The sequence below is a fragment of the Mytilus galloprovincialis genome, chromosome 7 (assembly GCF_965363235.1).
Source record: "Mytilus galloprovincialis chromosome 7, xbMytGall1.hap1.1, whole genome shotgun sequence".
Taxonomy (NCBI): Eukaryota; Metazoa; Mollusca; class Bivalvia; order Mytilida; family Mytilidae; genus Mytilus; species Mytilus galloprovincialis.
Window position 1 is genome coordinate 76,173,123 of NC_134844.1, and position 144,179 is coordinate 76,317,301.

The 144,179-nt window shown below is 31.9% G+C and overlaps 5 protein-coding genes, 1 long non-coding RNA gene and 2 pseudogenes across 9 annotated transcripts in view; 2 read left to right on the plus strand and 6 right to left on the minus strand.

The window, feature by feature from the left end:
- Window positions 1–3,159: 3,159 nt before the first annotated feature.
- On the minus strand, window positions 3,160–6,901 carry LOC143084271 (toll-like receptor 4; the record flags this gene model as incomplete). Its single annotated transcript, XM_076260680.1, has 1 exon — window positions 3,160–6,901. A coding segment is annotated over one exon (1,488 nt), but the record flags the coding sequence as incomplete, so codon positions are not given.
- Window positions 6,902–22,586: 15,685 nt separating this feature from the next.
- Window positions 22,587–42,103, minus strand: LOC143083681 (uncharacterized). Of its 2 annotated transcripts, none has more exons than XM_076259958.1 (9): window positions 42,073–42,103; window positions 39,323–39,656; window positions 37,997–38,365; window positions 33,320–34,005; window positions 32,615–32,684; window positions 30,690–30,767; window positions 28,760–28,807; window positions 27,193–27,492; window positions 22,587–22,875 (listed from the first exon to the last, which is right to left on the minus strand). In XM_076259958.1, the coding sequence occupies exons 2-9, from the start codon at window positions 39,654–39,656 to the stop codon at window positions 22,853–22,855; spliced, it is 1,908 nt and encodes a 635-aa protein (XP_076116073.1). In that variant the 5' UTR covers window positions 42,073–42,103; the 3' UTR covers window positions 22,587–22,852. The 2 variants fall into 2 exon arrangements, with proteins under 2 accessions (XP_076116073.1, XP_076116074.1); XM_076259959.1 differs by having other exon boundaries at window positions 39,323–39,648; window positions 42,073–42,100.
- LOC143084082 (uncharacterized) lies at window positions 34,065–37,339 on the minus strand (annotated as a pseudogene).
- Window positions 42,104–44,800: 2,697 nt separating the features above from the next.
- On the minus strand, window positions 44,801–53,723 carry LOC143081964 (uncharacterized). Its single transcript, XM_076257585.1, has 6 exons — window positions 53,044–53,723; window positions 51,441–51,513; window positions 50,295–50,402; window positions 49,493–49,540; window positions 48,384–48,683; window positions 44,801–46,716 (listed from the first exon to the last, which is right to left on the minus strand). The coding sequence occupies exons 1-6, from the start codon at window positions 53,716–53,718 to the stop codon at window positions 45,590–45,592; spliced, it is 2,331 nt and encodes a 776-aa protein (XP_076113700.1). The 5' UTR covers window positions 53,719–53,723; the 3' UTR covers window positions 44,801–45,589.
- Window positions 53,724–59,236: 5,513 nt separating this feature from the next.
- Window positions 59,237–60,237, minus strand: LOC143081965 (integrase/recombinase xerD homolog; annotated as a pseudogene).
- Window positions 60,238–67,074: 6,837 nt separating this feature from the next.
- Window positions 67,075–83,110, minus strand: LOC143083682 (uridine 5'-monophosphate synthase-like). The gene is made up of 11 exons (XM_076259960.1): window positions 82,940–83,110; window positions 77,054–77,152; window positions 76,341–76,502; window positions 73,378–73,481; window positions 72,452–72,590; window positions 71,875–72,000; window positions 69,822–69,955; window positions 69,230–69,359; window positions 68,485–68,569; window positions 67,650–67,748; window positions 67,075–67,489 (listed from the first exon to the last, which is right to left on the minus strand). Exons 1-11 carry the CDS (start codon window positions 83,096–83,098, stop codon window positions 67,299–67,301), a joined length of 1,428 nt encoding a protein of 475 aa, XP_076116075.1. The 5' UTR covers window positions 83,099–83,110; the 3' UTR covers window positions 67,075–67,298.
- A 288-nt stretch (window positions 83,111–83,398) lies between these two features.
- Window positions 83,399–100,145, plus strand: LOC143083683 (MOB kinase activator 3B-like). 3 transcript variants are annotated; one of them, XM_076259962.1, is made up of 7 exons: window positions 83,399–83,489; window positions 92,467–92,617; window positions 94,859–94,952; window positions 95,444–95,583; window positions 97,682–97,797; window positions 98,642–98,728; window positions 99,924–100,145. In XM_076259962.1, the coding sequence occupies exons 1-7, from the start codon at window positions 83,439–83,441 to the stop codon at window positions 99,951–99,953; spliced, it is 669 nt and encodes a 222-aa protein (XP_076116077.1). In that variant the 5' UTR covers window positions 83,399–83,438; the 3' UTR covers window positions 99,954–100,145. The 3 variants fall into 3 exon arrangements, with proteins under 3 accessions (XP_076116077.1, XP_076116076.1, XP_076116078.1); XM_076259961.1 differs by having other exon boundaries at window positions 100,003–100,145; XM_076259963.1 differs by lacking the exon at window positions 92,467–92,617 and adding an exon at window positions 92,786–92,936 and having other exon boundaries at window positions 83,411–83,489; window positions 100,003–100,145.
- Window positions 100,146–139,592: 39,447 nt separating this feature from the next.
- The window catches only part of LOC143083696 (uncharacterized), a 15,254-nt gene continuing 10,667 nt past the window's right edge, over window positions 139,593–144,179 (plus strand). The window contains exons 1-2 of the long non-coding RNA XR_012980840.1: window positions 139,593–139,700; window positions 143,206–143,253. This is a non-coding gene — a long non-coding RNA (uncharacterized LOC143083696). The remainder of the gene's footprint in view (window positions 139,701–143,205; window positions 143,254–144,179) is intronic.

Sequence of the window (144,179 nt, forward strand, 5' to 3'; positions counted from 1 at the left end):
CAACAATAGAAATAAAGAATACACGCATTTACAATGTCAAGCATGTGACCTATAAAATCACTGACCGACACATTACAATGTAATCCAGGTGTTAAAAGTACAAACAATAAAATGTCAACTATAGGTAAAGGTATATATTGTGTAAATTGTAGTGCGTCTCTTTTGGGGACTTGTGGTTATTTTATTTAATGCAGAATGTTATAAATCTTTTATACGCAAACTCTGGCTGGGTAATTAATATGAATGTATAACTTACAAAAAATATAGAAAAGATTTTTTTTTTTTATAATAGAGTCAACCGTTTACCCTGGACGATTAATCATTGTAAACACAGGGCCCCTTGTGTATACTTCCCTGGGTTATACAAGGTATATTATATTCAGGTGATATTCAGTAAATGTATTTCAAGTCTTAAAAAAAAGTTAAAATCAGAAAAAAAAAGAAAAAAATAATCCGGGTATCTTTATGAGTACTTTCCGACTCACTTAGGAAAGGTTGACCTTAAATTAATTTGGCTAGTTTCTTTTGGTCCCTTTTTATGTTGCTCTTAACGTCTCCGCGTTTTATGGACATCCATGACTTTAAAATCTTACATGTTTCAGGATTCCCAGTGAAAGTGAATCAAGAAATGGGTTTGGAAAGAAATTAAGATATTTTTAACATTTGTTAAGTTTTATTTCGCCGTTAATGTACATTCTATTCATTTACAATCAATTTTCTAACGATTAAATTGATTGAATATCAATGTTTGAATATCATGATGCAGGTCGAAGTGTTTTAGTTTAAACATATTTATTTATTGCGGATTTAGAAAAAAATTATTGCAAATTATATTAGTCCCTTTCAGATTTGTGGGTGCGAATGCTGCCTGTTCTTTTTCGAAATCTACAAGGGTGTCTTATTCGTGCAATAAATATGGTTCTCTCTTGACACGGGTCAGCCATTTGTCGTTGTTTTTAAGTTGAAGATAATTATATAGCAGAATATGAAAACATTTTTACAACAAGAATTTACATAACACAACTACCCAAAATATATAATCAGTTATTGCATCCATTGAACAATAATTCTCTAAATTAATTCAATGTGTGGTTTACACATCGAAACTTACAAAAATAGATCTAAAATAAATAGCAACGATTTTCCATCCTACATTTTATACGTCATTTTCACAAGGGAAACGCTTTACAAAAGTGTAACTCAGACAAACTTAGCACTCGCAGTTTTGACGTTAATGTTCATTTGGTGCGCAAAGTATATAAATATTTCCAACTCGTACTAAAGTTGCGTGTCTTTGGATTTCAATGAATGTGAAATATGTAATGCTAGTTATGAAAACATAATACTGTCAGTAATATTAACTTATATATTGGCATTGACTGTAAAGGGCCACGCCTCACATACTGTTTACGACTGTTTATGGGTGTATCAATTGGAACTTAAGTTTATGAAAACATGACAAATTTTAGTTGTCCTTTAATTAATCGTTCATTAACTGTCGTTGGTTACTGTATGTGACATTACGTTGAAAATATAATGAAATTTAATACAAGTGAGAGGTTTAGCGCTTTAAAACCAGGTTCAATCCACCATTTTCTTCATTGCCTGTACCAAGTCAGGAATATGATAGTTGTTTTCCATTGTTTAATATGTTTTATCTTTTGGTTTTGCCGTTTGATTAGGGACTTTCCGTTTCGAATTTTCCTAGGAAATCGGTATTTTTGTGATTTTTCTTTTTTGCTTATCGTTAAATATTTTTTTATTAGTCAGACAAATGTTTTTTTCTCATTTGAAATGTTTTACATTTTAACTTTAACTGACTTAACGATATAGCTTTTATTTATTGCTGAGTGCCGTGCAGTTACCTTTTAATACATTGAAAGTCAGGCCAGTCATCCTTTCATCAAGACTTCTCGTTTGAATTGTTTTACATTGTCTTATTGGGGCCTTTTATAGCTGACTATGCGGTATGGGATTTGCTCATTGTTGAAGGCCGTACGATGACCTATAGTTGTTAATGTCTGTGTCATTTTGGTCTTTTGTGGATAGTTGTCTCATTGGCAATCATACCACATCTTCTTTTTTATATTATATACTTAGGGCAACCGCTGTAGATGTTCCTTAGTTTAAATAAGCATATCATTAACAGTGGTAAACGTTGTCGTTATTTGAAAACATAGAACGTCAATATTATAAATGACAGAAAAGAGCTAGAGGACAAAGGTACCACCAAAGGGATATTCAAGTTCACGTGTCGACAATAAACTGACAACGTCACGGCTAATATATCAAGACCAACAGAAAATTAATAGTGCACAAAACACAACATAGAAAAATAGAGACTATAAAGCAACACGAACTCCTTTTAAAAAACTGTTGGTGATCTCAAAAGCCAGGTCAGCCTGAGATATCAGAATTCTGAGTGTTTCCATTATTATAACATTATTCATAAAATTGATTCAAACTTCTTCTGGAGTATTTAAGTTCATTCCCTGTTTTTGATAGGTTTCAGTCATCTTAACTATATCCATACAGTCTTCATTGGTCCTTTCGGGTTTTTTTCTAGCTCATTTGTCAGTTGTGAATATCATTATATCAATGAATACAGTAGTTGTTGACAGCAAGAGCTGGTCATGTTCAATTCCTCTGCTACTGGACGTACGATCATCTCAGATGTCAGTACTTCAGATCTGGCATGAAAATCTGGATATTGTTTGATTGATACTTCGTGTTATAAAATTTAGAAAAAAAATCCTTTCAAGCAAAACGCCGATTCCGTGTCTGGATTTGTATTCTTCTACTGTTGTATTAGGTTTAAGATCTAAAATTTAGTTGACTCTTGCTTGTTGAAGATACAATTATTCTCGCATCTCGTTGTATACACTGGTTACGCTATTGTATAAATTATATCTAACTTTGAGAACATTGGTCAATTTTTAGATACACTTTTCTAACTCAATAACCATATAATCATGCTGTTTTAAGAGATGATGCACATAGTATTTGCCAGTGCATATTAAGCACCCATATATATTTTTTGGCCTATTGAGAGAGACACTTGTTTCTGTTATTGCAACATAAATTAACAACAGTCGTGACAATATTGGTTTTATTTTACAAAAAGAATTTAGAATGAATGATTAAAACGTTGATGTCAGGATGTAATACATATGTACAAATATCCTATTTCAATACAAGGACAACATAATTTTAATGTTCCCCAATAATCAAGGCATGGTTACATGTATCTAGTTAAGATTATTAGTACCATGTTTAGGCGCCAATATCAAATATATTTTGGCGTAATTGCCAATGAAACAAGTATCAAATATATTTTGGCGTAATTGCCAATGAGACAAGTATCCAAGTATCCAAAGGTCAAATGAAGTTAATGTAGTATAAGTGATATACCGACTATTAAATATACAATGTATCATATTATTGATGATATCATTCTGTTATTAACTTAACACCGAAAAATCAACAGCAATCACCAATTATTACATCTGGTTCTAGAAAGTTTAGAACAAAATATGAGTTCTTTCAATTAGAAAAACACCACCTTTTGCTATAATATTTAATGCTACTAGCTAGAAATATTCATCTAAGTAGTGTAGATTAATTTAAACGTTTGCATTGATATCATGCGTCTAGTATCAATTGAAAGATTTAATTGTTATCAAATATCGTTCTCAAATATTATATCGTATCCCTCAATGAAGTTAAAACAAACATTTAAAGTTAACAATGTATTACATTAAAGTTTGTAAACAGATTTTGAACCAAACTAAATAACATGTTTGTGGCCATACATTGCCATCGTGTTTGATGAATAGAAGAGAACTCTTTCTTTGTGAATAAACAATTCCGGACCCCGCTAATATTCGTTAAAATTGTAAGTTAACTTAAAGAGAGTGTCGTAGCAAACTCCTCGCGCGGAATTCAATTAAACGTCTCTACACCGACCAGACGAGGCTGTGCCTCTTCACATAGCACATAGCTATACGGAAGCCTAACTGTTAGCAGGGTTGTACAGACGAACTGGAGCATTGTTGAGAGTCGAAAAGGTATACATGTGTTATGCCCAAATTGTTTTGGTATGGACATCAAAGAAATTTTATAACTCATTAAGTGTGGATTTTGTATTCAAAAACAAGGCAGACAAATCTAACATTCTATATACTTGAACAGTATGAAGAAAGTTTAAATCTAAAACCCCATATCCTTCTATTATATTGTAAGAACAGCTAATCTTTAAATACAAAAACAAGAAGTCCAATGCAAGAAAAAAGTAATGGTATATGGCAAGCCAAGCCGACAACGGATCATCGTTATGATTTACCTGCCATTTGAAGCTGTTCCCAAAAGACAACATCGCCATGCTCATCATTTGGATACTCAATGTAAGATTGACAGTGAACCAGTTCGAGTATTTGAAGTGGAAGATTGCAGGCAGAAATATGCTCGTAAAATATCAGGAAAAGGATGTTCTCACAATTGCGCTCATATATACTCTCCATTCTAGCCATATTATATTCAAACATACACCAGTACGACGCTAAATAATTTGACGACATTATAACAATTGTCTTTCGACTATTGTAAATTGCAGAAGTGATATTAGTGGCGATGTCATTTCCGGGTAGGAAATTCCGCTTGTGCAAGCACAACTGAATTCCTCCAATTTTCTCTAATTTATGAAGAAGAATATTGTGGACAAATGTTTGATCGTCGTCGGCATATGAAACGAAAGCATCATACATATATAGTCTTTCATCGATGTTGTCTGAATCATTATCGGTTTGATGACATTTGACCTTGACCATGTAGTATATATAGCGTAGTTTCCACCTATACCTGTAGCTGATTCCGCCAAGAAGAATGAATATAAACATTAATATTCCTGAAGTTAATCCAAAGATTATACCTGCATAGGACATACATTCCTTTTTTAGGGTTTCGTAAACTTCTTTTGGATTGCGAAGGAATATTATTGTATCATTTGATAGTTTGCATTTATATTTCTTTCTCCGATTAAGACGTGTAGGAGTCTCTATCATCCATTGAATGAAAGACAGGGAATCACAATTGCATACAAGATTATTGCCACCCAAATCAATAGTTAGATTCGTGTTTGTTTTTGCAACCGAGTCCAATGCGTCCATTGCAAACTTACTGAGTTTAGATATTCTATTATTTCGTAGATTCAAAACCATCAACTTTTTCATATGAGAAACTGTAAAGTTGATATCATCGATCATGTTTTCACTAAGGTCTAAATTTTCTAAACCGTATTGTTTTTTAAAAAACAGATTTGGTATATTCGTTATTTTATTATTTGAAAGATTGACTGTGCCGACGTTGTGTAGATTCTGAAATATATCTCCGCCACTATCTGTCGGCATCACGAGTCCTAGAAGATTGTTTTCGGTTGTAAGTTATCTAAATTTATAAAATCTTTACTAAAAAATGATTTTGAAACATTGGAACAATAGTTCGATGATAAATCTAAAAAGGTCAGGGTTTTCACATTGGTTACTGGTCCTGTCCATGTATACAAGACGTTGTTGCTGAAACTAAGACTGTTTAATTCATTTTCAGTAAAACTGATTTTTGATATTTCATATTTCAGTGTACTTGATGACATCAAAAATGTTTTTAGTTTGTTTGGAACTGGAATAATGAAATCCGAATCCTTAGATTTTGTTTTCACGTAAAGAGACACTTCGTCAATCCAGTTGTTTTCGGACTTCATTCTAACAGTATCTTCTGAAGCAATACATTCCTCTATGTAGGATGTAAAAATATTGTGAGAGGAAAACGATTCAGAAACATCAAGGAACGTGATACACATATTCATTAAATCAAACAGATATTCCCAAATAGAAAAAACGTTGTCCCTAAAATTACCACTTTTGAAGGAGTCTGGAAAATATTCTAACGCACCAGATTCTATCCTCTGAATACGGTTTCCTGCGGCTTCGATTCTAACCAGTGATGTTTTATTTAGATACCAAATGTGAGAAGTCTTCAGTATTGTGCTCATTGCAAAAATACCATGAATATAATTTACTTTCAGGATCTTTATTGCCGAATACTGCAAATCTGTGGTTATATTTTCAAGTGCATCAAATCCCAAACATGTATTGAGGGAAACGTCTAGCTCGTAAATATTTTTCATATTTGTAAAGGTTCCAATGTAAATATATTGTATTTGGCATTTTGATATGTTTAAATGAGTTATTTGAGGCAAGAATAAGAATGTCTCCGATGTTAGTATATTCAATTTGCAATTACCAGTAAAACCTGATAGATCTATAATTGATAGGTTTTTACAATACACAAATTTTTCATCAAGAATTGCAGTTTTGTCCGAAATGAAATCCATTGACAACGTTTCAAGGGATTTTAGTTTCGATAAGTCTGGTACGAATGGAGTGTTGGAATTATTTTTCAAATTCAAGCTTTTCAAGTTTTCCAAGAAATAAAAGGATGCAGAATCAAACGATATGTTTTCATAATTCAAATTGTTGTTACTGAGATCTAAATGGACTAAATTGTGTAGTTCTTTAAATGATTGGTTTCTTATTTGTTTTATTCTATTAAAAGACAAATCCAAGGACTTCAGCAAATTGTTTTCCTCGAAAATACCATCTTCTATTATACTGATATAATTCTTTTGGAGATATAAATCTTGAACAAAGTTCGGCATCCTTGGAACACGGAATAGGTTTCTGCCGTCACAATTTGCTACAAGTAACTCTGAACCGGGAACTGTTTTGCAGACACAAAATCTAGCAAATTGACATGCCTTCTGCGCATGGACTCCTGGATTTCCACAACATACTAGTAACACAAAAACAAGAACAAGGTGGTTGATAAGATTTATTTTCGCTGCAAAAAGAAACACATTTATTTACAACAAAAATCTGGTATATTGGGATTGTTCCTTGTTTGGTGTTGTAAATTAACTGTTTACAAAACATTAAATGTTGCCAATAAAATAAGTAGTCTTTACCTCAGGAATAGATAACCGAAGCTATATTTTTTTTAAACTTTGAATTTCGTGTGTCCTCAATTCTCATGATTCTTTTATACTTCGTACTCTATTATTTTTTTTAATTTTTTTTTTAAAGATATTTGATCGTCATTGATAAGCAGTTTTGCTCGTCTGGTATACAAAATATTCCTTGTATCTATAATGACTTTATATGTTATCCTACTATATGATCACTTGTCATTGTTTTATGACTTAATATGTTATCCTACTATATGATCATAGGTCATTGTTTTATGACTTAATATTTTATCCTACTATATGATCATATGTCATTGTTTTATGACTTAATATGTTATCCTACTATATGATCATATGTCATTGTTTTATGACTTAATATGTTATCCTACTATATGATCACTTGTCATTGTTTTATGAATTAATATGTTATCCTACTATATGATCATAGGTCATTGTTTTATGAATTAATATGTTATCCTACTATATGATCATATGTCATTGTTTTATGACTTAATATGTTATCCTACTATATGATCATATGTCATTGGTTTATGACTTAATATGTTATCCTACTATATGATCATATTTCATTGGTTTATGACTTAATATGTTATCCTACTATATGATCATATGTCATTGGTTTATGACTTAATATGTTATCCTACTATATGATCATATGTCATTGGTTTATGACTTAATATGTTATCCTACTATATGATCATATGTCATTGGTTTATGACTTAATATGTTATCCTACTATATGATCATATGTCATTGGTTTATGACTTAATATGTTATCCTACTATATGATCATATGTCATTGGTTTATGACTTAATATGTTATCCTACTATATGATCATATGTCATTGGTTTATGACTTAATATGTTATCCTACTATATGATCATATGTCATTGGTTTATGACTTTTCCTATCTTATTGGTTTGTGCACGTGAGTATTCCACACTTTCTCTTTAACACGAGTGAAATTCTTTTGTTGATTGAAGATCAGACCCGTTAGTAACTGTTGTCTTCATGCCAAGTTAAGAAAATTGCTTTTCACAGTACTAATTCATCTCAGTTTTGTTTGCAGCTGGGTTTTTTTTTTTGCAAGACGGAGACAGGTTGTTTTGGGGTACAATCAAGATCAAGAGTATTCATATAAGTTTCGATTAATTTGAATAGCATTGCGAAACAAATGTTGAAAAAAATCGTAAATGACCGGAAGAAATGTTACAGTATTGACAGAAGATCAACATACAGCATTTCATATTTGTTAATTTTGAAACAAATAATACTCACACATCATGAAGTCAATCGTATCAAATAACTACAACTAGAGTAAAGCGTGTGTCATTTAATCGTGAGTGAATTGGAAAGGACAGAGTTTTCAACAAAAAATGACTTATTAATATGTTTACAAAAAGTTCAAAAATGAATGAAACGGAAAAGACAAAGTTTTTGAAATGGAATGACATGTTGTAATAGGAACGAAATCAAAGGTCTAAAATTTAACATAAAGAAATAAGCTCAAAATTTGCATAAACGGAAGGAAATGATAGCACGGTATGATTAATAAATGAAAATTTGTGTATATAATATTAAATAAATTATGAAATAAAATTATTCAAATACAAAATGATTTGTATAAAACAGAAGCAAAAGGTTGTATGTGAGGTTAGCGGCCGGTTCGTTATTCAATATTCAATATCCAATCTGCTGTTAGTTTGATGTTGATTTTGAATAAATTTAGTTGGAAGCAATACAATTTAGATGTTCGATAACATTAATACTAAGGCACATGTAGCATGATAGTAATATACAGTCCGCCAAATGTTAAGCACCACCTTTTTATATTGCATCGATTTTTTTAATTTAAAAGTTCAGTTTATCCTAAAAAAAGAGAAAATATTCATGTAGCAATTTTGCTAACATAAACCATAAACAAACCATAAACTTAAGTTTATTCACTTATGCAGGTTCTATGCAAATGAATTTTACGTTCCTCGAAATTGTGAAAATCACTCAAATCAGAAACGGAATTTAAGTTTCACTTTGATTTTATTTTTTTACAACAATTAATCGCCCAATATCATTAAAAGTCTCTACAAATAATGTTTTGTTTGTTCGGCAAATTTAATGTCAATAGGATGTGTGAACACCTCATTTCCGGTACAGTTCCATAACACAGCGTCTTATACTCTGTACAAGCCTTCTGAACTTTAGTTGAGCAAATTTATTCCATTCACCAACCATTGGCCCTTTTAAATCGTCAAGATTTTGTAAACTTCAGGTTGATCTATGAGATTGATATTTCTGCCAATGGCATCCCAAACATGTTCGAAAATGTTCATGACTGGAGACATGGAAGGCCAAAAGATAGTGTCAATGGCTACTTACTCTTTGTACTCGGTTACGATCATTGTCCTGTGTGGTCTAGCGTTGTCGTTCATGTACAAGGATCTTGACGCAAGTGTAGGATTATTAAAATGAGGGACTTCTATGTTTCTACGCACCAAATCTCCGTATGTCAGTCTGTTCATGTTACCCTGATCAATATGCATACCCATCTAACAACAGTATGAGAAGAAACCCCTTACTGTAACACCATGCATGCATCAGCAACGACTGCAGACGTTGGACAAATCTTGTGATGGCTATGGGCAGTATTATTTTCCCGCCAAACTCGTATTCTGCCGTATATTGGTCGTAACAGAAACCGAGTCTTATCTGATTATTGAATATTTTGCCAGCTTCTCATGTTCCAGTTTCGTTGGTCATTGGCCCTTTGAAACCTGATTATACGGTGCCTGACTGTTAGGGCAGGTCATTTGACAACGCGACATGCTCTTAGCTAGCTCTCAGAAGTTGACGGACCAATGCTCGAACACTAACACAACCACCTTGTGTATAAGCTGTAGGGCAGGAGTAAATGTGTTAGCTTTAGCACGACCAAAAAGCAATTTGTTATCGCGATAGTTACCTAAACGGGTTCTTCCTAAAATTGGTCTATCATTTTAAGTTCCTGTGTCAACATGACTGTGTACAAATCTAACAAAAACGGTGCGATTAACAATGACATGGCTACCTATGCTCCTAGTGCACCTACCGGCATTTGACATGTTAATAACTTGCCAACTTAAGTCACAGATAACTTACGCCTATAATTGTCATACTTCACAGTGACTTGGTGAATATCAGGTTTTAAAGATATATCTTTGATCGGTAATAATCTATGTTTCAAAAAAGGGAAATATTTGTACTTAACGGTTATAATTTGTGGATAACTAGTACTTGAAGGGGTCAAAAAAAGATATCTGGCATTTTTTTTTAACTATTTTAAACTAGGGCTATCATGCACGCTTTAAAAGTTATCAAAAGATAAGATTTATATTACCTTAACTTCTCCGTGAACAGAAAGAGGACTACTGGATTCGACATGTAGGAACTGCAACACCATATGGTTGCAATGACAACATTGCTGGAATTGTTATTCTATCTTGTCCTTCTTGTAGCTCGGGCAATGTGATGAATATTTCTGTGCTCGACAAAGACGCAGTCATGGTCATCGTCATTATACATTACCAACTCTACATGATGTCACTATTAATGACTTCCTGTCATTTATACAAAAACGACTGTTACAAAGCTTCATTCAAACCAATAAAAAGTTACAGCTAGCATTTCGGATATTGCTAGTCACAGAGTTTTCAGACTAGTTTGGATTGGAAAAGATGAAAAAGAGAAACAATTTCCTTTGCCAAGAAAGGTCTCACTGGCGTCAACTTGGGCAATATCCTTCATCATAAATGAGTTCAATCGAAAATACATCCCTATCTTAAATTTCAGTCTGTACCAACCATTTCGTATACCTATACCAAACCTATTGCAACTTCATTTTCAACAACAAACCCCTTTTGCAGGATCTCAATATTGAAGACTTCAAGTCTAAACCTACTGATTGAACATGTGCTAGTTCCCAATTCCCATATGATCCGACTTGACAGTAACAAAAGAGGAAATCCTGGATAATCACATGTCTGTTCTATTTTTTTGGAATTTCAACCAAAGGTGAAGAACTGGATCATCCATCACTGTATTGGGTACCTAAACTACAGAAGTGTCCTTACAAACAACGGTTTACTCAGTGTTGCTGGGTCTTCCTAGTGCTCCTTGACGCCCCTTTCTTTAATTTTAACATCAATAGTATTAGCAAAGCCGGTTTCAAAGTTATTATGAAATTGTCTATTCTAGAGATGATGTGAATTAGATGTGGATACTTAAAAATTCCAGAGACATTTTTAAAGTACATACCATCATCTTTTTCATCTTGTAATAGAATATCAAAACATTTGACTTTTCTTCACTTTACACAAGTATTCCCCATTCCATACTAAAACACAAATTGAACAAGTGAAACTGCGAGCTGTTGTTCGCTGATGGTACCCCTGACCAAACAGTTCGGTCCTGACAAAAATGTGACGAAAATTTCAACTTGGCTATCAAGTGAAAAAAATTATACAAGTGTTTGATAAACAGGAAGAGCGCATCACACGGTATAGCTGAATTATATAAATCCCGAAATATCAAATTTCAGAAATCCTTGTATTGTAGTTTCTGAGAAAATGGTATTGTTTTGTTTCATCAAAAAGAATGGCCAACGTAGATACAAGTATCTTGTCCTAGGGAGGGATAAATCCTACTTTGTAAAGAATCACTCTGTTTCGAACAAAAAAATCTGAAACTGTCCTTATCAAGATGCTTTATTTCTTGATTGACAACATATTTGATACATTTGGAGGTGTATTGTAGTCCTGTGTTGTCATTTTGATGTTATATTTCACATGGCCATAAAAGTGCGAGGTTTGGCATGCCACAAAACCAGGTTCAACCCGACATTTTTTCCTTTAAAAATGCCCTGTACCAAGTCAGGAATATGGTCATTGTTATATTATAGTTCGTTTCTGTGTGTATTACATTATAACGTTGTGTCGTTTGTTTTCTCTTATTTTTGAGTTTAAATTCACATTGCGATAAGACGTGTCACGGTACTTGTCTATCCCAAATTCATGTATTTGGTTTTGATGTTATATATATATGTTATATTTGTTATTCTCGTGGGATTTTGTCTATGTGTGTTACATTTTAGTGTTATGTCGTTGTTCTCCTCTTATATTTAATGCGTTTCCTTCGGTTTTAGTTTGTTATCCCGATTTTGTTTTTTGTCCATGGATTTATGAGTTTTGAACAGCGGTATACTACTGTTGCCTCTATTTCAACAAATTGTCAGCATATACATGGGAACCAATTGTGTCCTACTGTTATCAACGTTTCCGGCCTTTTTATTTCACGTGTTTTCGTGTTTTGTTGTTTTATTTCTCGTTTTCCGTGTTTGGTTCGATGTGCGTGCTTCGTATTTCCCCTTATTTATTTTCCGTGTTTCGTGTCGGTGCTCTTAATTTCTCGTTCTTGCATTGTTCCGCATTTGATAAAAAAAGTAAATTGGAACTAACTCTAAGTCAGTGAGTTAAAGTACCTTTTGAAATTTGTATAAGATAAAAGAAATTGATGTGTATTGTTCCCATTCTACTTTCTATTGTATATGTATGATATACATGTAATTAAGTCCATCATAATAATATTTTTTCAAATCGGATGCAAGTAGCAGACCTAAAAGGTGACCACAAAGTCTTTATGTCCATTAACAATGTCTACATGATCTCCAAGAACGGCTGAGTTATAACTGCTGGTAATTTTTTCTTAATATTTACGATTTTATTTTTCGTGCTACGTTTCTGCGATTTTTATTTCACGTGTTTCCGTGTTCAGTACCCCCCTTTAGCACCCTCTTATATGTTTTGGAGTTTGGTATGACGTTCATTTACAATAGACTAGTACACATTTTTTTCAAGAGGCAAGCTAAAGCCCAACTCCTGGTGTAGTTTTTTTTCTCTCTGTGTAGAACACCCAGTGGTATCCAGTTTTGCTGTCATTTGGAGTCGGTTTATTGTCTCTTTGGCACACTCTCCATTTCCATTTTTAATTTTATCTGTATACAGGCACTGCTGGGATGCTCAAGCTATTCAAGTTCTTAAAGAGATAACAGTTTGCAGATCCAAACAATAGGTGTTCGTGGAATACTGACCAACAGACAAACTACAGTTAAAATATAAATGATGGCTAGCACTTTTAGTTAGGTGATATTCTTTTGGCTTCGAGTTGAAGTCCTCACTGTGAAGAGTAGCAAAAAAGCAGTTTGTTTTAGGTTACCCAATATTCCATTTTTTCTATTTTATATTAAGGTTTGACAAAACGAATATGTTGAGATAATAAACAATTAAAATGACACATTGATTGCATTCAGCCTGTTCTCCTTAAGTACAGTTTGTTCCTTCTTAGAGTGAAACAAATATTCTTGTGATAGCAATTAGATAGACAAAAATCATGCAGAAATTTGTTTTATTTTATATAACATAAGAATACATGATAATGAGATATCCTTTACAAATATAAATGTCTGGATGGAATAAGAAGTTAATGAAATAAATGTACAAATATCCTATTTACAATAGTAACAACAATGTTGACTGATACAACCCCATTTTTGACATTTTTACATATTCATTTTGCTGTTATGTTTGTGATGACAACAGTTAATTTATACCTTTTACAAATATGAAATATCAAAGAGAAAAGCGGTGGTTGAGCTTTCTGTCACGAGAAGCTGATTCCTTTGCTTGTCGACGAAAACTGCACATGGATCATACGGGCCATTTTCCTCGTTTAGTATTTGCTTGCATTGTTTACCATCAGAAGATATGACGATAACATTGCCTGAAATACAACCAGCGACAAAAATATTCCCCCTGCTGTCGGAACTAATACCACATGGCGTCCTTAAAATGTTATCAGTAAAATTCCATACGGGTGTTCCATCAAATAGACAGCAATATATTTTGTTTTCCTTTGGACTAGTGTAAAAAATCTTCTTGACATATGTCGAGACATACGAAGACTCAGTTAATACCGTGTTTGGAATTGTTGTAATTCTGTAGTCTGTACATGATATAACATGTATCTCTTTGTCTTGTACACAGCAGATCAATGATATACCGTTAGACGTAATGCCAAAGGGATATCCAGGTAACTCAATAAATTGTGTTACTCTTCCCTTGATTAGGTCAACAATACAGATACCTGCTTCGTGTTGTTGTCCTACATCTGCTGGACAGCCAGTGGTTACAGCTACCGTGTTATCATCGATACATACTATATCAAAAGCGCTGTGGGGTGTTACAAGGTGGTATACTTTTTTCGTTTTACCTTGAACATTCAATTTTACTATGCTCACGTTCATATCCCCATAATCTGTTAATAGATACTCCCCTGCTCGTGTTTGTGTACATCCCGTAGACCTCAAACATTTTGTGTCTAACATCTGTTTGAAATCGACTGAAATGGTATTTATTGGTTGCATTCTGATAGGTACTGATATCTGAGCTTGCCTAGACTTTTTTATAGCAATATCTGTGCAAGCAGATAGGTTTTCCTTAATTATAATTGAACCAAATTTAGCCATCGATGTAAGTATCTCCTGTATCTTTTTATCGATTGCCAGCTGTATTTCAACATTATGTAAACTTTTGTTTCTATTCATTGAACTGAGACGCTTTTCGTTATCGGTCACCTTTGACTGAATTTCCCTCATACCAAGAAAAGTTTGGAGATCGGAAGCGTATTTCGTTATGTTCTCGAATTCTGTACTGCAATGTTTAATCTCTTGCTCTTGATTTTGTAGAGAAGAAATAATTGATTCAATGCGAAAGTTATGTTTATGGTATGTTTGTTCCAGTTCCTTCATAATAGATTCTTTCAGTTTGTCAAGATGTTGTATAATCTGCGTTTTGATGTTATCAATTTTAATAGTAATGTTCTTCTTCTGAGTTTTAATCGACCGAACGTTATTCTCTCTATCTTCACGAATTCGCTTGATGTTTCCAAGTACATCTTTTAAACTTTGTTCTAAATCTAGAAAAAGCTCTGAACTTTTGATTTCTCCGATAACGTCTTCAAGAGGAATGACATCAGTGCATTTTCCATGCTCCTTTATGCACTTGTAACAGATTGGACACTCGTGTTTCATACAAGATTGTTGGTACTTTTCATTATGGTATATGCAGAATTGTTGTATATCTGTAACAAAGGTTGGTAAGGATTGATATTGTGCTATAGGTATGGTTCTGTGACTTCGTGTTCCTTTTGATAAACTATGATGTTCACTACATTCAGTACACAACGCTTCCTCACATTCCGGACACCAGTGCATGGACTGTGATGTGACATGCCGGAGATCACATATAGCGCAAACTGACGTATTTGTGGCCATTGAAGATAATCGAAACTGTAAAAACAACAGAAATAAACATCACTTTTTCATTTTTTCATGGTGGTAAAAAATAAATGAATTCGAAAATATTGCAAATTCTACTTAAACAGAAAGGAACAATTTCCTCTGAATTATTTATTTAACGTTTTTCACGACAAATATTCAAAGTGCTTAACAAGTTGTTTTTCAAGAACTTCCTCAAAAAGGATTGTTCAAACAATTCCTTACAATTTTAATGGTCAAAATGTCAAAGCTGTAGAATCTCGGTCTTTTGAAGAAAAAAATGGAATGCATTGCTTGTTCATTTAAAAGGTATTTGTGTGAATTCAAAAATAAAATTTAAGTTTAAGGTAAAATAAAACAAACACATAATGAGTAAACTCAGGTCAATGTCAGATGCAGATACAAGATATCGTTAGATTGTTTTTTGTACAATTGTTTTAAACTGTGATTCATAGATACTATTTTATGCTTTAAATTTGAATGCTAAATGTTTTATTTGCTTAATAAGACTCAAAGGATCTCATTGGGAATAAGCGTGTGCTGCTTTCATGTGTTATCTTTGGGATTTGCTTTTTAAGGCATTAGGGGTTTCTTAAGTCATAATCATTGCTTTCTTCTAATTATATCTTTGTATAAATTGCCTTTATCTGAATTAATATGATTATTATTATTATTATTATTATTATTATTATTATTATTATTATTATTATTAATATTATTATTTTATTATTATTATTATTATTATTATCATTATTATTATTATTATTATTATTATTATTATTATTATTATTATTATTATTATTATTATTATTATTATTATTATTATTATTATTATTATTATTATTATTATTATTATTATATTTATAACGTTAAAACAATTATTTCTAAGAGTAAAACTATATTAGACATATCTGTTTGATTTTTTCAGAGCCCTAGACATCAGTTCAAATGTTTGGTGAATATTTGTTTTTGGTTTAACCTAATATTTTTTTCCCGAAAGGGACTCGTTGGTCTGTTTCAAATTTAGTCAAACTAGGATTATGGATACCATTTAACACAGCATGTATCAAATTTGATGCTTGTGTTTAGTATTTTCATCATTACATTTGATACAAATCTTTTTGTTCTGAATAAAATGTTGATTTTCGAAATCGAATCAATTATACAAAAAAGTGTTAACAAAATTAAAAAGTTCTCCGGGACATGAATCAACATCAACTGTTTTAATTTAGAAAGATGTGTGTATAGACAATTAGTCAAAATTTGAAACAGATGAATGAGCAAATTGGACAGTTTAATCAATTTTATTACAACTAAATTTACATTTAAGTCACAAAAAAGTGCATACAGGTTAATTTAATAACAATCTGGTCAGAGAGAGGCAATTAATTAAAATATAAAACGACAAACCACAGGTACAAGCAAAACAATACCATTTCAAATAATCATACCCTTTCCAAATTTTAACCCGGTATGGTATAATGCTATTGTGCGTATACGTGTAAATTAATCACGCTTTTTATCAGTTTTATTTATTTATAGTATAAAAGATTGTGTAGTATAGAAATATTAATATGTTTGAACAAAAACTAAAAAACAAAACAAATAATAATCAAAACCAGTCAGGTTTAAACAGTTTCCGTGACTTTCAGTAGCTGGGACACTTTTCTGTTAAGTTCAACAAAGGAATTTAGAGTACTAACATTTATGAATAATAAACAACCGAACTAGATTAAAGATAAAAAATTACCAATTTAAATTTTTAGTCTAGTCACAATTTATCTTAACAATCGTGTAACGTAAGTTTGCATTCAATGCACGCATATATCATTAACCGAGTCTTCTGTGCACGATTGAACCATTTGCCAGGCTTCAATTACGTATAACAATCAAACAAATATTTCAATCGGTCAGTTTTGTTGTGAAGATATGACAGCTAATTAATGGTCGTGTTTTGAAACCGAAATTTACCGATTGTCACAATCAACAAAGAAGCATGAATATTCAGAAAAGCACATGTATAACATTTACTATAAGAAATACTAGTAGTTTATAACGATGATGGAGCGTTATTACGTTTGTTGACTCTCTCGGCCAATTTGGTTTTCCCTTCGCACTTACGTAATTGCGATCACCTGAGTTTTACGAAAAAGGTCACGCCAAGGTAACTTCTACGGAAAACTTGCCGTCGAAATGTTGTCTGGAAGCCAACAATTTAAAAAAAAATATACAAATTAAAGAATTATGTATATGAACATGATGAATATAAGTTTTATAATAAAAACTACCCATTTAGTTATGATAAAACAACATTTTTTCATAGGATTTTACGTAGTCACCTTCTTTACAATGAAGATACCGTTAAATAAAGATGATTTGGTTAGTTTATCGTATATTTATATATTTTATTTTTTTCAATTGAATGGCAATGCAACACAATTCTCCAATAGCAAATCCTTTCAGGAGAATACATGCAAATACTATAAAAATAAAACCAAACAACTATTTGCATTTGGTATTAAATAAAGAGAAGAATTTGAAGTCCAGCCAAATGCTCGTCTACTTTCTGAAAACATACAATGATCAATCGTTTTCTTTCTAAGTTGGTAGCTTGGTAATAGCAGCATATATAAGCATTCTTTTGTTCTTCCCTGGCCGGCATTTGAATTCATGCTACTGAGATATCGTGCAACAAAATCGCCTTGCCCTATGCCCGACGCGCTAGACCACTTGACCATAAAGGCTTTCATAGCATGAGTTCGAATCCCGGCCACAGATGATTGAACAATTTCTATATATTTTTATTTATCTTATAATTTTCTTAAATTGATTGAAAACATGTAAGAAAAGGTAACTATCAAGGGTTTTTACAGTGAACAAGACCTTGAATGTCACGATTCTTTATGGATGAAAAGTGGATGCGTACTGTACATAACTGCATAATTTAGACGGCTGAATACGGTTCCTATTGTTGTAGATTTAATAATTTGCTTATATGCAAATGGTTTCAATTTGGACAGCAAAATAATAATAAAAAATACAATTCATTGTACCTGCTTATCCTAAAAGAAATTTGTAGAATAAATACAGATCTTCGAACCTGCAAATAATTTTAAAAACGGTATATAGACCCCTTAATTATGAATAGCTATAATGACATGCATATACAACATTTGTTTTGTTCACTAAATTTTAACCCGAACAAAAATAATGATTTTAAATTGTTTCCTATTTATTCCATATAAAGATATATAAAGATGAGATATGAGTGCTTTTGAAAGGAAACCATTATATGTCAAAGTACAGTTTTCAACACGGAACCTTTGTTCACACCGAACACGAAGTTACAAATGGCTCCGATAATGACTAATGTAATACCATCCGAACAGTTAAACCAATGATCTTATCTATATGAATACGATAAGGCTCAATTTGTATTTTTTTTATAGGAAATGGTTTGGTGCCATTAAAAAGAATGTAATCCCGCCAAATTATGTAAGTGACTGCCCCAAACCAGGATTCAATAATTCACTTATTGTTGTTTGTTGTGGTAAATCATATTTATTTATTTATTGTTTATTTATTGATTGTTCATAAATCAGACAGCTAGTTTTCCTGTTAGTATTTTACATTTCTCATTTCGGAGATTTTTTTATTCAACAATAATGTTGCATATGCACAGGACTTGTTATTTCTTGTAGGTATGGGTATTGCTAATTGAGGAAGACCGAACAGTGACACATACATACTAAAGTTGTTGACTTTTACGTCATTTGGTCTCAGGTAAACAGGTTTCTCATAGGCAATCATATCACATCTTTTAATCATTATATGTATATTTGTTTATTAAAATAACAATAGTATCATGTTTACTTGCAATGATTACAACAATGAAGATTATTAACTTGTTCTTGAAGTATCAATAAATATCATAAAATGTACAAACCTTCAACGAAACAAGGAAGTTTGTAAGCGATATTGATCAGTCACATTACTGACGTAGTCACAGTTATAATAATAAAAACAACTGTTAGCTTTTTCAAAAAGCTTGTCATGGTTATTAAAGTTTAAAGGATAATATCAATGGTATGCAAAACTATAAGTATGCATCTTTTTATACAAATCCCATTGAGTGTGTAAACTGATGATTTCAGAACAATAAAAAAGTAACCTTTTTCTTAGGTTTGATACAAAACATAAATTTTACAAATTATTTAGGGAACTTTACTCCGACGTACAGTTGCAATTTATTATCCATGATATTTCATGTATTTCAAATGTATCTTATTGTCTTTTTGTGTTAATATGTTCTAGTCAAACTATGAAATATAATTGTTCACAAAATTCATTTATTTGTTTAAAGCTTTTACTTTATTTTCAAATAACTTATTAGATTAAGCAGTCTAGATTTGTGTTCATACATGATGGTCTTTTCGAAGCATTCGCCTCAAAGGTATCCATCGTAATAAGGTCTGTATGAACGAACATATGTAATATTTTATTAAATCTAAATGGCATACTTTTATATCTATATATTTGGGTTCATGTTGTTTTCTTTGGTTTTCTATGTTGTGTCATGTGTACTATTGTTTGTTTGTTTGTCTTTTTCATTTTTAGCCATGGCGTTGTCAGTTTATTTTCGATTTATGAGTTTGACTGTCCCTCTGGTTTCTTTCGTCCCTCTTTTGATTTTGCTCACATTTTTTCCCCTTAACTTCTCTGAAATTGAATTAAAAGATGTTACAGAGAACTAAGAGTCCTGTCGACAAATTTGAAAGGTATAACTTCATTTCTTAAAGAAATTGAGTCAATTTAAACAAGCAGGATAAAATCAATATTTTATATCTGAATGCCTAAAATATAGATAATATGTTATATAAGAATTGGTTCTAACAACTGACTGCGACAAACATTCACCAGTGATTTTTACTTTTAAGATTATATTAAAAGCAGACGTTTCCCGAAATCAAACAGTTATTTCTGCCAAGACACTAAGATCTTTAAACTAATAAAAAAACTATATATATAATTATGTAAGACTGCTTATTGAACATATAGAAAGAATAGAAAGTATAAAACATGAAACGAGCTTAATATATCTGTGTGTACTTTGTCCCAAATCGGATGCCTATATTTCAGCGGTTGTCCTTTGTTCGGGTTTAATAAAATTATGTATAATGCTTCAGGCCTTTTATTATCTATACTGTAAAAACTACGTCTCTTGGTTGTAATCTGTTTTGTTTACTACAAAAACATTATCAATTCCTTTCTACAGCATGTGATCCTAGTGCAATACTCAAAATAACATATAAAAGGAATACACTGACAGGTGTTTTTACATCGGCGTAAAAACATACATTATTCCCATCCTAGAACGGTTTTTATATTTCACAACTTCTTCGCTATGACCATGTCCGTTTTGACGTTTCTGATTTTAACGAACGCAATCTATGTATTACTGGTAAATTATTAAGCCATTGATTTCGTTACCACAAATTACTTAAAACCTTTAATTAATTCTTCCGTAGATAATAAAATTGAGAAAGGAAATGGGGAATGTGTCAAAGCGACAACAGCCCGACCATAGAGCAGTCAACAGCCGAAGGCCACCAATGGGTCTACAATTTAGCGTGAAATTCCCGCACCCGGAGGCGTCCTTCAGCTGGTCCCTTAAAATATGTATACTAGTTCTGTGATAATGAACGTCATACTAAACTCCGAATTATACACAAGAAACTAAAATCAAAAATCATACAAGACTAACAAAGGCCAGAGGCTCCTGACTTGGGACAGGTGCAAAATTGCGGCGGGGTTAAACATGTTTATGAGATATCAACCCTCCCCCTATACCTTTAGCCAATGTTGAAAAGTAAACGCATAACAATACGCACATTAAAATTCAGTTCAAGAGAAGTCCGAGTCCGATGTCAGAAGATGTAACAAAAAAAAATAAACAAAATGACAATAATACATAAATAACAACAGACTACTAGCAGTTAACTGACATGCCAGCTCCAGACCTCAATTAAACTGATTGAAAGATTATGTATTCATCATATGAATGTCAGGCACAATCCCTCCCGTTAGGGGTTAAGTATCATACTATCATAAAATATATGAGAAGAGCATAACCTGTGTCATGCCAACAACTGTTTAAACTTTTTTTTTCTTTTTAAAATGTGTTTAGTTTCGATGCTAAGACCCTATAAGTGAATCCATATTTAAGCCAAAATATGCGATCTTAAATGACCTGACAACAGTATCGTAACTATATCCCTTCTCAATTAGTCTGTTTAAAGGTTTTGTAAGCTTTTGAGGTGAATACTGACATTTTTGTGCTTTGTAAAGAATATTACCATAAAAGATTGGATGTTAAATACCTGAACGTATAAGATGTGTGCATGTTGAGTTACATTTACGAAAAATGTCTTGTTTTGAAGTTTGGTTGTGACGTCTTTACGCTAAATACATTGGATGTTGGATGTTAACTGATTGATAATTTAGTCTTAGATGCATGTATTTTTAATTATTAGTTGTAAGGGGCTTTGAACTTGCTGTCTGTAACTGCGAGTACTCTCAGATAAATACTTAGTGGCTTTTGTTGTTGCTATATACCCGGCCATGTTCACTTGTATTTGTATTATTTGTATTTTTTTCTATCTGAAGAGTTAATCAATTTCCACTGATTTGTATAGTTCGTTCTTGTGTTGTACTGTTACACCACTCTCCCAGGTAATGGGAAAGTTTGGTTTTTAACCCCGCCACATTCTGTATGTATGTGACTGTCCCAAGTCAGGAGCCTGTAATTCTGTGGATGTCGTTTGTTTTATGTGTTACATATTTGTTTTTCGTCCAATTTTCGTAAAAACAATATTAGACCGTTATTTGTCTTTTGTGAATTGTTCTACTTTTATAGCTATGCGGTATGGGTTTAGGTCATTGTTAAAGGCCGTACGGTGGAAAATAGTTGTCAATTGCTGTGTCATTTGGTCTCTTGGGGAGAGTTGTTTCATTGGCAATCATACCACATCTTCTTTTTTATATATACTGATTTTCCAATCAGAAACCATCACAGTCAAGAAAATATGTCGAAATGAAAATAACAATGTAAAATTAATTTAATTAGGTTTGAAAAAAACATCACTGTCTATTACTATTGCTTAATTGCCATACTAATACATGATAAATACACAAAGAAAGAAAAGATTGATAGTAGATAATAACAAAATAATAGTACAACTAACCAATAACATTAGATCTAGCTTTCTATGCATTATATAAATAGTTACAGAGTTTTATTGGGAGTTTAATTGAATAAGGTAATTGTAATATATACTCCAAAATGGTTCCTATATAAATTTGTTAGTTTTATACATATACTCTTTGAATCTTGGTCCAATTCTTGGTTTTAGCATTTCTGATCTACTTCTTATACTGACATGTTCGGTTAGTCATCTCTTGCCTCCAAATCTGAAATGATCATGTTTTAACAGAAAAACGATTAAAGTGGGAATCATTTACCTTCAAACATGTTATAATCAATAAATTATATAAAAAAAGATCAGTTGAACAGACTTTATATCATTACATTAACGTAAATATTACATATTCACCATAGAATCAAGTATTGCCCAACTTTCCTTTATACATGTATCTGCCAATTTAATGAAACATGCATATATATTGTTTTATAGATAAATACAAACCTCGAATAACGTAGCTGAGAAAACTACAAGCATGGGAATATAATATCGAAAATTTAAAAATAAACCGAAGTCCGACAGCATATGAGAAGCGCAGTAACGGTAGACAAAATACAGAATGTGTCATTTCATTCATTTATATGACATGTGTCAGAGTTGGGTAGATGAACGACTAAAATCGATACTAAATAAGATTTACTGTCTCCATCACGAGTTGGTTGACTGATTTCAAAGAATGTAAATTGCATGTCGGATGAAAACATATAGCAGCAGATACGTATCCTTATATCAAAGTTCATGGGATTCGATAAGTTTGTGTGTGTCCTAAAAATGTCTTCGTTATCGATGAATGAGAATTAAAGATATGTGAACTACATTGATTGTACCGGATGCTGATTATGATGACGTCAGTATCAACAACATCTTTTTATCAAGATCGGATCATTGACCATTTACAGACTACAACCGTAATCTCAATCTCAAAGTTAACTTGTAATCAAAAATACACACTAAATGATGAAATAACACAAGGAGTCTATAAGTTGTTTATGGTTATTTTTGCCTTTTTTGTAATTTTAATACATGTTATAAATCCAATAAGAAAATTTATGTCTTATTGGTGAATATGATTTTGACAGCTAACACGTCCTTAAGGTTTATCATAACCTTTTCGCAAATATGCCCGTATTAACACTTCGAATTTCACTCGGAGTACAAACAAACATGTGCTTCTCAAAAAGTTCAGCGTATGACTGGACCGAGATAAATAAAATGTAATTTCATTTCAAGCTTCAGAATACATTTTTTTTTCTTTCCTGCAAAAAAGGTGCCAAAATAAACTTAGTTGGGAAAGAAATTTGAGAAGTTTCCCTATATAATACATATTTTGAGTTAAATTAATTTTAATGTACAGTATAACGAAATTAGACATCTGCCAACAATAGGTGATTTAAAATTTGTAACTGAGTACCGTATCAAATGAAACACATACATGAGATAAAGAATTACAGATTGTTCTCCTCCAGGATAAGACATCAAATGCCGGAAAATTAACTATGTGTATTTCAGTTCCGATCAACTGTTATTAATTCATGTTCGTTTTATTATGCATACATTTCACAGATAAATTCAATATTGAAATATCAATTATTAATACGTGTTTAATTGCTTTGTTACTCTGCAATAAAATTAACGGTACCAATTTTCTTGCACCAGATGCAATTTGCACGATTTGTTTTGCTAAAAAATGTTCCTATACAATGTTTACAAAAATGCATTATCTGCATGTATTTTATAACTTCTGACAATATAGGCACACATCAAGAGTCGTGTATAGTTTTATAATTGCTTTAATTTTCAACATGAATTTTTTTTTTTAAAGCATGGGTGTATAACGCAATCTCTTAAAGTACATCCATTTTATATCAATCAATATCTAAAAATACCGCATTTTCCATACTAATTTAACAACTACATGCACAACTATAAACCTTAAATTAGTGTAGAGCAAAGCAGTCCATAGCTTTTTAGAAAGCAAAAACTTGTATATATAGCCCAGGTGGTCGTGTGGTCTAGCGGGACGGCTGCAGTGCAGGCGATTTGGTGTCACGATATCACAGTAGCATGGGTTCGAATCCCGGCGAGGGAAGAACCAAAAATTTGCGAAAGCAAATTTACAGATCTAACATTGTTGGGTTGATGTTTAGACGAGTTGTATATACATAATGTACACAGCCATGTATCACCATCATTGATGGCGATCCGATGGATACATCTGTTGTAGAGTTGTCACTGACTCAGACGTACTTATGAATATAATTATTTTCTGTGACTGTATATTACATTAATTTGTAGGATCCTTTACTATAGATAATTTAGCTGATCTGTAACAATAACATCTTTATGCCTTATATATCATGTACTGTAGTACGCCGCTAGATTAAAACTGACGTGGAAAGGTAACACATGCCCACCGAAAGCTCTTTTTTGAGAGCCCAGGTGGTCATGTGGTCTAGCGGGACGGCTGCAGTGCAGGCGATTTGGTGTCACGATATCACAGTAGCATGGGTTCGAATCCCGGCGAGGGAAGAACCAAAAATTTGCGAAAGCAAATTTACAGATCTAACATTGTTGGGTTGATGTTTAGACGAGTTGTATATACATAATGTACACAGCCATGTATCACCATCATTGATGGCGATCCGATGGATACATCTGTTGTAGAGTTGTCACTGACTCAGACGTACTTATGAATATAATTATTTTCTATGACTGTATATTACATTAATTTGTAGGATCCTTTACTATAGATAATTTAGCTGATCTGTAACAATAACATCTTCATGCCTTATATATCATGTACTGTAGTACGCCGCTAGATTAAAACTGACGTGGAAAGGTAACACATGCCCACCGAAAGCTCTTTTTTTGAGAGCCCAGGTGGTCATGTGGTCTAGCGGGACGGCTGCAGTGCAGGCGATTTGGTGTCACGATATCACAGTAGCATGGGTTCGAATCCCGGCGAGGGAAGAACCAAAAATTTGCGAAAGGAAATTTACAGATCTAACATTGTTGGGTTGATGTTTAGACGAGTTGTATATACATAATGTACACAGCCATGTATCACCATCATTGATGGCGATCCGATGGATACATCTGTTGTAGAGTTGTCACTGACTCAGACGTACTTATGAATATAATTATTTTCTGTGACTGTATATTACATTAATTTGTAGGATCCTTTACTATAGATAATTTAGCTGATCTGTAACAATAACATCTTTATGCCTTATATATCATGTACTGTAGTACGCCGCTAGATTAAAACTGACGTGGAAAGGTAACACATGCCCACCGAAAGCTCTTTTTTGAGAGCCCAGGTGGTCGTGTGGTCTAGCGGGACGGCTGCAGTGCAGGCGATTTGGTGTCACGATATCACAGTAGCATGGGTTCGAATCCCGGCGAGGGAAGAACCAAAAATTTGCGAAAGCAAATTTACAGATCTAACATTGTTGGGTTGATGTTTAGACGAGTTGTATATATATATATATATATATATAGGTTTGCTATGCCTTAAAACTTTCCATGATGTACCAGTTGACTGTACTCCTATTAGATTTTGTTGTGTAAAAACGGCCATGGTTTGATTCAATGCAATTCCTTTAAATGAGTCTTAAGATATATGATCCTTTCTATAGCCATGTGAATTTACCGGGTTTTTTTTTAACTGCAATAGCATCAAAACAGCAAATATGAGATGGGTCAATTTGTACGTCGCAACTACAATCCCCTTCCCTTTCATGAATGTGACCTACCGAATTAGACTATTTACCGGATTTGTTATCACATAAGCAACACGACGGGTGCCACATGTGGAATAGGATCTGCTTAACCTTCAGGAGCACCTGAGATCACCCCTAGGTTTTTGGTGGGGTTCGTGCTGTTTATTCTTTAGTTTAAACTATGTTGTGTCGTGTGTGCTGTTGTTTGTTTGTCCTTTTCATTTTTAGCCATGGCGATGTCAGTTTGTTTTATCTTTATGAGTTTGACTGTCCCTTTGGTATCTTTCGTCCCTCTTTTTGTACATATACCAAGTGGAAACTCCATGCAAAGCATTATTGATTATTATTTCGTTGCATTTTTATAGAAATGGTCATTCTGTAGCAAAAAAAAAACTAGATTTTTGTAGAATACAGAGACTTTTGTTATACCTTTTAAACATATATTACTTACTTGGTTTTCTATGATGTGCATATTGTTTACAAAAAGTCAACAATAAACAACTTTCAAATTCCCCAAAAAATTGTTCTGAGTCATTTAAGTCAAGCGCACCCTTAAATATGTACTTGAATTAGTTCATATCTATATTTGTTTTAACCAATATCTGAAATTATAAACTTGTTAAAAGAAAATCATTGCTTGCACTGCATGCAATTATCCTCTATCAATCAATCACAGAATTGCCTAATATGAGAGTAAATAGGGAAAAGGCTGTAGATTTTCTAATAAATTTTCATATGTTTAGCATTGAACTATCTCAAGGATGCATACCCCTTAACACTTTAATAATAAATAATGAGCTTACGAAACTTCTCTTTATCCAACTGGAATGCCTCAATTTTCAATACTGCATTGTAGATTGTGTTAATTTCGCCAAAATATTGTACTTCTTTTAAAAACTTTATAACTGCAAGTCGCAAAACTTTGTTGTTTTGAAGAAAACGCCTTTGTACTGTAGTGCCAAGCATGAGGGAACTAAGTCGAACAAATTTAATTCTGAAAGGTGTATCCATGTAATCAGCCGCCTTTTCAAGTTCAGATACTATTTTATCGACTTTCGTCTCATCTGGTGTTTCTATTTTCCATTTAATGTAACAGGTTTCGTCTGATGGTATGAAAAAAATTAATTCAAAATATCCCATAGTAAGGCTGAATTATAAAGAGATCAAAAAACAATGTTAACAATCTTTGTTAATGTTATACCATTTTTAATTGATAGCTTAAATATATTTCACAGTTAGGCGTCATGGTTAAATCCATACTAATTAAATTTATTAACTTCAAAATCCATAAAAATAGTAAGTGGTCTTGACACAAAAGACTGCAACAGACAGTTTTAAGAGGCATAGGCCTAATTCTACATTGTGGTTACAAATGGTTTACGGCCAGCATCTCGAATTGGTTGAATAATACTATGTTTATGTTGTGTCTCAACTCTCTAACAATATGTTTTCACGGTCATAGATATTAGTTTTAACCCGTAAAAGTCGGCTGATAAGTAAATCTGCCGCTAAAACTTTTTATATACCCTTTATTGTATACTAAAATATCGTGGATAATCATTTCGTATCAAAGTTCTCGGTAATAAAGTTGTTTATGTAAACGAAACGCGCGTCTGGCGTAAATCTAAAATGTTTAAACCTGGTATCTATGATGAGTTTATTTATCATTCTAATTATAGATTTTTATTTTTTTTGTCTTATTTTTTTTTTTATCTTATACTGTTTTGTCCATTCCGTTATAGTATTTTTGTGCTCTGACAATTATTTATAGACTTTATAGGGTGCAACACATTTTTTATGTTATTTCGAATAGACATTTTTTATAATTTAATTCTAAATTCCATTTTAATCCGTAGAAAACCATGAAAAAACGTTGATGACTTTACGGTCACATGACTAAATTATGTCTATGGGCTGATAACAAAATAACGTCATCCAATCAGAAGACGCGTTACATCAAATATTGAATTATATTGTGATAAAGATTATAACACAATGATGACGCCGTATCCATTTTGTTTACACATTTACTAATTATGTCTGTTTATTTTGCTTACACATGTTTGTCAATATAAAAGAACTCCATGATACTTTCATACAAATTAGAAGTTTAGCTAGCTTTAAAATCCACCTTTCCAACATGAGGGAATTGGCTGTACAACGTGTAGGAATTTGACAGTTGTTTTCCTTACGTTTTTTTGTTTTATTTTAACTGTTGCCATTTGACAAAAGAATTCGCGTTTCGAAATTTCCTCGGTATGATTGTTACTTTATTGTTTTTCATATGAATTTACGCTATTTTAATACTGGTGGGCTACATCCGAGGACTAAAACGCTAAATAAAAATATAAAAAACAGTTTCGCACTTACTTTTATTTGAAGTGGTTTGTCGTCCTTGGTCGTTGTTTAATAGTTTATCTGTAAAAAACAAACGAAAAATAAATGGATACCAAATGTCCCTTGTTTTTTTTATATTAATTATGAATATTAAACCTACCTTAAATTATTTATTTAGAAAACGTTAAAAAAAATACTGGTATTGTTTATTAGTTGATTATTTTCATCATTTTGTTTAGGGGTCTGATGCATCATTTTATTTTGTATTAATTGTTTTGGTTTTTACTATTAGTAAGTGCTAGTACTATCAAATCGTACTGTCTTGTTAATTTGACCTGTTGTACTTTTGTTATGTTTTAATGTAACTATGAATTTCACTTTTCCGGCACTTTTGTTTTCTTATGGAACACGAAGATTTATTGAGCACTATTTTTTAAATTTTATTGTTGATATTCACACCACATGAACCAAGTTTTAAAATATTTTATTGATGTACAAGAAATGTCTTGGTATTCTTAAACGGAAGATTATACCGACAGAAGAAGAAGTATACTTGACAACAAAATTATGTTCATTAACCTGTGTAAAATATGACGTGTTTTTTTTTCAAAGGAGTATGTTCAGTAAGACCCCTTTTTGGCCCCAAAATTAAGCAGTTTTGCAAAATTGTGAAAATGTAATCGTTTAGCTATTTTTTGGAAAGTAGAATGCTTCTGCTACATAAATATGTGCTGTTTTTGACAATACAATGCACATATATCGTGTACTAGCATCATAAAGTCATGCTAAATTACTGAAATCTTCACAATTATAGCATTTTAGTTCAATTTTAGACGGTTTCCGTCTTAAATGAAAGTGGCCGCATTCGTGTTCATTTATAATATTGAAATGTAAGTTGTATTTGATGATAATACATAACATATATAAAGGTTGAGGATGAACACGGATGCGGCCACTTTCATTTTTGACGAAAACCATCTGAAAAGTGACGTTTTTTGGTATATTTGATAGATTTTTCATATTTAAGCTTCAATCGGAGCGTTTTTAATGACTGAATCAGTTAAAATCTTTTACATAAACTAATCGAATCAATTGAAATAGACACTTAAGTGTTTAAAAAGTGTCCTAAATATCTCGTTAGATGAAACTGAAATTTGGGGCCAAAATCGGCCCTTACCGGACCTACTCCTTTAATTTTTTTCTAAAATTATTTATCATTTCACAGCGGTGTAAAACTTTTACTTAAAATGTTCATCCCTTATTTGTATTAACTTTGTATTTACATTGTATCATATATCAAATTTATTCATTTATTACTAGTGTATGTTCGTTTGTGTTACTGCCTTTTTTACAGAGTTAAGCCATTTTAATTGATATATCAATAAAACTATTCTAAAACTTGATATTTTATAATGTGTCTTTATATTTTGTGATTTTACACTAGTATTTCAGATAAGGAAGAAGATTTGGTACCATTAAAACGTTTAATCCCGCTGCAATTGTTTCCACCTATCCTACGTCATGAATCTGATGTTCCGAAGTTGTCGTTTGTTGATGTGGTGTCTCGTTTTTTATATAGATTAGACCGTTGGTTTTTCCGTTTGAATGGTTTTACACTAGTAATTTTTTTAGAGTCTTGTATAGCTTGCTGTTCGGTTTGAGCCAAGGTTCCGTGTTAACGACCGTACCTTGACATATAATGCTTTACTTGTATAAATTGGTTCTTAGATAGGGAGTTGTCTCATTGACACTCATACCACAACTTTCTATATCGAAGTAATCAACATTCGGAGCTATAATTTCTTAGTGTGACTTGCTTTCAAATACGGTATTATAACATGATTATGAAGCGTTGTCATGATATATAAGAGTAATTAAAAGAAATACTTCTTTATTGTTGCCTTTTTTTGCTTTATGTATTCAGTCAAGTCTGTGGAAATTTACTTTTATTTTTTAAAGTTACCTTTTCTAGTCCTTGTAGCTTCCTTCAAATGAATTCGGACATCATATTCATGTTTGCAAATCTTAAACAATAGTCGTTCTAGAAAACAAACGATTGATGGTTTAGTTTAGCATGTTAAGTTAAGTTTATGAATTATTCTTTTCTAGGCGAAAGTATACGTGCACTTCCATTGAGTTTCTTTTTAGTGATGCTCGAGACAAAAATATTTGAAAATCAAACACCTTAATTGAAACGGGGAAATGGTGAATAAACAATAAGCAATACTTTTGAGATATAGTTTTTCATATGTGACGTCATTTTTCTGCTGTTTCAGAAATTTCATATATTCAAATGTGACGTAATTTTTAATGCCTTTTCACTATCGTATGTGACGTCATTTTCATAATTTACTGCGTTGAGGCTTGGACTGAGTCGGGTGCACGTTTGTCTATTCTGTGTTGGTCTTTCATTATGTATTCGTGTTTGTTTTATGTAATGAATTAATACTTCAGTTTCATTATGTATATCTGTTATATTCATTTGATAAAATTTACTGTTTGCAATAGCATTAATTGTTCTAAATAATAAGGATGTTCTTATCCCAAGCATAAAAACTTCGCCGTATTTGACATAACCTTTTTCAACTTTTGATCTTCAGTGCTGTACAACTTTGTACGTTTTTTTGCTTTCGATCTTTTATATCTGGGCGTCACTGGTGAGTCTTGTGTGGACGAGGCGCGTTTTTGGCGTATTAAATTTTAAACCTGATGCTTTTTGTTATTCATTAATCATGTGTTTCTTTGTCTAATACGTTCTCCTATTTATTTGTATTGTAGTTCTGTAATATTATGTTGTCATTTCAATGTTATATTTAACATTGCCATTAAAGTGCGAGGTTTGGCATGCCACAAAACCAGGTTCAACCCACCATTTTTTCCTTTAAAAATGTCCTGTACCAAGTCAGGAATATGGCCATTGTTATATTATAGTTCGTTTCTGTGTGTGTTACAATTTAACGTTGCGTCCTTTGTTTTCTCTTATTTTTAAGTGTAAATTGACATTGCGAAAAGACGTGTCACGGTACTTGTCTATCCCTAATTCATGTATTTGATTTTGATGTTATAATTGTTATTCTTGTAGGATTTTGTCTGATGCTTGGTCCGTTTCTGTGTGTGTTACATTGTAGTGTTGAGTCGTTGTTATCCTCTTATATTTATGCGTTTCTCTCAGTTTTAGTTTGTTACCCCGATTTTGTTTTTTGTCCATGGATTTATGAGTTTGAACAGCGGTATACTACTGTTGCCTTTATAAAGGACCTACAGTTTAGCTATATGTATAGAAGCAATCAGAGCTGTGCATGAGAGAGATATTAGCTTATTTAAATATATTATTCTAAAGGTTTTTTCTGGTTTCTTGGCTAATAAAACCCTCAATAACTAACAGTGTCCCAATATATCTCCCATTACAAATGCATTTAAATGCATCATACTTCCGATATTAACGTTTATATAGTGTTTATTATCGAAAGGTTACTATGCGTTTACATTATTCAGATCTATGGGTAATTAACTCACCAAAACAATTGATTCCTAGCCATTTTTTCGCATCGAAAGGGAGGTTGATGAACTTTAAACAGGTAATTCAGTTCGTTTCAAAGAATCACGCCTACGGTTGCTTTATGCAAACGGAAAATTAAAATCCGCAAACCTTTTTATAATAATATTACATTCCATGTGTTTACTAATTTTGATTTTTGTAATCGTCAAATATTACATAAAATGTGTCAATTATATTTCGCAAATTACATACTTGACTATCATCGGGGATTTTTTTTTTTTAAATGAAAATGTTGCAATGTATTTTGGGTTGAAGAGATACTCCGAAATATGCATGTCAATATACACACAAAAACACATGGTTTAATATATATGATAATAAACTTATACCAATACGTGTGTAGTCTTCCTTTCTGTTCTCATCATCATCTTCTTTCTGTTCTTCATTTGTATACTTTTGCTGAAGTTTTCAAAGTAAACAATAATTGTTTTGGAAATTTTGTGTTTTGCATTGATCAAACGATCCATTTTATTTTCGGCAAATATTGACAAATTAATATGTTATCTGAGTTTTTAAATCATTTATATACAATCAGGCTACACATTTTACGATAACATTTCAAATGTTCTTCAAAATATGTTTGTACTACATATTTTAACAATTACAGTCACAAACAGTCAAAGTACAAACAAATGCTACCTACAATTGATGTCGGCCTTTTTTTTAGCTCCATCCGTATAGGTCATATTCCTTATATTATAAACATTAAATTCAACAGTAAATTTCAACAAGATGATACATGGACCTCTTTTCCTTCAATAGTACCAATATAAGAAAAATAATTAAAAGAGAGGAAAATGTTTGGGCTACCAAAGCATACCCCTTTGAAGGGGCCAGCTACGAGTTTTACAAAAAAGTAAAGCACATTGGTTTGAAATATTAATAAGGAGAATATTGAATTAATTATTCGTTATTAGAAAGCAGTCACTATCAATTTTAGGCCAAACCATATCTAGATAAGAATAAGTTACATAAGTCCTTAGCCATTGTAGTGTTGGTATAGTCAGATATATATGGTATATGAATATGCTTACCTCTGGAGTAATACATCTAAATTGTTCTGAAATCTCTTCATTTGAAACATTCATATTTTTCAAACGATTTATCTCGTTCTCTTCATAACGCCTGTGTGAATAGTCAATTTCACTTACAATAGTCAAAATCGCCTTTTCTAAATCATTCCACTTGATATTAAAATCCGCCTCCGACATGGTGCCGTTTGTTTCATATTTTTCTAATGCATTTCTTTGTGTTATTATCAAGTCAAAATGTGGTAGTAATTTATTGTACAATTGTGGTGAACACTTTTGTATTATTGTTAGCATCATCTTTATGTCTAGGTTAGCTGTTTTATTAGAACTAGTTGCTTTTATCTGACACAAACAAAATTGAGTGATTACTGTTCCGTTTACTTTTTGATGCCCTGGTCGCGGATTACCATTCATGTCATAAAGTAATTTAACTTGCTGTTCAATTAAAACACTTTTTTCACACGGACTTGTGAGAGACTGCTTGCTACAACGACAACAGCGGACGGAAGGTTTTAAAATGTGAAACATAAAATGTTTATTATCATTCAAGAATGATTTCAAAGTATTATTTTTCAAGACGATAACATCAATAAATAATCTTAGTATAGAAGCGACTTTCACATAGAAGAAAAAACAAAACCTCCGATACAGTAATCCCTCATCTACTATTGTTTTCACAAGACATGAACCTGAAATAAATAAATTATATACACATCAATAAATAAGAAACTTTCACATAGAAGGAAAACTAAAACCTCCGATCTAGTAATCCATCATCTGCCATTGAAAATGAACCTAAAATAAATATATACCATACACAAACATTGGTTAAATAAGAAGGATATAAATTGAGGAAATCCACGAATAAGTATGATGATTGTTTAGTTTCATTCCAAAGTTAAAACACACATAAAGGACTGGGTTCCGCAAAGTTTGAATCTGATGATGAACCATATTGCTTTGAAAACTCCTTAAAGATGAAGTTTACAGATATCACATGAATTCTATAGAAAATGAATGAAAGTATGTTCCATAGCTTAACAAAATTTGAGGCAAAGACAATAGGATTGAGAATTGAAATAAATGAAAATTAATTGGATTACTTAGTTATAATGTTGACAAATCTGAAAACAATTAACTGCGATAATGTTGTGAAAATATGATAAAATATATATATTCAAATGTCAAATTGTTTCAGTTAAAGACGAGTTTCACCAATTGTGTCATTGGTGATGCATTTGTGACGTCACAACTGTAAATAAATTTCTAACATTTGCACATTGTCTGTCTTTGGATAACATTGTGAACGTCGTTTTAATTGGTCGACCTTCTTATGCGTGTTGCCAGTTTCAAATGAAGTGTTTTATGTACAACAGCCAAAGTTCATGACCAATGATGGCATGTGAACTGGTAAGCGATTGAACTCTTGGTCATTGTCTCTCTAGCCCATAACATGGTATCTATTAACGTCAAAGTTAACAGTATTCATATATTTAGTTAAATCTTTAGTATTGTCTTGAGCAGAATAATTCATTTAATGAATGGCTATTATTTATTTTGATTTCATTGAACCATAAAATAATTTTTTGACTTCTCACATTGAATAATCCGAGTAGCGGATTATGTAGTTTAAACATATTTATTTATAGTGGATTGGGAAACAAGTTTTGCAACTTATATTAATTCATTTCCACTTTGCGTGTTCGAATGCTGCCTTGTAGCGGCATTAGCCTACTCTTTTTCGAAATCTACAAGGGTGTCTTTAACGTGCAAGAGATATGGTTCTCTCTTAACACGGGTCAGCCATTTATCGTCCCCTTGCGACGGACTATCATCGTTTCCTCAAGACCATTCTCACAGATGGTGTCAAGGGAGAGCCGAAAATTGAGTTCCTGAAATTTTCATCCCAAACGGGAATCGAACTGGGAACCTTTGTGTTAGTAGTCCGATGCACTAACCACCACGGCGGATTATGTAAAATGTGAAGAGTCAAAAATTAATTTATGGTTCAATAAATTCAAAATAAATTATTGCCATTCATTATAAATTAATTTCTATCAAACATAAGGCTCAAAGAACTTTTTACATTATTTATATTAACAATAACAAAAAACACATGTTGGCGTATGAATACACAAAAGAATGAATGAACTGTCATGGCCAACACGTCATTGGAAAAGTATGAGACAGGTAAACTCTTTCCAAAAACAACAGTTTACTGTGGATTATTGATTTTTAAATGTGCAGTTATGGAAAGCTGAGTTAGAAATAAACCCGGAAGACATGAAGTTATTTGACGATAAGGCGGCATTCATAGTGTTTACGTTTGGAGTGTCACGAGCCGCCAAAACTGAGATCACACTGTCACTAGCAGAATTGTTTTGTAGAGCCAACGGCATTGGCATCCCAGTCTGTGGCGTTGCGCGTCCTGTGGATAGAGCTGAAAGTGTGTCGCTCATTGATTTCTTTTTGAGGGTAGAACAATCCCGACTGTAGCTTCATACAGACGCCTCATTCCGGTGACCGCTCATTTACATAATATGTCGGATTTCGAAGCCAGCGTCACTCATTGCTTGGATCGCTGTTGCCCGGAGACAATTAGCTGTGTACATTATACTACAACAGGCATTTTTCGACACATCTGCCATAAATCTAGTTAATTGGTAAGATTTGACCGATTTGTTAGTGTACCATAGTTGTAAAATGTTCGGAGTTTTGGACGACAACGCATCTTTATTAATGTGATTGAAAAGTGAAGTTGCATCTGGATCAGTTTTCAAAATCAGCAATTTCAATGAAGCAACTGGGCAGCGTTCGCCTTTACAGGAATACATTAGTTTGTCATTTATAGTTTCTCCAGAGTCTAATCCGCCTTGCCAATTTTTCTGTTTCATTTCGTGTGACAAACAGGCATATTCATGATTGTTTTCATCAAAGTGAAATTCAAACGAGTTCATCTGAAGTTGTTGATTAAATTCTATCCCACGGGTCACAAAATGCATAGCAATATTATACCATACACGGAATCTGAGGATAATTGGACCATCAGATGATCATCAGTATAGGTAAAAATTTATGTCTTCCAAGTTATTCATGGTTATAATCTGTTTATGTTTTGTAGGACGAGAGAGACCTTTTTTGAGGTTTTTCTTTAATTTTCCATCAAGAGTTTTATTCGCCTTTCTAAATTCTTTATCGCGAACGATATCAATATCCCTATCTAAATCATGAATGTGGCGGTTGAGTGCTGCCCTTATGTTTTTCATTGAATTTTTGTGATATTCTTTTGACTGGGCAGTTGACATTTCCTTGCCTCTTTTTTCGGAAAATTTTGGGGTTGCCTCGGCGTAAAATTACCTAAAACATTGTTTAATTCCTCTGTTTCAGTAGTTGCGAAATCCAATACTTAATCCAGGGCTTCTGAAAAATAACAAAATAAGAAATTCAATTTGATTTTCAATCATAGGAAAGAGGAAATATTCAATATTGGTAGAAAACAGCAAATAAAGTTTAATTAGTATAAAGATTCAGATAGCTGAGTGGCAGAGCGCTCATGTTTTTTGAGAGGTCCCTTGTTCAAATCCTAGTCTGAATTTACATCGTTTTATTTTGAGTGTATAGGAGAACAGTTGTGTTTGTACATTGTATCTAACTTATTTATTCTAGTATTACAAAATGATATAAAACAAGGTTTCCATAAGTTTGTATTTACCTTGGAAAACTTTGACTCCCAACTTCGTGGTTTTTTTTCGTTGATTCAGTCTGTCGACTGTCTTGTAGGTCTTTCAGTTATTCTGGGGTAACAGTTTTAAATCGTTTCTGTGATGTTTGAAGCCCAGAAACTGTAGGCCTTTTAACTTCAACCGGCTTGGGTGCCAACGGAATCTGCGATGGGGCCTGTGGCTGCAGTTGTTGTGCCAATCCAGGATTTTCGGGAGCAATGCTAAGCTCAACAAGTTCAATATTTTGCAAGTCATCTGTAAACAACCATCCCAATAAATATTCGTCATCGTACAAGTCCATTTCAATCAACTTTTCGCCCCCACGATGTCGAAATCCGGCACCTCTTTCATTTTTGCCTTACTAATATTGAACAGACGACAGGAGTTGGGGCGGGGCGGAATCATACAGTATATGTAGTTCGGGGTTAGATGGGTAGGATAACACATTTAAAACATTTAAAACAACAAATGATTGAACAAAACTTTATTATTTTGCTCTAAATCGTATTGCTACGAATGTATCAAGTAAAAGAATTTTCGAATCAATAAAAAAATAGTTCCGGTAAAAGTGGGCGTGTCGCCATAGAAATTGACAACATTGAAAATAATACTAATACTTTTAACCAATCAGAAGACAGTAAATACACCAAATTTATTTATTCTTGTGTGTTTAAGAAAAGAGTCAATCCACATAATTAATAATGTCAACTATAGATTTTACCAACTTTGCTTACAGTATAAATTGACCATCAAAATAAAAACACAAAAAGATTAAAAAACTAGTACTTGATTTTTCAAAAAAGAAACCCAAATGAATGTATTCCCCGTTGACAATGTTGACTATTGTGTCTTCAAATTGTGTTGATACTGTTAAACCAAGGGCGTTAGTAATATTTGTATCAGTGTAACACCTAGCTCAGTAGCATTTGAAGCTATTGAGGAAAATGGAAACTTTTACCTGAAGCTTGTTTTTGTTCTTGCACGTGGTCTTCTGATCCTGAATCCTTCTCTAAGTTAACAGCTTGTATTTTACCCTGTAGAAGTTCTGGAGCAACGAGCTGTTCTGCTTCGGAACTTGCGACTTTCCTTAGTCGGTCCTCTTGAAGTTCGTGTGTTGACTGATTTCTTTTACATATCACTATTGTATCTTCATGTGGTGGGTTAATAGAACACCTTGACCTCTTAAATCTTTCTTGTGATGCCTGGATAGCTGTCTCTGTCTGTTTCGAGTTATCGTCGACCGTTGTTATTTTGCGTATACTAGCATATGCATTTTCCGATTTCCGTTGCGACATTATCTTCACCATATCTATTCGTATCTGTAAAACTTAAGATATAGCTCGAATCAAAATTGTTATTGTTATACAGCACATTCGTTTTGACGGTCAGCAAAAAAAGATGTCATGATTATTAACGACTTGTATGACAAGTAAAAGAATACATACAACATAATACATCTTCAAAATTTGACTTTAATGTAACTTTGCCTTTTGTAAGAAAATGTCAAGATAAACAATGAACGCAATGTGTAGATTTCCTAGAAGACGAAAAAAGTCTTTTAAAGATTCAAACGTCATGTATTCTATTATTTGTATAGATTTTGAGACAAAACAAATGCAGACTTGTATGATTGTTTTTGGTCAGCAAGCCAACCATATGGATTTAACAATCATCTGATGGATTGTTTTCTTAGAACGATTCAAATACAGCCATTATACACACTGGATAAGGTGGTTTTCTGACGTAAAATTTATACAAGCTAAAACTGTAATTCATGTTATTAAAACATACATAAGCACGAACAAGAACCAAAATACAATCACCAAAAAATGCACATAGCATTTATAATATATAACATATATATGGTGGTGGGAATTAGGCTAAAAACATACAAAGTAATTCTATAAAAGGTAATGTTAAATTATGTGGCTAAATATTATTCTAGTAATGGAACCAAAGGGTCCCAATAGAGGAGGCTTAATTATAAAAAAAAACACATTTTGTCTACAATTAGATTTTCATTGAAATGAAATGGAGGCTTGCAACTGTTATTTGAATTTCACATAGTTTAGTTCTATTAATAAACAATTATGATAAGAGTACTATGTTTTATTATTTTTTTTTAATCTTATTACTTTCTGTTCCTCCTAAATTTCAAAATAAAATATCTTGTCATTAGTTTGATGCGATATTATGCTACAACAATCAACAGTAATGCTTGCAATTGGTGTTAACCCTTGCCCAAGTAGCATTTGGAGCAATTAAGGAAAATTTAAACTTGAACCTGAGGTTTGTTCTTGTTCTTGCATGTGGTCTGGTGATCCTATAAAAGCTTTTATAATATCCTGTCGAAGTTCCGTAACAAGTTGTTCTGCTACGGAACTTGCGACTCTTCCTATTTGGTCCTTCTTCTGATCGTGTGTCGACTGTACTCGCTGATATATCACCGTTTCGTCTTCTTGTGGTGCGTCATTTGTACTCCTTGGCCTCCTAGGTCTGACTTGTGTTGCCTTGGTAGCTGTTTTCGGCTGTGTCCACGTCTTGTCAGCAGTTGTACTTGGATACAAAATTCTTGTTTCCCACCGTGACATTCTATTAATATCTGGTAAACTAAACATCTAAATTGAATTAAAATTGATATAAAACACAATAAAAAAGCAATAGGGGATCAAATAATTACAATGTATATCATGAATTTTTACGATTTATATTAATTTAAGTATGTTTTAATCATATAATTTTCTTCAGTGATACAAAGATACAAGAAAACAGGGATTTTATTAAGGTATTCAGTAAGTGAAATTTAATAATATAGTTTCAGGGACAGAATTAAAAAGCGTTGTTAAATCCATTGTTTAAAGAATAGGATGATGATGGGGATGTCATTGCAACATTGATGGTTTAAATCGTTATATAGTCAAACAGGTACATTTTGTATTATGAGTTATGAAAGCTTGAGATGCTAAAACAGTTATTCAAGAAATCTCTTTTTAGCATGAATTGGTGATGTTTTGCTCATGTCGAATGTTAATGTGATTTGGGCCCTTTGGAATAAGAAATTCGTTTTCTTTTTCTTTTGTACAAAACAAAGAGTATGTTTCATTTTTTTAACTCAAATAATGCAACAAAAGTTTGACTTATATCAAATGAAAGTAGAACACCATTAACTCTTTAGAGATATGTATCCTATATTTAGGATTTTGTATAATTTGTTTAGAATATATCTTAAATTGGGGTATAATTTATAAAAAAAATTATTGAATTATTTTCAGTATAACAAAATAATATAAGTGAGTAAACACAGTTAATACTACGAATATGAACAGAAGAACAATAAACGCACTGGAACGTGTTACATTTTACCCGCTTAAATCCTATCTGTGACATAAATGCAGTGGAGGATTATGTTATTGGTTATAGAACTGTTCAATTCATAATTCAATAAGCCTTGTAGCAACTTTACCTGACCATATAGGAAAATAGGTATTTAGTCGGATCTTAACACGTACTTGTGATTTGGTTAAAACCGGTTTTGTTCAAAATATACGAAGAAATGTCGAAATGTTCAGGACCTAATTAAATCCGTATTTCGGTAGGATGGTGCAAGCATACGATTTTTATTGCGTCTTACACTTTGAGAAGCGAATAATCTTCAACTACTTTATTCAAATATTGTGTAAAAACGTTATTTTTGAGCTATGAAAGTCAAGTGGCTCGAGTATTTTTCTGAGGAAGTTTTAAAAATTGCAAAGAAATATTTTTACATTGGGTTAGCTTTCATTAGTCTTAACTATCTATAGATTAACAACTTTAGGTTATATTTATAATTTAGAATCATCATTCAAGGTGGGGGACGATTTCGCAGATAATTAATTATATTGATGTGCCATTTGTATGCAAGAGTGACATTTCGTTGTATTATGTGCCAATTCGAAAAAGTTATGTGAGTATTCTCTCCCCTTAACAGGTTCATTATTTTATAATTAAGTTTAGGTTTCTGATATAATTTTAAATAATTACAAAATGTATCAATTCAATATATTTCAGTTTTTGTTATTGGTGTATCAAAAACATTGATGTACGAATATAATTTCATAAATTTGAAACGTTTAGAATGATTACATACCAATATAAAGAACCGTTCATCATTTTTGAAAAAGACTATGAATGAAAATCGATTAATTTATCTTCCCTTGGTGACAGATTGATTGGGAAATGAACCAGCGTAATATAATGGTAATCACAGAGAGGGACCAGCAAGCAATTTTTAATTGTAGCTTATTCAACGTTAAAACAATTTTCCACTATAAACGAATGTTACTTAATACAAATATAAGGACTTTGTTAGCTAAATCTACAAATTTTATTAGATATTATGATTTTTTATTGCAATAGATTAATATGCTAAATAAGGTACTTAATCATGTTAACAGAGGATATTGATGTTGACATTTAGCGAATACCTTATACGATGTTTCTACGACTCGCAATCGAAATTTTGTGTTGATAATGTAATTGATGTCCATTGTATTATATGTAATTATTACGTTGTCATTACTCCCAGTTGGACGATACCATCCGGTATCAAACGTTAAAGAAAGTTTTAATGTTCATAGCATATTGCGTTACGCCCTTTGGAAATTATTAATTCGTTAACTCTTTTTTTTTAAGGAAATACCAATGGAAATGCCAATGGAACAAAACGGCTGAATGAGTGAGGATGAAAAAAAGTAATAACTTTACATTCATGTATAATGATATTCATATTGACAGTTAATATATTCTAATTTGTCGAAGAAAATTTATTTCTGAGAAATAAGGAGTATCGAATGATGAGCCATATAAAGGCTCGGTCCCCAGGGGTGGATAGTTGTTTTGGCCTTCTCTAAAACAGAAACTAAATTAGAATGGATAATTGTACTTAAGTTATTGTAGTATCATTATACATAACAATTAGGATTCTGGCAAATTATTAATCTTATCTGTAAAGCGTTATATAACAAAGCAAAACTTAAAATGTAAAAAAATACATACGTGTATAAGTTAAACCTGACACACCCGTGATATCTTATAAATCTAATTTTAGAAAATGTAAAAACTAACTTGATAAAATGTAAAGATCGATATGAGTCTGTAACGCTACAACCAAGGTATGTACTGTATATTCAGAAATGATTGCAAGGTGAATAAATGTGACTGGTTGGATACCGGAATAATAAAAACTCGCATTATGTTAAAGAATTTCAATAATTAATGCATGCAATTATTTCTACATTTAATGACTGAACAAATATATGTGTGTTCTCCTATCGTTATAGTTATAATGCCTATCTATTGCAGTACAGATTTATTACTACGAGGTTATTGTTAGACGTATTATGAACATATATTTAACATAACTGGATAAGGATAAACAAAACTTAAAATGTATCACTCCTGTTCTTGTAATTTTCTCTTGGTAATCTCTGGTGTAATATGACTCAGTGATGTTTACCTCACATTTCTTTGTGTTCCACAGACACATTATAGATATATAATGCAAGTTTGTTGCTTTTGCCTATTTAGCGGTCATAAGGTGGTATTGCAAACATATCTAAAACTTTGGATATATGAAAGCAAGTTGTTCCGGCCCAAAGTCGATGTATTGGGCATTCAAAACTTTGAGCAACCATAAAAAATGTTAACAAGCTATCATGATGCATTGTTACTGCAGGACTAATTATAACATAAAAACATATGCTTAATCTATATTTTCACGATAAATGCATTTGTGTATAGTACTTTTTTTCTATTCTAATGCAATGATAAAAACATTTCCATTCAGAAAAATACATACGTTCGTTTTCATAGCAAGGACACTCCAAGAGACAGCAGTAAGGCATTTCGGGAGCTCCACAGCATGACCCTAGGGTGTTGATTTGGCCTACTCGTGTTTTATTTTTATTTCTGTATGGACAGTTTTCAGTCGTGCGATAATGCTGAAATGTATTTTAATTGAAAATCATACATAATTTTCATTTCTTTTAGTAATTTTCCATCTTCTCTGCCATTTTCTTGTATTCTCATAATCCGCTTATTTGACGCCTTGTAATGACATGACGCTTATCCAGTAGTATTTGATTTGCTTCCCTTGCTGGCGTCTTTGAAAGGATGTTAGTGTCGTCATTATCGGTTATATTGGCATGTCCGGGTATCAATGATTCTATAACTGACCATTAGCTAAAATCGTTTCATATTTTCTCATACATCTCTTGCTATGGAAATGTTGTTGATTGGTGTCCCTAATCCAAAAGAGACTTGATTATCAGTGAAAATTTTGAAAATCTGTTTGGCGTTGTACATGTTTTGATATGCATTTCTCAATGGTTGCGATAATTGCTACTATATCGAGATAGGATCTATTTGTGCCATATACCTATAGGCATAGCGCGGGTCTATATCTGCTGCTTAATTGGCCTGAGATGGATTTGGCTTTTTTCATGTTATATATGATTAATAGCTCTTCATCCTTTTAAAATTTCGAATTGGAGCGTTCCTGATGAAGGTTAATCCAGAAAAGCCTGTCGAAGGCATTATAACGTGTTTGTTTTAGTATATTGCTAAGGCTTTGACCGTTGGTCTGGGACATTTATCATAGATGGCATACTTTTCATACCTCACAAGTTGTTGTTTGATTGGTTCTTTGTCGGCTATAGATTTAATCTGAGCTATATCTTCTATTGCTATTTGTTTAAACCTAAGCTCTATCGGCATTAATCATGCTTTAATTTCTAATGCTTTTCTATCAATTGTTGTAGGCATATCCATACGTAAAATTAATGTATTCTGTCAAGTTTAAGCAGTTTCTGCTGCAGTATATTCGATGTCAATCCTAAAAGCTGTAGTATATTTATATTAACTTTTCTGTCTCATCTGTTTATGTTATATGGGTCTTACTTCTCGGAATATTTCTAAATCCCTATTTTCTTATTCCTATTCCCTTTTCAATGGCATCAATGTACTTGTTAAAATTTATAAGTTAAAACAAAATAACCTTTGCAAAGAGATACTTTTTTAATTATATTCGTGGGAATGCAGCGTTATCAAAATCGTTTAAAGTAGTTGCTGTGTTTCTTTGTGTTCTGAAACAAAACAAATCCTTATATAAAAAAACTATTTACTTATATAAATCTGAATGCTTTGAAGAAGAAAACAGGACTGTTCATTACAAAAACAGGACATATTCATCAAAAAAGGATTTCTTCACAAAATATACTTTTTCATTGTAATAAGTATTTTTGTTTCTGCAATACAATTGTAAGGAAATATGGATTTCATATAGATAAAAGAAGATGTTGTATGAGTGCCAATGAGACAACTTTCCTTCCAAGTCACAATTTGTAAAACTAAACCATTATAGGTCAAAGTATGGTATCAAACACGGAGCCTTGGCTAACAACGAACAGCAAGGTATGAAAGGCCCAACAATTGACTGTTCCATTATAGGAACACATGTCAGTGTATTCAGCTTATAAGTAAATGTGGGGCATAACACCAGTATAACAGGCTACCGACGCAATTGATCAACAGAACACAACCTAGTACACAAAATGTAACTGTTTTGTTTTGCGATGTGTTGATTCGAAATATAAACAGTAAAAGGCAAGAAGCAATATTTTTTTATTTATTATGCATGTTAAAAGTATAACTTTGTTTTTTATTTCTTATGCATTAATGTGATAAATCAACATTAGTACATGAATACTCAGATTATGTACACTTATCTTAATTTCAAACATTCATCTAAGTTCGAATGATTTGACATGCCAATTTGTTAGTTTATAATTGGTTAAGGTTTATTCAAATTTGAGACATCGTAATTATTTTTAAGAAAATTAAAACGTAGAAAATGTAGAAAAATGGGGACGAAACACATTTGAATTTTGATTCGTGAACTATCCGGTAACCGATACACAACTATTGTTTGTCCTTTTGTCTGTCCTCGTTTGAACAGTTCGCTGGCCGTCCTTGTTAGACTTATGATTTGATGTACCCTCTAGGCCTCTTCTCTAATTTCGATGTATTTGAAACTTTCTAAAGAGTCGTTTAAGTTATGTCATTCATATAGTTAGCTGTTTTTGTTATAGGTGATATTTATCATTTCATTTCATTTTATCAATTACAGAAAAATCGCAGGAGGATCTTTGATTTAACAATGAAACAAATATTGAAAATATCTCAAATTTCAAGGCAAATTAAAATACGAGTCTATAAAACATACCAAAATTAATTGTTAAACAATAAAAAAAATGGAAAACAATTACCATATGGCAAATTAAGTACAGTCTTTTTTCTGAAAGAATTGTGTGTTAAACATGGTTTTATAGCTTGTTAAAACTCCCACTTGTATGTTATTTGGGCAATGTTCCGCGTAATTTTAACAAAAAATGGCATCCAAAACAAACAGACACAATTGGTTAATATGAACTGTTTTGTCATCTACAGCAAACCAATAATTACCGTACGATATTATTCAAAAACGAGTTCAGTTATATATTAATCTGTATAAAACTTAATTATATACATATACTAGTTGCTCTGGACATTCTGAATACTCAAGGTTCAACTCGTGAATATTTCGAGAATAACACCGAACAGCAGTATTTGATACTGGCAGCGGTGTATTCGAACTATTTTCTGGAGCTCGAGCTAGGTTTAACTCGTGAATATTTCGAGAATAACACCGAACATCATTATTTGATACCGGCAGCGGTGCACTCGAACTGTTTTCTCGAGCTCGAGCTAGGTTTAACTCGTAGATATTTGGAGAATAACACCGATCAGTATTATTTGATATTGGCACTAGTTTATTCGAACTGCATTCTGATTCTTCTACCAGGTTTAACTCTTGGTTGTTTCGAGAATAACACCGGCCAGCATTATCTGATGTTGGCAGCGGTTCGTTTGAATCTTCTACCAAGGTTAACTCTTGGTTGTTTCGAGAATCACTCCGAGCAGTATTATTTGATGCTGGCAGCGGCTCGTTAGAACTAAATTCTGAATCTTCTACGAGGGTTAACTCTTGGTTGTTTATAGAATAACGCCGAGCAGCATTATTTGATGTTGGCAGCGATTCATTCAAACGGCATTCTGAGTCTTCTACCAGGTTTAACTCTTGGTTGCTTCGAGAATAACGCCGAGCAGCATTATTTGATGTTGGCATCGGTTTGTTCGAACGGCATTCTGTATCTTCTACCAAATTCAAATCGTGGGTATTTCTAGAATAACACTGATCATCCTTATTTGATGTTGGAAGCAGTTCATTTGAACGGCATTTTGAATCTTCTACCAGTTTTAACTCTTGGTTGTTTCGAGAATAACGCCGAGCAGCATTATTTGATGTTGGCATCGGTTCGTTCGAACGGCATTCTGAATTTTCTACCAAGTTTAATTCTTGAAGGTTTCGAGAATAACACCGAGCAGCAATATTTGATGTTGGCAGCGGTTTGTTCGAACGGCATTGCGAATTCTCTACCATGTTTAACTCGTGGTTATTTTGGGAATAACACATGACAGCATTATTTGATGTTGGCCTCGAATCATTCGAACTGTTTTCTGAATCTTCTGAATCATCGTCAAAAGAAGAATCCATTTCAAATTCATCTGAGGGACTAGGCGAATCATCTCCATTATCCAAATCTGAAATGATTGTGTTCAGAACGTTTGATTATAAAAGGAAAAATAATTCGTCTATAAAACATGAAGAAATCAATGAACAAAAAGAAAATGTCTCACAGTCTTCTTATCCTTACCTTAACGATAATAGGTATACTCTTTTCAAAGATAAAAACTAAATGTATCTTTACTGTTCATATGCGTCTGAATGGTTTGCAAGTTGAAAAAAAAAGATGTTGAGGCACACCATGTGACCATTTTGATTAGAAATTAATAATTTATTAATAAAAACCGTTGCTGATGCATTATTGGCTTGCACTCCTATAACAGAATGATGTTTGACATTTAATTTGACCATACGCTGGAGAATGGTTACACATGTGCAAAGCGTGTTTAGTTATAAGATGGAAAAGAATGTTGACTTTAAATATGTCATTTATGATAATTGCCTGATGAAGCAATATACAGACAAAAAAAATTATTTGGCCTTTTTAACTTTTTTGGATTCGAACGTCACTGATGAGTCTTTAGAAGACGAAACGCGTGTCTGGCGTATATACAAAATTTAGTCCTGGTATCTATGATGAGTTTATTTTATATACTCATGAAATAATAACGTGTTGCTTTCATTTTCTAGATATGTGAAGATGAGAAATGAGTGGCAATGCGACAACTCTCCATCAAAGTCACAATTCATAAAAGTAAATCATTATAGGTTAAAGTACGGTCTTCAACGTAGAGCCTTGGCTCACACCAAACCTAGAGCTATAAAGGGCCCCATAAATACTACTGTAAAACTATTCAAACGAGAATAGCCAACGGTTTAATATATATAGATAAAACACATGAAACGAGAAACACTTATGAACCACATCAACAAACGACAACAATTGAACATCAGAATCCTGACTTAGGACAGGTGCAAATAATTGCAGTGCGTTTTAACAGTTTAATGGTACATAACCTTCACCCTTCTCTGAAACAATAGTGTAACATCCCAACATAGAAATACACACTATAAAATATCAATTGGGATTGCGTAACGCCATCAAAAGACAAAGTAGCACACATAAACATACACTGAACGAATAGTTTTAATATATGATACAATGTCAATACAAAATATATAAGATAATACCCCTGTGAAATGTGAAACAATTTCAGAAAAATAACCTGTATTAGAGTCTTATTAAGACGAAACGCGCGTCTGGCGTACTAAATTATAATCCTGGTACCTTTGATAACTATTTACACCACTGGGTCGATGCCACTGCTGGTGGACGTTTCGTCCCCGAGGGTATCACCAGCCCAGTAGTCAACACTTCGGTGTTGACATGAATATCAATAATGTGGTCATTTTAATAAATTTCCTGTTACAAAACTTTGAATTTTTCGAAAAACTAAGGATTTTCTGATCCCAGGCATAGATTACCTTAGCCGTATTTGGCACAACTTTTTGGAATTTTGGATCCTCAATGCTCTTCAACTTTGTACTTGTTTAGCTTTATAAATATTTTGAAATGAGCGTCACTGATGAGTCTTATGAAGACGAAACGCGCGTCTGGCGTACTAAATTATAATCCTGGTACCTTTGATAACTAATTAAATCAAAAATTAAACTTTGAGACAAATCGGTAAAAGTGATTTTGACAACTAACGCTCCATAAACATAAACAAAATAATGATCTTACCAAATTTCTCTTCGTCCATTTGAAATGCAGCAACCTTCAACACTGCTTTGTTTTTCGTGTTGATTTCGCCAAAAAAATGTATTTCCTTGAAAAGCTTTTTTACTGCACGTCGTAAAACCTTGTTGTTTTGCAGAATACGCCTTCTGACTGTAGTTCTAAGTATAATAGAACCAATTTGAACAAATTTAATTCTGAACGGTGTGTCCATGTAATCAGCCGCCTTTTCCAATTCAGATACAACTGTTTCGACTTTTGTCTCATCTGTTGTCTCTATTTGCCATTTTATGTAGCAGATTTCGTCTAATAATATGATAAAATTAAATTCTTAAAAACAATATGCTAAATTATGAAGTGATAAATTTCAAAAATACAATAATATTTTCAATATGTTGTTATTGTATACATTGTTTTGTAGTATTAGCTTAATTATTTGTCACGTGATTCTAGTGCATACCATAACAAAACTTATTCTTTTTCATATCTTGTAGATATATATGCCTATTTAAACTACCGATACATGTATATCCTTTCACACAACTGTATTATGTGTACGGAATAAATGAACTCTCCATTGTGGAAAAATTCGGTCGATTTTCATAAAATACACTTCATAAACAGGTCTGGAGAAAAATTTAAAAATGCATATATAATATAATGAAAATGATGAAAAAGAAATTCTAGTATAGGGAAAATCCATCTCAAAAAGTATTGAATTGATGTTAAGGACGTTGGTTTTCTTGTTCGTATTGATTCACATTTTTCATGTCGGTGGCCTTCATAGCTAACTTGCAGCCATGTGCTCGTACACATAATATATGATAATGTATAAAGAATTATAAAGTAGTTTAATGCCATTTTAAGACTTTTTGAAAAAGATTTCTCCAATTATAAATGTTTTCAAAATACGACAAAAGCATGCATGGTACTTTTCTATTTAGTAATGACAGTCGCCTTATTTGCTTAAAGAAGAACATAAACATACATTTTATGCTGTGGAAAATTCAATGAACACATTGTAGAATTGCAATCGGTGCATTCATAATATGTTGTGTTGAACAGCGGCCGACAAAAATACTTTTAATTATTATATAAATCAGTTTAGCACTTACTGTCATCTGAAGTGGTTGGTCGTTCTTTATCGTAGTCTGGTTGGTTATCTACAATCAACCATACAAAAGAAAACAAGTTAATTGTTTATATCTTTTAACCCATCATAGAAACTACACTAAACTCTACTTTCTTAAATCAAATGTAAAAACTACGAAAAATACAAGATCTTTATTACTTGATTGCATTTTATTAGCAATAACTGTTGGCAATCATTCCACATCTTCTTTTTTATATTGTATTTAATTGTCTGGAAAATGATAGATATTTATTTGGTGAAATTAAAAATTCCGGTATCTCGAGCTTATAGTTGAAACAATAAGTCGGAAGAACACAAGTTAAGAACAAATAAGCTAAAAAAAATATTGAAAGGTATTCGGGCTCGTTTTCGATATATTTGTTCAATGGCGGACAAAAAGCTTACTCTGACTTTTACCTTATCATTTGTTTTGTATTAATATACTATGGGTGTTAATTCGAATAAAAAGAAATCTAGAATCTCCTTATATTTTGGTCAAGGACCTTTTTATAGGCTATTGAAGTCTTATATGAAAAGAAAAAATTAGTGTTACCAGGCAAAAATTTTACCCTGTATCATATATAAAAACCAAAATGTCTGAACATCTGTCAAAAAAAAGTACATCCATAATCGACATTTAGAGCTATGCATTCTTAATGTGACTGAAACTATTGTGACCCATTTTCATAATACACGAGCATAATTAATTGCAAAAAGTTCCATTACGCTTATTTTGTTTGTTTGTTTTGTTTTGTTTTTATTTTGTCAATTATGTGGGTACTTACTTTTAGTACAGCATATTATTCCTTGTAAACGATTTCGTTTCTTTTTCTTTTCAATTAAATGCATTTGAACTTTGTATAAAATATTCCCTAACTTTACTATTTGTTGTTCTGAAAAAGAAAAAGAAAGTCCCTTTTCAACTATGTTAAAGTATTGCTGCACATGTTTGCTTACTGACGCAACAACGTATCAATATGATATAGATAAACTTAATCCGTATGACATACGTTCTGGATTGAATGTCAATTTACTTGCACAAATTGTTGCAATCAACCAAAGATGGTAAATGATTGAATATTTATTCGCATAATAACAATTTTAACAATGCAATAAATGTCATGTCATTCATGTATTGTAAAAATGTATGTATGATAGTTTAGTTTGAACACCATAATAGACAATAAAAGCTGAAAAATAAAAAAAAGGTGTTACTCTACCCCGACACATAACTCGTTGTTTTTGTCTTCTCCTAAATGCGATTTAGACAATCAATAACATTAAAGATACAAATTTTACTTCACAATGTTCGAGTTTTGACAAATAAAATCTGTTTAAATGGTACGGTAGTATTTACTTTCCGGGAACTAGGTGGTTCTTTTCCATACCCTACTTAGGGTGTCAGAAAATCAATTCCAAATCCTATCTATTCAACCAAATTTAGCAATATTTACCGCTTGCTAAAGTTTTTACATTTATTTTAACTTCATAGAAACCAGGTATACACATATATCGCCTTTATTAAACATGCCAATTTTCAACACATCTTTTACGTTTTCTAAGAAAAATATTGTCCATCACAAGATCATTACTTCTAAAAATCAAATGGCAAAATCAAAAACTCATACACAACAAACAAATGGATAACAACTAACATAATCTAGAAATCAAATACCACTAAAATCTTACAAACTGTGTATATACTGTGTATATATTATTTCGACAGATTAAATTGTTTGGAAGTAAGAATATTTACAAGGTATTTCAGTAATTTTTGAAAATGACCTGATTATCTTATATGAATCTTATACTTACAAAATCGAAAATTTAATACATTTTTTGGTTCTGAAGATCTCTATAAAAGATATAGATGGACAATATATAGCAACATGTACACATGGATGACAAAACATATAAAACAATAATTTTACCAATTCGTATGCAGTCTTCCTCTCGTTTTTTATTAGTTTCCTTCATCTCTTCTTTTATGATAGTATGAATTCCCTGTTGTGAAACAAATAATTACATATATATTAAAACCCAGTTTAGTAACAGGGAAATCAAAATTTAATCTGCACTGGAATTAAAAGAAAATTATGAAGTTAAATAAAGAAAAGGAAAATAAAGGAAAAAAAGAAAAAAATAGCAAATTATTAATGACATTCTTTTACAAATGTGCAACACTTTTATCAGAGCTGCGTAAAGAAAAGTATTAAAGAGGCATTATCTACGATTTTGACAACAATAAAGTAGGCATAATTTTGGTTTGTTTCAAAATTAAAGCAGACTATGAAAACAGTATTTGGCTATAAATATGCAATTTGGTTAAATTTTGTAAAACAAAATAGCAAAAACCATATAGCTGACACTAATTCTACCTCTTTTAGTATGTATGCAACATTTGAATTGGTCGTAAGTTGGAATTAAGTTACGAATGTGCTCAACATATTCAATTATAAGGAGTCAGATTAATTAAGTAGGGGTTAAGTGCATTCGGCAATCCTCGGTAGAATCCGCTACTCTCCTTCTATCATGAGGGTACGGAATCGGCCGAGTTGAGACGAATGGGGTTAAGTGGTATTCTTTTCAATGGCACTACATGGATAAAATCAGAGGATTTCGAAGATCTGGCAAAAAAATCTAAAACAAGAGGAGCGAACACACTAAAGATAACATTCAAACGTACATACGGAGTTAGCACTCACATCCAGTGTTTACAGGCTAGTGAACACTGTAGATTATAATATCAAGCACTTCTGTTGCTTTGTAAACAACACTGTGATACAATTCTCGATATATCTATACTTAGTGCAGATTCAGAGATATAATAGCTGTTACAATTTACTTCCCATATGAACTGGTGTATCGTAACGTATGTTCAAACACTAGAAATTGCAATTGAAAAAAAATGTTGACGGAGCTTTTAGCCTTATTTTATGGCACAAGAAAAAGAAATAATGCATTAGTGCTCGATGAACTGTACAAACTTAAAATGAATAAAAATCCCCCGCAAAAGTTACTCAATGTTTTTGGCGCATTTTAAATTCATTTCAAAACATGGCGTCATACGAATTAAAACGCCAAATCTGAAGGGTTTTTCGTTACGATAACCCTCACGATACGGATACTATTGCACCAAATGGAGTTTTGAGGTAGGTGTTGTTTTATTTTATATTCTATTGCATTATTCACACAAATATGAAAAATTACGAATCGTTACTAATGAAATGTCAACACGGATTTGACGGTAGCTTACGATAAAAAAATGTAATTCAAAAATGGCAAATGCTGAGTTTGAGAATTAGAAAATTTTTTCTAACGGTTATGTAAGAAATTATTAATGCAAGCTATGGATAAAATTCGAATATCATGGCCCAGCCCATACATTTGTATGTAAATTTCCAACTAATATATCACCGAGGGTCCAACTTCGTCTCATACATATCTATGAAAATAAGATTACGTTACGAAGGACCACAGTCAATGAAGAGATGGCATAGTCATATGATATTTATGGTGTTTAAACAGTTTTACCTCTGGAATAATACGTTTCAACTGTTCTGAAATTTCTTCATTGGAAATATTCATATTTTTTAAACGATTTATCTCGTTTGCTATATAACGCATATGTGAATCGTCAATGTAACTTGTTATAGCCAAAATTGCTATTTCTAAGTTATTCCACTTGCTATTAAAATCAGACTCACACATCGTGCCGTTTGTTTGACAATGTGCAAGTTCATTTCTTTGTGTTCGTATCAATTCAAAATGTTGTTGTAAGGTATTGTACAAATTTGACGAGCACGCTCTTATGATTGTAATCATCATCGTTATGTCTAGGTTATCTGTTGTATTGGAACTGATTGCTTTTATCTGAGACAAGCAATACTGAGTGATGACTGTTCCATAAACCGTGTGATGTCCTGGTTTTGGAATACCATTTATAGTATAAAGAGATTTCATCTGCTGCTCAGTTAATACACTTCTTCTATGTGGACTAACAAGAAGCTGCTTGTTACACAAACAACAACGGACTGATGGTTTCCAGAGATGATACATAAAATGCCTATTATTATTCAAAAATGATTCCAAAGAATTATTATTCAACACAATAACATCCATAAACAACCTCAAAATACAAGCAACTTTCACATAGCAAAAGAACCACAACCTCCGGTACAGTAATCCTTCATCTGCCATTATTTGCATAAGACATCAACCTGAAATAGATATACTGGTATGACATACATATTAAATGAAACAGAACAGCAGCCTTCATGTAAAGATTTAGATTATAATTGAAATGTGCAAGTAAATAACCATTGTACAACGTTGTATTACTCTCATTTAATATTGAAACTTTCAGTACAACTCATTAGTGATACTTTCTTTTGAAAAAAAATATACATATTAATACTGTTTATCTAATCTAACACACCAAATGAATTATGTTAGTGAAAACATAGATAGTTTATTCTCTACTGATTCTTTGATCCAACTACAATTCAAGGTATTTATTATTTTAATATCGTATACGCAGGGTGTAAATAATAATGATGATTTTAATTGTTTGTATATTTTTTTTCTAAAATTTATTTACAGGAAGTCACTAAAGTAAACCATTTAAAAAAGATAAATCACAGCCTTCAACTCGGAGCATCGACTCACGGTAAAAACAGCAAGTTATAAAGAGACCCAAAATAGGACTACTGTAAAACAATTAAAAAAGGAAAACCAACAGTATAATCTATATATCTGTATATATAAAAAAAGGAAATCTGAAACACTTATGAACCACATCAACAAACGACAACCATTGAACATCAGGTTCCAGACTCAGGACAGGTTCAAACAAATGCATCGGGTTTAAACGTTTTAATTGGAACCAATCTTCACCCTTAACTAAAACAATAGTGTAACATCACAACATAGAATGAAATTATCAATTGAAAAGGCTTAAAAGACATAAATATAAGATAAATAAAATAAGGGGTGAAATATTTTTTAAAACAATATTAGAAAAACGACAAAAAACCTTGGACTACATGCCGCCAAATAAAAGAATGTACACACGTTAAATAAAAATATTTTTGAAGAAAGGTGTACAGTCATTGAGTATGGAAATTGTTTTATAAAAAAAATATTTTTTGTTGTTCATAGGACGAGAACAGAAATGAAAATATGAAAAAAATGAGATATAACGCTAAATAAGTAAATATACAGTAATATAAAATGCATTACAAATTACACCGAATGAGACCTAACCAATTACACATTTAACCGGGTGTCCGGCTACATGAGCAACACGACAGTTTCTAAATGTGGAGCGTGATCTGCTTATACTTCCGAAGCACCTGTGATCAACCACAGAATTGAGAACATCTCCGGTTTTTGGTGTGGTTCGTGTTCCTTAGTTTTTAGATTTCTTGTTGTGTTCCATCTACGGTTGCTTATCTTTTCTGGTCTTTTTTTTTTGCCATGAAGTTGTCATTTTATTTTGACCTTCTAGTTTGGATGTACTTTCGGTATTTTTGTCTGTCTCGTGTTTTGCTTAGTGCCATTTGATTTTTTTTCTCAATCAGAAAATTTAAACTAGACCCTAAATGCCATTCCAACCATTTCAGTATCTTGAATTATTTGTTCTAAACACATTACCATTATGGAAAATAACAAGTAACAATAAAGATGCAACGCATATTTAGATCTTTGAAATGAAATACTACATAACAAGGAGGTAATATCATAAACGGTTTACATAAAAGAAATATTTACCTGATGTATTTGTTTCTCTCATTTTCGTTTTTTGATTTTATTAGTACATAAAATAAGTTCGATATTACAAAAGAATTCGACGCAGTAAAATATTATTTTGCAAATTTACAGAAAAGAAATGAGACACAATGATGGAAAGTGACAGAAATTCAAACAGAAATGCAGAGAAAATAAATAGAAAATAAACTCATCATAAATACCAGGATTAAATTTTGTATTTACGCCAGACGCGCGTTTTGTCTACAAAAGACTCATCAGTGACGCTCGAATCCAAAAAAGTTAAAAAGGCCAAATATAGTACGAAGTTGAAGAGCATTGAGGACCAACATTCCGAGTTTTGGCAAATACTACTAAGACAATATATGCCTAAGGTAGAAAAAAACTTAGTATTTCAAAAATTAAAACGTTTTGTAAACAGTACATTTATAAATATGACCATATCAATGATAAAATGTAATGACAGAAGTGCTGACTATTGGGCTGGTGATACCCTTGGTGGAATTAATTATTAGAAGTAATGAATATAAAAGGTGTTTTTTTTTAATTCAAATATAAATTTAGATGTACTGTGCATCGTTGTCCGGGAATATTGTTGATGAGTTTAGTTAATATTGCATACGATGTATTCACGACTGGCAAATAAAACGGTGTGTTGATAGTCCTATACATGTTTCAACCGTTAACGAAAGTTTTAAATTTTCATGAAACTTCACATATATTATTCGTGAATTCGTTCAAGAAAATATCCATGGAAATATCCCAAGGGCAAAACGTCTGAAGGAATGAAGATGAACAAAAGGTAATAACTATTAATTCCAAAATAATATTGTCCTCTTAAACCTTTAACATTCAATCAAACCGACATAGAAAAATACATTTACACGAGGTCGCTGTTTATTTATAATTACGTGTTTGTGTAAGCATTATTATAATTTGGAAATGTGTTTTAGTATATGTTATAAATCAAATATGAGAATTTGAGTCAAATCGGTGAACATTATTTTGACAGCTAGTGCCCCTTTAAAAATCTATTTTTAGAAAGTGCAAAACCTAGATTGATAAAAGATCGATGGGACTTTTTAAAGTTACACCCGTTATATTCGTCAAATGACCTTGTAGTTATAACGAATTCAATAGTATAGCTTAAATACTACAAGGTTATCATAAAATGTATTCAGAACAGAAATTTAACATACAACATGATTAACTATCAACTAAGGTTTATAATATATGAACTGAGACACATTATTCGATATCTTACCTCCGATACATTTCTATAATAGTTTAATAAGGCTAGACGCGTGTTTCGTCTACATAAGACTCATCATATAAATATCATTTGTTAAAACCAGCTTCATTGAGATCGTGTATATTTCATAAGGGGTTAGTAGGTGAAGTTTATTTAAATGCTTGTAGTGGTATTATGTCCCTTTATGAAAACAACACAGCCTTTAAGAAAAATCTGAAACGTTTCGCGCGGACAACTGATGTAGAAATTGATATTGAATGATTAAAGGTAATGCAGGAGAACATTAAAAGCTAACAAGTTGTTAGTGTTAGCATTTTTTGTACATATAAATGGAAGTAGGTACTTTATATTGAAGACTTGATCACTTTGATAGGCCACTAGTGTATATGTCACATGAGAAAACATGTTATATTTAAACTAGTTTCCTATTGTGTCTATAACATAAAACGTTAAATATGGGGTTGAAATTTACTGACCCTATATATTTTGCATTATGTCACTATCACACCAACTATATACAGTGTATTAAATCATTGTAAATGTCCCTTTATGATATAAATTAATTTTTCTTTCCTTCTATAAACTGATAAATTTTATTTTCAAGTCTCTAGGTATTTTGGACAGTAGCTAAATCATTGACGTTTACCAAATAACTCCCTTTATTGCACCGCGGGAAAATTATCACGTTGTGATTGGTTTAACGGTGGTGAAACCCTATGAGACCGTAGGGGTAGTTAATTTCATATAGGGTTCATGACGCGTTAATGATGACGTCATCTATTTATGTTGATGTGTTTCATGTTTTTTTTTCAACAAAACGCAGCAGGATAAAGTCCAGCGTGCGATAAATTCGTTAAACGGTTAACTACTGTCCTCTACGGACCATAGAGGGTTTATAAAATCCATAAGGGATATGGATTTTACTAACGATATATGGATCCATAGGGGTCAGTAGCGAACCATATAACTTATAGTATTCGCAAAAACCAAAATACATTCTCGATATTCCTCCAAACCATCATGCTTCTGCAATGATGGTATTGCTTTTGCATGTTTTGTAGTATCTTGCTTGTATTAGTGTTTATTGATATGTGAGACTCCTGAGATTACCCCGGTTGTTGATGGGGTTCATGTTACTGAGTCTTAAGTTTCTTATGATTTGTGTTTCGTTTACTGTTTGGCTGTCGGTTTTTTGTCCCTTTTTGCGATTACGTTGCCAATTCTTTTTTAACTTGTGTTAAGAATGTTAATTTCCTTCCTCCTACAAGTATATCCCGTCCACCGTTTTGTTTTTCGATCAGAACATTTAAACTACACTTAAACTGTTTTTTGGTCTATTTTTGTAACAACTTGTTGTAAATATAATATATCATTGTGGAAACTAGCAAGTAACACTTAAAAGTATCAAATCTTTTTATAAAATATGACCCAATGAGTATACCTTCATTTTAATGTATTAGAATGTAACACATGTTTTAGCTCTACAAAATGAAATACAACATTTCAAATTTCAAAAGATAATATCCTAAATACTGATGTCAATGATGACAGTTTTATTCGAATTTGACGAATTATATTCCAGGGAAATAATGGGGATCGATTCTACGAAAGCCCGCTCCGTTATTACACAGGAACGAAGTTATTTTGATACTCTCTAACAAAACTTATTTTATATTGACGCGTTTAGGTATAAGATATTGTGTTATTATACATTACAATTAAGATTCATACAAATTATTTTCAAATTTAAAACTTTATATAAACGATAGAAAAAAGTAAAACTTAAAATCTTTAAAATACATACATGAAGCAGCCAAAACCTACACAAAATTATCATCTAATTTTAGAAAATGAAAAACCAAGATAGATAAAGTGTTAAGATCGATACGGCTTTGTCCTAACTACCCAATAATTTTGGCCACTAAATTAGACTCAACTAAAATATGCATTTTGCCGTGCAGACAGACTGGAGCCAGCATTTAATCAAATTTTTAATTCAGTACAATACAATAATCTCATATATACATATGCATACATTATATATAACACAGTAATGGTATCTATACTAAGTAATTTAACACACAAGTTTGTGAACCAAAAAATATACTTCCGGCAACAATAGTAATAAATATCTATTAACTTCCAAGAACATTCCAAATGATAAATATCATATTATGAATACCCGTCATAAATAGACACTCGCCGCCCAGGAAAAACCAACTTATAAAGTTTGGAAACCTGCGCACGGAGCAATGCAAGAACCGTTTCTGGGTAATGATGCCGTACTCCATCATGATCATATAAAAAAAAAATTATTTATGCAAAAAAAAGGAAGTTTTAACTGTACGATGTCTACGGTTAGAATGACCACCTAGACAATTTTTTCACGAACCCGCGAAAAACAAATTAACATAACAAAACATTAGGTCACCTGACCCATCGAATCATACATCATTGACCCATACAAAATATTATAGAAACTTTAAGACAGTATTTTTCCGCTATACTGCGAAACGCTGAAAAATATATGTCCTAACTACCCAATAATTATGGCAACTAAATTAGACTCAACTAAAATATGCATTTTGCCGTGCAGACAGACTAGAAAAACAAAGAACGGACGTGAGAAATGCAATATGAATACAATGTAAGATACTAGTCAAAATCATAAATCATAATAAAAAATAAAATTCAAACCCTAAACATTCACAAACCAAGTTTTTTCGTAACCTGAAGCCGATGATCAAGTGAATCGGCCACGTAGCCATCTTTAGCAGTGTCGCTTTTCCACCGACCGTGTCGTTTCCAACAATGTTCGTTTACGTCTGAATTGGCGGCTGCAGTAGCACCACCTGCTCTCAAAGAATGCAAACCAATGTTTAAATCAGGACAAATACTTTTTAACCTAGAAACTATACATTCTCTAGCTCTGGTATAGCTTAACCGTTTATTTTTATATATTAATGAAACTTGTTTTGATCTGAAAATTGGTTTAAATAAAAAATTATCTGATTCAGAATTATTCATAGCTAATTAAAAATACTTTTTCAATAATAAATATGGACAGGCAATTGACTCTCCTTTACAAATGACAATTTCGTCACCTTATCTATATTGATCAGTTTTACTCTTAAATATCTTGATTGAAAAATTATCATCTTTGAAAACTATATCCTTACAACGAATACTGCTTACTTCATCATAGCGAAGAAAACCAGCAAAACATAAAATAATCATAGTTAAATCCCGTATAACAAGTTAATCATTACAATCTTTGTACCTAGAACATAAATTTATCAAAACATCTATGGTAATGTGATCTTTTTTCACTTTCGGTCTTTGTGGTTGTCGTTTTGCAGCTTCCATTAAATTCACAACGAAAGAATTTGTTGTCGGATCTTGAATTCCTTGAATGTTATGCGCCCACTTGATCCCGTAAACGGCAGATTGCACTACACTTTTAGACGAGCCTTTATCCAGTAAATGGGTTAAGTATAACGCAACGTGAATTGGAGAAGCGGGAATAGATTTTCCTCCTTCTTTAGATATAAACTGTTCCCAACGTTTAAAAGAATAAAAATATTTACTATTGGTGTTGCTGCTATGTGAATGTAACAAAAATTCTTCCATTTTCCCACCAAGATGAGTGAAATTTTCTGAAATCGCTCCACACTGTGAAATCTCTTTTTGAATAGTACATTTTAACCCGATCCCTAAAAAAACAAATACAATAATAAATATCTAAAATCTCTGCCATTCAGTATGGCTACGTTTTCCTTCCAGAAAACAATTTCATCTAATGCTTTGCTATTCAAAAGCACAGGAGCGTTCCAACTTGCTCTATACAATAAACAATCGTACATACTGTAAACCAACTTATTTTCGCGAGCGATTTATTTTCGCGACTTTCGCGAGTAGACAAATTACGCGAAAATAATTCGTCGCGAATATGTAAAATTTGGATCTTTCTTTATCAAATTACATCAAGGGAATTAGAAAATCGCGAAATTAAATATCCGCGAAGTGGACTAGAAAGGGTAAAACGCGAAATAAAGTATCCGCGAAAATTAGTTGGTTTACAGTACTCCTTGTACGCAACCGTACTACTGGGCCCATTGCCACTTGCATAGAAATAATCTGTCCAATAATGGACGTCAAAAACCTGGCTGTTACTTTTATTTCACCTTTTCCCAACCTGTGAATGATCACATTCAACGTATCTTTCAACTTATTCAATCTAGTTTCTGTCACATAAACAATACCATCTTTCATGTCCCACACCAAACCTAGCCAAGTAACTGATTGACTTGGTTCCCAACTACACTTTTCTTCGGCAATGAAAAAACCAGCCGACCTTAAAGCATAACGTACAGTTAAGCTACAGAAATTCGCCTTACTAATTTCACTTGCCCCGCCTATGCCATCATCAAGATACATTATAATCTGTAATCCTTGATCTCTTAAGTATTTTACAATGCATCTAACGACCTTAGTAAAAATGTATCCTGCTGTACTTATACCAAAAGGTAATACGTTAAAAATGTAGTATTTTGTTCATGAAACCAACTGAAACCTAAGTACGTTTTGTGATCCTCAAGTATTTCAATATGATGATATGCCGATCGAAGATCGTATGTAAATAGATAGTCCCCCTTTTCGAACATATGACTAGCTTCAACAGCATCTTCATATTTGAACCTAAATTTGCGAAAGTGGGGGTTTATATGCCTGCAGTCAAGAACAAGTCTGATTTTTTCTTTATTCCTCGCAACTGTGAGAGGATTGACTACTTTAGGTAACTCGGGTACTTGAGATATACAACCCCGACTTATTAACTTAGTGATCTCGGATTCAACAAACTCTGAATTATCAAATGCTGTCTTATTGTTACTTAAACTACAGCTTTCAGGTTCTGTATAAAACGAAATTCTGTAACCATCTCTAATAATACTAAGAATGTAGTCGTTTGCATTAATACTTTGCCAATAAGTGTACGCGTTGCGTAACCTTTTTACCGGTAAATCGTTAGAGTTCACCTTTGTAACTGTACTTTTAAATGTGTTAACAAGCTTGACCAAAAGTGAATGCGTATCTTTTGCAATTGTGCTTTTGTCAAAACTATCAAAGTTTTCTACAGTTTTATCAAAACTATTTACATTTTTACTTATCTTGTCAATCTTGTTTCTTTGCATAGTTGCACCAAAAGCACCAGTTTGATGGTCGACCCTCCAGTGTCCGGGATAACCACACTCATAACATTTCCCTGGGCGTTGAACTGGAACATTATTTCTAGGTGCGTTGGAATTAAATCTCGACGACTGAGAGGTATTGTAAGGGGTTGATCTATGCTGTTTACTTTGTTTTTCGTTCTTGATTTTACGTGCAGCTTTGTTTTCGGCTCTGATGATTCGTTTTTCATCTTCAGAGTCGTCGGCCAGACTATGAGTTTCGTATTCTGTCACTGTTTTCCAGCCACTCTCAGATTGATCTGCCAATTTAACTAATTTTTGTCTATGACGTAATATATCCAAACCTTCACTGATACTTTGTGCTGCCTTTTGGGTCTGTTTGGTTTTCTCCGGGTCTTCCCTCAGAAAACATCTAGCTTCCTTCATCTTGTTGGCAACTTTGGAATTGACTTTAAATTGTTCTTCATTTCCCTTTCTCTTAAACACGTAATTGTCCGAATTCATTTCTTCAATCTTGGCAAGTTGTGTTTCTGACAATTGTCGTTGATTTTCGTTCGTCGACTTTTGGAAAGCGTCAAAACTGCTTTTGATAATCCTGTCCATGTGATGTACAATATCATTCTGTGCGGTTGAAACAGCTTCTTGCACACGTTGTTTAATTAAAGAATCTAGATGTACCGGCTCCGACATTTTAACTGTACGATGTCTGCGGCTAGAATGACCACCTAGACAATTTTTTCACGAACCCATGAAAAACAAATTAACATAACAAAACATTAGGTCACCTGACCTATCGAATCATACATCATTGACCCATACAAAATATTATAGAAACTTTAAGACAGTATTTTTCCGCTATACTGCGAAACGCTGAAAAATATATTTATAGATACACCTCACCACAGTTGTGCATATTCGTCTAATGACCTTTAAGGAAACACTTTGATACTATACGAGCGTTTTGTAAAATATATTCCGAACAGAAATTTAACATTAAAATAAAACAGGTTATAATGTATCAACAGATACATATAACACAATTTTGTATTATATGTCTCTGTAGATATCAATTATTTTTTGTTATCCTTTGAAAATGTATGAAATCGATTTACAAGTCTTTTGTGATCTTTGTCGTGTTTTATCGGATGGTAACCTAACACCATTCGGTTTTCACATCAACAATATATTACTGGTATTCCACAAAAAGATCATGTGTATCGAATTGCAATGTTATTGGTCATATGCTGGTATGATAATCATATTGAAATGTGAGGATCTTATAAATGTATATAGATATACATATATCTATAAGTTGTCTAATGCCATATATGACGTTGTAAAAAAAATTAGTATAAGGAAAAAATATGTCAAAAATATCGAAATTCAAGGAAAAACTGGCAAAATCAAAAGCTATCATTCAACGGAACAAATGAAAAAACAACAGCCATGTTCTTGACTCAATATATAGGCATATAGTCGTAAACCAATATTGGGTTAAATCTGGTTTTATAGCTAGCTTAACCTCCCATTTATTTGACAGTTGTATATAGTTCCATTAAATTGACAAAAATGGGTGAGAAATCCAAATATACCTAACAGGTAATGTAACAATAAGTGGGGTCCAGTATCCAAAACTGTTAAAGCATAATCCACAAACATACAACATAACTGACTTAAAATTTAAAAAAAACCCAACAAATTAATCTGACAAAGACAAAAAGCTATCATACAGAGTTGTTACAGCATGACTTAGTATTGCTTATGTTATACTACGTCGGATTTCTGTTCCCAATAGATTCAATTATGCAATAACTTCCCTTTTCGTCCCTACTACGATAAATACCACCAAGAAAAATACATCCGCTACGCGTCGCTAGGTAAACTCAATTTGCGACAGTAAAATCTAACCTAACGAAGGCCAAGCTTAAAATACAATATAGTTATCTCCTAAATGTATTTTAGTTGGGAAATCATACCTAAATTGAGTGTTTCGTCAATGTATTTTTACTAACATGCCCCGTCTCTCTCCTATCTTCTTTGTCCTTTACTTGCTATACTCTTATGAACTGCATAACGTCCTGTTACAGTAGTGTTATGCATTATTCTCCAATTGCGGTTTATTTTTGCTTCCCTGTCTTTGCTAAAATCTCAACTTCGTCATTACCGGTTATATAGGCATGTCCTGTTGTACACGAAACTAAAACTTTAAGAGCTTTAAGCTTTTGATGTTTCATGTTTACTGTCGTTTCTGAAATTACGGCAATTAAGTTGTCTGCGACTCAGTTCAGAGTACGAAATCCCAGAGCACTTTGACGTATCGGAGAAAATCGCATGCCTTTATACACGATTTCAGTAATGCAGTACTCAAGGACCATGATAATTGATATTATTTCTGCCGGTAGAATGGCTCATCTGTAGGACTGTGTAGTCGAACCACGGGTTATATGTGCACGGCGTAGATAATTGCTTCTCATGACTCCACACGGTAATGAGTTCCATCATTGATCAATCCGTGAACATTATTGCTGCTTCTGATGTTCAATATCCAATGAGTTGTTCACTGGCTATGTTAAAGTTCTTATTGGTCTGTTCTCCTTGACCTTGAGTTGCCGAATGCAGGGTTATTCTTCATATTAAAGGTGACCGGAATTACCACTGGAATACTGGAATATGTCACCTTTTCAAGCTTGAAAATATTTGAATAGGCCGGTAATCTGACAGAAGTATATGATAAGGTCAATAGAGTTCCTCTTTGTCTGTCATCATTCTTGGTGTTATCAACAACGTTTTGAATTTTCCTCGGAGTTCGATATTTTTTTGATATTTTACTTTTTTCTCAACATAAATTGCGTGTTTGTGTAACTGAAGATTGTAATCAAAGAAATTGTTGAATTACATGGCTTCAATGACAGCTTGGATGTCAAACATACTATCAAATAACGATTTTTTTTTAACCTCAGAATAACTAGTTGTGTAATAAAAGCGTTTGTACCTTACAAAACACTCAAGAGAAATTTGACAGAATCAGTGTTTTATTAGATAATTATCAACAATGCAAGATCTACAAACATTGATCTTATCAGACTATTTAAATACACGTTAATACATTATCTTACTTTTACCTGTATGAATATTTGTGTGGTTCGAGACGTATGAGATATGTTTTTAAGAAACAAATAAAGTACAATATTATGGTGCAAGAAACTGAAGGTGTCACTGCATTTAATTTTAGATAATTGTGCTGATGACATATGTCATTGTACCTTAAGCCACTGTCTTGTGGTTTTTTTTTTGTGTAATATGCAATATAACTATTGTAGATAAATGCTGAATGATTGTATAAAAATGTAAAAAAAAAGATCTACAAACATGCCACATAAAGCATTATTGTGAGTTCGTTAGATATTTTAATGAGTAAGGCTTAATCATAGATAATTTTTGCCATGGACGTGTAAGGAGCAATTCATTATTCAGCTTCATTTAGTGATTTGTAATTATTAGTTTCAATTGATAATTGTATCAAACAGTTTTTAAATTCTATATATTTGAATTCTAAGCGTACATGTTAACATTTCTTTTCTCATTCTTCTCAATTTTTTTTAACATGAAATAACGTAGTCCCTATAAGGGGCTACACTGTTTTCTATCAACGTAAACATTGAAGCAAGTAGTAGATAAACATAATCTTTATTGAGGGGCACTAACTCATATTGAAACATACAACTATTGTCTAGGTGAAAGCGTTTGCTGTTACTAGGTTTTTTTCGTTATTTGTTATTGTTTTCATTAGGAAAAAATAATAAAAACATGTAGAGGGACACAATTGATATAAGGATTCGACTTATTTTGGGGTTTCATAAATTTAGATCTGTTTTTGTCATTCAAATCTGTTTTCATCTACAAATGTCCTAGCAAAAGGCACAACTAATGTGTTAATGTGTTACGATTGCGATTGATTGATTGGTGTCTGCTATACTTATTCTTCCTCCCAATCGTTTAGGGATTAAATAATAAAACTTTAAAAAAAAATAATAATAATAATAAACTAGATGTGTCAAAGTAACACAAATGACCCTGTCTCAAAAAGTTGAAAAACCTGCAATTTCAATAACACATGTGGACACAAACATGATGTTAGTCTTACATATAAAAAATCAGCTCAAAATCTGGATGCGTATAGAAAAAAAGTCTGTAATCTGTGATTTTCAACAATTTTCAAAGTTGTAAGCCCTTAATTTTGGCAAAACTTAGCAGAGCGTAACAAAACTTAAACTTGATCTGTAACTCACATACCAACAATCAGCCCAATATCTAAAAGCATTTAGAAAAAGTCTGTATCACTGTGATTTTCAACAATTTGCAAAGTGGAAAACCCTTAATTTCAGCAAAAATTAGCAGAGCGGAACGAAACTTAAACTTGATCTGTAACTCATCATGGTTAACTCACATACCAAAAATCAGCCAAATATCTGAAGGCGTTTAGAAAAATACTCTGTATAATGGTTTGTTGCAGAATGACTGAATGACGGAATTTCGGACAAGGGTAAAACTATATGGCACCAACAACTTCGTTGTGGGGCCATAATTAAAGTGTGGATTAAATTTAGTTGCTAGAACTAGTAGTGAACAGTTTTGTGTTTCCTTGTTATATAACATAATGTAATCTGTCTGTTTTCTCAGTGCTTTTATTATCTATCAATGGATGAATTTCAATTTTCATGAATCCTCTTTGCGTACAATTTTGTTTGAATAGTTCTCTCTGTGTGTCAACATCATCTCTGTTACAATATGATCTTATGAACCTTGTAATTTCAAATCCTTTGAATTCTTAAGCTGGGCAAGCAGACAATTTCTCAAAGTATTAGTAAATGCCTGTTGCTTTGCGATATAATTTAATAGCTAATATCTGTTGTTTCAGATCGGTTTCCTATAAATAGTGTTACATCCAAATATTGTATTTGGTTATTAGAGATTCCATAAGTTCATTTTTTAATAGTGATAAAATTTCTTAAAAGATTGTTCGCTACCTTTTAGTAATAAGAATCTGTCATCTCTGTAGACATACATACTGATAGTCAAGGGTAACACCTTACGCCCTCTCCCCTGTAGAGGGGACATAACGAGTAAAACATCCTAATTTAAGGACCTTAGATCTTGTTAGGACTTGATTTCAGTCATAAAGTCATTATTTTAGTGCTTCTGTCCATCCATTTCAATTTTAAAGATAATAGGCAAACATTCTAGTGTGTGACTAGTGCATGATGAAATGCAATGACAATAACAGTTAAATGACAATGGATCTCAATAGTGCAGATGAGGTTAAAGGGTAAATAAATGAAAAAGGAAAACCTTAACAATCTGTTTATATTTAATGCCACAACAGTTGACTTCTGGTTACATACTGTAAAATTGTAATGTAATTTTAAAAAAAATGCAAGTTAGAGGCAGGTTTAAATAAACTGATTTAAATAATTAGCATGATTAGACATCCTGAATATATATAGCACCCCAGTTTGATATCTAAATGCACCAACAAAAAAATGCCACAAATCAATGTTTATAACACAATGTAAAAATATTTAGTTTTTCAATGATTCTTCATATGCTTTGTATCCAGCTTCTTTATACTGTATGGCTGCTTGGACTGGATCATCTGTTGCTAGGATACCACTGCCTACTATTATGACGTCTGCTCCTCTTTTCAAAATGGCTTCCTCAGGTGTTCTGTATTGTTGTCCTAATGAATCACCACCTTCTGATAACTTAACTCCTGGAAATAAAATATGAAAAAACAGTTATTTAGTGGTAGATTTTTTCCTTTCAACCCTATGCCTCTGCTTCCCATCCAACATACAGCAATATACTATAAGCTAACAGATAAAAAATTGAAACATCACAATATATCTATGTAAAAATTAAAAAAACCTTACCTGGTGTCATGTGTACAAAGTTGTAATCATCTATTAATCTTGACTGGCAAATAAATCCTATCACAAAATCTTTGTGGTCTTCAGCCATCTTTATTGCACCTATATTTAAATCAAACAGATAATTTAAAATACACTGCATCTAAAAATAAACGATAAAATCCAAATTAATCTACTACATAACAATTATCAGGTTGTCTGCATATCAATTAAGTAAAACAACAGCTGTGAGTCACACTATGAAGCTTTTTGTCAAGTGAGCGCAGCAAAGGAGTTTAAATGGTTCATATTGTGTCAAGCAGAAGATATTTTACCAAATAAATATGCAAACAACCAGATAATTGATAATACATTATCATGTCACTGATATGTATTGGTCAAAGTTATGAAGGCCAGGATAATGTATTTGACGTCGCAAAGCCGTGATATGCAATTTTGTTAAGAGCTGAACAGAGTGATACTGACCATGCTGACAGTGGGAGGACCAAAACATAAGAAAATGCAATCACTATCTTAAGTAAATAAAACATTTCCAAAGTAAGTTTGAAAAGTGGATCCATGTGAGATGCTCAAAACCATACCATATATTATATGAGTACCATAATGACTGAATCAATGTGTTTCGTTCATAAGTGGATGAAAGATTACAACATGAAAATCCTGCTATGAACCACTATTAAAAATGTAACAAATGGTTCAAATCTTTATTTACCGTGTTGTTCACAAACTTGCTACAAAAATGTGTGAAAGAATTGCAAATGCTTCTTTTATCTTTTGTATAATCATTCTTGCCAACTTGCTTCAGACATGAGTGCTTAAGAATTCAGTTAACATTTACCTTTTGTATAATCATTCTTGGCAAGACTTCCTGCTGAACTCATTTCTGCAACTAATAAACAACCTTTATTTGTTCCTGTAACAGCCTGAAATTTACAGAAGATGGTTTAATTTATCACTGCATTTTCATTTAAAAGACAAATATCTCACCTCAAAATTCGAAAAATGTTTAAAGGAGACAATTTAAACAATTTAAACACTAAGGAACTATACTAGGTAAGTGCCCTATTTGGACTAATATATCTCCAAGACCTTTGTTTAAAGGTAAAAGTTTCAGGTTGATGGTAAGACAAGTGAAAATGTAAATTAGAACTATTCATGTCAATATTTTCTTTTAAAGTGCTTAAATTTACAACCAGAATAAGCCTTTTGGTGAAATTTGATAAAATGTCTGAATTTCAACCAAATGTAGGCCTATGAAACATCAAGGCAAGCTAAGTTGGACAAACTAAATTTTCAAGTCTTATGATTATAATTTATGTGCTTATCACAGAGGCACCAAATACCATTCTCAAGTCATTGGTTTGAACTCATGATCTCCTGCAAAGGAGGCAAGAATTGACTTCATCAGACAAAATATCACATGTCATCTAGATGTTAACAAAATGTTTTAACTTTAGACAAGTGTAAATTGGTAAAACATTTGCACTCTAAATTGTAAGTAACTAAGATAGATCTGTTTTCCAGCTAGCATATCTCAAACACATTTTTGTGAATGAGAGAACTCACAGATAAGTTATACTCGCCTCTTTTAAACCTTTTATTACCCCATCCCCAGGCACAGGGTGAGCATTGACAATATCCGCCCAAGAGGATATTTTGTATATGCCTCCTTCATACTGACATTTTACTGTTTTTCCAATGTCGCCAAATTTTCTGCAATTAAAAAATAAAAGAAGAATGTACCTGCAAGAAGGCAAGATGAAAAGATGAATGGTCAATAGTATAACATGTATAACGAAATGCCACCTTTGCCTATAGCAGGGACATATGAAAATGTATATAATTTTCTGAAGGTCAAGTAATAATAAGACACAAAGGCTCTCAAAACTTTGTTCCAATCATTTAATTTCTATCCTTTTAAGCTAATAAAAGAAATCACCCAATAAAATCAATTGCTGGCATCATCCATATTATTCAAATTGAGCAAGTAGAATCCACACAAATTATTCAATGGCCAAACAGCAGATCTTGTATATATCTACTGCTTAGAACATCTTAGTCCATGTTAATTGATATATCATTCGTTCAATGTACGGTCGGTCAACTGACTGTATCATGTTGTCTAAAAAAAATAATGGTTTATTTTCTTTATTTACAATGTATAGATAAACAGACCTGTCTTCAAATATTAAGAAGTTATGTTTAGCTGCTAAATCTCTGAGTGATGCTGTAAACTGTGGTGAAAAGTCTTCTATGATATCTACATGTGTCTTCACTATACAAAGGTGAGGGCCTAATTTGTCAACTATCTGAAAAAGTAGGGATTTTCATATGTCATTAACCCTATTAAGCTTTATATATCTACATGTGTCTTCACTATACAAAGGTGGGGGCCAAACTTGTCAACTGTCTGAAAAAAGTAATATTTTAGCCATGGTGGCAATCTTGGTTGATGACTGGGGTTGCTAGATACATTTTTTAAACTCCATGTAGTTACCCTAAGGATGATTTAGGCAAGTGGTTTTATTTGGCCCAGTAGTTTCAGAAAAGATTTTAATGCATTTTGGGACAGGAGAGCATTAAAATCAACAAATTATAAAGAATCACGATAAAATTTTAACTTGATATTCAGGGTAGTAGAAAAATTACCTTACGACAGCTGACAGTAAAGGAAATTTTTAACTACAAACAAAGTGTAACATTGCAGCTATTTTGTTTATAACTAATGTTTTGTTTTATTTTCAATATATTAGGAACAATTTGGTGTTCGTCCATGCTTACTATATCTAGTTATATCTTAAGAAATGAATGCCTGTGATATATTTTAATTGCTCGTTTGTAAAAGTTGACTATTTGTGGACGCCCCATAGCAAAGTTTCTGTGGGTGTTTCTTTTTCACAGAATACTTAATGTGTTGGTACATACTCTGACTGTTTTGTGTATATTTTAATATATTTATCTTTGTTTAAAAACCTACATAACATCAAATCTTAAAAATACCAACTGTTTAGTATTTTAGAAAACTTGAAGATATCCATGGCTACTTTTGTTAAATGTGTGCAATTTGGTTTTTTTTCCGTTACTGTTCAGATTTTGTTTGCATGCTTTTTTGGGGCAAAAGATTATACTAAAATTCAATATCAATTAATGCAGTTTAGGGAAAAACTGCATACAGATATGTCTTTCAGATATCAGAATGCAAGTCCTTTTCATTGCCATGCTCAATCAGTCGAATTGATAAAAACATCCTAAATTAATGAAATTACAGTATTAAGTCATATAAAATTATAAATTTAAATGTTTATACAATTCTATAATTTATGAACTGAAAAATAAAAAAAAAAGCTTCATTTCAGCCATGCCATTACCAAATTAGAGCATACGAGTAACTGAGAGGATAAACTTGCTGTCAGTCATATATAGTCATTGTTGCTTTTTTGTCATAAAAAATGATAATGGCTTTCTCATATTCATTATAAAACATATATTATTAGTAACATAGTGTGCTAGTGAGCTAATACGGTATATGGGGTGATATGGAATTTACTGACCCCATATATACCGTATTAGGTCACTAGCACACTATGTAACGAATTTATCTTACCGACTTTCTTAACATGTAAAATTTAGACCTATCAAAATGAACATGTCTTAAATTCTGTTAGCATTAAGAAATTACTTCTATTGATCTTAGAAAAACAGATACCAACAATAACAACTTGTTTGGTTTAGATGTGTTTTATGAAATTATTTCAATCTGAATCATCAATTTCTTCGTCTGTTGAAACCTTTACGTTTTTCTCAGTACCGTTTTGTTTTTATAAAGGGACGCAACACCTCTACTAACCGTGTATGAAGTAAGCCCCGCCTCCCTACTACCTTATATGGAAAATAAAGGGACGTAACATCACTACTTTTCGTGTATGAGATAAGCCCCGCCTCCCTATTAACCTTATATCAAATATACATGGTCTCCACGAGGGCACTTTTAACCAATCACATTCCTAGAAATGTATAGGAGGTAAGATAAATATATATATTGTCAAGTCAGTGCCTTTTATAGCTGACTATACTATATGGAATTTGCTTATTGTTGATTGCTGTACAGGCCTGCAATTGCTTACATTCAGTTCGTTTGGTCTCTGATCGATAGTTTCCTCATTGATTATCATACCACAGCTCATAACATATCATCAGACGTACAGATGTCTTACAATGTTAACTATACCTGTAATATTTTCTGTGAGTACTGTAGATCTACAGACAAAGCTAGGTTGGATTTCTTCAGGTGCATGATTTCATAGAGTTGTTGTACCAAAGGATGGGTACATGTAGATGCTCTTTCTTCGTAGCTCTGGGATTTCTAAAATATTCAACCATAAAAAATTACAATATGTGTACTGTTGACTTCACTTAATCACATACTGCTTTATTGCATAATTTCTCCAGCACAAAACCATTTCCCATTCATCAAATGTTAAATTATTTAGTTATCTGCATAGCCTAACATATATGAACAGAAGAGGGGACATCCTCAACTCTGAAACTACGTGCTTGAAAATATGGTTAAATATGAAATTCATGTATGATGACTATAACTACTCATTAATACTTTTTCCAATGGCAGTAAGGGTTCAAACTTCAATACAAAGATATTCTTGTATGTATGGAAATCACACTATTTGGTGTCATAAATTACCTCCCCTTATTATTCCTTTTTACTGTAAGATGATAAACTACATTATTCAAGCATCATAAGTCAGATGAGATTTCATACATTTTGTTTTCACTTAACACTTACAAACCTTCTTCTGACTTGTATCACTACCATTTGGAACATCAAATCTGTTTTGTTGTATGAACTGTTTTGTTCTGTTGACTGTTTCCTGGTCCAATTTACCTGCTGAGCTTAATACATCTAGTACTTGACTTAATGTGCAAACACTGAAAAATATCAACAGTATCATAGTTACCATGGTTACTATAGCTAAGAAAATAAAATTCAAGTATGATTCAAGTTGTATGTTAAGACTTGCATTTTATACTATATATAAAGAAAACAAGAATGTGACCATGGTACACATATAGGCTTCACTGAAATGGGTGGCAAAGCTATAATTTGGCATTAACATTAAGAAGATCATATCAGAAGGAACCTGTGTACTCAGTTTAAAGATGACTGGATGAAAGAACGAATGGATGAACAACGGATGCATACACCAGAAAAATTTCCCGCGTAAACTACATTGTACTTCTGCTAAATATATCCAAAATAAACTTTAATGAGACAGCAACCCTAAAATACAAAATGCCCCATTGGGCAAAGATCATAGATCAAAATAAGTCTGATGAATAATCATGATAACTGATAATTACCTAAATAATATGTCAAGTTCTAAATCTGAGTCTCGAAAATTTCATCGGTAATTATTTAGACTTTTGGTTCAGAAAAAATCCTTATTTACATCTAATTTTCTATCATTTATCTTAATATTTCCAACAGGCTACTGATTACAATCGTGAAAGCCTTCAATTCTTCTTTCAATAAAAGTCATGTGTATATCTTAAGCTTATATAGCACAAATGAAGATTTTCATCTTTTGAATTACAACTTTTGAAATCTGAGGTATTGCAATGAGTCCTCACATTTTACTTTTTTTCAGAGTTAATATACATGAGACCTTGGACCTCCACATATTTGACCTCTGAAATAACAGTTGGTGTAACTCACCTATGTACATTGATACCTTTATTTTTCAGAGTCGTCTTTGCCCCTTGTTCCCTGTCCATCAGAACCACAGCATCTGTAACTTTAATGTTCACATCATCTAATGTCTGAAAAATATCTTGAAAATTTGGTACAATGATTCTACCAAGAATTCCTAACAAGATCAGGTTTTAAAAAATTTCACATGTACTTATTATACGTAATAATCATTTGCATACTTCTATTAACTAGAGGCTCTTAAGACAGTCAGAGATATAACTCTATAGGGTTATTGCAGAAAATAACTTGTGTGTGTTATTACAGATACTTTTCCTTAAATTTTCTAAATCTGTAATAACATATGTTTGTTATTTGTAAAATTATTTAATCTATAGTGGACTCTAGGGAACTCTTGAGACTTTGCGCAAAAACTAAATGCATAGCCTTGATAACTAATTTTTAAATTGAATTAATACATTTTTGATTAACCATGGTAAATCAATGAGACAAGGCTATTAAGGAATTAACTTAGCTGTGATAACAAGGCTTAGTTATTAAAGGAATGTAGCTTATTATATAAGACACTTGGGAATTACTGAGAAACTTGCACAGAACCTCATTACATGCTCTGGTCATTATTTCTTACAATAAATTAACATACATTGTAATTAAGCATGATTTATGTCTGAGCAAATGCTTTGAAGTGATATAGAGAAGCACCCTTTAGTAATTACAGGCATATTTTTTCTGTAATAACATATAGGTGTACTATTCAAAATTGGAATACTATGAACTGTTACATCTTTCAATAGTTAAGTATACATAAAGACAATATTAGTAATATCAATAGAACTTGTATACATTTTAACTAAACTTATGATGTATATTGTCCCTTTGAAACATGTAACATACATATGTTATCACAGTTCTTTGGTTTTTTAAGTCCACAATAACAAATGTATGTTATTTTCCTGTAATAACCCTATAGAGTTATATCCCTGACTGTAAGAGCCTGTGTCGCTCACCTTGGTCTATGTGCATATTAAACAAAGGACACAGATGGGTTAATGACAAAATTGTGTTTTGGTGATGGTGATGTGTTTGTAGATATTACTTTACTGAATGACTGAACATCTTGCTACTTACAAATTTCAAACTTCAAACTTTATTAATCAAACTCAGACACAATAACTGCTCTACAGGAGCTTCACATATGTACAATTATCCCCAGTGTTCTCCCCAGGATTTTTGGATAGCGCTGTGGTAAGCGCGTAATTTTCCACAATTCTCAGTAACTTTATGGATAGAAACAAGTGCCTGTGTGGACAATCGAGAAAGTGAAATTTCTCAAGTCGTATCAGCTTGGGGTTTGTTTTTCTAATCATATCCTCTCAATTGTTTTCAAATGGTAGAATTTCTGACTAAACAATTATAAGTTCGAATAGGTGATAATTCATACTTTAAAGACTTAAATAATTTGTAACAAACCCCTGTGTTTGCAGTTTGATTGTTTTTAAAATCATCGTTTGTTCAAAGTTCGTAAAACAAGTTTGTGAGTGTCGTCGGGAAATGCGATCAATTCATTTCATCTTATTTCATTCATATATGCCTCTATATATTCATTAAATTTAAAAAATAGATGTCAATGCTGAAATCTTTGTTTATTTTGATCTTTCAAAGTCGCCATTTTGTAAAATTTATTCGACTGCCTGGTCCCGCGTAGTTACCTAATACAACGGAAATAATTCATTCAGAAATAGTAAACCAGTATATCACGTGATCTGAAGTGAAAAATAAGTGGGAAATTTGAAAATTACGAAAAAAAATATAGCGACAAGCTTGCGTTGGATATCGCTGCGGTCAGTGCAATAGGACAGCAGGAAATTGTGATAGCGCTGAAAAGCGCAATGCTAAAATGACCAGGGGAGAACACTGTTTCCCTATCTATAATGAACTTGGCCCATTAGTTACAGAGGGAGATATTTTGTTAACAGTTACAAAAATTTACAAAATTTACAAAAATTGTTAAATATTGATTATAAAGGGCAATAACTCCTAAAGGGGTCAACTGACCATTGTGGTCATGTTGACTTATTTTTGGATCTTACTTTGCTGAACATTATTGCTGTTTACAGTTTATCTCTATCTATAATAATATTCAAGATAATAACCAAAAACAGCAAAATTTCCTTAAAAATTACCAATTCAGGGGCAGCAACCCAACAACCGATTGTCAAATTCAAAAATTTTTGAGCAGATAGATCTTGACCTGATAAACAATTTTACCCTGTCAGATTTGCTCTAAATGCTTTGGTTTCAGAGTTATAAGCCAAAATCTATGGACGACGGACGACAGACGCCAAGTGATAAGAAAAGCTCTCTTGGCCCAAAGGGCCAGGTGAGCTAATAAAGGGATAACAACTCAAAGAAACAATAAAAATAGAATTAAAAACAAGAACGTGTCCATAGTACATGGATGCTCCACTCACACTATCATTTTCTATGTTCAGAGAACAATGAAATTGGTGTGAAAATTCTAATTTGGCATTACAAGGAACATGTGTACTATTAAAGTTTCAGGTTGATTGGACCTCAACTTCATCACAAACTACCTTGACCAAAAACGTTAACCTGAAGCAGGACAGAAGGGCGAACAGATGGACACACTGACAAAAAGACACACAGACAGAAAAACATATTGCCCCTAAATGGGGCATACAAATATTTACATCATGTAGGATATTAATTTTTAAGAGAGGGTTGGATGGTGTCATCCAAAGTTCCAGTAAAATCAAGATTAATTCCAAAAATTCCTAAAAAAAATAATAAAGAATGGTATCCCAGATCCTGAAAACGAATCTGACATTAATTCTCTGGCAAGTACAACAAGGTGAAAATTTGAAGTTCCCACAAAAACAAGGCCTAATCCTGACATCCAAAATATATTAATTTCACTGTTCTTAATAAAAGTAAATTTTCTGCCATACCTGAACAGTTTCTAGAACAGATGTTCCACTTGTAACTACATCTTCAACAATGAGACAAACTTCTCCTGGTTTGTAATGACCTTCAATCATCTTTTTTGTCCCATAATCCTTTGCTTCTTTACGTCTGATCAACATGGGATAATTATGATCTACTGACAAAACCTAAGTTGAATATAAATCAAAAATCCGGATAAAAATTATATATGTACGCACAAGACAAATTAAATATGAGTTATTAAAGAGCTTGTGAAGGGTAGAGATTGCTTTTATTTTTAAATGTGAACCTAAAATTAACATTTAAATTCAATATAACTCATTCTGCAATTGAATTGAGTTACATTGTATTTTTCCTTGTCCATATTTGCAGTTCATTGTTATTTTTTTTGTTGGTCATTGCACAATTTATTTAATTTTCATAAAAATTTGGAGCAATTCAATGTACAAATAAGAGCACTAACGCAGCAATTTCCCCACAATTCTTCCAAGGGACATAACTCTTTAAAAAATAAAATATCCACACTGATTTTTGAACATTTCTCAGACATAAGTGATATAAAAATTTGGCTAGAAAAGAACAAGTGAGAGGGCTAACAAGAATAAGATGGGCAGAGGCAGACGCAGGGACACCCTTATTTGCCTTGTGCCCTTTAAGGCCTTGCACATGGGACACTGAAAGACACACACAAGAGACAAAACCTTCAAAATTAACTTACTGTTGCTATTGGTAAAGCTGTGTATGGTACACCACAAATAGATTCAAAATGACAGTTATCTTTCTCTACCAAGTCCCACATCAGCTCTGCAACTATTTTCTGTAAAAAAAAATATTTTTTATTATTTCAACATGTTCTAATATGAAATTTACATAAGTAATTACAAGTAACCTGCACAACTAGAAAGGGTACAGGTATAATTTATAAAATTCAGTTTCAGATTTCAATCATGTCAAGTGGTAGGGTTCTTGAAAAGTAGTGGTCCACATGCATGACATGTAACAATTTTTGTTTTTTGAAAAAGAAATAATACAGCAGATTCACTACATCATGTACAAGGATCAGACAGAGAGTTGTATCAGTTTCAATTATAATACCACATCTTCTTACTTCTTTCCAACACACATTTTTCTTATTACAGCTTAATAACCATTTATTAATTGATAATTTAATCACAGTTTTTATAGCTGCATTGGATGTATAATTTACAATGCTGTCATCAATTTGATTGCAATCACACATGTACAAATGATCAGTAAGGGGTGCTACTTAAACAAGTGATTTCATTATCACCTATTTTAGTGATTTGATAAATTCAGTTATCACCTATTTAAGTGATTTTGGTGTTTCCTTTGATCTTCAAATGCCTATTTCATTGATTTTCCATATTTTCACAAACTTTTCTATAATTTTCCTACATAGATAAGTTATCCCTTTTTCTATGGATATTAACTTCACCAGTGCGCTTGGGCAGTAAGTTAGTGCGCTACAGCATTTTACAGTACCCTTTGGAATTGTTCTGTAATCAAATATTCATTAACTACTCTGACTATCAGACAATTCAAAGGTCAACAATATTAGGTAACCTGATTGGTTTTCTTTAGAGTTAGAATGATATACTTCAAGGTTATGTCCTGATCTACAAATTATTCCAGAAAATCCATATTTTCAATTAATTGTAAAAACTGACAGGTTTATCAAGCAAAAGACAATTTCTAGATGTACATAGTTGCTTTTTCTATGGAATTCATGTCTTTTTACCAATAAAAAATCAGGCTTGTGAGAAAAATATCAAGAAAAAGTTCTAATCACTTATCATGCTTAATGAAGTGATCTTCTCAAATTACTTGTTTCAGTGATTTTAAAAAGTCTGTATATTTATACATTTTTTTTTAATATTTCACAGCCAAAATCACTTGAAAAAATCTATTGTGAAGACTGCAAAGTCTGAAATTTTTTTTTTTGTTGTGTTTAATTTGTTTTTTAAAGCATGGTTATGATAGTTTGTAAGGCCATTGCATTGTCCATGTCTACATGTACATGTACAGTACTCTTCAAAAATATCGATTCGATAACTTTTTTCTCCGATTTCCGTGTTTCTCGGAATCACACCGAGTACCGCGGATTTCACTCCTAAAATCCTCCAAAGATTCTCTCCCAACACCGCGTGGCTGTTAATTGGTTTATTGCCCATCGGATGTACTTCAAATTAACGACGCGTGACAACATAATTGGATTACCCAGATAATTTACCTTTGAACATTTAATCGATCTTGGTTGCACAGGTGTGCTTTAAAATCACGGTATTATAAATTGAACAATTGTTTTCCTTTCTTTGACAGATAAAGATGTGACAATATCATTTAGAATAAGATAATTATTATCCTTTATATTTGTGTCTTATGCCGTTATCTTTAAAATAGAACGTACATACGAAAAAGTATGAAGAAAATTGTTATTTTGTATTTCTATTACAGTCCGGTCAGGTCATACATTGTGTAACTGTGTTCTTTCAGCAAGGACGATTTTGCCACAATTAGTTTCTTTTATAACTTATTCAATAAGCAATATCAGCGCATTAATTGTTCATTATTAAAAAATCAACTGGCTAATAAAATCATGTTGTTTTTTCGGTAACCCGATTCATCGGATCATCAAGTAAACTAAATTTATTGAGCCATGTGAAATATGATGTTTCACCACCTCGGTACATTTATACAGACTTGAATAATTCAAATTACGAACAGAAACTGTTAAATGACAACTCTGTTGACAAAGGAAATAATTTCAAGTGATATTGATAGTGCTCGTCATTTTCGCATTTTACGGAACGGTTTTCAAATTGACGAAAGTATTTATATCAATTTCGTCATTTGAATTTGGAAAGTGAAAAATATTTTCACATTAATTATATAATAAATGTACTATAATTCTACCGGTGTTTGACAAGTTTATGACGCTCAATCATTTTACGTTTACAAAAAGTTGTGATGATATAAAGTAATCCGCTTATCGCTATCCGATAGGTCACTAATCCTTTAATTATTAATAAAATTTATCAAACCTCATAATTGCCCATCATAATATTCTATTCCAGTTAAATCAGTCATCATTTTATTTTCAAAATTTCCCAACCGCCTACAATTGGCATTTCTTTATCGTATTATCATGATTATTGTCATTTGAATACAATTAATCACCCCGGACGATTTCCATCTTAATTTCAATTAATACATCACCAACTGTAAATCTATATTATTGACCATGGACATATAACTATAAATGTACTTTCTTTTTTGAAAGATAAAACATTAAAATTCAAATTGTTAAAAATGTGTTCACGTTTATTCGGATAAGAATTATATTTTCCCGATAAATCAATTGTAAAAGGACCTTCTGGAGCCTCAATACGATTGCACAAAAATGTCGTTCTGCAACTTTAGAAACCTTGAATGGGCTTTCCCACGGTCGGCCAGAAAGGTCACCTGAGTTTACTAGTACGCGATATTTTTTCCCGCCCTTTAAAAAACTCGTGCTGTGGATAACATTGATGTTAACTATTTTTAGCATTTAACATTGTTAAGTAAGTCAAGTTCAAGTTCAACCCAAAACTGTTGATAACTGAGATGTGTATCGTGGAATTGTCTTCGCACGGCAAATAATTGTTTTTAAAATCTTTTGTTGAAAATACACAAATTTACATTCATTGTGCGAAAGTTAATATTAAACAAAGTTGAATTAATGCACTGGAAGTATTCCTGTTGTAACGGAAATGTATTATTATTCTGCTGTACTGCCAACAAATCGTAAAACGAAAATGCCGTAATTGTTAAGCATAACGAATGGTGAATAATATTTTCCTTTTTACTTGAATATACAAAACTTTCAAACACGTAATTTTATTTAACTGCTCAAATTATTTTAGCGAAAGTTTCCGGTTATTTTTACACAAGTATGCTCATTTCGTCAATAAAATATTAATTTACTGGTGAAGACATCGAGGTCAAAATTAAGTAGTTTTCATTTTTTATAAAACTTGAATACAATTGAAAGAATTAACAACAACATTTTGCTTTTAAATCTTTTATTCATTCCAGCAATTAGATAATCGTAAAAAGAAAATGCCGTAGATTTACACAATTATTACGGGGCAATTATTTTGTCTAATGAATGGTGAATAAATTTTCCTTTTTACTTGCATATATAAAACTTTTAGACTTATAATTTTTAAATAAAGACTTTAACTTTGAAGTAGAATATTTTGTTTTTCACATATTCCGCTATATTTTATAATCGGTTTTTTTAAAGCAAGTACATTAAGGTTAAGATATTTTTAGATGGGCTAACAAAAAATACGAAAATATTTTGACTTTAGTTTTTATTACCACAAATGAAATTTAATTAGTATTAAAGACATTTAAAATTATACACCTGTTTGACACTTAAACTGGTACAGTAGACCGGAAATATAATTCTTTATTACTTCAACCTTTACCTGTCAGGTAATCCAATTACCCATTCAGGCTTGTGCCGGTATAGATCAAAGTAGGATAAGGGCAATTAATTCCTCGGTGTAGAGAGTGAGCTCGTTATCACAATAAACATTTACCTGATTTTGGGAGAGATTACTCCCAAATTCCTCCCAACATTTTGGGAGGAATATCGGAGTTTTTCGGAGTGGCTCCGACATTTTCCTCGGTGTAGGGTGTGGGAGAGTTGGTACTCTTGAAGGGTACTGTACATGTATATAGCTTGGAACTGTTTAAAAAATCAGGTTTTTCTTAAACATGTTAAAGCATTTTAAGTATGAGTTGCACATGTTGACCTGAGGTTAATTAGTGTAAACAACACTCATACTGTGAGGAAATAACACATGGATGGCAACTAGTCTACAGTAATTATCATGATTTAATATGACTTCTTGAAATGCTATTTTTTTTTTTTAATTTTTACAATGGTATAATTAGTTGACGATATTCATGATATTGTTGGGAGCATAGTAAGATCACAGTATCAACGTGGTATGATCGTAGTATGGTCATGGTAAGAGCATTTTATAATCACAGTAGAAGTGTGGTACATGTAAGATCGTGATGCAATCGGATAAATTGTGGTATGGTCGTAGTGAGGAAGTGATGAGCGAAGAATGATTGTAATAATCGTAGCAGGATTATTGTAGAAGTGTAACAGCAATGACTGAGGACGTAATAGCAATTTGATTGAAATGAAAATTGACATTTTCTTGCCACACCTACATACCTGCCAACTGTCACTATTTGTGGGGGATTTCCCCCATGGAGGCTTCCAAATTGAAATTTTGAAAGAGCAATATGTCCACAATTTTAAACAAAAAAATTAATTGTACAATGACATGAGGCTTATAAAAGTATGAACAAGCCAAAAAACAACATTAAAATGTATTTGAAGGCCCCCTTGAAGGTTTTTTAGAACTATGACAGCCATCTTGCACACAAAACCCCCATGGGCATTTTGAAAAGTTGGCAGGTATGCACCTACTACAAGCTCACCACGATCTGAATTAATTCAGATTACGGTGAGCATGGTGTTATCGAGGTCTAGAGTGACTGATTTCCTTTTCATTTAGCAATAGCAAAGGGAAATGACATTATGTGACCATATAGGAGGGGGATAGGACCTTTATCGGGACTCCGGGATCGGGTGTTTTTAAGCTCAGGATTTCGGGATTGACCCTTTCGTGATCCTGGAATTCTTTTTTTCGAATTTCGGGACCTCAGGATTTCATGTTTTTAAGCCCGGGATTTCGGGATTTCGTGTTTTTAAGCCCGGGATTTCGAGATCAGGACCCAGAGTTCGCGAAAATGGTCGGTCCTGTCGGTCCTATCGGTCAAAATGAGGCTCGGACCAGTATATTGAAAGCTAGTGTCGGTCCCGATGACCGATGTAAAAACGTCCGTTGCAGTGCCTTTTTTACCGCAACTAATTCCAATATGTGTTTACATCGGTCTTCAGATGTACCTGCTGCTAATTTCCGGTACTGGTTTCCTGTTATAAACAAACTGAAACCTATGGAAACCAAAGTGCCGATCTACACGTGGCCTGCTAAATTTGTTCATGGCAAACAATCGGCGATTGAAATCTTAGATGGAGATAACAAATACCGAGAAAATTATTCAGATGATGAAATGGATAGAGAAAATGACTTTAATTAAGAACAATCAGAAGATCAAAACTGGTCCTTCATTATTAATTTGTCCGTGGCTGTGAAAAATAAAACTAATAATAATAAAGTTACTTTTGGATAAAATATGTTATTATTTTTATTTCGGATCAAATTGACACGATTTTTTTAGGACTGGCTAAAATTTTGTAGGACTGACAAATAATCTTGCTTTGTCGGTCCCATGACCGACGGGTCAAACAAAGTTTTCGCGAACTCTGAGGACCCCTCCTATCCCCCCTCATATAGAGCATTAATAACCAGATTGACTAATTCAAATTGTAGACATAATGAACCTGACATTGTATATAAACAGGTAAATAAGTTATTTATATCTTAACATAAGTCCTTGGGCTTGACATAAATTTATATCATGATAATTTAGTGTGTCGTTGCAAGTTTGTTACCATTAATTTTGGATATGACACTATGACACGAAGATCAAAATATACAGGTGACTGGATTCCACTTTTCAGAGTAAAATTTCCAAACTTTACAGCTTCTTTTTTGTGCAGTTCTAATATTAAATTGCAAAGCTTATCTCCCACGTTTGCAGCACCCGCCATTTTACACTTATTATGGATAACGTCCGAAATTCTTATTTTCCGAACTCACTTTAAATGGAAAGTCTAATAACCGAAAACATTTGATAAAATGTAAAAAACCTACAATGACCTTAACTGTGCTACAAATGAAAATGAGCAATGTAGTTTTTCTTTCTTAATAAGATATTATTTTTATATTTAAATATTTTAGGTTTATCATAGGCACACATTTTACGTTTCAATTAATTCCCAATCTTTCCAATAATAAAGCTTAAACTTTTCAGCGTACTTTCAGATACAAAAAAGTGTACCCTCAGCATCACTTCAGCTTCCGGTTCCGCATGCGTAGCTAAATGAAAACATGGCTGAAAGATATGGATTCGCACAGTTCTTTTCTAGAGACAAAGTAAAGGTAATCTGAACAACCTAGTAACATTAGAACGTATATTCATACTAACACATTATTTGTATAACATATCTGTTTATAGAAAATTAGACCCAACTCCTCTAAACGTAAAAAAATCCACTTCTTTACCTGTCTTACAAACTGGTTCTGTTGTCATTGATAATTTTATTGACAAACATAGAAATTACATCCATAAAGTTAACTGTTGTTAAAATATTTTAAGTTTTAATTCACAATTATGTATTTTTTATTGTGTATACTGCATTGACTTTCAGGATAGCTTACTGTTACAGTTTATTGACACAATTTAAAGTACCCCCTTTAACAAGGAAGTGTGGAATTTCCTGTTCTTGAAATTGTATATTAAACTTGTTAACACCCCTTTAACCCATATTTACAGTTTGAACAATGGCAATGTTTGCACATGTTGCATTGTATATTGGATGTTGGCATACATGGTATTCAGATACTTTTAAGTTAAAAAAAAATGGATTATTAGTTTTACTTTCATTTTCCTAACTATTGTTAATTGAAAGAAATTTTGCTTTATGTATTAAAAAGCTGTTTATACTACTTCATTGCCATGTACAGAGAATATAAATCATTGGTTTGGGGGAGATTAGATTTTAAATAGAAATGATCATGATGATAAACATGATAAAGGAAAATAATTTAATTTTGAACTTTCTTTTTTTGCATGATGTGTTTCAGCTTTTGATTTTACCATCAATTCTTAAAAGACTTTCCATTTTGAATTTCGTTTGAACTTGATACATGTACCTTTTCTTATTCAAATTTTTACATTTTTCTATTGCATTTGATTCAAAAAATGTAAAAATTTGATTGATTATAGTTTTAACTTTTATATTGTTTTCTAGACATTCCTTTATAGCTCATATAGTTTATTATGTTTTTGTTGATAAACATGATATTAAAAGCACATTGAAAGGTACATTTTGTATTATCTTTTAGTTAAAAATAACCAGAATCTCACACAATGGAAATGTTAACTGTTTCTCCACTTGTACATGTATTTTAATGATCACTGACAAATTAGGCTATCAACTTGGAAGTTTACTTTATACATGTTGTACATGTATATTGTAATTCAAAAGCTTGGTTTTAATCCTATTTTGTGCTTGAAACTTTAAATATAAGATCAGCATTATCACCAAGGTCTTATATTGACTTATAACTAAAGCACTCTGATACAATGTACCATGGTACTATATGTATCTTGGATGGTATTATAATAAAATGTATAGGGCCACATTATGCAGGGGTTTCATTATCTTTCATGTTGACTGGTACTTTCCACGTTTCTAGGTGGTACTTTTCAATTTATTCCATGAATATCTTATATAAAAATTTCTACATTTAGGCTGTACTTGTCAATAGCATAGGAGGGTAAAAGTACCGGGTACCGCCTCCTAATGAATGGCCTGATTATGCTTTATCTTTAGGGGCCATGGTGCTTAGTAAATCTTTTGGAAAACCAGTGCTATGTTAATTTCAATAGTGCTATTTGAAAATTCTTGAGGCCACAATTAAAAATATTTTGGTTTGTCCAAACCCTACCCAAGGTTGAGACAGTGGGTAGGTAGGTACATTTGTAGGCATTTTTTTTTTTTTAAGAAATTGAAGTATCGGATGTTCGTTAGTCTTTATGCCTATCTGATTAAAAAAAACAATTCTTCAAATCAGGACAATAAAAGAATTTGAGTAGGCAGCTTTTTTCTGGGTAGGTAGGGTTTGGGCAAACAAACCTATTCTTTTTTATGGCCCGAGAGACACTGACATATCACATCACATAAAAACAACATTTTTATACGACCGCAAAAATTGAAAATACTTTTAGTTTTCGCACTCTAACTTTAGTAAAAGTAATAGAAATCTATGAAATTTTAACACAAGGTTTATGACCACAAAAGGAAGGTTGAGATTGATTTTGGGAGTTTTGGTGCCAACATTTTAGGAATTAGGGGCCAAAAAGGGCCCAAATAAGCATTTTCTTGGTTTTCGCACTATAACTTTAAATTTAGTTTAAGTAAATAGAAATCTATGAAATTTTGCCACAAGGTTTAAGTTTATGACCACAAAAGGAAGGTTGGGATTAACTTTGGGAGTTTTGGTTCCAACAGTTTAGGAATAAGGGGCCAAAAAAGGGCCCAAATAAGTATTGTTCTGGTTTCGCACAATAACTTTAGTATAAGTAAATAGAAATCAATGAAATTTAAACACAAGGTTTATGACCATAAAAGGAAGGTTGAGTTTGATTTTGGGAGTTTTGGTCCCAACAGTTTAGGAATAAGGGGCCAAAGGGTCCAAAATTGAACTTTGTTTGATTTCATCAAAAATTGAATAATTGGGGTTCTTTGATATGCCGAATCTAACTGTGTATGTAGATTCTTAATTTTTGGTCCTGTTTTCAAATTGGTCTACATTAAGGTCCAAAGGGTCCAAAATTAAACTTAGTTTGATTTTTACAAAAAATGAATCCTTGAATTGGGGTACTTTATTATATGGAATATGCTGAATCTAAAAATGTACTTAGATTTTTGATTATTGGCCCAGTTTTCAAGTTGGTCCAAATCGGGGTCCAGAGTTAAACTTTGTTTGATTTCATCTAAAATTGAATAATTGGGGTTCTTTGATATTCTCAGGGCTCACGCTACCAGGCGACTTGGGCGAAGAAGTCGCCCTCCTGACCGTCACTTCGCTTTCCCCGACCCCCAAAAGCGAAAACAAGTCGCCCTGTTCTTGACGAAAGTCGCTTTCAGTCGCTTCCGTCATCGGACATTTTCAATTTTTACCAAGTTGATGAAACATCAATTTTTTACTGATAATTAAAGAAATTCAGACATAAACTATTCATTATCTTTAGAAAAGAGGTTGAAGCATTGTCTTCGCAGTGTGTATCAGGTTATTTGATAAAAATACAACTTTTTATCACTTCGTGCATTTTCGCAAGTTCCGGTGCTTGTTACTCGAAAAACGTACATCAACCTAAATTTCGGCGGCAAAATAAGTTTGTTACTTCATTTAAACGTGATAAAAGTTGCTTCCAGTAAATGTTTAATCCATTTATTGCATTAAAACCGTCATGTTCCTTTCCAAATAACTTGTCAAACATCGTTTATTTTTGTAAATTTTCTTGCATTCGTCCGCCATTGACCGATTTCTAAACTACGGATCTGAACCGGACCAGCTATGACCCAAATCCGTACTTTTACAATAATTACTACGGACGAACGGATGGAACAGCTGACAGAAGAATAATCAATATTGATACCAAAGGGAAAAATTACACATTCCACACGCATTAAGAGACTTTTGGTTACATCTAATATAATTGATTGGTGTATATAATTCCCTATATTTTTTATGAATGTTTCAAACTATTGATTAAAGTTGCTTAACTCTGAGACTATTATACTATAAATATCAATATATTATGGCCCAGCTTAATAACTTTTATATTTTTTTTTTATGAGAAACACTGAATTTCATACACAAGATAATTTTTAATTAAATTGTAATTGATATAATTTCTTTACATTTTTTAAAATAAAATTTTTTTTTTTTAGTGCTAGATATTTAGTTGGTAGTTTCTCACAAGAACCTTAGTAAAACTTAAACAACTTTTAATTTCAAATGTTACTTTAATTGTAATTTTTTACTCATATGAATTGAACAACATAAAAAGAACATTATTTACATATGGCCCTTTATACTATTGTAAAATCCAAACATTGTAGCGCACCCGCGCGAATGAGCACTTCTCTTTCAAATCTCACCACTTCTCCTTATCAGTTTCAAAAAGAGAAGTCACTTCTCCCTATAATTCTGAAGTAGTGTGAGCCCTGATTCGGAATCTAACTGTGTACATTGTATGTAGATTCTTAATTTTTGGTCCCGTTTTCAAATTGGTCTACATTAAAGTCCAAAGGTCCAAAATTAAACTAAGTTTGATTTTAACAAAAATTGAATTCTTGGGCTTTTTGGATATATGCTGAATCTAAACATGTACTTAGATTTTTGATTATGGGCCCAGTTTTCAAGTTGGTTCAAATCAGGATCCAAAATTATTATATTAAGTATTGTGCAATAGCAAGAAATTTACAATTGCACAGTATTCAGCAATAGCAAGAAATCTTCAATTGCACAGTATTGTGCAATAGCAAGAAATCTTCAATTGCACAGTATTGTGCAACAGCAAATATTTTCAATTGCACAGTATTGCGCAATAGCAAGAAATATCTAATTGCACAATATTGTGCAATACATAATGTAGCAAAAAATTTTCAATTGGAGTTATCTTTCTTTGTCCAGAATAGTAGTTGAATCAACTTAAATCATTGTTTTATACAATATACAATGTATATTCACTTTTACTACCAACTGATAAATTAAAACAATCTTTACCATTCAGTGATAACAAGCACTTTATTTTACATTTTAATATTTTATGATGTATTTAAATGAGTAGTTATTCAGGGCTTTCCATTGAAGCCGGTAGCCGGCGGAAATCCGTCGTTTGCGGTGGCTTCAAGTGCCGGCTACTTCACTGACAAAAATATAAATTCAAAAAGAAAAAAAATATCTTTTTTCAAATGTTTACAGCCAGCCAAGAGACTTATTGTCGCAAAGTCGCGGTCGCGATTAACAAGGGATGAAAAGTCAGTCTTTACTTTGGGCTAAATATAGTTCACATGAATTCAGGTCACTGATTGGTTGTCTATTTAAAGTCAGAATGCATCATTTCTTTTCGAAGATAACAATAGAGATGTTCCTATGATCATTGAACGATAACAATAAAGACGTTTCGATGGTCATTAACTTGTTGGCATTTTTTTTTGGCTTTTAAAACGTGAAGATAGGATGACAATCTTATGTTATGGAATAATATTAGTCAAATTAAAGAAAGTGTAGTAGATCATATTGTTCAGAATCTGGAAAACAGTATCTTTTGAAGTTAATTTTTCAAAGCCCACGTGGTGTTCAGAGAATCAAGGTCAAAACTGAAAGTAGAATATTGTCGACTCGACCTCAAATAAATAACATTTTCAAATGATTTATGTACCCGACTTATTGAACAGTTTACAAAAAAAGAGAAAATCAGAGGATATATCCATTTTCTGTCAATGCTTGAGAAATAATTGTATGATTTAAATACGCGCGCGTAACAGTTTTTAGAGAGAAAAGGGGGGTCATTTGTTTACAAATGCACGTAGTTATGCAAAATAAACCGATCAAGAATTCTAACAAACCCGATTATTATATAGATAGAACTCCTTCATAAGTAAATGAATTTTAAGCATAAGGCCAGAATTTTTTAATTTGTTGGTTTACGGATCTGCCGACCCGATTTTGTCGATTTCCAGAATAAAAATAAAATTGACTTTTCATGCTTTTTTATTCCCGCCGACCCTAACAAATGCATTATCCCTGAAAAATAATTAAAATATTCATTTTTTTTTATGAAATGATTGCATTAATCACTAATAAAATTGATAACACTTTCTGTACAGTGAAAAAATAAAACTTCCAGTTGTCGTTTCTAAAAAAAGAGAAATCAATTTTAACTGACCTTGAAATGTCAATTGCGCAAATAATTTTGCAAAACGAAACCTGTGTTTAAAACCAATTACACAATAAGTTCGTTTCCCGTATTTGTCATCAGTCCGTAAGATGCATCATCTGATAGAAATAGGCTTGTCCAAATGTGGACAGGTGGAAGACATCAAGTTAAAGTACTGAATATTAAATAATCATTTAGAATTTTCTTGCTTCATAGATAATAAAAAAAATATTGTCCATTTGGATAAAAAATGGGAATGCATGACAACAGATTAAGCCGATATTCTCGTTTTTCAAGTGGACGAGTCTATTACGTTTTTGACACATGTGTTAAACTGTTAAAACTTATTTTCGTACGACGTTTTTACATTTTTTTTCTTTATCAGTTTTCCTGGTGGAAGATCATTATTCACCAAGTTTTTGGAATTAATTAAGAGCTACGCGAATCTGTTTTTTTCTTTTTGTTATGAAATGACGATTTAATTTCGTCTTTGTCCGTGTACCCCCCTTTTTTTTACAGGACATTATTATTATTAGAATGTCATGCGATGTTTATGACAGCTGAGCAATAAAATTTCATCGAACTAAAATCAAAGAAATTATGACAAAATAGCATAACAAACATATTGTTAGAAAGGTGAAATATATATTTATTTTGCATATAATTTTTTCTGTCTTGAATAATTTTTTTTCTTTTTTTTTCCGACCGACCGACCCGACTTTTTCATGGAGAAAATCTGTAAACCAACAAATTAAAAAACCCTGGCCTAAGGTAATAAAAATAAAAAACTATAACATAAAAAAAATGAAATTTCTTCGAGATTTTTTTCTTTTCTTTCTTTAATTTCATACATAAAAAATGGTCATTTGAAAGATGAAATTAGGTGCCAGGAGATTGCGAGAATGCAGGATTTAGCTCTATTTATGCCAGAGCTTCTGGCGGCCTTGAGCGGCCCCCAAACACCCTGCCGTAAGGCACCAAGCTGTAAGCTTTGTGGGCGTCCAGCTTCGCCGAACGCATATTACAGCCGCCTATAATTTTAATTGAGCCTTCTACTTCAATTTCAAGGGAAAGCCCTGAGTTATTGTTGGAAACTCCATTAGAAATTTGAATTGAGATCAGTTTTGGAAAAAGGGAAAGGGGGGTATGAAAAAAAATGGGAGGGGGTTAAATTTTTCTCATTTCAGATTTCATAAATAAAAATAAATTTCTTCAAACATTTTTTTGAGAGGATTAATTAATATTCAACAGCATAGTGAATTGCTCAAAGGCAAACAAAATATTTTAAGTTCATTAGACCACATTCATTCTGTGTCAGAAACCTATGCTGTGTCAACTATTTAATCACAATCCAAATTAAGAGCTGAATCCAGCTTGAATGTTGTGTCCATACTTGCCCTAACCATTCAGGGTTCAACCTCTACGGTCGTATAAAGATGCGCCCTGCGGAGTATCTGCATGTTTTGTTTCTTTTGGAAACATTTATTATTGTCATGATTGTTGTATATGTGTGTCTATTGAGAAAAAATGCCAGAAAAAGAATTCTAACTACCATGATCATGATGATTGCATGTACAACATGCATTAACATATGATATACATTTTGTTCATGTACAAGTACACTTGTGTAAATTAGTTTGGTTGCTTGCATTGGTTACCAGGTTTCAAGTCATACTAGCATGACTAGTAGGTATTTAAATGGTCTTTCAGTATTTACATGTACAAATGATGTACAGAGAAAAAAATTTATTTAATGCTAGTTGTAATTAATTCATGTAATTAGTGAATATTTATTTTTCATTATGACATAATTCTGATAATTGTGAATATAAGCAAACATTTGTTAACAATGTACATGTACACCCAAATGCTTAACATTTTATGCTCATTTATTATCATTTTAATCATCATGATCATTAAATACCATTTGGTCAAATATGCACCATGTGCACATGCATATACAGTATCATGTATGTATATAATGTAAGTAAAGAAATGGCTATGTGAGGAAAATATAGGAACAATTGAATGGATGCTAATTACATGCATGTAACATGTGTAATGACCAAGACCTGCAAGATTCAATGTACAATGTATACATGTACATTTTTGTACACCATGTACATCATGTACATGTACATGTTCTACATGTACATTTGTACTATGGACTTGATATACTTTGATACATGTATGTTTTATTATCATTAATGGAACATGAAACATGTGAAAATAATCAAAATCTTTCCTAAATAAAAATTAACAACAACTGTTTTTTTATGGCAAAATTCCAATAAGGATATTACATTGTATAATGCACTTGTATTTTATCAGCTTTAGTCCCAAGTCTTTAATCTATCACATGACATGGAAAAGACATACATGTACCCTGTTGTCACAAAATACTTGTCAATAGTATCTTGTCCTTTCATACTGATAATACAAATGACCTTGGAATGCTTGACAATGTCAATTGTTTATTTAAGATTTATATTTAATACCGTGAAGTTAAGTCTTTCCTGTATATTATATAACATTCTTATAAAGATCTAGATTAATGTACAATGTATATATATATATATATACATGTATCATGTATCTTAAACATGTACAGACATTTGATGTACATTTTTTTACAATTGGTTGTCCTCTGTTTACATGGTTTATATAGTTCATACATGTTTCTCGTTTCTATTTAGATTTGACCGTTAACGTTGGTTTCCCCGTTTGAATGGTTTTACACTAGTTTTTTGGGGGGCTTTTTTTACTTCATGTACTTGCTGTCCAGCATGTCCAGTGTGAGCCAAGGCTCCATGTTGAATACCTGAATTGACCTATACTGAAATAGGCAAACTATGAACTGTTATATGATATCTTTCAATAGTTATAAGTAAACATATAGACAAAATTAATATAAATAGAACTTTTATACATTTTAACTTAACCATGTGTTAACTAATGATGTATATTGTCCCTTTGAAACATGTAACATACGTATGTTATCAAAGTTCTTTGATTTTTTAGTCCACAATAACAAATGTATGTTATTTTTCTTTAATAAACCTATAGAGTTATACATGTATCCCTGACTGACTTAAGTCGAGATTAAAAAGAATACAATTTAGAAAAAAAAGGTTTGTTTAAAAGTCACATTAATAATGACCTAAAGAAATGTGACTGCAACATGTGCAATGCAAACAATGCTTGACTTAATGTGATGAACTGACACTGTTCATGCTGTTGTAAATTTATTTTGATTATAATGTTACTAAAAATACATGTATCTTAATTAATTATAACTTTCTTATATGTAAATACCAGCATACAGATTCTACTGACCTTTTCAGTATATTTTATTCAAATGATGTATTTTATTTTATATATTAATGTGCATGTATGTTTTAGACATTTAAACCAAAGAAGAAGTTTGAACAGGGTACTCTCAAATTCAACCTCCATAAGCAGGCCAATGCTTCACTAAGCTCCGGTATAGATCTGAAGGAGGTTGTCAGGTTGCCGCCACAAGAAGATTTAAATGATTGGATTGCTGTGCATGGTTGGTACAATAATTATAATGTATAAACCACTTCCATTTCAGATTTCAAAACTACATCTATGGCAGTCGAGTCTGACATCTTGCATGTGTATACAGATACAAACATCTTAGCTTCATATATCATTATATACGTATTTATACAAACATGTATAATTCATTTCTTTGCAGACTTTTAAGCCCAAGAAGCGGTTTGATCCTGGTAGCTTAAAGTATAATTTACATAAGCAAGCAAACGCTTCTCTTAATTCTGGAATTGATTTGAGGGAAGTTGTTAAGCTACCGTCTCATGAGGATTTAAATGACTGGTTGGCTGTTCATGGTGGGTACAAAAAACTACATTCCGCATCAAAGTAGTGCTTGTATTGGAATGGCCACAATCCATCAGACTGATCATTGTGTATCTTGGATTGAAAATTAAAATATGCGATCAGAATGGTTCGAGTCTGACCTCTGCATACATACGCTTCAGTAAACTTTTAACGAGCTTTTGATGTATACTCTTAATTGGTGTCGGACAAACTGCTAAATACATGTAGTAAACTTGCATGTGTAGACATTAGAAACTGGCATGTAAAGTTTATTGTTGTACACCTTGAATGCACATCATGCACATACATGTATCATGATATTGATTTAAACTTTTTTGATTTTGATTTTTACATGTACAACTAAAAATGTATATATATCATGTATGTTGAGTACAAAGACTGTTAGATTTAGAATAAACTAGGCTTATAGTTTGCACATGCACACATGAATGTATTGTTATATGAAAATGAAAAAAAAAAAAATCATTGAATTTATTCACATCCAATTTTTAGCATGAGATGTTATTTATCCTTTTGTCACCAATTCAGAGAATTAACCTTCATTGTAAAACAATACATGGGGAAGTGATTTCTGAGGTATGGGGGAAGTTGTTTTTTTATGTTTACAAAGGAACTATTTTTAACGAAGTGATGTTTATCTTTTCATTCTTTACAAATTGATTACCAAATTTCCTGGTAATTTTAGGCTTATTTTTCCTTATTTGGGTAAATAATCATGATAATTCTCAAGTTGAAATTGCTGTCTTCATTGTAACCATGGTAAAATCACCAACTGTCATATTGTTAAAGCCAAATTAAGTTAGTTATAATATCTTTGAGCATTGTTGAGAGTTTAAAAAAGATACTGTTAACTATTCAACTGTTTTTTAACAATCTGATTTTAACAAATGTTTAACTTTCTTTTATATTTTGTTTTATAACATGTATAATGTATTAATATTTTTTTTTAAAGGCAAATGGGGTTATTGAATTTGTAGCAAGAAAAACAGAAGCATAGAAATCACTGAACCTAGTTTAATCACCCATTAGGAAATATTTATTTTGAGCGCAAATTGTATGATCCCCTATCACATGTATCACACCTTTTGAAATACTGAAAATTTATCAAGAACTATCAAACTCATCAAAACTTTTTTAAATGCATTCACTCGTCACAGAATTAGAGATATACTGTCATGACCGTGGATTCATTTTAATAATTTGTTAGATACCAATTTTCTTACCATTTATTAGGTATTTGTAAACTACAAATTTTAATATATAATCAATAAAGTGCAAATATTCAGACTTTGCCAAAATCATGACAATAGGTACCCACGAAAAGATAAAAGAATCTACAGTAATTAGTTTACACATGCTTTTATTGTCACACCATGATCCAGAAATCCTTTGAATATGTCTGAATACCAAATATTGTGTTAATGTTGTAGCATACTTAATTTTTATCTTGTTATTAGACTTAGACTTAATTTTGTCATGTTTGTTCTACATGTATCTATCAGTTAGTAGTTTTACATATTTTGTTATTTGATTTTTGTTGTAACATTTATTTCATCTCAGCTACTGACAGAATGGTTTGGAAAGGGTAGAGGAGTTTATATTAGCTTAAAGTTACAGAATTTCATATAGAAGATTCAAAATTGGCTATTTCATGTATTTTGCAACAATTTATTTTCATGTTTTTGTTTCTGCTTCAAGAGTCATGTACTGCATAACATACTCCTGAAAGTCAGTTGATCGGCAAGAATAAAAGGCTTGGTACGAATCTTTCAGGTCCCTTAGTGACCACAGCAGGTACCTTATCCCTATTGTAATATTGATAAGGCTAAACCATTGATCAACATGTCGATTAATTATGTACATGATGTATATGACTTTTTCTAGAATAATAATGCCTTCTCTTATTTTACAGTTGTAGATTTTTTCAACAGAATCAATCTATTATATGGTACCATATGTGAATACTGCACTGAAGAAACATGTACCACAATGTCTGGTGGTCCTAGGTAAGTCAACAGGTAGTGGCAATAACAACTTACATTTGTAAGTTATCTCCCTTTGGACCAAAAACAAATTACAGTCATTCATCAGTCTGTTTGAGTTTTGTTTAAGTCTTAAAACATAAATATGTTTCAATCTGATTTTTGTATTGTCAATTTTGCAGAGCATCTGTATTATAAAATACAGAAATAATTGCAAGGTTTTTTATGCGAATAATGTGACAAGCATGACAAGGTGAGTTTCGAGATAATAAGAATTCACATTCTGATAAGTGATATTTGATACATGCATGTCAGTTTGCAGCTTTCTCGAAATGGCAATAATTAATCTTGCATCTTTCTCTCAAACATATCAACGATAAATGCATTCAATACTTTCTGAATTCACAATTTATAAAAAAAATTTAGTCTCTTATATCCATCAAACTGATTTTACCCTATCATGTATTAAACAAAATTCAAATTTTATTTAAAATTTATGATTTATTTTGTTTTAGATATGAATATCAGTGGTGTGACACAGACAGTGTGAAATACAAAAAACCAACAGCATTACCAGCTCCCAAATATATATCATTGTTGATGGACTGGGTAGAATCCCAGATTAATGATGAAAATATATTCCCAGTAAAAGTTGGTGAGTTATGTCCCTTGTTCACCAGAGAAACAATGTTCCAATGGAGTCTTAATGTAAAGATGAAAAGATATTCCTCATAAAATTTTGTGAAGTATGTCGCTTTTTACCACAAAGCATTTTATTATGTGGATCCTTAAACTAATAATGAAAATATATTCCCTGTGAAAGTTTATGAGTTATGTCCCTTGTTTACCACAAAATTATCAATTGGATGGAGTTGCTGATTATTGATAGAAATATATTCCCATTAAAATTAAGTGAATTATGTCCCCTTATTTTCTTCAAAACGATTGATTGAGATGTGCCTAAAACTCATGATGAAAATATATTCACTGTTTAAGTTGGGGAGTTTCATCCCTTGTTTTCATCAACATTATTTATTAAAGGGAGTCACTTAATTTTGATAGACATATATATTCTCAAAAGAAATGATGGGGGTTGAGTCTTAAACTCATGATGAAAGTATACTCACTGGGGAAGTTGGGCAATTATGGTTATTACTAAGTATTAGTACAGAAATACATTGGATGGAGTCTTAGGATATAAGATGGAACTATTTTCTCTGTACAATTTGTAGAGTTGGTTACCACAGAAATACTGACTGCTCTCACAGAGACTAATGACGAACATTTATTTGCTCCTAAAGTTGTTGAGTTATGTTCCTTATTTACCTCAGAAATACTGTTCCAATGGAGCTTTCAACTAAAAATGCAAATTTTGTGAAAGATTTTTAATTAGGTCCAGGGCTCACGCTACCAGGCAACTTGGGCGAAGAAGTCACTTTCCAGACCGTCACTTCGCTTTCCCTGACCCCCAAAAGCGAAAACAAGTCGCCCTGTTCTTGACGATACTCGCTTTCAGTCGCCTCCGTCATCGGACATTTTCAATTTTTACCAAGTTGGTGAAACATCAATTTTTTATTGATAATTAAAGAAATTTAGACATGAACTATTCATTATCTTAAGAAAAGAGGTTGAAGCATTGTCTTTGCAGTGTGTAGCAGGTTATTTGATAAACATACAACTTTTTATCACTTCATGCATTTCCGCAAGTTCCCGGTGCTTGGAAAACGTACATCAACCTAAATTTCGGCGGTAAAATAAGTTGTTACTTCATTTAAACGTGATAAAAGTTGCCTCCAGTAAATGTTTAATCCATTTATTGCATTAAAAACGTCATGTTCCTTTCCAAATAACTTGTCATACATCGTTTATTTTTGTAAATTTTCTTGCATTCGTCCGCCATTGACCGATTTCTAAACTACGGATCTGAACCGGACCAGCTATGACCGAAATCCGTACTTTTACAATAATTACTACGGACGGACGGATGGAACAGCTGACAGAATAATATTGATCCCAAAGGGAAAAATTACGTATTCCACACGCATTAAGAGACTTTTGGTTACATCTAATTGATTGGTGTATATATATTATTCTCTATATTTTTTATGGATTGTTTCAAAGTTGCTTAACTCTGAGACTATTAATTATATTATGGCCCAGCTTAATAACTTTTTTTTATGAGAAACACTGAATTTCATACACAAGATAGATTTGAATTAAATTGTAATTGATATATTAAAATTTCTTTACATTTTAAAAAAAAAAAAAAATTTTTTTAGTGCTAGATATTAAATATTTAGTTGGTAGTTTCTCACAAGAACCTTAGTAAAAACTTAAACAACTTTTAGTTTGAAATGTTACTTTAATTGTACTCAGATATGAATTGAATAATATAAAAAGAACATTAGTTACATATATATGACCCTTTATACTATAGTAAAATCCAAACATTGTAGCGCACCGCGCGAATGAGCACTTCTCTTTCAAATCTCACCACTTCTCCCTATCAGTTTCAAAAAGAGAAGTCACTTCTCCCTATAATTCTGAAGTAGTGTGAGCCCTGAGGTCAGATGTTTATTAAAAAAATATGGATTGGATTTAGTCAAAGAATAATGATGCAGATATTTCCCCTGTCACATGTATAATTTAATAGGGAGTAAAAAGGTTTATGAATAAATAAAAACTATCAAATATCAACACTGAATATTCCCAATAACAAAATTTATTTTGTTTTTATATCCTTTTTTTTACAGGAGTACCATTCCCAAAGAACTACTTACAAGTGGTGAAGAAATTACTGACCCGACTATACAGAGTTTTTGTACATGTGTATATACATCATTTTGATACATTAGTTGCCTTAGGTGCTGTAAGTGTATAGGATTACTTCCCTTGTGCAGCTCTCCTTTTTAGAGATATGTTAAAAAAGTCATCTCAAACAGTTACTGTCTCAATGTCACTTTTTTCATATTTGGGCTAAGCATGATGCTAGATTAGCAGATATTTTGTAAGCATGACGTTTGAAAGTCAAATTATTGTGTGTGAAAATGGGAAACAAGTTAGGCACACGCAGGACACATGAAATTACAACAAATAAATAAATAATATTATATCATAAGCAGGATACATACAGAAATCTGACAAAACAATAAGTGGGATCTGAGTTCTGAATCTCCCAATGAGACCACCTTCATAGCCATTTTTCAAAGTGCTTATGATAATATGATTCAGGCTTTGCAAATATATAAAATCTTCTGCTTGTGACCAAAATTCTTCTAAGAAAAAAAGAAAATCTATAGTATTTATAACTCTCCTCGCTTTTGACTCTTTTTAAAAAACAAAAACAATTTTAAGGCCCTGTACATGCAGCAGGGTAGTTTAAACAAAATCAAAGAGAAAAAAACACAAAACATACATACTATCAGATGCTAATACATATGAAAATACCAAAAACAAAGTGTGCCATCAAAAAGGTCAATAGGAATGATAAGAAAACATATTTAAATGTGGAAAAAAAATAGTTTAACACTCTTGTTCTCTAAAATTCATTCCAAACAGGTTAAGAATCATAAAGTAGATACTCAAAATATTGGCTTAAAATAAACACAAAGAAAATAACATTTAGGAAAAGTATTTATTTGAATGGATAAGAAGTTATGTCATTTTAGCAAAGTTCTACTGTATTAACTAATCCAATATGTCATGTTTTGTAGGAAGCTCATGTTAACACGTGCTATAAACATTTCTATTACTTTGTGGTGGAATACAGCTTAGTAGATAAGAAGGAACTGGAGCCTTTAGTAAGTAGTCATCATTTAATGCAAAAAGTAAAATCACAAAAATACTGAACTTAGAGGAAAATCAATTTGGAAAGTCCATAATCACATGGCAAAATCAAATATGCAAATTGGTTGAATGAATATGACATTTAATAAAATACCAATAAAAAAGATTTTAAGGATAACCTGCCGTAAACAAGATATAACAAACCTTATAAAATAAATGATTTTCAATAAAAAAAACTGTAATAATTTAAAAAGAATTGTTTTGTAAAATAAGGAAAAACAAAAGGTATGTGAATCATTGCCAATGAGACAAATAACCATGAAGACCATGAACACGAAAGGACAAAGATTTAAAAAATAAAGGTCACCATATGACCTTCAACAATGAGAAATACTCAAGCATTATACATGTACATGATGTAGTAAGCTATGAAGGTCAATGAGATGACATCTTTTTTGAATTATTAAAAAAAAAAACACTGCTCTGATATTCTTCATTAAGCAGCAAACACATTATGTAAACCAGCAATCATCAACAGTCATTGGAAGTGAGGCTCTTGATCACCTTTGAAGTGTTATTCAAATGTTTGTCTGTTACCATGGTTTCTCTGAAACAAGTGTTGGAAAATTATCTTACAATTCATTTATAAGTAATGGACTAGTATAAGGCTAAAAAAAGAGCAATATAGTACTATATAAAACATGTTTTTTCAAGAATCTCCAATGTATAATTGTATTCACATTATTACTAATGAATTTGACACAAAAAGTTGTAGCAATTAGGAAAACTGTTTCTGCTGTTGTATAATCGCTGCTTCCTAAAGTCTCATCACATATTGGTATTGGAGATCTTAAAACTGCAAACAAATATAATTCCAGTGCACCTCTTACTTTATTTCTTACAATACATATTCATTACTCTATGGTTTAACTGATATAGAATTAGAAACATATAGAAGTTGGTTTTTTGACTCTATGGTTTAACTGATATAAACTTAGAGACATATAGAAATGGCTTTTCTAATGCATTATTGGAGCTTAGAACTATTGCACATGACTTACCAAATCTGCTGACCATGATGTAACACCATCGGTTCTTGCTTGACCACAAGATAACACCATCAATTCTTGCTTGACGGCATGGCATGTAATGGATCAACACTTCAAATTGATCACAAATTAAATTCAATTATTGTTGTTTACTTCTCAGCGAGAAATGACCGAGAAGATGTGCCTCTGATGGCCTTTAACCTCCCTCTGATGGCCTTTTACATCCTTTATCTTTACAGAAAGACATGACGGCAAGGATTTGTCACTAACAGATTTTATCAGTTTGTTAATCATTGATTGTTAAGAATAACAATAATAATGTTACGTTGATTATAATGATGTATCCAACCAGGCAATCATGTAGAATTAGAAGAGAGTAAAATTGAAAGAAAAAAAAAGGAAAAAAAAAATTTGGTATTTTTAAAATGGGATATCTGTGAAATTATTGTATTCTTGGGAACAATTTTTTTATACACAATTCTTAAAAATTTACGTTAGATTATTTTCAATAATTTATCTCTCAATTTTGAATTTAGATATAGTATATTCTTAGTAAAGTATTCTTGGGTAGTTATGTAAAGATTTTTTGGGTGCTAAAAATAGAGTTTCAAAATTGAAAGGCAGCTTACATGATTGTCTGGTTTGAACAATTCATTTGTAAAAGTGATGCTCGTATTAGGACTAGTCAGGGAAATATTGTAATTTTCTGTATTTATATCTCCTTGACATGCAATTTGTAAACTTAAAGATATGTATAAGGTAGAATATGGACAAGTTCAGTATTTAAGTTAATTTTTTTAAGACATTTTATGTTCTATCAAAAAAATCATCTTGACACTTTTGCTTATTGAATCTGCAACAGGAAATATCTCTGTATGGTCAAAGGGAGATAATTGATAAAATATTGAATTACAAAATTCTATTAAACACTATTTAACAACTCATTGATTAATTATCCTTAAGTTTTTAACTTTTTTAAACTTTTTTATGTGGGCACGTTATGTTTTTTCTTAGAAATTTGTTGATGTAAATTATTTTTGTTGCTGTTATTTAACTTGAAATTTGAAAAAAAAACTTATTTTGTTCTGCTATCATTTTGTTTCCAGTTTGTACTAGTTTTTACTCTGTCTTCTTAAATCTCTCATGCATATCCTTCTAGTATTCTTTTTTTGTCAATGAAGAGTTTCATGTAGTGTTGACATATATAATTTATATGTATATTTCATAATTTTTCATTTGTTATATTGTGTTTATCACGTTTATGTCCCAATGTTCTTATTGTCTCTAAAAGAAGAAAGAAATCTATACTACATGTACTATGTATGAGTTTATTTATTTATGATTAAGCTATTTATAGATAAGTTATTGTTAAATATCTATATGAATCTCTATTTGGATGGTTTCAACCAAATTTATTAGAAACTTAGTTTAAATGATTGATAAAAAAATGTATCAATCATAATGAAGATTTGAGGTACTAAATTTAGAAAGAGTAGAAATTTAAAATGAACTTGATATTTTATAAATGGGTAATCATGTTTCCTGTTATATTAAATGATAGGGTAATTTCTTTTTGTTTGTTTTAAACTCACTTTCAAAACTTTGCTGAAAGCAACACAAGAACAACTGCTATATGATTCATATTCCTTGATATAAAAACTAGCGAATTGAACAGTAAAATAAATGATATGAACAAAACAAATAAATTCAAGTTTTTATTTTTTTTTTACGATAAATGTATTGATGACATGATAAAAAAAGTCTCTGACACACATTTTGATTAAAATTCTCTTCATTTTTATTTTTTTTTTTCGATCCCAAATATAGATCATATAGAGGTACAATCTAAATTTGTCAATAACAGTATTTGTCCTTATACAAACAATTTTTCTGACAATTAACTTGTAGGAATTAAAAGTTTTAACACTAACAAATATATCTAAAAGCTCTCCTCTAAATACTATGATTTTGTTCAATTTATATTTTTTATGTGAGAAAGGTTAGCATACAATTTCTCTTGCATATACATGATTAATTCCTTGCCATTAATATGAGATTAATTTATTTTTCTTTTTTAAGTTATTTTAGTTTTATCAAATAGGGAATAAAATGTAGGTAGTGCTACTGCTTTTTGGGTTCAGGTTTTTTATGTTGCTTAAAGACCTGCTATTGTAATTACAAATGCATGTCAAACTTATTTCGTAAAAGGACAAATGTATGAAATGTATAATATGTTAAAAATCTTTTGACATCGTAAGAAAGTTTCGGACTATAATTTCATGTGTATTTTAACCTTTGAATTTATTTAATTTTGAGATCTCAACCCTCTGAAGTGTTCTATAATGATCTATTTTTTTCAATCAACATGTAGAGGGATATTCATAGATTAAATAAATAAGATTTTTCTCAGTCTAGTTTGGGGGAAGGAAGACAAAATATATTTTCTTATGTTCTAAAAATGCATACATATAAGATTTAAAACAGTCTTGATTGAAATTATGATAATTTCCTGAATTTTTTTGAATTATGTTTCTACTTTTTTTTCTCCTTGATTTTCTGGCATTGTTCTACAAGCCACTGCAGTTAAAATACCACCAATTACTGATGATAAAACAATGAGTCCAATAAAATTTTAGGACATTATTTTATTAAATGAACAAACTTCCATATGTATTTTTATACTTGGTGTAATTAGAATGTGAATTTTATGTTAAAAAGATTTGAAAAATGGAGTTGTCTTTCATTTTCAAAACAGTCATCATTATTATGTTAGATTTTTGTGTTATATAGACTAACTTATCTTTTTTTGTTTAATGGCTTGTAGAATTTTTCTAATAATATCTGGTGTAAATTTTCCTTTTTTTTTAATTTGTTTTTCTTCAATTGATAACTCAGATAGATAATGTTATGGTAATTAATGTGCTAAGTTTTCTTTAATTGCAAGATTGCATTCAGAGAATATTGATATATTAAATTATTTAATCTAGACCATTGAAGCTGTCACTCACTCACAAATATTTCTTACATTTGTTCAAGAAAAAAAAATCTTGTGTACCTGATAAAAGATCATTTGTATTGTTTCCTATAATATTTTTTTTCGTTGGTAAACTGAAAGTACATTTTGTTTTCCAAATTTAATGAAGCCAACTTATAATTATTTTGGGCTGAAACATATTTACATAATTATTATTTTGTTAGAACAGCTGAAGTATAGCATAAGGTATTAAAGCAATATTGGTGAAGGATCTAAAAATGAAAAAAAAGAAGAAAAAAAAAATTACAATTTTTAGACAAAAGGAAAAAATCAAATTGTAGCACTCAACAGATTTGTAATATAAACATGTAGTTGGATATACAAACTAATAAAAAGATAAAAAAAAAAAATTGTAAGTAATCAATAATAAATTTCTTCATTATTTTTTCAAAGAAGACTATTTAGTTATTTAGTTTGATGGCAAGAAGTCAGAGTATTTTAATTTTTGAAGTTTTTCTAGTTAAGAGTAGAAACAAGATGTAAAATTATTTTAATAACTGAAATAGATTAGGAATTGCTTTTAATAGGTAGATGTAAAATGAACAACAGAATGATAACGAAAATACAGTACACACAAGATGATTTATTAAAAAATCACTCTACCTGGTGATTATCCACTGTAGTTGCTAGAGATTTAAGTGATTCACTTTGAACTTTCTTTCTGTATATTCCATGTGTAGTATATATGAACAAAATAGTTTTCATCTGAATTCAACATTAATCACTGTTTGACAGTGAATCACTCAACACCAGCCTGAGTGATTTTTCACTGAATCACCCATTGTGTACTAGTACTTTTGATATTGCATAAGGAGTGTTGAAGTATTGGGAAGTTCAAATGGCTTACATTTTATAGTGCTGAAAATGCAATGCATGGCTATCTCATTTTATGGCAGATGGTTAAGTAAATGATTGATTAGTTATTCAATTTCACTACCAACATAATGGCAATGACAAAACTATTATTAGAATAAAAAGAATGAAAAAAACATTATATTTATTCTTTATTTAATATTAACATAAAAAAGTATTAAATGTTTAAAAGGGGAAAGTTTGTGGAAAAGTTACAAATCTGTTAAGGTTTTACCATGTGTTGAATGAAAAACATACTATCTTTAATTTTGATTAGATAACCATGCATTGTTTTATTGGAGAAAATGTTGAAGTTTATCGTCTTTTACATTGTAAATAGGACATTTGTACATTTATTTCATTAACTTCTTATTCCATCCAGACATTTATATTTGTAAAGGATATCTCATTATCATTTATGCTCATGTTATATAAAATAAAACAAATATCTGCATGATTTTTGTCTATTTGATTGCCATCACAAGAACATTTGTCTCACTCAAGGAAGGAACAAAGTGCTTAATTGACACATAATTGTAATAACATTAACAGTACCAATTTTCCTTCACCAGATGCGCATTTCAACAATACATGTTTCTTCAGTGATGCTCGAGGCCAAAATATTTGAAATCCAAAGCTTATATAAAAGATGAAGAGCTATAATCCAAAAGGTCCAAAAAGTAAAGCCAAAACCGTGAAAGGAATCAGCTTTGCATGAGGGAGATACATTCCTTAATTTATAATAATTTCTAACATTTTGCAACAGCAAATTTTAATAACACAAAAAATCCGTATTTTCATGCCAGTACCAAAGTACTGGCTACTGGGCTGGTGATATCCTCAGGGACTAACAGTCCACCAGCAGAGGCATCGACCCAGTGGTAACTTGCCATCAAGGAGTGATGGCTTTTTGCAATCATTTATCTGTTATCCCAAGAAATCTGGGTCAAACATTAAAATGTATAATAGAAAAACAGGATATTTGGGTATCCATCCATGACACAAAATCAGTACATTTACAGCAAAATACACACACTAAAAGAAAAGAAACAGTCCTTTATGGCTATTCTTCATAGCAAAGTCACATTAAGGCCTTCAACTTGTAGCCAAAAAAGTCTCATCTTGCTGCAAGTTTAGGACAGCATATATATATATGTATACTGTGGTTTGTCTTTTGGTTTAATTGTGGTATTTTTAGTTAAGGATGTACTTAGGTGAGGTTTTGGAATAAGTGTCAAATGTTCAGACTCCTTTGTGTTTTTATACGACCGCAAAAATTTTAATTTTTTGGTCGTATATTGCTATCACGTTGGCGTCGTCGTCCGAATACTTTTAGTTTTCGCACTCTAACTTTAGTAAAAGTGAATAGAAATCAATGAAATTATAACACAAGGTTTATGACCACAAAGGAAGGTTGGGATTGATTTTGGGAGTTTTGTTCTCAACATTTTAGGAATTAGGGGCCAAAAAGGGCCCAAATAAGCATTTTCTTGGTTTTCGCACTATAACTTTAGTTTAAGTGAATAGAAATCTATGAAATTTTGACACAAGGTTTATGACCACAAAAGGAAGGTTGGGATTGATTTTCGGAGTTGAGGTCACAACAGTTTAGGAATAAGGGGTCCAAAGGGTCCAAAATTGAACTTTGTGTGATTTCATCAAAAATTTAATAATTGGGGTTCTTTGATATGCTGAATCTAACTATGTATGTAGATTCTTAATTTTTGGTCCCGTTTTCAAATTGGTCTACATTAAGGTCCAAAGGGTCCAAAATTAAACTTAGTTTGATTTTAACAAAAATTGAATCCTTGGGGTTCTTTGATATGCTGAATTTAAAAATGTACTTAGATTTTTAATTATTGGCCTAGTTTTCAAGTTGGTCCAAATGGGGGTCCAAAATTAAACTTTGTTTGATTTCATCAAAAATTGAATAAATGGGTTCTTTGATATGCCAAATCTAACTGTGTATGTAGATTCTTAATTTTTGGTCCAGTTTTCAAATTGGTCTACATTAAGGTCCAAAGGGTCCAAAATTAAACTAAGTTTGATTTTAACAAAAATTAAATTCTTGGTCTTATTTGATATGCTTTATCTAAATATGTACTTTGATTTTTGATTATGGGCCCAGTTTTCAAGTTGGTCCAAATCAGGATTCCATATCAAATATTGTGCAATAGCAAGAAATTTTCAATTGCACAGTATTGCACAATAGCAAGAAATATCTAATTACACAATATTGTGCAATAGCAATTAATTTTCAATTGGAGTTATCTTTCTTTGTATAGAATAGTAGTTGATAATATATGTTGGAAATTTGCCAGACATGACTATGATGTCATTTTCTATTTTTATTTGCCAATAACTTTATGTAAATAACTTCATTGGAAATTTGCCAATATAAAATGTTGCTGATGAAGCTTTTTTTCCTTATCTTATCTAAAATGTTTTTAGATAATGTATGTTGGACATTTGCCAGACATGACTATGATGTCATTTTCTATTTTTATTTGCCAATAACTTTATGTAAATAAATTCATTGGAAATTTGCCAATATAAAATGTTGCTGATGAAGTTTTTTTTTATTGTTTTATACAATAAACAATGTATATTCACTTTTACTACCAACCAATCTTTACCATTCAGTGATAACAAGCACTTTATTTTACATTTTAATATTTTATGATGTATTTAAAAGAGTAGTTATTGTTGGAAACTCCATTAGAAATTTGAATTGATATCAGTTTTGGAAAAAGGGAAACGGGGATGTGAAAAAAAGGGGAGGGGTTAAATTTTTCTCATTTCAGATTTCATAAATAAAAAGAAAATTTCTTCAAACATTTTTTTGAGAGGATTAATATTCAACAGCATAGTGAATTGCTCAAAGGCAAAAAAAACCTTTTAAGTTCATTAGACCACATTCATTCTGTGTCAGAAACCTATGCTGTGTCAACTATTTAATTTTAGATTTAAAAAGTTTGAAGAAGAAATCTTTAATTGATTTGTAAAATCTTGACATTTGTTTTGTGTAAAAAAAAAACATGTAATGTCAAAAATTTTATCACAATCCAAATTCAGAGCTGTATCACGCTTGAATGTTTTGTCCATACTTGCCCCAACTGTTCAGGGTCGACCTCTGCGGTCGTATAAAGCTGTGCCTTGCGGAGCACCTGGTTCCATACGATACAAGGTAAAATATTTTGCCACATAACACCTATTTATCTTTTGACAAGACTTTTAAAAAAGCTCATAAAAGGTCATTTGACAAAATTTAAGCAGATTCTTGATTTTCTTTCTTTTGATTTGAGACCCAAAAATATCATTGCAAATATAAGGTAAAAGACAGAGTCAGCCTTTTCCCGCCATATTTTATAAACCAAATATCTCGAAAAGGAGTTCCATGAGCTATCAATATTTTTGGCTTATTTTGATCCTCCTCCTGTTTAAAGTATCAATTCTGAATTCTTGATTTATATAATTTTACCTTGGATCACCTAAGTATAATCTTAGATTTTTCATTAAGAGTTTGAATATCCTTTTTGTATCTTTTTGCAACTATTTTTTTATAACTAATAAACTGCTACAACGACTTCGTATTTATTTGGACAGCAAGTTGACTGTTTTCTGTGAGGGTTGAAAATACAATGTACTAAAAATCTGTCATAATGACGATTTGCCGATACTAAGGTCATCAGATTAAATAAGCTTCTATTGTCCAGTAATTAATGGTAAATATATCCTAGGACATAAGTGTGCTTTAGAACAGGGTTAACTTAAAAAGATTGGATTTAAATAGGAGAGCAGCAGCTATAAATTGAAGAAATACTGTAAAAAACATGACCAAATAGGAAATAGACAGATTGGCAAACAACATTACCAAAAAAAAAATAAAAATGGAATGGTAAGCAATTCAAACCATAACTTGTCTTCTGCCGTAAAGTATAAAGTGCGGACATTACAGGCTAAAAGGAAGGAAAACATACCAAATGGATATTCATAAGTCGAAAAAACAAAGTGACAAGGCTATGGCAAAAATGCTAAATGATCAAAATACCAACAAAACATAATTAACTAAAAACAGCAATACGAATCCCATCAAAAACCCCTCAAAGGGTAAACAGATTTTGTCCCAGATGTTGCCACTGTTGATTTAATCGTGCAGGTACAAACCCAACAATAAGTCTTAATTCGGTAGATCACAGTCTAGGAAAAGAGGACGGGATTGAGGGTGCGATAATTGGAACATATCCGTCATCATCTGTGAAACAGATATTACAAACCAACTCGTCATTGGGTAAACAGAATTTTTTGAAAGGATATTTTTCAATTTTCCATTGGAACTCTTCGGTTGGGAACATCCTTGAGCGCAATAACCCTCTATGAATTACATCCTGATAAACAGGACTAGCTCAGTGAAAACGGCTTGTTTTTGTAGTGATTAAGATTATAACACGATGTTGACTGCTGTATCTCCATTTTTTGACATTTTTACCTATTATGTCAGTTTGTTTTGTTCACACATCGTTGTCAAAATAATGGAGTTTTATGCGACTGTCATACAAGTTAAAGGTTTAGCTAGCTACAACACCAAGTCTTATCCACCATTTTCTACTATTTAAAAGAAAATGCATGTTCCAAGTCAGGAATATGACAGTTGTTATCTACTCGTTTGATGTGATTGCGCTTTTGATTTTGACATTTGCTTAGGGACTTTTCGTTTAGAATTTCCCTCTGATTTCGGTATTTTTGTTATTTTACTTTTGTATCTACTAGGAGGTACACTCCACATGCAGGCACTGAGGATTGTTGTTACATGGAAATGATAATGTATAACCAGATATGGATGCGGTTTACAGAAGAAAAAACAAATATGGCGAAAAAATATAACGAATAGAGACGAAATAGTCAAAGGGGTGTAGCAAATCTACAATCAGAATATTGGATTAAAGTTCACAAACGACACAAATCAGCACCAAAAGAGCACTTCTAAGTGTATGCACAAGCTAGAAAGATTGCCAATTTGTTTATTTTTCTAAAAATATTTCTCTTAAAATATATTAAACCGTATGATAACACTAGTACTGTTCGCCTTTTAAAGAGGCTAAAGAGCTAGAAGAAAAACAACAACCAACGGAAAAGAACAACAACTAGAGGTAAAGAAAATATCCGCCGATGAACTGGCTATTGTCAAAGAAGAATTAAAATTCAAAATCATATATCAAAGCATAGATAACTAGTAATTTAAGTCACAAAAGTGGGACGAAAGATTCCAAAAGGACAGTCAAACTCATAAATCTCAAATACTGACAACGCCATGGCTAAAAAGGAAAAAAAGAAACAGACAAACAATAGTACACATGACACAACATAGAAAACTAAAGAATAAACAACACGAACCCAACCAAAACTAGGGGTGATCTCAGGTGCTCCGGAAGGGTAAACAGATCCTGCTCCACATGTGGCACCCGTCGTGTTGCTTATGTAATAACAAATCCGGTAAATAGTCTAATTCGGTAGGTCACATTCATGAAAGGGAAGGGGATTAAAGTTACGACGTAAGGAACATATCCGATATCATTAGTGAAACGGTTATTCCATAACGGTCAACCAACTCGTGATGGCGTCCGTAAAATTAACGAAGGGATGATTTCAACTTCACCATTTTGAACTCTTGGTTTAATACCATCCTTTGAGCAGCAACCCTCTATCAAGAAAATTATGATAGGAAATGCAAGCACGGGAATATCGTATGAATTGGGAGATATATACCCCTTACGCAGGTGTTGCTGGAATGTTGCTACTTAGAAATGGAAAGTTCACAATTGGAAAGCTGAAATCATCTTTTTTGTCGTAAAGTTTTGTTTTCAACCGACCCTCATTGTCAATTTCTAGATGTAAATGAAGATATGAGACCGACTTAACTGTATCTGTAGTATCCTTTATCTCTAGTTCGATGGGATAGATGCGTTCGACATAGTCACCAAATTTTGAATTATTTAGTGAAAGAACATCATCTATATAGCGGAAATTAGAGTAAAAGGATATTGCTAACTTCTTATCTTTCTTCCTAAGAAGTTCCTGCATGAAGTCAGCCTCATAATGATAAAGAAACAAGTCGGCAAGTAGAGGGGCACAGTTTGTTCCCATTGGAATGCCTACAGTCTGTTGAAAAACACGTCCTCCGAATTTAACAAATATGTTGTTAATCAAGAAATCAAGCATCCTGATAATATCAGTTTCAGAGTATTGTTTGTTTGAATCAGAGTGATCCTTTACAAAGTAGGATTTATCACTCCCTAAGACAAGATACTTGTATCTACGTTGGACATTCTTTTTTTATGAAGCAAAGCCATACCAAATCTTTTAATTTGTCTTTTAGTTTGGAATGTGGAATACTTGTGTAAAGAGTAGAAAAGTCAAATGTTTTAATACTGTTACAAGATGAAAGAGAGTTAGATTGTATGTACTCTAAACGATCTTTGGAATTTTTAAGTATCAACATCTGATTCACGCCACCTCTAGAATAGGCAGTTTCAAAATAACTTTGAAGCCCGTCTTTGATTGCTGATAAAAGAGATGTTAATTATTTAGAAAGAGGTTTCGTGGAGCACTTGGAAGACCCAGCAATATACCGTTGTTTGTAAGGACACTTATATAGTTTAAGTATCCAATACAGTGATGGAAGATCCAGTTCTTCATCTTTGGTTGAAATTCCAATGGAACATAAAACAGACCTATGATTATCCAGGATTTCCTAAGTGTCCTGAGGGTATATGTTGAGTTTCCAAGTGAATTGTCAATACCTAATTCGTTTATCAAGCAGTTAATGTAATGAGTTTTACACACAAAAACGATGTTGTTTAGGGCTTTATCTGCGGGGACAACAACATATTTGTCATGGAGGTAGGATAGGTGTTTTGCAACATTTGGGTCTTTAAAGATTGACGTAGCATGGACATTGATAAACCCTTTCAGTTTCTTAATTCTGATTTGTATCAACGACATAACTGCCTTAATTTATTCGGAAAGAGTGTCTATGTCTTCCTTCTCTCGCTTAGCCCATTGCCTGGCATAATCCCCGACTGAATCCATCAAAATTTTAAAGTTGTATTTCCAATTAATGGATTTAGGCTCACGATATTTCGGACTTTTCGATGCGTACAAAAACAGTTTACACGATATTTATAAAACGCGAGAAATATATATAAATCATCACGAATATATTTAACTTCTGCAGGGATGATTTTCATAAGTTGTCTATATAACTGCTTATCCTTAGTTGCAGAGTTTTGTCCCAAAAAGTCCAGCACCAGATAAAACTGACATTTTTTCCAAAGGGAGTAAAAGTGTTTCAAATACTTTGTTTTATTCAAGTAAAACAACAACTCTGTGCTGGGCAATTTTCGTTAGATAAAAAAAAAACCAAGTTTCAACTGTCCATATCTAAATAACAAATGTCTCAGTGAAACAAGGTCGATAGAAGACCCGTTACATAATTTTTCCCAATAGGAATGAATATATGTGTTACAGACAGACGGACAACACGTAAATAGCCCGACCTGATGAAAGTGGTCATTTCAACAAGGGGACAATAAAGGTAAAGTCAGACTTTCATTGGTCTGGTTGTTGTCTTTTTGTTACTGTGGCAAACAGGATTATTATATAATTGTTATTCCCCTAGCTTGTTTAAAACAATAAATTTCATATTTCTTTATTTAATGATTTACACATTTTACATGAAGTTTATTAAGTAGATATTTGTTAAATTGAAAAGATATAGAAATATTGAATTCATTGGTTAAAGATATTTATTTATATTCTGAAGTTTAGTATTTGCATCGTTTCAAATTATTTATTACCTTCTTCGAAAAACTTATATAACTGGTTTCGAATTATTATGCTGAATTGTCTGAGAACTGAGGTTCAGTCAAACCAAGGAAAGCTGTACTGTTCCAAATTTCTCTGAAATCTTAATGCATCTGCTATACACCTTCTTAATATGGTAATTATTGAAGTCATTGGATGTTTTCTTTACATATGGATTTCATAATGAAAGTTGTTCTTATTGAATAAACTATATATTGTTTTCATTGTTTTTGTTTTCCTTTACTTAGATATTTACATAGCGCGTTACATTTGGCATCCCTCGTCTCCTTATAATCAGTTCACAAACTAGAATAAGCTGTGTGTCTGCATCACCGAATCTCCAGCAAAATTGCTCCTGCTACAGTACATACCCATTTTCATCCTCAATTTCATTTCATTAAACTAGTTCTCAGTTTCAAGACCAGCTAATTACCAGGGAGACCAAATATTCAAATAATAGGTTAGGCAAAGTAGTAGTAGTAACCCAAACTATAGCTCAAACTGGTATTCAAAGTTTTACCACCATTGGGTCAATGAATCTGCCGGGGAACGTTTTGTCCAAGAATATGTCACTAGATCAATAGACAGTACAGTTATACCCATAAAAGAGCATTCATGCCATCAATTTACAATTTATTATTTTCAGCGCCCCTCTCTTTAACTATTGATAAAGTAACAGGTTGAAATAATCTCTAGTGAAGGAGTGTCATTTATAATGTCAATATCAAGTCATACATATGTTGAAAATTGACTTTTGTTTAAAACTGACAGTTTCACATATAGCTTTTGACAAAATAGATTTAAACAAGGGCTGTCCATAAATAGATACTCATTGACTTGTTTATAAAACTTGTTTATAATACCAAAATTTTCTTACTTTGGTTTTGTAAATTATATGCTTACATCTAGATATTAGAGAAAATATATTTAAATGAAGGTAATTCTGATTTTTGGCGGTTTGAAACTAGTTTGATGAAGTTTGAAGCCTTAATAAAAACATTTGAGACACATATTTCAAAACTATAAATAAAGTAATACTTATTGAACACCTGTTGGAAGATTTATAATACTTTTTTTTTTATTTTCGAATTCAAGGGACCAACAAGTGGTATTTTCCTACATCCTCCTTGCAAATAATTATTTTCAATGTTTTTCATTTTTTAAATGGTTTGGCTTTCCAATTGTATAAATTCGACCGTAACCATTGAGATGTATGCTGACGAAACGTGCAGTAAATCTTTGGTTAATTCATTTGTATCTTTGATCACTTGTATTCAATATATTTCATTTATTATACATGTATATATTTTCATAAACAGCTAAGCAAGTCTTGTATAACTTTGAACTTTACCCACGATTATTAGTTTTTTTATTTTCAATTTAAGTAAAGTGCATCACCAAAGAACATTAAAATCAATAAAATCAAATTCCTTTTTAAATTTATTTTGTAAACTATACATATCCGAAATGCACATGGTTCAAGAAAAACATCTTTTAAACAAGTTTTATGGTTATAATTTTACATTTGAAAGACATATTTTTTCAAAAACTTTTCCTGTTGTCATTCAACCTATTTTCAAATCTTCCGTCTATGCAATTTCCGTTTCGTTTAATATTGTTGACCTTTGATTTTGTTCTAATACTTATCATTTTCAAAGATCATTGTCAAGTGAAAAACACTTAGTACTATATTTTTCATTCGCTCAATTTTTAGACTGTCGATTTTGTTCTGTGCTTTTTAATAACGCAATTTGAACTTTCCACACCATTTACAATTTGAATCCGGAAGATTTGTTTTATCTCTAGCAAGTTCATGATTAAAATTTAACTGAAATGGGTATGTATGTATGGATTTATTTCTAACGAATCTTTATGTGTTTAAAAAAAACTAATTTGCTGTAAACTTTTTTTCCAATTTTTGTTTTACAATATTAAAATGTTTATTTCCAAATTCACTGATAGTAGTCAGTGCTATTTCGAAATGAATCTTTGTCACTGAAATTTTTGTGAATGCAAATTACAGAATTATTATTGTTTGTTTTATTCCAATGATAATTATATTAATCTGATTTAAGATAATTTAAGTGACACTGGAATTCGATATTTTGTTTCCGAATAACGCAAAATGTGAATTAAATAATGCATGGAAAAAACCACTTATTCAACATACGAAAATACATGTACCTCAAAAATGCGTTGCATTGAAAAAATAGGAGAGTGAAAAATAAACAAAAAAATAATTTTAAATGATTGTGTTGGAATAATAAAATAATTATATGGACAGTTTCTATAAACTCAATTGCAAGAATATTGTTCCAAACTTTTTTTTCGAACAGACTTATATATAGTTTACCTTTAATCATTCCTTCATCTGGTATTCTAAAAATTGGGAAAATGATATCCTTTGGGTAACGTTGAGATAAAAAAAAAAGCTGAAATTATGAAGAAAAAAAATAATGAAAGTTTACATTTTCTTTGCAGGGGACAACAACCTGTGTCATAGACTAGTTACAACTTTTGTACTACTAGTATGCTCCCAAAATTCAAGATGCAATGGAATTAAGACATGCCAGTTTGATATTTTGTGTGTTTGTAGAAAAGATCCCGGTTCAGAACTTCTAATAGCAAACTGTTCTGATACGAATCTGCACCGTATACCTAGGCTACCAAACGTTCTTGTAGAATTATCTTTCCGAACGAATAACATCAGTATAATAGACGATGGCATTTTCGAGGAAAACATTTTCATAAAGTCCTTGGATTTATCTTTTAATAGAATAAAACAAATAAGGAAAAACTCGTTCAAAGGACTAAACAATTTACTCTATTTAGATCTCAGCAACAACGATTTGAATTATGAAAACATTTCGTTTGAATCAGCAGCCTTTTATTTTTTGGAGAAACTGAAAAGCTTAAATTTGAAAAGAAATGTCAACAATTCTTTCGTTCCAGATTTATCGAAACTTCAATCACTTGAAACGTTGTCAATGGATTTCATTTCGGACAACATTGCAATTCTCGATGAAAAATTTGTGTACTTGAAATACCTAACATTTATAGATCTATCTGGCGTTACCGGTAATTGCAAAATGAATATACTAACATCGGAGACATTCTTGTTCTTGCCTCAAATAACTCATTAAAACATATCAAAGTGCAAAATACAATATATTTACAAAAGAACGCTTACGAATATGAGAAACATTTCCGAGCTTGATGTTTCTTTAAATACATGTTTGGGATTTCCAGCGCTTGAAAATATAACCACTGATATTATGCAATCTTCAATAAAAGTTCTTAAAGTTAACTATATTTATGGTGTATTCGAAATGACTTCAGTACTTAAATATTCTCACATAAGGAATTTGAAAAATACGTCACTGATCAGGTTCGAAGCAGCTGGAAATCGAATCAAAAGCATCGAATCTGGCGTATTAGGATATTTTCCTAAGTCCCTGGAAAGTGTAGATTTGAGGGACAACGTTTTTTCTCTTGGCCAATATATGATTGACTTACTGGCGATGCATATCACTTATATTGATGTTTCTCATACTTATTCCGCGCACAATGTGCTAACATCCTACTTAGAGATGTGTATTCCTCGAGAATATACTGTTACAATTAATGCAGATAGCAACTGGTTGTATGAGAAGATAAAAATGTTTGAAAGAATGAAAAAAAGATCTTCAAATTTTGTTTTAACAATTCCAGTACCACCAAAATTGAGAACATTTCTATTCAGATCAAGCAGACTGAAATATGAAATACCACATGTGAGTTTTACTAAAAATGAACTGAACAATCTTAGTTTGAGTGACAATGCCTTACATACGTGGACAGGACCACTATGTAATGTAAAACATTTGACATCTTTAGACCTATCATCGAACACTTGTTCGAATGTTTCAAAATCATTTTTCAGTAAGGATTTTAGTATGTTAAAAAACTTGCTATTACATGACAACAATTTAGGGCAAGTCATAGCGCAAGATAGTAATGGTGAAATATTGAAGAATCTGAACAACGTCGTTTACATTAATCTGTCTAAAAACAAAATAAAGAACATACCAAATTTGTTTTTTAAAAAGCAACACAATTTAAAACATTTAGACATAAAAGCAGGAGGTTTGGCATGCAAAAAAAAACCAGGTTCAACCCACCATTTTTTTCTCTAAAAAATGTCCTGTACCAAATAAGAAAATGGCCATTGATATATTATAGTTCGTTTCTGTGTGAGTTACATTATAATGTTGTGTTTCTGTTGTGTCGTTTGTTTCCTTTTATATTTGAGTGTGAATTCGCATGGCTATAAGCCGTGTCACGATACTTTTCTATCCCAAATTTATGTATTTAGTTTTCATGTTTTATTTGTTATTGTCATCGGATTTTGTCTAATGCCTAGTTCGTTTCTGTGTGTGTTACATTTTAATGTTGTGTTTCTGTTGTGTCGTTATTCTCCTCTTAATGTACTGCGTTTCCCTCAGTTTTAGTTTGTAACCCGGATTTGTTTATTTCTATCGATTTATGAGTTTCGAACAACGGCATACTACTGTTGCCTTTACTTAGCTTAAAATGTTCTGAGCCTGAGTGAATTTGTATGTTCTAATTAATTTTTTTTCTGTTTCTAGACGGCTTTCTCACATTGAACATATCTTCAAAAATTACTTCTGTAGAACTTGATGATGTGTATCTGGTATTTTGTGTTTTGAATATAGTTATGTTGATGGTTTTAATGCAAAAACCAGAATTAGCCATAATTGACTGTATGAAATTATATGCAGAAATTATAGAAAATAGTTTGACAAAATGTAAGTTAAATCCGGCTAATTTTAATAGAATTCTCACCCTCTTCCCCGATTTAGACCCTAATGTCTGTTTTAATTCAGAAGTTTCTGCTTCTAATACATTCATATATCATCAGAATCAATGATGAGAATTGTAAAAATCTATTATACAGATATATGTTCTATAACACCATGACACCAAAACTATCAACGACAATTATTGCTGTAAAATTCATCCTTGATTAGGTAATTAATTAAAGTCAAGAAATGTATTGAAAAGAGCGCCGAAACTTAAAAATTATAAAAAACAGTTGATTTTCTTACGGATTTCATGTTATTTTATGCAGATCATGTTTCATTTTATATTTCTTTAGAAGAAAATATAAATGTTACGCTGCCACATATTTATCTTTAAACTGACTATAAACATGATTAATTAAATGAACATTTTATCCTGTATTCATGCTATTTGAGATAAGGAAGTTAATGACGGGTTTTATCAATATTATATAATTTTGGGCGTATGACCAGTTGATATATTTATCAATACATATAAAGATGGGAATATTGAAACATCGGACACGAACCATTACACAATTGTGAAAAAAAATCCTTGATCCATTGTATAAATAAATTTATTGTAAGAAAAAATAGTATCTAATCGAAATTACGTAATATAATAATAAGATGTTAAATCGATTGATTATTGTGTGTGATACTTCTTTGCTGATAAAAAAAGTTGAAAACAGCACGTTTTATTATTTCTTGCGTCCGAAGCGCTTTCTGGATTTACCTTCATCAAGAAAGCTCAAAGCCAAACATTTGAAATCCGAAGATTTGTACATTAAAGTACCGAAACCGTTGAAGAGCTATATGTAAAACATACCTAAAATAAATAGTCAAATCCATCTAAAGCCAACTGTGCCTGAGGGAGTTGAAACCTTAGTTTCTTAATAATTTCAAAATTCATAAACGGACAATTTTGTTTAATCATGTCAGTACTAAGTACTGAACTGATAATACCCTCGGGGACTGATAGTTCACCAGCAGAGGTATCGACCCCGTTGTGTAAAAATTGAAAAGAACACGTTTAATTATTTCTTGCGTCCGAAGCCCTTTTCTGGATTTACCTTCATCGGGAACGCTCAAAGCCAATCATTTGAAATCAAAAGATGTATAAGTACAGAAGTTATACTTTGAAAGGAAATCCTGCAATGCTGATCTTTTTTCAAACCTCTGATACTCCAAAATAACACTTACAATTTTTTGTTTCGTGTCAATTCAAGCAAATTAAGATCAAACAGCATGATATATGATATAATTGAGGAAAATCATATACGACAAACGGAAACCAACGACAAATAACGAATAACATACTCTGGCTTAGGACATAATCATGTAAAAAAGATTCCAAACAAAACAAGTTATATGTGATAAAAATGTCCTGTCTAGGTTAAATATTATTTTCCCTTTATGTAGACCATACGTCGTGAAAAGTATAACACATTATAACATATAACAGTTCTGCTAACTAAAGCTATTCTATTTGATACTTTCTTATTTCCTATATTTTGAAACAGAAAATACAGTGTTGCCATGGTGAGAAATTTTCTGTTGAATCCATTTTGTTTTCTTGTTATTGTAAAATTTGTTGACAAGTGTTTAAACCTGAGCAATTTAATCTCTTCACCTACGATTTCAGCAGTTATAGTGATTTCTGTCTATATGACTTAAGGATACACATTATTGGTATAATCACTACAAACCATTAAAAGTCTGAAATGGCCTATATCTGTACTAGACTGTACTGATTTTTACTCGACCAGTCTGAATTCGTCTGAGATTTACTTGATAATACTCGACTGTAGTCTGAACCATACTTAACAGTCTGAATGTGTACTTGACCAGTACTTAACCATTTTATACTAGTCTGAACCGTACTCGACCTAGTCTGAACCGTACTCGACCTAGTCTGAACCATACTGGACCTAGTCTGAACCATACTCAACCAAGTCTTAACCATACTCGACCTAGTCTGAACCATACTCGACCAAGTCTTAACCAACCTAGACCTATTCTTTGTATCTATCAACTGAATTTTATCAATTTAGGATTTTTTTTTAAATAAAAATGAAATTTGAACAACAAATTGAAATTAAAAATGTATTCAATACAGTATTGAAATTAAAATTTCACAATAATCAATCATAATATAACATCAACACAATATTAATCAACAGTTACGTAAAAATATATATCAACTTTTAAAATATAAATAAAACAAGCTGATCACATAATCTAAAAAAATGAATTGTGACTAACAAATGACTAATATTTTCAATATTTATTCAAAATGTTATGAATACTTCGGAAGTATTTTATGGTAACTGGACTATTTTCACCATTAACTTAAACCTAGTAAAGATTTAGTTGAGTTGAATTAATAATGCAGTGAATGTTTTTTTTTTTATTAATATATATATATAAATTAGTATATAAAACAACTTAATGAATTTAAAAAAAATGAGAGCTTAATTGTTTTGTTTTATTAAACCAAGAATTTAATGTAATCATGATAATTGAATTTCCATAGCGATCATTGATAACCTTTTTAAAAAAAGAAATGTATTCCAAAGTAACAGTAACAATTTATTTCAATTAATTTAAGTAATTTTTTTGGTCAAATTAACATGGCATACAGAAAGCACTTTAATATGTTCTAATTACCTCAATACATGTGTGTTTTACAGGTAAAAAGAAAGCCCTATTTTCTTAAATTCGTGTATTACTTATCTAGTACATACATGTATATTTGAAAGGCCTTGTTATTTAACTTGAACAGGATGTTGCAATTTTGAATCAATGTTATTTAGAATTTAATACCTCTGACCAGGTGTGATCTTATTTATGAGTTTGCCACAAGCAGAGGTTATTCTTTATATTTCACCACTAATCAGAGAATTAATTTTATTTATTTATTTAATATTATCCCTTTTTGATATAAGTTTTATATAATATATTTTTTTTCATCCTAAATATAATCATAGATACATGTATATTTCTAATATAAGGTTAAATTTTTTTATAAATTTTGTTGGCTGTTGTTATATATATGTCATTAAATAGAAATTTATTTTAACAGTTAAAAAAGTAGAGTTTTTTCGTCTAGTATGGTTCAGACTGGTCGAGTACTGTTCAGACCTTTGGTTAAGTATGGTTCAGACTGGAAAAATAGGTCGAGTACAAGTCGAGAATGGGTTAAGACTGTTTCAGACTGGTCGAGTAATAGTTCAGACTATTTTCAACGGAAAAGATAAGGGTCAAGTACGATTCAGTACAGTCAAGTATGGTTCAGACTGGGGTCGAGTAATGTCAAGTAAAAGTCAGACCAATTCAGACTGGTCGAGTAAAAATCAGTACAGTCGAGTACAGATATAGGCCATTTCAGACTTTAATGGTTTGTAGTGAATGTAAAAGGTATCCTAACGATCAAATATATCTAGAGGTCAACAAACTATTAACTAGTCATTATATAGTTCAAGTGTACATTTCGTCATTTTTTAGTCATTAACAACTTGTTGATTCATCATTTTTACACCATTTTTTCTGTATATTAGGAACTGTAAGTCCTCCTTTTTTGTGATTATTAATTGATTTGGTGTCTAAATCAATATTCTCATCCGGGTTTTTACGTTTTACACAATGTTAAACTTTGTATAGAATCGAGTGTTGGATTTCATTTCTGTTATTGGTAGCCTTTTTAATCATACTTCTCTTATTTACACCTTCTTGGTATGCAGCATTTTAACTCCTACAATTTTGAGTTTTTTAATTGACGTTTTATATTAATATCTTTAATATCTTCTTCCGGGTGTAGTCGCATTACACTTGTTATAGAATCGTGTGCTGCAATTTATTTCATTTTCTAAATAGTCCTACTCCCTTTGTAAACACGCACTTTGTTTATTTGACATTCTAACTGTTACAATGTTGGAATTTTTAAACAGTTTATTTTAATATTGATTTGTACTTCCGAGTTCAGTCGCTTTATTCTTTCCAAGAATTGTGTGTTGATTTTTATTTCGTGTTGGTATCTGCAGCAAACCTGACAATGTGTAAGTACAATATATTTTATCGGATTAAAAACAAATTGTATTATATCAACCTAAATTATGGTGGTAAGGGGGACCTTGTTCGGGACGTCGGGACCGGTTGTTTTTAAGCTCGAGATTTCAGGATGGACCCTTTCGGGTTCCGGGATTTCTTTTTTCGAAATTCAGGATATCAAGATTTTGTTTTTTAATTCGGACTTCGGGATTTCATGTTTTTTAAGCCCGAGATTTCGGGATCAGGACCCTTCCTATCCCCCTCTCTATTGTAACGGGCAATTTTTAATAACTGTCTTAATCTCGTGACTACGATTAAATTTGGCTAAATACTTATACTAAATGGTTATAAAGCGAAATATGTTTCTGAAACAGCAACGTTAATAGGAGAAGACATTAAAAGTCATTTATTGTCAGCAACAAATAAAAGAAGTGTTTATGTTTTAGACATGCTCTAAAGGGCACGGAACAAGAAAAAGAGTGGGAATAAATTATACAGAGAATAATAAAGATATGTCATAATCACTGTGTTGAACAGACACATCAACTAGATTTTGTAACTACGATTACACTGATATCAGTAATTCTTGTCTAATCTTAACATTTCCGATTTGAGGAGTTTGACCCAATTTAACCGATGTGTATAGTGGGAGCGTGTATGCTGTTCAAGATCAGGCGTTTGATGGATACCCGCAAACACTTTTGACATTACAACATCCTATATACGCCTGTCCCAAGTCAGTAGCCTGTAAGGTACCGGCAAATATTTTTGACATAATAACATCCTATATACGCCTGTCCCAAGTCAGTAGCCTGTAAGGTACCGGCAAACATTTTTGACATAATAACATCCTATATACGCCTGTCCCAAGTCAGTAGCCTGTAAGGTACCCGCAAACATTTTTGACATTATAACATCCTATATACGCCTGTCCCAAGTCAGTAGCCTGTAAGGTACCCGCAAACATTTTTGACATTATAACATCCTATATACGCCTGTCCCAAGTCAGTAGCCTGTAAGGTACCGGCAAACATTTTTGACATAATAACATCCTATATACGCCTGTCCCAAGTCAGTAGCCTGTAAGGTACCCGCAAACATTTTTGACATTATAACATCCTATATACGCCTGTCCCAAGTCAGTAGCCTGTAAGGTACCCGCAAACATTTTTGACATTATAACATCCTATATACGCCTGTCCCAAGTCAGTAGCCTGTAAGTCCGTGGTTATTTGCTTATTGCTGTGTATCACATTTCGTCGCTGGGCTACCAAAATGTCGTATATGACCGTTTTGGCTAAAAATACTTAATGACATAAATTATCTGGGCGGGAGGAAATCTTTGGTATTATAAAATAGCTACAGTTAGACAAATCAAAACATTTGAAATAAGACATATTACAAAATTGCCAATGTCAGTTGTTTGTAAAGTTTGCCTATCAAAACTTAAAAATCGTTGGTATTATGGTTTTGAAAAACAAGATATGATCTACAGCAACAAACGACAGCCACTGAATAACACGATATGGCACACGCGCATGTAGAATGTATGTGGTTCAACATATTTGCTGTTGTCAAACATTCACACTTACCTTTAACGGTGGTGTAAAAATCAGTTTTAAAGACCGGTGTTTTAAAGGGATAAACATTTCTGATCGATACAAAGTGCAATAAAGAATAACAATCAAATAATCCGAGGTGGACCGGGGCATGGTTTTGAAATTTTGTTATTGCAACCATATGGTGTCGCAGTTCCCAATTGTTGAAACCAGTAAACCTCTTTTTGTCTACGGAGAGGTGTTGCAAGTTAAGGATTGCTACTCTTGTGGTATATTTTTTCGATAATAAGAACTGTCATAAAAACGAGGGAATGATCAGGCTGAATCAAATGCTGGTACATAATGTCGTTTGCATTGAGGTTGATATCTGATCTTTGGCAGCACAGACGTTTGTTTAGCCTTTCTTTACGTAAATCAATCCGCAAAAGGTAGACAACTTTAATAGGTTTATAATTAAGATCTTTGTAACTTCTAGTAAAATAAGACTTTTTAGTTAAACTGCTAGTAAATTGAGCATCTGTTATTAACATTTCACAAGTTTTGCAGCCATTTCTTCCACATTTCGAAATGAGATAGTGTTGTTCAGAGTCATCAACATCCAAAATGTCTTTAAGGAGAACTGAACAATGCTGTGTATGTGTACTGCTTTGTCGATAGTATGATGATCTGAATGAGTCATGTGTGGGGTATTTGTCATGTATGGTGATAAAAGGATACATGGAGTATCAGACGACACCGTGTCTATGGTGACGACTGTTTCGGATATTTTATACTGGACGACGTCAGAGTCAATATCCCGTTAGATTGTGAATTCATACAATTTTGCTACTGGGCGGATACTTGATGACCTCGAGGACAAAATGTCCACCAGCAGAGACATCGATCCAGTGGTTATAAAAGAAGGAACACCATCTATATAGCGGAACGTAAAGTTAAAGGACATTGCTAACTTCTTATTTTTCTTCATAAGATGTTCTCAGCCTCATAATAATAAAGAAACCAGTTAGCAAGAAGAGAGGCACAATTGGTTCCCATTGGAATTCTGACAGTCTGTTGAAAAACACCTCCTCCGATGGGAATATATAATTCATTAGTTAAGGGAAAAAATAAGTTAAAAATATTGATAGTTCATGGAGCTCTTTTTTAAATGATGAGAAAAGGCTGACTCTGACTTTTACCTTTTGTAGGCATTGGTATAAGTTGGGTTTTAAATCGAATGAAACGAAATCTAGAATCGACATAGAGGTTGGTAAATGACTTTTAATGAGCTTTTGAAGTTTAATATCAAAAGAAAAATGGGTGTTATGCTGCAAAATATTGTATCCTGTATCGCGACCGATGAGTCTTATGCCGACGAAACGCACGTCTGGCGTATTAAATTATAAGCCTGGTACTTTTGATAATTATTTACCCCGTATCGTAGAAAAACACGTAAAATGATTCCAATCATCTGACAAAAATTCATGAACCTGACCTAAGGACGTCTTTAAACATTTTGTTGATGCTGCGTTTTCACAAATAAAAAGTAGGGTTTATCATAGGTTGTTTTGTTTCATCTTTTATGCGTGTACTCACTTTCTTCTTTATCAAAAACACAGAGTAAATATTTTCATTTGCAATTTTTATAGATTTTTTTTAAGTGTCTATTGTGAAAGGAAATCCAATCTAGCATAAAAATTTTGTAATACTCCTTCATGCAATAATAACAGATCTAGAGCATGTTAGCTCTTTTACATTTATTTAATTATTTATTTATTTTGAAACGTCATATGGTAATACACATCTTAGAGCGTCATAATTTAAAATGCTTCCAATACCAGCATACGACCACTAAATAGACAAAAGCAACATGCATTGAAGTAGCATTGGACATCTATGATGTTTTTTGTTGACTACCGATGATATACTGTATTTGTGATTTGAGTCTAATATCAAAAGATAACCAAACGATTTGAAATAAATTCACAAGTTTCTAAAACGATAAAAAAAATAATTGATATTATTCAGATACATATACTACAATATTGTCACTGTTGATAATTATAATAACTCTTCATTTCATTGCAAAATGTCTGTTCTGAATACAATTTACAATAACCCCTAGTATTAAATCTTCACTTCAAACAAAGATATGAAAACCTATTATATCTATGTTATAAAGGTAAGTATATCTATACGACCATGAAACGAATATATATTTGTTTGGTTACATAAATTGGAGTCACATTTTATCAATCTAGGTATCACATGTTCTAAAATTAGATTTTTAAGATAGGAGTGTCGTGTAGGTCTTTAGATGTACATGTACGTATTCTATACATTTAAAGTTTAACTTACAAAAGATGTTTTACATTTAAGAATAATTTATTAATGTCTAAATTGTTATGGGGTTCGTGTTGTTTATTCTTTAATTTTCTATGTTGTGTCATGTGTGCTGTTGTTTGTTTGTCTTTTTCATTTTTAGCCATGGCGTTTTCAGTTTGTTTTAGATTTATGAGTTAGACTGTCCCTTTGGTATCTTTCGTCCCTCTTTTATGTAAAATGACACTATAACATAGGTACACGTACGTCAATTTAAAGCATTTAATGTTCTAGAGGTCCAAAACAACGTACCATGGGGTTGGGTCTTCGTACTACCGATGTCCATTATTTCCTAGGAATAAAAAGTGATTTTGACCTAAAATACACCTGTCAGCATGGACATTATTATTCAGGAATAGCAAGATATTTTCAATTGTTCATTTTCATTAATTAAGACTATTTACCTTTCCGATGTTATGGTCATATAATTAAATAGTGTTCATAAATGAATTATTCCTAAGGGGAGTAATGTAACATTCTATGAAAATGAAAACCGTCTTTAACGTTTGATACTCAATAATAAAATGGTATCGTCCAAACGAAAGAAATGACAACGTAGCAACACTGGCACAATGGACACCAAGGAGAGTATCAACAATTTTATGTGCTAGTCGTGAATATTTCGTATAAAATATTCACCCATTTGAACTACGATATCTACAGTCAACGATGCACAGTACATCTGAAACTGTTTTTGAATTATCCATAATCTAAACTTTGTTTTTCTTTAAATATCGAGTTCAAGTTCTGTCAAATATAGTATCCATCGGGTAAAACGAACACTTTCTTTTGAGTTTCGTTCCTCTCCACTATGGATGAAAATGTCTCATATGTCTTAAAGGCAGGAATCTAATATAGTTTTAAAGATTTTTATATTGTACATGTATATGATGATGTATATTGCATCGTGACATTATAATAAACTATTTACTTACTTACTTACTTACTTACTGACGTACTTACTTACTATTAATTATAATTCATTGTTATAGCTCAGATAAATTATTTTGTAATATTGAACTTATCACATGTTAAAGGGGCACTAGTTACGAGATACCAAAAAAAATGAATACGATTTCGTTTGGTTCTATCATAAATAAAAGTGAAAGAATTAAATTATAATTTGTTTTTATACGACCGCAAAATTTGAAAAAATTTTCGTCGTATATTGCTATCACGTTGGCGTCGTCGTCTGCGTCGTCGTCTGCGTCGTCGTCGTTGTCGTCGTCGTCGTTGTCGTCGTCGTCGTCGTCCGAATACTTTTAGTTTTCGCACTCTAACTTTAGTAAAAGTGAATGGAAATCTTTGAAATTTTAACACAAGGTTTATGACCACAAAAAGAAGGTTGGTATTGATTTTGGGAGTTTTGGTCCCAACATTTTAGGAATTAGGGGCCAAAAAGGGCCCAAATAAGCATTTTCTTGGTTTTCGCACTATAACTTTAGTTTAAGTTAATAGAAATCTATGAAATTTTGACACAAGGTTTATGACCACAAAAGAACGGTTGGGATTGATTTTGGGAGTTTTGGTTTCAACAGTTTAGGAATTAGGGGCCAAAAAAAGGGCCCAAATAAGCATTATTCTTGGTTTTCGCACAATAACTTTAGATTAAGTAAATAGAAATCAATGAAATTTAAAGACAATGTTAATGACTACAAAAGGAAGGTTGGGATTGATTTTGGGAGTTTAGGTCCCAACAGTTTATGAATAAGGGGCCAAAAAGGGACCCAAATAAGTATTTTTCTTGGTTTTCGCACCATAACGTTAGTTTAAGTAAATAGAAATCTATGAAATTTAAACACAAGGTTTATGACCATAAAAGGAAGGTTGGTATTGATTTTGGGAGTTTTTGTCCCAACAGAATAAGGAGCCCAAAGGGTCCAAAATTAAACTTTGTTTGATTTCATCAAAATTGAATAATTGGGGTTCTTTGATATGCCGAATCTAACTGTCATGACTGTGTATGTAGATTCTTAACTTTTGGTCCCGTTTTCAAATTGGTCTACATTAAGGTCCAAAGGGTCCAAAATTAAACTTAGTTTGATTTTGACAAAAAATGAATCAGTTAGGTTCTTTGATATGCTGAATCTAAAAATGTACTTAGATTCTTGATTATTGGCCCAGTTTTGAAGTTGGTCCAAATCGGGGTCCAAAATTAAACTTTGTTTGATTTCTTCAAAAATTGAATAAATGGGGTTCTTTGATATACCAATTCTAACTGTGTATGTAGATTCTTCATTTTTGGTCCTGTTTTCAAATTGGTCTACACTAAAGTCCAAAGGGTCCAAAATTAAACTTAGTCTGATTTTAACAAAAATTGAAATCTTGGGGTTCTTTGATATGCTGAATCCAAAAATGTACTTAGATTTTTTATTATGGGCCCAGTTTTCAAGTTGGTCCAAATCAGGATCTAAAATTATTATATTAAGTATTGTGCAATAGCAAGTCTTTTCAATTGCACAGTATTGCGCAATGACAAGAAATATCTAATTGCACAATATTGTGAAATAGCAATTTTTTTTTTAATTAGAGTTATCTTTCTTTGTCCAGAATAGTAAGCAAGAAATATCTAATTGCAAAATATTGTGCAATAGCAAGATTTTTATTTAATTGGAGTTATCTTTCTTTGTCCAGAATCAACTTAAATCTTTGTTATATACAATATACAATGTATATTCACTTTTTACTACCAACTGATAAATTAAAATAATCTTTACCATTCAGTGATAACAAGCAGTTTTTTTACATCTTAATATTTTATGATGTATTTAAATGAGTAGTTATTGTTGCAAACTCCATTAGAAATTTTAATTGAGATTAGTTTTGGAATAAGGGAAAGGGGGATGTGATTAAAAAAATTGGGTTCAATTTTTCTCATTTGAAATTTCATAAATAAAAAAGAAAATTTCTTCAAACATTTTTTTGAGAGGATTAATATTCAACAGCATAGTGAATTGCTCTAAGAGAAAACAAAAATTTTAAGTTCATTAGAACACATTCATTCTGTGTCAGAAACCTATGCTGTGTCAACTATTTAATCACAATCCAAATTTAGAGCTGAATCCAGCTTGAATGTTGTGTCCATACTTGCCCCAACCGTTCAGGGTTCAACCTCTGCGGTCGTATAAAGCTACGCCCTGCGGAGCATCTGGTTATAGGGATGTCAAAAGATCTTAATTTAATCCTCGGATACTCGGTCATGGTACTCGCCTCGCGAGTACTCGAGTACTCGGATGAATCTCAAACATAAAATTGAGAATGGAAATGGGGAATGTGCCAAACAGACAACAACCCGACCATAGAAAAAACAACAGCAGAAGGTCACCAACAGGTCTTCAATGTAGCGAGAAATTCCCGCACCCGGAGGCGTTCAAACGTCTATTCAAAAGTTAAGATTTTAAGTGTTTTTTGTTAGCACCTTTCATAAACATATTAACGAACGACAAACGTACTACATAAATAACTTGATCATAGGTTATGTGTATCGGTCCTCCTTGTTTGTGTCAATTAAACAATGAATTACCGATGCCAGTTTTTACATATAACCTATCATAATAACAATCATTGTTGTGTTTATGAAGCAAATTAGAAACATGCCAATAAAACCACAAGTTTTTGCATATAAAAATCCGACAAAGAAGACAATAGATATCATCTGTTCCTGGCGATTTGGTTTTGTATGCCCCACTCACGATAGAAGAGGAGCATGATGTTTTTGGGCCGCATTTCTTTCTAACCAAAAATTTGTAAACGTTGTGTCGCGTTTGTTGTTGTTTTCTAAACGCTACAAAAGTAGAAACGAATACATCGTTTAATAAGTCTTTATTGACCCTGTTTGGACTTTCAATAATGCATGCACATGTTGTTGGTATACAAACTTTTTACAAACGTAGAAACAAAGACTTCGATTAATCAGGTTGAAGTTAGAAACAAATGTAGCGTTAGTACATATAAACGACAAACGACAAACTGCAGACGCATTTTTAGCGTGTGCATAGTTTGTCAAAATTTATACAACCTTTGCAAACGTATGTTTGAAAGAAATGATAAAAACATGTGCGCGCTTAGCTGTTTGCATCGTTTGTGTTTAAAAGAAATGCACTCTTGGTCTGTGTGTCCGTTCGTTCGTCCGTTCGTCCGACTGTCTGTTCCGCTTCAGCTGGCAACGTTGGCCTTCGATGAATTTGGCTATTTAGTTTCGGTATTTTTGACATATAGCTCTTCAACGGTATCGGTACTTATACATCTTCGGATTTCAAATGTTTGACTTTGATCGTTCCTGATGAAAGTAAATCCAGAAAAGCGCTTCAGACTCAAGAAATTATTAAACGTTTGTTCCATTTTTTATCAATCAAATATGATAATTTGACAAATAGTGCCACTTTAAATAGTTTAACGATATTAATGAGAGAAATATATCCCCCCTCAAAAGGAAATAAACTGTCTAATCAATGTTCAACGTATGACTCAAATTCTCCTATTCGATAAAAAAAAATATACTAAAATGTATATTCAATGAATTAAAAACGTAGAATAAAATTTGAGATGCATGAATTCAATAATGTGTATCAGCATAATGTGCGTATTTCAGCCATCTACATAACATTCGAGTCTGAGCTCCGAAGCTGGCGATGATTATATAACATGATGAAAACATAAATAAAGATATAAATAATTAGCAAACTCGTGCAATTAGATTTTCTAGGTCTGTTTGATTTCATATTATAGGTAAAACATATGTTAACAATTGCTTTTACCTGTATAAGAATGAGTTTTTTTATGGATCGAATGATGTAACCGAATAGTTTAACGGTGTTTCACTTCCAATATTACCATCTCATCCTTTTAATAACCGAACACATTAGTTCATGCGTTGCACATCTCTAGCTAAGGAATAAAATTGAATTTTATAACAATATGAATTCAATGAGATCCAATTATTCACCTGCAAGTGAACAATTCTTTTTTAGGTTGACAATTAAGATATCATCTCTTCGAATTTTGAAATACTGTATTTCGTTTTGTACAGCTCAAATGTGTGTTGCATTTTAGGAATACACTTAAAAAGAAGGCTTATTCGATGAGTTATATGATACGGCAGTTTTTATTTTACTTTTAAGTGTTACTTGACAGTGTCTACAATAATGTTGTGTTTAAAACAATAACTAATGTTAAAGATACATGATTGGTCAAAATGGAGTATTCGGTCTAGTTTAGATATTCGGATTGAAAAAAATGGATATACTTTAAGGATAGGAGTAACAGATAATAAATGGACTTTCAAACCTTAGACAAAATTAACTGACAACGCCTTAAAGAAAAAAAAACCAAACAAACAATTCAAAAGACAAACAACAGTATACAAAATACGATATTCAAATGAAGAGAGCTAAAGACTATGCAAAATGAATTACACCAGAAAAACGGGGATGCTCTTAGGTGCTCTGGAAGCAAAAGCTAGCACACCATTTTTCACATATGACATCCGTCTGTTGATAATGTAGGTTCAAACCGGTAAAAAATTCTAATTATGTAAGACTCATTCGAAATCGTGTAGTTACGACCATTGGAACATATCCCTCGTCATGAAAACACATTTCATAATGGTCAACCAATTTTTGCAGGGGTTCATAAAATTTACGAAAGGAAAATTTCAACTTCGCTGCTTGAAACTTTTGGTTGTATAGCCTTCTTTTGAGAAAATCATGATAGGAAACGCGTATCAATTGAGAGAAGTCTCTTTATGTAGGTATATCTAAAATGCTGCTTCATGGACATTTAAAGTTTATAACTATTGGGAAGTACAATTTTCTCTTGTGGCGTAAAGATCTGTCCAAAAACGACCATCAACTTAAATTTTAGTTGCAAGTTAAAATATGATCTACTCTATTATAGTAATCTGTAGTATCCTTTATTCATTTGAGCGTCACGAATGGGTCTTTTGAAGATAAAACGCGCGTATGGCGCACATAGCTTGAACCTGGTATCTATGATGAGTTTATTTTTGGTGGCAGTTCAAGTTTTCACACTTAACTAAATATAAAAAAAGTGATGTGGCATCATTTACTGTGACACATCTCTTAACAGAAGACCAAAATGACACAGAACTTACAACTAAAAGTCACCGTACGGCCTTCAACAATGAGCAAAGTCCATACCGCATAGTTACCTATAAAAGGCCCCGCTATATCAAGGTAAAAAAAATCATTCAAACGAGAAAACTAACGGCCCAATTTATGTACAAAAAAATGAAAGAAAAACAAATAAGTAACATATAAACATACGCAAATCACTGAATAAAAATCGAGACAACTTTTAGAACATTCATGTTTCATGAATAGCTTATAACTTCCCGCCTTGAGTATTTTATCAGATAAATTTTAGAACATTTGCATTAGCAAACAACTATGAGTTCAATCAATCAATATTTGACAAAAAAATCTGATTATATATTTCATGCGAAAAAGGCACACACAAATACCAGAGAATTGTATTTGTAATATTTAAGTTTTTGACTTTATCAATCGGTATGATCGGCGAAATCTGAAAAGAGCATTAGTTAAGAGGTTTAATGCAGCCAAAGAACACACACCTGGATTTTTTTTAAATGAAAAAATACAATTTCCTCTTTTCCAGTTTTCAGTGATATATAATTCAGCCGTGTGTTCGGTGGATGCATTAATTTTTTTTTCTGATTCTACCGCTGGTCTTGTACGACAAGCACGTTGTATGACTTTTATGTAAAATAAATTGTCATATTGTATTAAGAACAAATTTTTAACATATCAGACAGAGTATTCTTCATTGCAGTCAGTATATGTTTCATAGTGACTTAATTAATAATTTTCAATATCAAGTTTTTTTTTTGTTGTTCAATTTAGCTTTATAGAAACTACTTACAATAAACTGAGAAATTTTTTATATAGTTATTTTACTGTTTGTAGATTTCAACCCTTTTCCGACCATGTCCACCTGATCATGGTCCAGCGGCTGTATTAATAAGCATTGTTGTCCATCATATTGTCCTTTTCTCAATGTAATTCCGACAGGCGAAACACATACCTTGGACAACAGATTAATATCAATTAAAATATAGAATAAGGTTGTCTATACATTAACTACCAATGATTACAAAAGCCATCTACGGGACAAATATTTCTCCTTCGAGATCAACAGTATGACAAATCGTCCGTTGTCATTGTCTAAATGAAATATTCAATGTATTTCCTGGCTATCGTATAATTTTCTTTATTCTGTATGTCATACATTTATTTCAGGTATGTATTTTATGAAAATCATGACAGACGAAGGATTGCTGTATAGGAGGTTGTGGTTTTTTTGCTATGTGAAAGTTGCTTCGATTTTGAAATTATTTAATGATAATAAACATGTTATGTTTCACATTTGGAAACCTTCTGTCCGTTGTTGTTGCTGTAGCGCGGAGCCTCTTGTAAGCTCGTTTAAAAGAAGTGTATTAACTGAACAGCAGATGAAATTACTCTATGATATGAATGGTAAAGCAATACCAGGACATGAAAAAGCAAATACATGTAGTACCGTAATCACACAGTATTGCTTATCACAGATACGAGGCATCAGTAACATTACGACAGACAACTTAGACATAACGATAATGCTAACAATAATACAAACATGTTCACCAAATGTGTACAATTACTCACAACCACATTTTGATTTGATAAGAATACAACGAAATGAATTTGCACACTGTGGAACAAACGGCACGATGTGTGAGGTGGATTTCAATATAAAGTGGGATAATTTAGAAAGAGCAATTTTGGCTATTGTAGGTCAAATTGACAATTCGCATAGGCGTTATGAGGCGAATGAGATAAATCGTTTAAAAAATATGAATGTTTCCAATGAAGAAATTTCAGAACAGTTGAAATGTATCACCCCAGAGGTAAATATTATAAGATTATTACATGTCATTTTTTATATCAGATATTTTATCAGCCCAAAAACCGAATGCTTTAGGGCTAATATTGACCGAGGGCTGTTAATACATCTGATATGAAAAAATGACATATGTTATCATAAATTATATGCTTCATCAATGGAAAAAATAACAGTTTAATATATTGATCTTTACAGGGGTTCTCACGTAGTAGAAGTTCAAAAACGGAAAAGTTTACGGATGTCGGACGCCAGATGTTAAACATTCGATATGAAATATTTTTATCAAGTCCTCAACAGAGGAGAAAAACAGTATGATACATATTTATATTGAACATAAAAAGAACAACATAAAACCACTTAAATTGATAAAAAAATTAGTTGTCTTTAGTTTTCTATGTTGTGTCTTCTGTACTATCATTTGTCTTTTTGTCTTTTTATTTTTAGTCATGACGTTGTTAGTTTATGTTCTATCTATGAGTTTGACACTCCCTCTGGTATCTTTTAAACTGTTATTTTTCTCCATTATTGAAGCATACGACAAATCAACTACATTCGCTGGTGTCTTTCTTAACGTAATATTTTGTTATGTTTTGATGTTGGGTCTTTGGGGGACGATTGGTCTCATTATTTATTTACAGAGTTCATTGGCCTTGCAACACTGAGGTTGTGAGTTCTAACACGCATGTGGTTTGTATGTATTTTCTTTAATGTTATATGAACTGTGCTTTAAACAAGACTAGTAGGCGGATTTATTTTTTCACGCCAAACAATATTTTGACTTTTGACTCTGGGAAAGTAATACTCTTCCATAATATTTTTTTTTCTATTTTGTAAAGTTGTTGCTAAAAGCATGTGCAGTGGTATTATGGCATGTTTTCTGTTTCGTTTATATCAATGATTCATTTAAAAGTATACAATCCAGTTGCATGGCATTTCAAATGTTTTCTTTTGGCCGAATCATTAAAAGAAAATGATTACTCCTTGTTACACATTGTAACTTTCACCTCTATTTTTCTTTTTATAAATGAATATGCTGATCACATGATTGAAACATACCAAAATCTTGATGTCTTTATTGGTTTTAGAATCGAAGATACTGCTACTTTAATTCTCTTCCTTACGCAATATCAATATTCTTCTATCAAATATTGATTTCTCAATCGTAAGGATGTAAACGAATGTCATTATTGATTTACTGTTGTTAGTTTTTTCTCCCCTTGAATTAACTTTTTTTTTAATTTAGATATATCAAGTTTGTAATTTAAAGAATATTTCTTTCGGATATATTTTCTTTGAAGATTAATTTTTGATTTCCCTGAAACACACAAGGGTTTAAATGTATATGTTCTTTTTTGTTATACTACAGAAAATTCAGAAAATAATTAAAAAAGAGATGAAAGAAACAGATGAAACAACACAGGAATACTTCAAACGTATTGGTAAAAGTATTTTTTTTTTGTATATGTATTTATTGAATTGTTTATCTGTATATATATATATATGTGTACTTTTATCTGGATCTCCAGAACCCAATATGCATTGAATATCATATCATCAAGTCAAGCACTCATTAGAGATAATTCTGTGATTTCCAAACAATACTGACATAATATATCTTATTGCAAATCATAGACAAATTTATGTGTTGTTTTTGTCGCTTTTTATACACAGTTTAAGAGATTTTAACCATATTTAAAGTCGTGTGCATGACCCCTTTAAATACGTCGATTTTCCGTACACTTAGACTTTACTGTTTGAGGAAAATATATGATCGATCATGCATGTCATAGAAAGACAAACTGGATAAAAATGGTAATGATCAATATAGAATGAGAGTCGGTCTTTTTGTACATAACATATGTAGTAAAACAAATACTCTGTTTTATAATATGTATGAGGTATGTCTTTTCTACTTGTTGTATTTTTCAAAAGAAAAGGTTAACACACTTTGAATTATCACTATGATTTGGTTTTCTCTTGACTTGTCTGTTTTAAACAAATGTATAAAAAATTGTTCACAAATCGGTTTTATAGAAAGTGTTAATCAATCGCATTGTTTAAGAAATCAGTCTTCGGATAACGTTGTTCAAATTATATTTGTGTTACTTGTTCTTCAATTACTTCTTATTATAGGTGGAATAGAAACTAATCCTGGCTCTCATTCGCTATCTGATGATAATGACGATCATAATATTAGCTTCGAAAGTGTATCAGAGAATAACAGTACAGTTTTCAACTTCCATTTCCTTTTTATTTCCTTTTTAAATTTAAATGTGCAAAGCTTACTTCCAAAACTTGATCTGATTCTTGCTGAGTACGAGGATTTTGATATACTGTCATTTTCTGAAACCTGGTTGAACGATGATAACTCGTCAGTCTCAGTTGAACTTTTAAATTACCAGAAACCATTCAGGAAAGATAGGGGTCCCATGAAAAGAGGGGAGGGGTAATAGTATATGTTAAAGAAAATATTCATCCGAAGAGACGTGATGATTTGGAAGTGCCCGGTGTTGAGGTTATATGGATTCAGCTAAAAAATAAATAACAAAAATGTATTGTATGGAACCTTCTATGTGCCACCTAAAAATAATAATGAAATATGGACAAAAATTGAAAGTTATATTGAGTCTGCCGTAAATGATGTAAAATGTGACCGAATTTTTGTAACGGGAGATTTTAACGAGAACTTGCTAAATGGTGCTAAGTCCAAAATACATAATATTTGTACAAATTACAGTTTAGAGCAACTTATTGAAGATCCAACTCATTTTACGGAACAGTCGTCGTCGCTAATTGATTTAATTATAACTGATAATTCCGATTTTGTACCGTATTGTGGAGTCGGGCCACCACTTTTAGACCAAATAATATATCACTGTCCAATAATGGGGTTTATTAATGCACAAAAACCTGCTTGTTTGTTTTTTAAAAGAAAAATATGGTTATATAAGCAAGGTGATTTTGATGAATATATAGACGCATATTGACCAACACCAACTGGGATATAATATTTGCTCTAAATGATGTTGATAAAATTAATTCAGAAATTTCAAATCGTATCCTTGATGCAGCTGAAATTTCCATACCCAATAGAATCGTAACTATTCGGAAAACTGACCCTATTTGGTTAAATAACGATGTAAGAAAACTCATGAGAAAGAAAAACCGTTTACACTCAAAAGTTAAGCGGTTTAATCGACCCGCCGATTGGAATAAATTTAGACAAAATAGAAATAAAGTGACCACTTCAATAAGACAAGCTCGCGAACAATATCAAAATAATCTTATACAAATAGTAACATATCGGCAAGAACTTGGTGAAAAACTTGTAACCAAATTTCTGGTATTAAACCTACTCACTCGGGTATTCCTCCCCTGCTTAAGGATGATTACTTAATATTTAATGATATTGATAAAGCACATGAATCTAATAACTTTTTTACGATGCAGACAAACATAGATAATCCCGATGCTGTTATTCCTGACTTAACCGTTCCAGACTATACACTAAGTGACATTACACACGACAGTGAGGTAGAAGATGTTCTAAAGATTTAAATCCAAATAAGGCCCCGGGTCCAGACTTGATAAGTCCAATATTATTAAAAGAGGCTGTATCACAGCTAAAATTCCCTCTTTGTAAACTTTTTAATTTATCTTTATCTAAAGCATATTGCCGGCAGATTGGAAAAAAGCAAATGTATAACTCCTGTTTTTTAAGAGTAACAATTATTGTAATGAGGTAAAAAATTACAGACCAATCTCGTTGTTAGGTATATTATCAAAGTGCATAAAGCGATGTGTCTATAAACATGTACACAAATTTCTAATTGAAAATATTATAATCACCCCTTAACAATCTCACAAAAACAGAAACCATGATTGTTTCAAGAAAATCAATAAAACCAAGTCATCCGATCTTAAAAATGAATGATACTGATATTCAAGAAGTGTCTACTCATAAACATTTAGGTATTATTTTTTCAAATAATGGGTTATGGAATATTTATATTGAATATATAGTTAAACGTGCATATAATAGAATAAATATCCTTAGAAAGATTAGTTTTATACTGAACAGATTCACTTTAGAAAAAATGTATTTTTCATATATTCGACCAATATTAGAGTACGGGGGTGTCCTTTGGGATAATCAAACACAATATTTGATTAATAAAGTGGAAAATGTTCAAATTGAAGCTATGAGAATTGTAACAGGTGGGAATAAATTAACTTTTATTTGGATCACAAGCTCTAAATTTAGACCAAAATAAAGATATTTTTGGAAAAGTACAAAAATTCTTACTAAAGTGCAAAAGATTTACAAGATAAATTGTTATTCACTATTTTCACTAAGTGGCATTTCATCTAAACATGTGTATATTATTTCAGTGTAGTTTTCTTTTTTCTTTTTTTTAACTTTTTTTTCTTCTTTTGTTGTATTTAATTTCATTATTTTAAAATTAAGTTTTTTTCTCCGTTCTTTTTCAGTTATATAGTTACTTATTTATTCTTGTTCCATATCATTGTAGGGAAAACGGTACTATTTATTCTGCCATAGGCGACAATGTTAACATTTTCTAAATTTACCACTTTTTAAGATAAAAACCTGGATAAAACAGTTATATGTTGTGTTAGTACTTTATTACTCTGTTTTAAAAATTAAAGCCAAATAGTATCATGACCAACTTCCAACGGAGCTTGTTTATGTTATCCATGCCCACCATCATTTTGCACCAAATTTATGAAAGTCTTTTCGAATAATTCTCTACAAAATATTTCAATAGGTTTTAAAATTCATATTGTAAATATACACACTGCAGTTATTCATAGATAAATAAAAAATATATTGTACCCTTACATCCAATCACAGCGCTCCTAATTTGACTTCCTTCACCTGCCTTGGGTACACAAAAGGCCAACCTAATGCTGGGAAAATTAAATACTACCGTTTTCCCTATACTGTGACATAAAGATATAAAGAATTCTTATGACATTATTAATGCAATACTGGGCTATTGTGAAGACCTTGGCTATAATAAATACTTGTATGTCCCCAGTACTTAAAGAAACATAGATCATTTTATGTCCCCACCCCTACATGCTGGTTTACCTCATTCTCTACTTCTTTCAGAAAAGCCTCAATAAACAACCTGTATCCAATCATATCTTATCTTATTTAAAAAGAATGATAAATAGTTCCATTTAAACAGATAAAATGGACAGTTCCATTCAATTTGTATTCATTTTATCAAAAATTTACAAGAAATACACAAATTCAAGATTTTTCATACTAATCTCCATTCCATGCTTTAGTATATGCCATATTGTGGTTAAAAATTTTAGAGCTTGTTACAAAATCTATTATTCTGTCTTGAGATGATGAAAACAAAGATATTAGACACTTTAAACTTTAAATATGCAAACTACTCAGCTGTAAAGTTGCCTTTGTTGCCTGTATTAATCAATGTAAAAAGCTGAATTATGTCCCTTGGGAGTATTAATTTCCAACAAAAGTCCTTTCAAACAGTAGGAAATGAAAAATTATTTATGTCTGATATAATAAAAGAAAGAAACTACAAAATGAAGCACTTTTGAAATATTTGCTGCATGCATTATCAAGAATGTGAACAATTCTTTACACAGGAGAGTATAAATTCTATGTAAATTTAGCCTCAAGTGGGCCTCTTTTTTTCTTAGATGAACAATTCTAACACTGAAAATGCTTTCAATGTGACCAAATATTGCCTAATTCCATAAACAGTACAAACTAAACCAGGCAATTTCCCATTTTAATAGATAATGTTTACAGAAATACCCAAGTTATACATTTAGGGAATTACACAGGAAAAAAGGCAAACCTTTCAGTAAAACATATTTGTCCCGACTTGAATTCTGGTGTTTCCAATTGAAAAAATCATTGCGAAAGGTGAAATCAAATACAAAAGAACTATAATATGGTGCATTTTACACAATATAGTTAATATTGACATCCTAGAATAAAGTTTTATACCATTACCAATCAATTTGACCTATCATGATGACTCAGCACTTTTCTCAACACAGTATTGTTCTCAGTGAAAAATTTCTATTCTTTGTGATAAAAATCAAATGTACTAATCAAAAGCTTCAAAATAGTATAAAAGAATTGAAGTTTGAGTGACTTTTATTTCCCTTGCTATCTTCAGTATAGGGAAAACGGTACTATTTATTCTGCCATAGGCGACAATGTTAACATTTTCTAAATTTACCACTTTTTAAGATAAAAACCTGGATAAAACAGTTATATGTTGTGTTAGTACTTTATTACTCTGTTTTAAAAATTAAAGCCAAATAGTATCATGACCAACTTCCAACGGAGCTTGTTTATGTTATCCATGCCCACCATCATTTTGCACCAAATTTATGAAAGTCTTTTCGAATAATTCTCTACAAAATATTTCAATAGGTTTTAAAATTCATATTGTAAATATACACACTGCAGTTATTCATAGATAAATAAAAAATATATTGTACCCTTATATCCAATCACAGCGCTCCTAATTTGACTTCCTTCACCTGCCTTGGGTACACAAAAGGCCAACCTAATGCTGGGAAAATTAAATACTACCGTTTTCCCTGTAAAATTGCATGCTATTTTTATGTAATAGTTAACTGGGGTTGGTATTTCAAGGATACGGATTAATATAAACTATATATAGCTTCTTTCCAAATCCTGTTATTATTGTGTATTTTGTATGATTATATATTTGTATTGATGATGAATAAATATGTTGAAACTAAACATGGTAGATATATTTTCAATATTATAAATGTGTACGTTTTGTTTTGGTTTTTAAATACATATAAGAATCATGTTATAAAAAATATCGCCAAACTTGTTTATGAGCAGTATACACTTACTTTAAATACGTTAACTTTATTCTTCGACAAAAAGTACTTTGATCCTATTAATGATTTATCAGCCTTCTTTCGATACGTTACAGCGTCCAGGGCCAACTGCATAATGATTATACCCTGTTTTGTTGAGTTTATTTCCCATCGAATGTAATGTTTGTAATGGAAAGTTCAACATGATAATACGATAACTCTGCTGTTTGCCTGTTGGTCCCGATATTATAACTTTGGTACTGGCATGCATTTACGAACATTGTTTTTGATTTCAACCTACTTTTATAACTGTTTGAAATAAATTTTGATTAAGGAATATATTACTGTCATGCAAAACTCTGGTAGTTTATCTGGATTTGGTTGTACTTTATGTCCATTTTTGGTTTTTCTTGTTGACATTCAGGCCAATAACGTCAGTAAACTTAATGAATATTTTTTTTCTTTTATAGAACGACAAATAGTGAAATTAGGAAATCATGTATACAACGTTGAACTGCGTTTAAATGAAGCGATAAAAACACGAAATAGAAATTGTTGTTTTCAGGGAATTATATGCTGTACTAAAAGTAAGTATCCACACATTTGACAGAACTCATTAAGTAAAAACATTGATCATTAATGAACATTCTTTCCATTAATTACTCTCATATATTATGACAACGTTTCATTATAATTTCAAGATTGTCATACAGTGGAACAAAAGTATGGAGTGCTTTTCCTTATACAATTAAAAAAATCAAAACAATATTAGAATTAGAAATAATTACAAATCTATGAACTTTTAACATTACCATGGTATTTGTATTGTTATGCCATAAAATGATAGTTTCTTGTTTTTAAATTGTATCTTCATTTGTCATTATTATTGATTTTTAAATTATTTTTTTAATGTAATTTTTTTTTGTAAGACAGCCTTATTGAAAATTGATGTAATCCAAATGAGTTACTCTCTCTAAATAAAGATATTATTATCATTATTATCATCATTATCATTACATTGAGAAAGAGGGACGAAAGATACCAAAGGGACAGTCAAACTCATACATGTAAATCTAAAACAAACTGACAACGCCAAGGCTAAACATGAAAAAGACAAACAAACAACAGCACACATGACACAACATAGAAAACTAAAGAATAAACAACACGAACCCCACAAAAAAACTAGGGGTATTCTGGGGGGCTGGAAGGGTAAGCAGCTCCTGCTCCAAATGTGGCACCCATCCTGTTGCTTATGTGATAACAAATCCGGTAAATAGTCTTAGTCGGTAGGTTACATTCATGAACTGGAAGGAGATTGTAGTTACGACGTAAGGAACATATCCGATATCATTTGTGAAACGGTTATTCCATAACGGTCAACCAACTCCTGATGGCGTCCGTAAAATTTACGAAGGGATGATTTCAACTTCACCATTTGGAACTCTTGGTTTAATAGCTTCCTTGTGAGCAGCAACCCTCTATCAAGAAAAACATGATAGGAAATGCAAACATGGGAATATCGTATCAATTGGGAGATGTATACCCCGTATGCAGGTGCTGCTGGAATGTTGCTACTTAGAAATGGAAAGTTCACAATTGGAAAGCTGAAATCATCTCTTTTGTCGTCGAGTTTTGTTTTCAACCGACCCTCATTGTCAATTTCTAGATGTAAGTCAAGATATGAGGCCGACTTAACTGTATCTGTAGTATCCTTTATCTCTAGCTTGATGGGATAGATGCGTTCCACATAGTCACCAAATTTTTAATTATTTAGTGAAAGAACATCATATATATAGCGGAAAGTAGAGTTAAAGGATAATGATAACTTCTTATCTTTCTTCATAAGACGTTCCTGCATGAAGTTAGCCTCATAATAATAAAGTAACAAGTCGGCAAGTAGAGGGGAACAGTTTGTTCCAATTGGAATGCCGACAGTCTGTTGAAAAACACGTCCTCCGAACGTAAAAAAGATGTTGTCAGTCAAGAAATCAAGCATCTTAATAATATCAGTTTCAGAAAATTTTTTGTTTGAATCAGAGTGATCCTTTACAAAGTAGGATTTATCCCTCCCTAAGACAAGATACTTGTATCTACGTTGACCATTCTTTTTAATGAAGAAAAGCAATACCAACTCTTTCAATTTGTCTTTTAGTTTGGAATGAGGAATACTAGTGTACAGAGTAGAAAAGTCAAATGTTTTAATGCTGTTACAAGATGAAAGAGAGTTAGATTGTATGTACTCTAAAAGATCTTTGGAATTTTTAAGTATCCACATCTGATTCACGCCCCCTCTAGAATAGGCAGATTCACAATAACTTTGAAGCCCATCTTTGATTGCTAATAAAATAGATGTTGATTATTTAAAAAGAAGTTTCGTGGAGCACTTGGAAGACCCAGCAATATACCGTTGTTTGTAAGGACACTTATGTAGTTTCGGTATCCAATACAGTGATGGAAGATCCATTTCTTCATCTTTGGTAGTAATTCCAAAGGAATACAGAACAGACCTATGATTATCAAGGATTTCCTCTTTGATAAGTGTCGTGAGGGTATATTTTGAGTTTCCAAGTGATTTGTCAATACCTAATTCGTTTATCAAGCAGTTAATGTAATGAGTTTTACACACAAAAACGATGTTGTTTGGGGCTTTATCTGAGGGGACAACAACATATTTGTCATGGAGGTAGGATAGGTGTTTTGCAACATTTGGGTCTTTAAAGATTGACGAAGCATGGGCATTGATAGAGCCATTCAGTTTCCTAATTCTGATTTGTATCAACGACCTCACTGCCTTAATCCATTCGGAAAGAGTGTCTACGTCTTCCTTGTCGCGCTTAGCCCATTGCCTGGCCTAATCCTCAACTGAATTTATCAAAATTTTAAAGTTGTATTTCCAATTGATGGGTTTAGGCTCACGATATTTCGGACCTTTAGATAACACATTTCGTAGAGAAATGTTATTAACAATGTTGAGGTCACCGGTAATAACGTGGCCAGCAGGATTATATGTGAATTGGGAACTAGCACAAGTGCAATCAGGAGGTTTAGACTTGAAGTTGTCAATATCGAGATCCTGCAAAACGTGTTTGTAATTGAAAATTTTAGTTGCAATAGGTTTGTATCTCTGAAAGACGATTATTATCTTTTATCATTAAAATAATCGAATCCAAGAGGTACTTGTGGATAAAAATCAATCATGTAACATACATTTCGTGTTAACTTTTTTAGTTATAAGTTAGTATAGATGATATTGGATATGTTCCTTACGTTGTAATTACAATCCCATTTCCCCTTCATGAATGTGACCTACCGAATTAGACAATTTACCGGATTTCTTATAACATGAGCAACACGACGGGTGTCACATGTGGAGCAGGATCGGCTTACCCTTCAGGAGCACCTGAGATCACCCCTACTTTTTGTTGGGGTTCGTGTCGCTTATTCTTTAGTTTTCTATGTTGTTACATGTATACTATTGTTTGTTTTTGTTTTCATTTTTAGCCATGGCGTTGTCAGTTTATTTTCGATATGTGAGTTTAACTGTCCCTCCGGTATCTTTCGTCCGTCTTTGAGTAAATTAACTGTTAACAAAACTTTATATTTTTGAAAAAACTAAGGCTTTTCTACCTCAGGAATAGATTCCGATAGCTGTATTCGACAAACCTTTTAGGAATTTTTGTTATCAATGCTCTTCAACTTTGTACTCTATTTGGCCTTTTTAACATTTTTTATTCGAGCGTCACTGACAAGTCTTTTTAGACGAAACGCGCGTCTGGCGTAAATATTGATCCTGGTATCTATGATGAGTTTATTAGTACATACATTCTAAACTAACTAATAAAGATTATTAACCAATGCAGCTGAGGGCTGTCCCCTGGTTTTGGATTGTCCGGCTGCATTGAAGATCTGTTGGTGGCCTTTGACTGTTTTCTGATCATTGTTCGTTTTTCTCTCAGTCTTTAACACATTCCCTGATTCCATTCTTAATATTAGAAAGGAATAATGGAAGGAGGTGAAGTTTTAAGTAGTTTCTATGCCGTTTTTATCTAAAAAAAACCCAAATTAATCTGATGTTGTTCTTGATTGTAGATTACCAACCAGACGACGACAAAGAACGATTAACTACTTCTGATGACAGTAAGTGCGAAAGTTTGATGATTTGTTAAGCATTTTAGTCGTCTGCTGTCTATTTTTTTCTCGTAATCAACTGATTACATGTCATCAAGCCTGATTAATCTATAGTATATAATGCGTGTTTATATTCTCCTTTTGTTTAGACATATCTATTTATAGTGGATTGAGAAACAAGTTAATACAACTTGTAGAGGCATTTGTCTGCTCTATTTCGAAATGTACAAGGGTGTCTTTTACAAGCAAGAGTTATTTCTCTCGTAACACGGGTCAGCCATTTATCGTCTCCTTCTGGTAGACTATCATCGTTTCGAAAGACCATACTCGCAAATTGTGTCAAGGGACAGCCACAAATTAAGTCCCTGAATTTTTTCCTCGAAACGGGGATCGAACCAGGAACCTTTGTGTTTGCAGCCTGATGCTCTACCATTTCCGCTCGGCTCTCTATTCTCCTTTACGCATGCAACCTGAGCAACAAGAACCCTATCAAAATCTTTGTGTAATATCAGTGTTCCTGAAGGTAAGAAGATCCTGCTCCACACGTAGCTTTTCTTAAAGATATCGAACTACTTCAGAGTACTCATGGATTATAGGATACTCCTTATCAGAATACATGTCCCTTTGAGACTATTTCAACCTATTTATATTTTCGCTTAAAGTTTTTATCTAAAACACGAAAATAAACATATTTTGATCGAATCAAATAGAGAAAGAGTTTTTACAGTTTTGTCGGTTTTTTTTGTCAAATACTAGTGGCACAAAAGTCTATAAATCAGCAAAACATGACCTTTCAACTGATCGTCGAATATTTTAAATGTGTTTAACCTATGGTTCATTTCATTACAAATCCATCTTTTCGCTCCATTAAGGATCTATAACAGACTTGTTTATTCTTTCGATTTTAATTTTGTAAATAAAATTACGAAAAAGAG

Coding starts and splice junctions, on each gene's coding strand:
- LOC143083681 (XM_076259958.1), bottom strand. CDS start 39,656: ATGTTTAGTTTACCAGATATTAATAGAATGTCACGGTGGGAAACAAGA. Junction 38,366..39,322: donor AGAACAAGAACAAACCTCAG/GTTCAAGTTTAA, acceptor CTATATCTTAAG/TTTTACAGATACGAATAGAT. Junction 34,006..37,996: donor AGAACAAAAACAAGCTTCAG/GTAAAAGTTTCC, acceptor TATTTATTTCAG/GTTCATGTCTTGTGAAAACA.
- LOC143083682 (XM_076259960.1), bottom strand. CDS start 83,098: ATGGCGGGTGCTGCAAACGTGGGAGATAAGCTTTGCAATTTAATATTA. Junction 76,503..77,053: donor CAGCTTTACCAATAGCAACA/GTAAGTTAATTT, acceptor TATTCAACTTAG/GTTTTGTCAGTAGATCATAA. Junction 67,490..67,649: donor CTTTGTACACATGACACCAG/GTAAGGTTTTTT, acceptor TTTTATTTCCAG/GAGTTAAGTTATCAGAAGGT.
- LOC143083683 (XM_076259962.1), top strand. CDS start 83,439: ATGGCTGAAAGATATGGATTCGCACAGTTCTTTTCTAGAGACAAAGTA. Junction 83,490..92,466: donor TTTCTAGAGACAAAGTAAAG/GTAATCTGAACA, acceptor TGTATGTTTTAG/ACATTTAAACCAAAGAAGAA. Junction 97,798..98,641: donor CATTAGTTGCCTTAGGTGCT/GTAAGTGTATAG, acceptor CATGTTTTGTAG/GAAGCTCATGTTAACACGTG.
- LOC143081964 (XM_076257585.1), bottom strand. CDS start 53,718: ATGCAAATAATGGCAGATGAAGGATTACTGTACCGGAGGTTGTGGTTC. Junction 50,403..51,440: donor GGAAGACTGCATACGAATTG/GTAAAATTATTG, acceptor TTTCTTTTTCAG/AACAACAAATAGTAAAGTTA. Junction 46,717..48,383: donor AATGGACGAAGAGAAATTTG/GTAAGATCATTA, acceptor CAATCATTTCAG/ATTTGGATAATGGAGATGAT.